General features: G+C 38.4%; 1 protein-coding gene across 2 annotated transcripts; it reads right to left on the bottom strand.

Annotated features, from left to right (window-relative positions):
- Positions 1 to 57,845: 57,845 nt before the first annotated feature.
- On the bottom strand, positions 57,846 to 125,634 carry LGSN (lengsin, lens protein with glutamine synthetase domain). Of its 2 annotated transcripts, none has more exons than XM_040060398.1 (4): positions 125,522 to 125,634; positions 71,056 to 72,053; positions 60,638 to 60,816; positions 57,846 to 59,045 (listed from the first exon to the last, which is right to left on the bottom strand). In XM_040060398.1, the coding sequence occupies exons 1-4, from the start codon at positions 125,632 to 125,634 to the stop codon at positions 57,846 to 57,848; spliced, it is 2,490 nt and encodes an 829-aa protein (XP_039916332.1). The 2 variants fall into 2 exon arrangements, with proteins under 2 accessions (XP_039916332.1, XP_039916333.1); XM_040060399.1 differs by lacking the exon at positions 125,522 to 125,634 and adding an exon at positions 78,960 to 78,989 and having other exon boundaries at positions 71,056 to 72,052.
- Between the last annotated feature and the right edge of the window lie 18,545 nt (positions 125,635 to 144,179).

The raw sequence follows: 144,179 nt of genomic DNA, 5'->3' as shown, positions 1-144,179 counted from the left end.
ATAATGCAGGGAGTAGTAGCCTTCTGTTAAGACAAAGGTGGCAAAACCTAACTAGACTAGATGTCAATGCACCCATTCAAGTGTACATGAATCACCCAGATTCTGCAAAGAAGCAAAAAAGATCTGCTAGTCAGCTTCACACTGTGGGAAAAGGAGCACTCAATGTTTAATCCTGTCAAAATGATTTATAGTGAAAACTTGGTTGATTTCTATCTGGGAAACACAAATTATTGGTAGGAAATGTATACCATGTTAATGAGAAAATTAATATCTCTTAGGGTTATTCAACTCAAAAGGAAAATAGTAATTATACCAAATTTGTGAACTTCCTTTGGTAGCTATAATAGAAAATAGTAGGTAGAAGAAAAGAAAAAAAGAAAAATCCAAGAGACAGTACAACATGACAGAGTGATATGTAGAAAAGGAAGAAAACTACAGTAACTGGTCTGATAGAAAAGTGGTCAGTCTAATTGTGGTGGTGCAGACCTGTTTTATTAGGTTTTTATAAGAAGTTTATGTTATGGTTCATTTCACTGTATCCCCAATTCTGTATCCCTTTTGTGTTGTCTGTATAATAAGGTGTTTTGTGTCAGTCCTCCCACTCCTCACCTGACTTGTAACATCCCCTCTGCCCCAACCCCCCTCTCTGGGGCAGCTTGTCTATCACTTTGAGGAGCCCTCCCAGGTTGTGAAATCTCAGGGAGAGGGCTTCAGGTGATAGGCCCCCTGGGGGGAATTCCTTTAGCTCTGGATTTTAGTGGTCCAAGGCTTGGGGGTGGGCGCACCTTGTTACCCCCTGAATCCCCTGATTTGTTGTATTGTTGTATCCTCCCTGGAACCCCTCCCCCGCTTATAAGCGGGGGGGGGAGGAAGATTCAAACTCTCTCAGCTCTCAGCCTCTCAGCCACTCAGCTCTCAGCTCAGAGCTCTGAGCCTCTCTGCTCCTCAGCTCTTGAGCTAATAATCATCTTTTAACCTGCTACACTGAGAGCCAGCCTTTTCTCTTCTGCTGCTGTTGGCTGTCACGACGCTATTGGGTCCAGCTGCTAAGCCGGGAAGCCGAAACGAACTGGGACCTTCTGTGCCTGGGTTGACTCGAGCTAGCCGGAGGTCATCTCCCGCCCAGTGCGGGACGGAACCAGACACATCTAATTATTTTAATTTTAATTTTTTCTTTAAATCTAAATAGTGATATTTGATACAAATGCTTAAAGACTGAAAGGTCATGTATAGCACCATCACTGATGTCAAAGAAGTTTATGTATGTGTCAGAACATGCATGCATTCCAAAAATGCAACTTGTTAAATTTATCTGATTAGATACCTTTAAAACCAATGAAGAGTTTAAGAGGGAAATTAAGGAATGAAAACCCTCTGAGTTTAAGGGGGATTTTAAAGAAAAAACAAACAAAAAACCAAAACAACTCCAAAACCCAAAGTAAAATGAAAGATTCTGAGAAGACTTGTCTCCAATATGACTGCAGATTTTTCATGTTAATCAACATGCAGCCTGGAACATTTTGAGACCAAATTGCTTGCTTTGTCAGATCACTGAAGAACCAATGACCAAACCTAGTTGAATCTTTATGTTATTACAGTCTAGTCTCAAGAAATCAAACAAATGCAACAAAAACATCCTCACAAATTTAGGTGTTAGAATGGTGTATTTAAAAAAGAATAAAAATACTTCCACTAAGAGAGTAAAACTGAAGAGTGGGGGCTTGTTAGTTGATCCATGCTTAGGTCTATTAGGCCAACATCCCACCTGACTGCTGCAAAACACTAAGACGTGTTCTTGCTAAACCCAGAGCCAGAGTCCAAAGAATAAATGCAAAGTAAGGGTAACAACAAAAACAAGAAGACTCTGTAGTCATTGTGATGCACTTTTTATTTTCTGCTGTGTATTAGCATGGGTTCTTCACTTATCTGGAAAACACAATTTGGTTTATTGTTCCTGGTTCCTTCTCTGCACCGGGCGGACGCCGGCCTCTGGCTGGCTCAGATCTGCACAGCTACAAGATGTTCCCAGTTTGGATGGGCATGCAGGTTATCTTTACCTGCTGGCTCGGCTTCTCAGCAGCAGCTGGACTAAATAGTGTCGTGACAGCGGCGGCAGTAGAAAAGGATGGCTCTCAGCTTAGCAGGTTAAAAGATGTTTATTCAGGCCGAGCTGCGGGAAGTCCGCAGCTGGTCCAAACCACAGGCCAGAAAGGCCAGAGAGCGAGAGAGTTTGAATCTCCCTCCTCCACCTTATAACTGGGGGAGGAGTTCAGGGGGGGTTACAACAAATCAATGAATCAGGGGATTCAGGGGGTAACAAAGTGTGCCCACCCCCAAGCCTCTGACCATTGACACCAAGGGCAAAGGAATTCCCCCCAGGGGATCTATCACCTGAAGCCCTCTCCGTATGATTTTGCAACCTTGGGAGGAGTCCTGAAGTGATAGACAGGCTGCCCCAGAGCGGGGCGGGGCAGAGGGGATGGACCAGGTCAGGTAAGGGGTGGGAGGACTGACACAAAACACCTTATTATACAGAAAACACAAAAGGGGATGGACTGTTACAAAACTGGGGATACAGTGAACTGAACCATAACATAAAACTTCTTATAAAAACCTAATAAAACAATTCCCGCACCGCCACAGTTTATCTCATTGTTTGGAGTTCTAATTGTGAAGAAATAACTATTTCCTCCAGTGTGAATACAGCCAAAGTTATGCCATTCTATGTATGTATCAGAATCTGTTTGCCCTAATACACTGTATACGCTTTCTTTCTTATATGCAGCAGTAAAAGCTGCAAAATTGAGTCACATCCTTGCGTTTTGTGGGTAGAATACTGTAAATAAGAATATGTGACAAAATAAAGATTATAGAAATATTTTAATAAACAGAGTCATTGCAGAGGCATTGTTCCTCAGGAAAGTGGTTAAAGTACAGAGAAATCTGCTTTATTTTGATATTTTTATGGGAAAGACACTTAAATATAGTTGATACAATGTTAATAACATTATCCTTTAGAAACAAACAAGAAAAACAAACCTCCAAAAGCAGGAAAAACCAAGAAAAACAAACCCCCAATGTTTAGAACAAAAAGGGTGGGGAATAAACTCTCAGGGAGTATCAATCATGTTAAAAGAATCTTTCCTCTCTTGCCACCAGAAACCTAATCAACAGAGCTGTGGAGAAGTTACTCATCTCATACAAAACATATTACATTTGTCTTTATTTAATAAAATGTTATATCACAACATTGCATTCAATTGAAATGGTCTGAGATCTCACTCTCAGTGTAACTATGGATGCTAAGGTTATTGAACTAGATAAATAATAAAAACAAATCTACATTTTAAAAAGCAGAAAAACAAGCTGATGGAGCACGAAAATACAGATTTAATGAGGCAAAGAAGAGACTGCTTCATGACTTAACATGTGTGAAATAAATCCCACTCTCCAGGGATGAGGAGTAACTTCTTGATAATGATTGTACTTATAACCATTGCCCAACATAAACATACACAGAAGAGCACACAACAAACTGTCCATAACTGTCCATCATTTTCCATAACTAGACAATGAGGCTCTCCACTGTCATACCAACAAAGCATCTAAGCAGAACTGACAAAGGTGAAACCAAAGGAAAGATTTTATGTGGGTTAGAGAAAAAGAAGGAATATATTTAATGAGCAGTCTTTCTCTGCTTGTAGTAAATGCGAATACTCTTGATATAATGTGGAGGTTCAGGAAGGGAGGCTGAAGGTAAGCACAAATGAGCAGTGGAGTTTTTATAAACTGCCTGTAATTTGGTATTACGGTACTAAGCCTGTAATTTTGTGAGAGGTTTGCTGGGGGCAGAACAATTGGTTGTTTCCCATTGTCCCACACAGTACACTGCTTGCAAACAACAGTTTACAAACAACAGTTTACAAACAACTTTACTGAGTAAAAAATAGGACTACCTGATCCATGGTGTTGCCTCTAAATCTGAGTCCCAGATATTCCTCTTTAAAAGATACAGAAATGGAACTAGGGTGTCTCAGGATTTTCTGTTGAGGGGATGAGCTTTGAAAGGATGGAAGTCATGAGAGGCCCAGTTAGATTCCAGGCAAACACATTCCAGGCCTCTTACCACAAACATGGCAGTCATGGGACTACATCATACTGAGTCCGTTGATAATGCTTAGGGAAGCGAGGAAGTGAATTTTTTAATCCCACTCATAAAAGCTTAAAGTCTGTTTTGAGACTCTATTTTTTAGTCTTGACTTCTTGTAGTAATTTCTTCATTACACACTTGTGTACAAGTTATTTTGCCGTGATTTAATTCACAATTGCTAATACGTCAAGTACATTTTCTTTTAGGGATGTTTTCTTTCAGTGAATTGCCCTAGAAACAGGGCTCCTCTGATGTCCAATCATGTATGCACAGTGCTCATTTCTATCATAAAATACATGAGTTCTCTAATTTCAGCTTTGATGCATGACTGTAAAAGTGCTAAGATTTAACAGCCTTGAGGTGATGTTGAGTTCATAATAGGAAGCTGGCAGCACTTCTTCCGCCAGATAAAAGAAATTTAATTACATCTACAGGAGACAGTTGTGTTGACTTTGAATGCTCTGATTTCTTTTATAATCTAGCTATTTATAATTTCTGTGCTGTGCATTTTCCTTGAATGGCTTTGGTACTTCAGACAAGGTTTTCACCAAGAAATCATCATAACAAGAATATCTTTCCTTTATTTTCTTATCAGAAGAATAAACATTATTCTGATGGCTTAAAGGTTCCTGAAGCCTAATGGCAGAATTTCAAAGGTCTTCCTATTTATCTGAGTTTTTTCAGCCAAATTCCTGAAGTGTTCCCGCTTTCCTGATTTTTGGCTGACGAAGAGGAAAATCACCAGCTATATAAAATGTTGTTTATCCTACACATAAAACATAGAATTTTTCATCAGAGTGAGGTTGCATCATAAATGGGTTGCAAAATTTTGGGGTGACATATGCAATAAATTTTTTAAACAGATTTTTCTTGGTTATGTATAAGAAGAATACTGTAGTCTATCAGCTTCTCTCAAGGAAAGAGGAAAATGTATATATACAAGGTCTGTCTGGCCTTGTTGCATGTATTTTTAACTACTGAGTCTCAGGAATAAACTTAGCTAGTGAAAGCCAGAGAACACCTCCAAGTGCTGGTATTGAGAAAAAAGAACCGTATCATAATTTTCTCACAAGCCAGAGGGTAAGGAAAAAGAACATAAGCATTTATTTGGGGATGTGTGTATATATTTGCTTTATGTTGCACCTTTGGGGATCGTAAAGCATTCTTTGGTCTCAATTCAGCACAGGCTGCATATGTTTTGAGTAGAAACTGATGTAAGTACTTCCTTGGTTTTAAATATGCTGTTTTTCTGAAATGGGCCTTTCTGAGCATAATGTGAATATTGATCAGACTAAAGTTATCTTTAATTCCTACATTGAATTTCTATCTCTAACAATATATGTGGAATTGTATCAAAATTGGTTGCTCTGCAATGGGAATGGCATGCATACCACCAGTCTTCCAAGCCTGTTGGTAGTTCTATGCCTGATCTGGGTTGAAAGTTTGAAGGAAGTGGAGGATGGTACACAGGAATTTTTGAAAGACTGCTGGTTTTGGATATGTCTTGAACTTTTGAAAAGGTTTTGATGTGATGTAATTGCTTAAAATGTTTTAACATTTGATCCATGCCAGAGCATTTGAAGAATGAAACCAGACAGTAAAATGAAATGGAGAAGCAGGTGTTAGATAGATGAGTAAATCACTGTCTGTAAGAAGAGCAGATATTACAAAAGAACAAATATCCTGGAGTTAGTGATGAAAGAAGTGAATGCAAAATGTGAACCAAGAGGTTTGCCAGATTTAATAAACCTATGGATGAAGAAGCAAATCCACTTTTGCAGTGGATTGAAGTCCAGTAAAAAAGTAAGATACCTAGTGTAAGGGCTTGGATAAGGTCAGAAAGACTAGAATGGAAAATAGAATGGAAAACAGAATAGAATAATTCAAGTTGAAAGGGATCTGCAATCATTGAGTCCAACTACCTGACCACTGCGTGGATGACCAGAAGTTAAAATACATTATTATAGATTGTCCACATGCCTCTTAAATATTACAGTCTTGAGGCATTGATCACCTCTTGTAAGACAATCCTGTTGATATAGAAATAACTCCTATAACCTAGTCTAAACCCCCCCAGTGCAGCTTTGAACCATTCCCATGAATCCTGGCACTGGATACCACCGAGAAGAGATGAGCACCTCCTTGTCTGCATCCCCTCCCTAGGAAGCCATGGAAAACACTGAGGTCAGACCTCAGCCTACTTTTCTCCAAACCAGACAAACACCTAGACAAAATAGTCTAGGGCCATTCAGCTTTGAAACAAACAAACAGAAGGCAATATTGTAAAGATATATACTATCATTAAGTTCATGGATAAATTACTAGGGAAATATTTTCACTAACCATAATGACAAGATTTAAAGGAGAGTAGATTTACAATATCAAAAAACTTTGGTTTTTATTCAATGTGCCTTTACTATGAAATTCAATGCTACAAGATGTTACTGGTGAAAGGATAAAATTAATTTTTCAATTGTTATTAAACAAAAATATATTGATGTAACCACTGATTCCAGAATCCTCAGACTTGGAGACCAGCAAACAAAAATCAAAGGCTGGCCCTGTGCTTAATTTCCCCCCATCAAAATGTCAAGTGTCTCTTGTAGAAGATAAGATATTGGGATTACTCAATTGTAATCGGATGCAAATTTTCAAGAACCTGAAGAAAAATCTTTGGTGGCTGGAAACTGAGGAAGTGTTTGATGTTAGTGTGAATTGGAAGAGTCTAAAAATAAAACGATAATCATTATTAAGAAAGCCAGACAGGAAATACAGGTAGAACATTCAAAACCTTATCTCAAAAAAGGAAAATTAATTATGTTCACCATTCAAATGAAACGCATAAAAAGCAGAGGATTTCCATCATGCTGTGTGTCCCACTATATTTCTGTTCAGTCCCAAGTACATTACATTCTGTCCTTTTGTCACTTGTTACATCTTTATCTGTAATTGTTTTTCTGTTTCAGGGGATTTATAGGGTTTTTCTCTGTCTGATGGTTCTCTTACTTCACAGTCCATCTCTTCCACATTGTTTTATCCTTTCATCTCTGTTTCTTTTCTCTCCTCATTTAAATAATCCATCAAACAATGGTATTACATGTGACTGCATTTTTAAGTTTGATCTGAAATGTTTTTATCTGGTTTTAGCTCATGTAGATGCAGTCACATTTACACTGTTATTTGACTAACTTGCTTCTTGACAAATATTATAGGAGATCTGTTCTTCTTATCTTGCTGTGTTTGGGCTTTTTTCTCAAGTCCACCATTTAATTTTTGAAATAATTAGGGGAAAAAAATGTTCCAAGTATATGGATTACTGTGCATTAAAAAATATTTATATTTGGAGCAGATTTTTCAAAAACATAATTTTGTACCCACTGAATCTTATAATGCTGGTTTAATTTAACTAGGTACGTACTTGCCCTATAACTGTATTCCAGAGAAGTATATCTAGATTACTACTTTTTCTGTAGAAATGGGTTTGACCGTTCCATTTGGGCCAGAGTAGAAAAGAAAATGAAATAGTGCAAGGTGTGAGTAGTTTTGCTCAAACTATTCCCCAAGGTAAAAGAGAAAACTTAACTTGCATGAAAAACCTCAGAGTAAGCCTCTGAAACTCAAAATTTTTGATACATTTTAGATGTATTTGTCTTAGAAAAGGAAGGAGAGTACATTTGTGAATTACTGCAATGAAGTTAATTTTCTCAGTGTTTGTTCCAGAGACTCTAGAATATGCACTGTGCACTGCTGAAATCTCTTTACCTAGTTAAAGAGTAAGATTAAACCAAAGACTTCTATTCCTCAATTAGATGAACACACAAGTTTCATTCATCAATTTCATAATAAATAGCAATAACAAAGAAAGAGCTTTAGGGCCTCTAATCTATGAGATAATAAAGAGGCTGTGACTGCACAAAACTGAAAATCAGAGTGTAATTTAGCATGAGGATTAGCCCCAAAATAAGTCGGGTGATTCCAAATATTCAAAGTGTGGAAACTTTCTGCAGAATAGATTTAGCCTGGTGTAGTGATTGCACATTCCTTAGCTGAGGAACAGAATGGTAACTTCTTGTGATTACAAACTTAGTATCTAGTTTGATTCAAAAAAACTTTTGGTTTTGTGTAACTCAATGCTTGCATTTGCAGTTGTAACAGCTGGATGCCCTAAGGAGATCATATTGTGCTTTATTTTTTAATATGCTGTAGCTGACACAGAGGATTACCCATTTATGGTGTTTTTTGTTTGGTTTTTTTTTTTGAAAGAAAAATGATTGTGTAGTAAAGTGACAAATTCCTATCAAGAAGTACTTGCTATGTGCTACCCCAATATTTAAGCAACAAAAACCATTTTCCGCCACTCGCATAAAAGTGATCCTGGATCTTGGTATCTCAGCAGAGAGCAGAAGATGTAGTGTTAAAATGACAAAGGCAGGCTTGGATTGTGCAAACTTTTAGAAAGAGGAAATCTTGATCTGTAACATCTGTTAACCTACTCGGGATTGCTACAGAAGTAAGAGCTCCCAAATTCAGGAGAATTCAAATTGATTTGCATATTGCATTGTTGAGAAGTATGTGGAAAATCTAAGTCGTCCCATACAAATACTTTCCATATGTTGATTTTAAAGTAGTATTATCTTACCCAGTTGCATTAGGCTGTCTCAGAATTCAGTAAGCAAATACTACTGGTTAACTGTAAATTGACCTACCCTCATGTTTATTTTTTTGTCCTGAATGAGCAAACCTCAATCCTTAGCAGACAGAAATTGAACCAGGTCTATCACAGTATTTTGGATGATCTTCTGTCCAAAGAGTGCTATAGCAGAGAAGTCAATAGGAAATGACACAAATAATAAAGAAAAGGATTGACACGGATATTGAAATATCTTAATGACAGATGAGGAAGAACTCCTAAAAAGGGAATACTCCAGGATACAGTTGATAAAGATTATTCTACCAAGGAAGGTCTGCAGCTCAATAGTAAAATTGATAGGGGTAGAAAGGCTGAAGGTTCATCATGAATCTGTGGAAGTCCTTGGAAAGAAGCAGCATTTTCCAAGAACTCCATCTTTTCCAGAGACAGAATTAGATGATTTAATCTGTTAAAATTTATCAATTAAGAATTAAGAGAAAATATGCATATGTATACATATATATGTTTATATCCTATACATTTTGAGCTGAATATTTTTTTCCTGAAGATGACAGTTTTTATCACTTTAATCAGACATTGACAATACCTAGAAGAAAAGAGATGTGGGTGCCAAATTATGTTACTCCTGTTAACTTGTCTGAAAGTATCTTTACACCTTTGAAAAAGGAACAATTTGGCCTTGGGCTGTTGCCTTTGAACTGAATCTGAGTGATGCAAATAATTCAGGAGAACCTTACACCTCATGCTCACCCCATAATTACGGTATTGCTTCCTGCTCTTTTCCAGACCAGGACAGTAGTTTCGGTTTTTTTGTTAGATGTGATGTACTTCTTGGATTCATTTTGGGAGTCTTGCACTATTTGTGTTTGTTCTGAGTATGAGAAGAGAACATCTCTAGTTCTAGTTATTTTGGGGGGTTTGCAGTAAAAGCTTAGAAATTAAATGTGGTATGAAATAGAAATACTGGACTGTTGTAATGCATTAATTGTGTTATGTTTTATCAGCTGTAATCTGTATCATGTGGGTTGTCCTTACTCAGCTGTAACCTAACTCTTCCCCTCCCACTTCTCCCTGGCTGGGTGGTGTCTTGTCCCTGCCTCTGGCCCTGCCCCCTGGCGAAAAATCTCCCGCTTGGGCGGGGCCGAGCTCTCTGGCACAGGAAAGCGATTGGGGAAGATCTCCAGCCAAGGCAGGGCAGGACTGGAGAATAAAGCAATATTTTCCCCCCGGACAAAGAGCAGGTTCTTTCTTTTGCCGTTGGCAGTCGTCTAGTCTCGTGGAGAGTCCCTACACTGGACAAAACCCTGAAATACATGAATCAACTTTATTCAGAATGGTCAGAAAAGTTTAAAAAGTGATGGCTTATAATAACAGCTATGAAATTTTTCTATCATTTATAAAACTGGTCCAGCTCTCTGAAAATCCCTTGAGTTTAAAGACAATTTTTTGTACTGAATTGTTTTGCATATTACTAGTTATAAAACTAGAAACCATATTATCAACCATGAAACTATATAATTAGTTTCTTTATGGACCTGCAGTTTTTGCTAGATAAAATAAAAATTGTCACCAAATGCAGATGCCATTACGAATATGACAGGTCATTTATGGAAAAAAGGTTGTGTAGAATAACATTTGATAATTTGTTGGAAACATTAGCATATAGATGGCTATGGAATGTGTGAAATATTATCAGAAGAATTCTAATCTAAATTGCTGTAATGTCCAAATAGGATTTAGTGTTTTGTTACTCTAATGCTCATAGCAATTCAGACTTAAACAATTTATAGGCATAGCATTCAGCTGTGAACAGAACCATGCATTCTTTCTCCTTGTAAAAATATTGAAAGCTGTTGAGTTGAGAGCATAGATTATTGTTATTATACAAAAATATGTGATCAAATGTTCAGAAGTGACTAATAACCCTGAGGAGAAATTATTATTTTTTGCTTCAATACATTTGTATAGCAGAGGAAACTTCTTTCCTAATAATATTTTCTAATCATGTTTGACTAAAACTAGTAGGAATGCTTTTACGGTTCCTGCATGCAGAAAATTAGGTCAATATCTCCTGAAAAGGAAGAATTTTTCTGTAACTATGCACCATTAGGGATTATATTAGATAGAAAAAAACCCAAGCCCTACTTATCTGCAGAGCCACTGTCTGTGAGGGGGACAGAAAAAACAACAGATGATACAATTACATGTGTAAATGGAATGGTTTTAGGCAGACTGCCCTGACCTAGGGATAAAAGTGATTTATTGAAATGGAGACCAGAAATTTCCCAAGCCTGAAATCCAAGATTACTCACAACCCAATAAAGTAAAGGAGCAGTAAAAAGTTGGAATTCTCTTCCTAACTGCTCAGGGAACACACTACTGACCTGTCCTCCACTGCTTGCATGGGCTGTGCAGTTCTTCTCAACTTTGTGAAAAATAAGGTGCTACCTCTGATCTGACAAAAGACTCCTAGCACTGATTTCAAAGATGCTTGACATTCTTTCTAGGAACTTCCACAAGGGTATTTGTAACAAAACCAATACTCTAAACAGCTGCATATGTATATAGTAATTTAATATCTTTGTTTGAACACTCAACACAGGAATGTAAATTCCTTTGCCCAGATGCAAATGTCTTTCACGGAATAGTAAACTTGAAAAATCCCACAGTACATGGAAGCTGTAAAAATTATCAACTTCACTTCTGCCAGTTAAATAAGTTGCTCTATCTCCTTCAAGTTTATGATTTCTAATTGGAATTTCTCTCGATGAGTTTGCTTAGGTTCTGTATATTACTATTCAATGCTAATATGCTTGTACTTGAGTTTTAAGGACTTTTTTATTCTTTCCAATGTCTGCAAAGATATAGGGAATATAATTTTCTTCAGTTAAGCATATCTTATAAGAGCTGCAGTCTAAATATGAAGAAAGCAGATTCCTTACAGTTTATTTAAAATAAACCCCTCTTTAATCATGCCTCTTGGTAACAGGAAATAAGGATTAATTCCTCAGTAAAAGAAGTAATTTTACATATTTTTGTATGTAAGTGGGTCAGGAAACACATGTAACTTCTATGATGGGCAAGATCTAGTTCAGAGCTGATTTGGAGGGAAAATTAAGGTTTTGATTATGAATGTAACTTACTGTGACAAAATGTAATATCAACTTCTGATTTTTTTTCTAGATTAAAAATTAATAAAACTGTAAGTTTTTTCTATTATTTAGGATAGGAAATTTATTTTATGGAAGAAAGAGTGAAGAAGGAGACACTTGTTAGATTTTTTTTTTTTGTTTAGATTTATTTTCGCTTTTAATAAGGTAGATAATTATCAAAATAAGTCTTGCAAAAGAAAAAACATCATAATCAAACTTCAAGGCATGCATCTCAATTGCAATTGGCATTTGCGTTCCTGGAAAAACACTTATGTAGATTACAGCTGGAAGAGCTTTCAGTTCATTAAAAAATCTAAAATTATTTAAGGACATTTCTATAATTAATTTGGACCCCAAATTTGTTCTTTCTGAATATACTGGGCCACATTGCCTGTTCTAAATGCATGGATCTATCTTTTTGACTGCAATTTATTAATATCTGAAACAAAGCAACACCATGTGGTTTTAAGAAAACAAGAATCTTCTCTAGAAGTTCTGTTATCTTTCCTGCAGCAGCTGTAATGACTTAAACTGTGCCCGTCGCTACCACGTAACCTAAAGGAAGATAATATGACAAAGCTGCTATTAATTTGAATGGTATTGCATGCTCTCCAAATTCCAGACATTTCATGAGTCTGTATTATGCTGGGAATGGGTGAAAAAGATACCTAGATATAAGGAATTGTGAAGATGAACCAAGACACTGTTGGATGTTCTGTCCTCAAAGCAACCGTAAAAATATAAAATGAAACCACTTCATTCCTCTCTGAACAGGTCAGCTAATTGCACTGTTAAAATGAGTGTTAAGTGACTTCTCTTTCAAATTTTCCAATGAAAGAGTAACACAGAGTCATTTGACTTGATTATCTGCTGCATTAATTGATGTTTTGAGCATTTGAATGTGTTGATTTATTGATTCAATTTAAATTGTGACTTTGATTATCACAGTTATGGGCATCACCCTCTGCCACTTTTAATTAATTCTCTAAAACTGGAGTGTATCAAATTGAGAATGTGTTTGTTTCGTTTTAGTAGAAGGATGAACAAGCAAATATAATAATCATAAAAACCATGAGTTTGCATTTCCTCCATCAAATTGATAAATGGGTCATGTACTCAAGGGCAAAGACAACATTAATGTTCTTGAAAGCTTCTTAATTAGCTTTCTAAATGAATACTAAGTCACTCATATTTTGACTTGGTCAAGAGAAATGTGAATGGAATATGTTTCTTTAAAGATGAGATTATGTATATGAAATGTTAGATGTTCAGATATTTTATCATGTGTTCCTCTTACTATTTTAAAGGAGCCTGGCTTTGTATAAAAGTATTTTTAAAATAAAATTAGCATTTTAATACTTTTTTTTTTTTTCTGATCAACAGAACCTAAAATTATCTTTGGGTAAAAACTCTGAAATCTCTCTAAAACTTGCAGAAATACCGGCACCAGATTTGAAAATCACCATTTTGATAACTTGAGTTTCTCTCAGAAAATAATTCACTGTACTCAGTGATGTAATGAGTCTCAGGAAACAGAAGCTGGACTTTTAGCCCCCCTCAAGAGAGTATTTTAATACATTAATATTGCTGTTCTATTTTGGCCTCATTGTTATTGACAATGGGGACGTAACAGCCCCATTGCATCTAAACAGATCATGGCACTGATCCTCAGGGAAGAGTCTAAGTTCACTCCAATTATTGCCAGTAATAAAAGAATTTTTCCAGCTAGGATATCACAACTGTGAGTAATCTGGCTTTAAGTGCCAGAGGTGAGCTGGGGAGGATCTACTCTGTGTTCTTCCCCTATTGCTTTTCTGAGACATGAGGCTCATGTGAGGAAAAGGAAACCAAGACCTCAGAGTTCCTGTTGGGTTTGCATCCTTATCTCATGCAAGAACACACTAAGCAAAACTTAGCAGACTTCTTTATCTTTTTTCATTTACTCACATATTCATTTAAAACTCAGCTGCAACAGATAAAATAGTACATCCTATTTCAAAACATCTCAGTGCTCTTCAACATCACCATTAACGACCTGGATGCAGGACTGGAAGAGATACTAAGCGAGGTCACATACAGAACTGGGAAAAGCTGTTCACTCCCTTAGGGGCAGGGAAGTCCTACAAAGAGACCTAGACAAGTTGGAGGATTGGGCAAGCATCAACCCTGTGAAATTCAACAAGGGAAAATGATTCTGCACCTGGGATCAGGCAACCCTGGATGTACAGACAGGCTGGGGAATGAGATGCTGGAAAGAAGTGCCATGGAAAGGGGCCTGGAGGTACTGGTCAATGGCAGATTGAACATGAATCAGCAGTACCCTGGCAGGCAGGAGATTCAGCCTTGTCCTGGGGGCATTAGGCACAACATCGCCAGCTGGGCAAGGGAGGGGATTGTCCCATTCTACTCTGCGCTGGGGTGGCCTCATCTTGAGCAGTTTTGAGTGAGCTTACCTAAGTCCAGTTTTGGTTGCCACAATATAAGACACACATTAAGCTATTAGAGACTGTCCAAAGGAGGCCATGAGGATGGTGAAGGGTCTGGAGGGGAAGCCTTAGGAGGAGCAGCTGAGATCCCCTCTGTCTCTTCTCCAGTTCTGTTCAGCCTGGAGAAGAGACAGAGGGGAACCCTCACTGCAGTTACAACTTCCTTGTGAGGGGAAGAGGAGGGGCAGACACTGATCTCTCCTCTGTGGTGGCCAGTAACCGGACCTGAGGGAACAGCCTGAAGTAGTGCAGTAGGATATCACAAGAAGGTTCTTCACCCAGAGGGTGGCTGGGCACTGGAACAGGCTCCCTACGGAAGTGGTCACAGCACCAAGCCTGACAGAGTTCAAGAAGTACTTGGAAAGTGCTCTCAGGTGCATCGTGTGACTCTTTGGGATGGTGCTCTGCAGGGCTGAGTTGGACTCAATGAACCTAGTGGGTCCCTTCGAACTCAGCATGTTCTGTGATATGCTACCAAAGAGCAGTTTGTGGTGACCACCTCACACTGCTCTTCAAACCCTGCAAGGGGTTGTGAAGAAACATCTGAGAATGTATTTCAGCTGCAAAGGGTGATGGGCCAGAGTTAATTTGTAACAAACACCTCAAGATTTATCACTTGCCAAAGTACAACACCACTGCTATTTATTTAAAGAACCCTAATATTTTGCCTAATTTTAAATAGCAAACACTGCATCATTGAAGCATCATTACCTTGTAGTTTTGTTTACAATTTTTGGCTGGATTTCAGTCTGAAGATTAAAGAAAACATTGTTTCTGAAGACATTATTTAGGTTATTTAGCTATTCCTCTTCTCTGGGGTGACCAGTGACAGGATGCAAGGGAGTGGTCTGAAGTTTTGCCAGGGAAGGTTTAGGTTGGATATTAGAAAAAGATTTTCCACCCAGAGGTAGTTTGGCACTGGAACCAGCTCCCTAGGGCAGAGGTCACAGCACCAGCCTGAGAGAGTACAAGAAATGTTTGGACAGTGCTCTCAGGCACAGGGTGTGATTCTTGGGGATGGTTTTGTGCAGGCCTGAATTGGACTCAGCAATTCTTGTGGATGCCTTCCAACTCAGCATGTTCTGTGATTCTCCTTTCTTTTCATTCATTTATATTACTGTATTATGCTGTGCTAAAGCACAAATTAACTCACAGAAAACTTCCAGGTTCTCATGATTATTAATCTCTGCTTTTCAAAGAGCTAACTGAGTTACTGTTGTGTAAACCCATAACATTATTCATGAGGCTCTGGCATTTCTTTCAGTTTTCAACAAGACCAACTATATCCTTAATGAACAGGAGCAAATGGGAAATAAATCCAACAGAGGATTTTGATATTGAATTTGAAAATACTACAGTCTATCAGTCTTGGCAAGAAAATTGCATAAAAAAAGAGAGAAATAGTGTTTGAATAAAGCATGTTGAAAAGAAAGAAGGAAATGTGTCCGGGTTGCATGAGAACATTTGGAATACTGCAGTGCTCATCTTTGCTGTATAAATCTCACAAATATCACTAGGTACACCATTCCTGCTTTATAGCATATCATGTCAGATAAGTATAACTGATTATTATGACTGCAAAAAACTTCACATTTCCATGAAGCCTTGCTTTGTATCCTCAAATTAAATCTCATTGATTTTTTTTTTTTTTTTCCCCTTGGATTCTTTAGTATATTTAGAGCATTATGTGACAAACCTGAGATGAAAAATGAAAACAAAATAATTTCCTTCATTTTAAAGTGTGTGGTTTTTTCATTACATTCTTTCTATTAAGCCAGTCTTTTCTAGCAGATGGTGAAATTTCCTTTTCATAGTAAAAGTGAATTTGCCTCCATGGTGACTATTCTTCCAGAAGATGCACCATACCTTAACACTAGATTTGTTCACTCCTATTAGCACTCACCAGTAAAAGGAGAGCAGGTTGGCAGCCAGGCTATGAGGGTCATTGGTGTTCAGTGCTACCCTCAGAGTTAAATCCTTGCCACTGAGCTAACATGTTCACAGGAAAGTTGGGGAGGGACCGGGTGCCCCTGCAGGGCTACAGCAGAAGTTTCTGTCCCCCTCACTGGCAGACAGGGGCTCCTTTTGGAGACATGAAGCTTCCACAGTCTGCACTGGCTGAATCGTATTTTTCTGTGCCTCCAAGAGAACTTTACCACTAACAATCTGATCTTTTCTCAGAGAGAAAACTTGACCTGATCCTTCAGATCCTTGAATGTCTTTTTTACCTTACTAATAGTCAGCAGCAGCTGGCTATTTTACACTCCACCTGAAATACATTAACACCTCAATCACTTCTTTCTGTTAATCTCCTTTTCTCTGTACTACAGAAATCATAGCCCCTTTGTTATTCACTGTGTATTTTTTCAAGGCCTATTTACTTGAAAATAGGATACAAAGAAGATGGGAGAGTCCTGAGGAAACAATGAAATTATAAGGAAGGAAAGACACATGTCAAGATCAGCCATTAACCTGAGCAGCTAATTTGAAGACTGCCATCATAGTCGCAGTTTGTCTGCGACTGTGTTGCTAAAACTATATTCCCATCCCTCTGTAGATATAAATTTATTTTAAAACTTGTTATAAATGAAATCGACCAAATTCGATAAATCAAAATTTGGAATTTTATTGAGAGACAAAATGACAGTCTCGGACAGCTACAATTAAAAGGACAGCGTCGAGCCCGGGGTCGCCGCTGGGTGAACAATGGTAACACACTCTGCCAGTCTGTTATCCCCCAAGTTCACATTTTCGGTTTGCAGCAGTCTCTTTTTATACACGGGATCGCGGAGAGAGGCTCGGGATTTCGACGGTCCTTCCTCCGAGGCATCTTCATTAATCATGCAGGCTTCAGTTCCGAGAGTCTGATTAGATCGGAGGAGGACAATACTGTTAACGGTTGGGTCCAGGTGTGGTGTGGAGATGTTAATTTTTGGTGGAGACGATCTAGATATTGATCTAAGGTAATCATCTGGTTCTCCGGGCTATCATCTCCATTTTCCGTCGCCTTTTGTTCCCTCTCAGGGATTCCCGGCAGCGGCAGTTTCTCGTTCCCCTTTCTGGTAATTCCAATCATGTTTTCCTCGTGTCCCTCCCATGCCTTTTTGGGCTAGAGAAATTCCTTTATTTTGTTGTGCCACCTTTCCCTGAGTTAATTCACAATATGCTGGTTTGAACAAAACTTAACTTATAACATGCTAGTTTATACAAAACTTATATTTATATGGCTTGTATTACATTTTATATACTATTAACACGAATTAACTTTAGAACATATATCACAAAACTGAATTAGGTTTTCATAATTTTGAAGAGATGAAAGAGGCTGAAGAAACTAAAACACTTAGCATTTCAGTCAGTTGTTGCTGAATCTGCATCTTTCATAGAAAAACAAATTTGGGGCCAAAAATTTCATTCTATTGGCAGAGTTACTCTGGCCGTGGACATGACCACACAAGATATTCTTCCATGTCACTCAGATTTGTCATCTAGAGCACAATAATCACTCATATCTGATTTGCCAAACCACCAGTGAAGGTTTATTCTCAGAAATATGCAGTGAATTTATATAAAATAAATAATTAAGTAGACGTGAACTAAAACCAGGAGACAACATAGATGCAGAGCTGTCACCTACTAGATTCATTCTGTGGTGTTCACAACTTCCTAAGAGGTTTGGTTTTTAATGGTCTTTTTTTTCTATGCTTAGGTAGAGTAAGTTAGTGAGACATTCTTAAAAAGACAAAGAAAAAGAAAACTTCTGTATTGGGGGATTTAAGTTCCAGCTAATTTGGGTAATATTGCTACATCATTTGTACCCAATTCAGTGACAAGCTCATAAAAGGACTTTATTACACTCTGTGCCTGCAACCAATTAAGGGGAAAAGAGCCTTTGTTCAGCTAATCATCTGAGTGTTATCAAAATAATCCTTCTGGGCCCCATTTAAAAGTCTAAATACCTCTGGCAGTTGAAGTGTAGTGCATGTAAATAATTGAAATTATAAATATCTCTAAACAAATGAAATTGCTAGCAATCTGGTAGCTTGCCAATAAATTCTCGCTCAGTGATTTCACTGAATTGAGATCAACAGAAGAGACGTAATTGGACAGCATATGCCAAAGTTATGCTTAAAGTTTCCAAGTAGTGTTTTGTTTACTGACTTATTTTTAAATGGTGTGCTATGGAAACAGAGGGTACATAATTCTGTTTCTGGTAGAAGACAGATGTTCCAGGCATCAAGAAAATAAAGGACTATTCTTCAGGTGTCTGACTTTATGTTTTTCCTTTTATTTTTTATGCCCCCAAAATAATACCTTAGCCGTTGAATCTAGGGCTTTCAGTAATTTAGTGCAAGTAATTTAACATTGTTTAAGAGATCACAGCAGTTTAAAATAATCCAAGGAACTTAATGAATTAAACATTTTGCAGCTGTAGACTCTCAATTTTTGTTTACTTGTACTATAAGTAGTAATAATATCTTTATATTCAGTAATACTTGATGTAAAAATATATCTGTTTACTTATTCATCAGAAATAGCCGGAGCTGAATTAAAATCAAACAGGCAAGGAAAGTACTTTGCACAACATTTTTGAGACTGTCATTTTGTCTGGAGAGATGGTTTACAGGTCCAAACATTTTTTTTTTTTTTTTTTCTGTGTACCATTTGGAAACATCTGTGTATTTTGGTATTCAAAGATGTGAAAACTCACTTCCACTTAAAATGCTTTACATTCCAGGTGCTTGAGCCATAACTTAAATAATTAATTTCTTTTTAAATTTGAATGGAATTTTTCAAAATTTTTTTCTGTGAAATTTAAGTAAACACACTATTAGTCTCAGAGAATAAAGAAAACCTAACCACATTCACCTACCTCTTCCATTTTGTGAGTCTTTTATTAGAAATAGTGCTTGCATCTAAGCAATAAGATTTACAACCTTACATAGAATCCTGGTCGCCTACAAATGACTGTACAGGATGAGAGAAATTACCTGGCATTATCCTATCCCCAGCTGTAGCATTGAACATGAGTCTAGGGAAAGGAAAGACAGAGCACACATTTTTTGTATCTCCCACTCAGGCTTTGCCTGCTTTATGCTGAGAAGAGTTCACAAGACTGATGTTAGATTGTCATTTAGTTCTCCTTTTCTGATCTCCCTTCCAAGACATTCAAAGTATCCAGTGAATCTACATCCTCAAAATCCTCTAGAAAGAATTTCCATGGGAACAATACTCTCTACAATGTCCTGGCTCTTCTACTGACAGAGATAATGAACAGCTTCTAACCCTCTCTGTGTCTCTCATAATTCTAGTGATCTCTCTCATATCCCCTCTACATCAGCTCTGTCTGGGCTGCAGCAGAATCAGTGAGTCCTGCCTCACACAGAAACTGTTTCCTACTTTTGATCATTCCCATCAGCTTTCTCTGAATCTCTTAATGTGTCTTTTATTAGGATGTGGGGAACAAAATGGCACACTATTGGCAGGATGGAGGGAAGGGCGGAATAAATAGATGAATTTATTCCCATGGCATGAATGATCAGGTTTTTTTTTTCAGAAACTACTGGACAGAACCTCAAATGCCGATCCAAAGTGCTAACAGCACATTTCTACTAATGTATTACTTTGCATAAAACTGATTTCCACCTGTTATTTGACTACCTAATCATAATATTTCATGAAGTCCTTTGTAACTCTTCACAACCTGATCTCATTACCCTGCATAATTACAAATTTACCAGTATATTTCTCTTCCTTTACTTTACACCCTGTTTTATTAGAATGCAACATTTCCCTAGACTTCCTCTACTCAATATGGTATGACAGTTTAGGGTGGAACACATTACCAGGCCAATACTTTTCCAAGTCACATCCCAGCAAAACAATCCCCCATCACCATTTGCTGTCTGTTCTTCTAGTTACTGTTGTTTGTTTCTGGATGAAGTCCAGACATGACAAGGAAATATATTTAGCAGATTGACTGAGAGGAGTCTTCGTCCTGGGCTGTAGTGATGAATGACGTTCCATTTGCAAATTCTCGCAAATTTTGATACATAATGTGTTTGATACATTATGGTCACATTTACAAGTCTCGGAATCTTGAAACAATTCATGAGATCAAATAATATTCTGCCTTTAAAATTTCAGTAAGATGATTGTGATTTTTGTTATTGTGGAAATAGTAATTAGTTACATTATGTCTTTTAATACTTGGACCAATTTTGGTGCCATCAGTTGAGACAAATGGTATTTCTTGAAAACCTCTAAAAGAGTATGTGCTGGAAGAGCTCTTATTCACCACTATTAACTGTCTATTCTAAATTAGTCCTGCCAATATTCATATTTATTTATTTGCTTCACAAGGTTCTTCAGACAGCTGATGAGATTGTTTTTCTTGTGTCTTTTGTTGTCAGTATGACCAGGTGTTGTTCTTTCCGTTTGCTTATTTTGTGCTGCTTTTATTAAGTGAATTGTTTTCTATCTTGTCTGTTGGTTTTGACAAACATTGCCATCAGTATAAGGGCCAAATTCAGTAATTTGGGGTTTTTTTTCGATGGAGACGATCATAGCTTTTTAGATCTCTGTGTATGATAGAGTTAGGTAAGATGTTTCATCAAACTCCAATTAGAATAGAAACACTGGAAAAAAAATCTGAGGTAAGGAGGCCTATAAATTTCAAAGGGACTTTGCAGGGCTTCTGACTTTGGTTCTGCTACTGTTCTTCCAGTTGTTGAAATGTTATGATACATTTTAGCTAATTAGTTGGGGTTTTTTCACTCTGTAAATATATAATATCCAAATTATCAGGAATATGGTAAGGAAAGAGTCCCCTGTTAAAAAGAAAAACAGGGGAAATAATTTGTCCTTGATATTTTGACACAGGAGGAGGACACTAGCTTTATCTGTCATTAAATAATAACTCCAGAGGTCACATCAGATGTGACAGAATATAAAAGAATCAGTGTGACTTATTCATCTCATTCCTTCAGAAGCTGAACAAATCCGTAGATCAAGATTTTCAAAGCAGGGTTACAGAGGTCTTGTCCTGATACATATGTATATATAGAGAGAGGTATGCTGAATAAAGGTCTTAGACCTTGTGTCCAAACTCCAAGATCCCACAGAGTTACTGAACTGAGGCAGACGTTCCTAGCAGACCACACGCAGGAGTCTCACTGACCTGCTTTTCAGAAGATTGTTGGTTCAGAAGTTCCCCCTGAAACTGACGGGGCCTGCTGAAAGCTTGGCACTTCTGACAGTACCACTTTCTGTGAGTCCAGCAACAAGTCAGGACTTACATGAAAGGTCTGATAACACATTCCCTATGTGCAAAGAGAGGATGTGGGAATTGCTGATTGCATTTAAAACATCTTTACAGATGTTTCAGAATTATTTGTCCATACTGTATTCGATCTTCATTTGGTCTGTTAACTCTTAAAACTACATTCCTCTCTTCATTTTCACCAAACAGTATTTTCATTCTCCTAATCTAAATTGAACTGTGTGATGCAGCAAAGTACATTTCCTCAATGATAACTCCAGACTTACATAATTTTCTCACATCCCAAAGTCTAATATGAAGGATACAGCATGAAGCACATAGATGGGAAAGCAAAATTAAGATAAAAATGTCATTACTTCTGGGGAAAATGTAATTTCTAGGCTTGAATATTGAATATTATTTGAGAAACTGGATGACTGTGAGCAGAGCTCTGCAGGACATCACAAATATACTTGCAACTCTTTTCCCATTGTAAAAGGTAAAAGGCATTGGCCTTAAAGTGAAAGGCATCTGGAATTCATTTACATTATTTTTATACGGTTTTCCACTTGACCATGTCAACAATAACTGGTTTTATGGTTTTTTTTTTCCCTGCAAAAAAATACCTGCTTTAAGTTTCATAGTAAAAGGAACTTTTAATAACGATATTCAAGACAAAAATTAACAGGAATTTAAGTAGGGAAGGCATAGAAAGCTTCAAGAGGCAGGGTTCAGTACTGAGTTCAGAGCCAGTACTGACCTACTTGTTTGGACAATAAATCCTTATTGCTGTCATAACTACAATCTCAAAAATAATCAAAACTGGTCTTGTACATACATCTCAGTGAAAAATGGAAGTAGTTGCTCCCTATTAAACAAGTAAGGAACTTGTTAAAATGGCCTTCCCAAGGTCACACAGGGAATATGAATAGGGACTTTCTCATGGCTCGCCTGTTTTCTCTTTTTAGGCTAAAGTCTATTTGGATTAGGAGCTGAGGGTGTTTTTTCAAATCATACAAATGGCTTAACCTAATGTGACCTTAGTGCATGTCTGCACTGTGTACACTTCTGCTCAGTGTAAAAAAGGTGAAATCCTAAATAATGTATTTCATCAGAAAATGAGAGCTGAAGAAGTACTGTAGAGGAAAACTAGAAGTCTTGATTTAATTTTAAATGTTTCTCCTTTTAATTACTCAAGAGAAAAATCAATTTAGACCATTCCACACTTCATTTGCTTTGGAGCATGTAATTTTAAATGCTTGGCTTTGTACTTTGTCTCACTTTTTTTAGTACTTCTACTGAAATAGAACATAAGTTAGAAAAAAAATGAAAATTGCTTAAACTTACAACTTACTTTGCATTGTTTGAAATTTTTTCATGGGGGAAAAAAAAGAACAAATGTGAAACATATTTTTCTCTTGTTACAGGTTTCCCAGGCTTGATAGTAGGAAAAACGAAGAAAAAGGAAATCTGAAAATACTAGGAATATAATTATCCATTTATTGTTAGTAACATATGTTTTCAGAATTCCTCCATCAGTTATGAAATGCTTACAGCCCGTTGTTGGGACTCCACTCACAGTCTGCTGTTTCAGAGGGCAATTCAATGAACTTGTTTGAGGACGTGCAACAACAGCATTTCAGAGTCAACTTAGAAAGAGTGACAACCCTCCCAGATGTCCTCACTTTTGCTGAGTATGTTATCCACTCCTGGTGACTGCTAGAACCCTCAAAGGACTCAGGCTAATCAGTTTAAGGATTAACACACATTACTGAGAATAGAAAACTGACAGGGTCAATGGTTGCCATTGATAGTCTCTGACTGCAAAAACAAATTTAACAGAAAATACAGATAAGCTCTAATCACCAAGGAGTTAGATTAGGTAATCATTTATGGTGCATAGAGTTAGGTTCTTATTCAATAGGTGTCCCTATTAGGCTGGGAGAGACAGCTGAAGCAGGGTAGAAGTCAGGTTCAAGCTGTCAACTAATCCCAGAAGGTATGATGGAGTTTTCCTTAACTTTTCCCCATTCCTAGATTAATTTTATATTATTTCTTTACACATAGGTGGAACCTTAGTGACTCTGGTCTTACATACTTCTGTTACTGATTGTTTTAAATCTCTCTCACTTCAATAATAAGTCAAGAAAATATGGAATGGATGCTCAGGGAGGTGTGGTTGTACCTTGCAAGTGGATAACCTTGGGATGGAGTTGTGTGTTAGTATTTAAAATCAGATTAAAATGAACCTAGTTCACCTGAGAGGAGCAATTTCACCACAATTGCTGGTTCAGCAGCAGGACATCTCCTATCTCCCTGGGCTATGGGGTACTTTGTGGTTTATTGCCTGCATGGAAACTACTCCACTCTCCTTCTGTCTCAGCAGGTGCTTAAAGTTGCAGGATGTGTAGTTTGGGGAATCATGGTGGAATAGACTGTAAGCAAGCCAACTGCATTCCATCCAGGAAGCAGCAGCTGCATTTCACCATATAACATCTGCACTGTTGCAACTTCTGTTAGAAAGTGAGTATAACTGCCCACTTTTCTTTAATTTTTCCTGCAGTCATCTTCCCACAACATGAGATAGTCATAATATTAGATATGGTACAGATACATGGAAATAGAGTCTTTCCTCTTAGAGCACAATCATAAAATTCTCCTTCATCTTAGCTTAGCAAGGTTGCTGAATACTTGTTTCTATATATTTGTATATAGAAATACTTTTTCTATATATTTGTATATAGAAAATAATTCATTTATCTCTAGAGACAAATTATTCTGCCAAAATGACCTATGAAAAGAAAGCTAGGAAAAAGAAAAAATCAAAACAAGAAGTGGTCCCAGATTTCAAACACCTTTGAAATCCAAAATAGTCCAATGAACATAATGTAAAAGCACACACCATCTGCAAAATTCATATTTCCTGTAGACTGATTGATGTAGAAAGTGGATAGTTGGTTCCAGGCCGTGTGTGAACGGGTGGCAGATTTTGTTCTCTACAATATATTTAACAAAACCCACACTGACATTTTATAGCATTAGCATGTCAGCACATGACATTAAGAATAAAGATTAAAAAACATTTAAAGCATTTAACTGACTTAGTTCCATCAAATGACCTTTGCTGACATTACTTAAATGCTGTTTTGCAGTGAAACCAAAAAATTAGGTTCAATTGTTCACAACCTGTCAACATTTTAAATTACTTCAGGAATAAATCTGATTTTTCAGAAAACTGGCACCTTTCCCAATGGCCTGGATAGGGAGCTCTTGAACAATCTCGAAGGAGCTAAAGGAGATGGTGACAATGTTTTGGGAACACCTTTACCAGAAATGTTTTTCTCCGCAGGCTGACTGATCTGCTGTCCTCTAGGGAAGCTGAAACTTCAACATGCTGCTACATTTTCTTTGAAAGTGACCTAACTATATCTCCAATTTTTCTTTCAATTATTTTTGGTCTAATACCACCACTTGACAATTTCAGGTGTTTGTCTTGAACTATGTAAAAACAGCAGAGTGAAACTTCTGAGCTCCTTCTCCTCTAGTGTCCTACCAGGAAAGAACAGTTATTTCCATATTCTTACATGGAATGTCCCACTTAGCATAACTACTTTTGTTTCCTTATATTTGCATGTTTTGAACAATAAACCATAATGAATAAATACCAATTTCTTCTGGCATCCTTCTGCTCCTTTCACTTCTGGCTAATCAAACTTGAAAGAGCCCTTTTAGCAGTTAATACATCTTCATTTTCTTCTCCTAAAAATGTAAAATGTATTTTTAAGTTTTAAGTCCTATACGTTTACCTTTCAGACTTACCTTAGAATTTCTCTGCCTTAAGTCTCATTGACAACTAATATTTTTCTAGACTTGAATACTTTTTGTCTGCAAGGATCAACCAGTTTGACTCACACAGCGTCAACTTGCATTTCTAATACCAGCACAGGTCATTACACATCCTATTTAATCCCTAATGACAATGATTTATGTGCATGATCTTCTTTTCTATTATCCTTGTCCATCTCCATAAACAGCTCTGTCTTTCTAGAGAACAGCCTGCTTCAGTAAAATTTTCTCGTATAAAACTAAAGAGAATTTAATTTAATTTAATTCAGACTATTAAAAAAAATAAATAAAGGGGGGGGCAGATTTGGGAATGCAGAAGAATGTAACTTTTTCAATGAAAATTAAACGCAATCAAAGGCATTATGATGTGTCATCTCCCTGTTAGTCTTTTGCTAGGTGTAAAAAAACAACACTAGAAGCATGGAAGGTCTAACATCTCATTGTAACTTTAGAGGGGTTTATTTAGGCTCATTTCTCAATTTTCTTTAAAATTTAAGTTAGAAATTAAAGTCTGTTAATTTTTAAAAAGATTATTTCAATGAGAGCCCTCATTTTTAGTTAAGTGGGTGCCCTGCTCTATGGACGTGCACCAGCAAAACAGAAGTCTCTTTGTTCTGACAACAAGTAGATGAAAATGCAGAGGGCTGGTTACTGATGTTTGTATGCTTTAGGTTTGTTAAACATTGCACAGCAGCTCAGCATTAATAGCTGTGCTGTCTGGTAGCTTTGTCTTTGTTAAGCTCAAGTTAATGTTAAATGTAGTGATTTTTCAAGTCCACGGCAATTTGAAGTGTGAGCTAGTACCAGGACATGCATCCTCTTTTGAAATCTGTATGGGATCTCTCTCTACCTGCTGTGCCTAATTTCAAAGCCCAATGCTATCATTAGGATAAGAGAGTTGTTTTCTCTTTTGTCTGTGTACTCTACTTCCATCAATATTGTCAGAAACCTCTCATGTTTCTTGCTATAAATTGATCCTGTGTAGCCCTGACTGACCTTCAGACCCCACAAAGTTGTATTTTTTCAAAGCCTAAAACCTTTCTTTATGATTGATCAAATAGCCTGGAACACATTTAGACCTATTACAATTCCATTGAAAATATTTCATTTCCATAAGGAACAAATTTTTAACCTAGAAATGCATTTTTTTTAGCAATTACTACAGCCCTGCTCAGTCCAGTATTGTACAAGGTGCAATCTGCTTTTATCCACTGTCTGAAAAGAAAGAAAGAAAAGAAGGAAAAGGAGGAAGGTAATTCCAGGCCTCACCAGGTGGTAGCTGAATAGGCAAAAGTACTTTATTTGAGAGATCTTCAGGTGGCTGACTTGGAAGATTTGCTGGATTTTCATGGACATCATAGCTGTATACAGCCTGCACTAAGTTATATCCTGGAATCCATGTTGCTCTTCAGTTTATCTTCTTCTGCAACTCATATTTTCATATTTTAGTGCAAACATCTGTGTATAATACCTGCTTCTACAGGGTTTTTTTATATCCTTTTCCTGATACATCCTTTCTTTAGACTTCTAATTGTAAAGGCTGTTACTTGGTACAGATGTTCATCAGTTTTTGTTAATATAGACAAAAATAAAGGGTTTTTTTTACCCCTCTCTATCTGTGTTTGATAATCAGTATACTTAGGTACATTTCTGTATTTCAACTCCAAATTGGAATATTTCCAGTCTTAAATACTGGATTTGGGCTTTACCTGTTACTAGGAGAAATGTATATTTATGATAAAATAAATATTATCAAGTAGTGGTTTCACACAACATTTTTTTAGACTATATTATTATCAGATACTAAGTATGCTGGTAGGCAAAAGCAGAGTAGGAAAGGGGTTGAACTGTGGTGGTGCAGAACTGTTTTATTAGGTTTTTATAAGAAGTTTATGTTATGGTTCATTTCACTGTATCCCCAATTCTGTATCCCTTTTGTGTTGTCTGTATAAAAAGGTGTTTTGTGTCAGTCCTCCCACCCTCCTCACTCTGGGGCAGCTTGTCTATCACTTTGAGGAGCCCTCCCAGGCTGCGAAATCTCAGGGAGAGGGCTTCTGGTGATAGGCCCCCTGGGGGGAATTCCTTTAGCTGTGGATTTTAGTGGTCCAAGGCTTGGGGGTGGGCACACCTTGTTCCCCCCTGAATCCCCTGATTTGTTATTTTGTTGTGTCCTCCCTGGAACCCCTCCCCCGCATATAGGGGGTAGGAGGGAGGAAAAGACTCTCTCAGCATCTCTCTCTCAGCGTCTCAGCGTCTCAGCGTCTCAGCTGCTCAGCTCCTCAGCTCTGGAGCTAATAAACATCTTTTAACCTGCTAAGCTGAGAGCCAGCCTTTTCTCTTCTGCTGCTGTTGCTGTCACAACACTTTTGGTGTTCAGCTGCTAAGCCGAGAAACCGAAACGAACTGGGAAACTTCTGTGCCTGGGCTGACCCGAGCTAGCCGGAGGTCATCCCCCTCCTGGTGCGGGACGGAACCAGACACACTGAACAGAAAAGAGAGGGTTCTTGAATCCCAGCACAGCCACAGTAGCATCTACAGCTCCACTTCATGACACACCACCTGCTTTTGTAATACAAGAAATCAGTGACTTTATCAGTGAGCAAATGCCTCCTGTGAGCATGGCATTCCTGGAAGAAGAGAGAAAATGCAACCTGCAAGGCACTCTAAATAAACCTTACACTGTCTGCATGAAAAGGAAGTACATTTTTTGTCTGACTCCAGAATATTTCTGAGTAGCTCTAAAGTTATGTTATTGTGACTGTTGTAGTTATTATTACTAATTGCTTAAGGTTTATGAATCATTTATTATTATTATTCCACACAAAAATTATGTCTGAAAATGTCATATATAAGAACTGTGTCTGTTACAAAGACTCTGTTAAAATAAAACCCTGGAGTTTCTTCAGATGACTATGTTGTAAGTTTTAGGAGTTACAGTCAGACAAATACCATTAACCTTGTTGGTCTGCTTCTTTTACCTCACTCTGCAGGTCTGATTAGACAAAATTTCAGTGAGAAATTTCTCTGGAACTGGAATACTGGACTCATGCTGACTTCCTGTGCAAAGTCAAAATGGCACCAGAGATTATGTCCATCCACATACCAGTGCATCCATGCAATATTTGCTCTTGTGTTTGCTTTGAGAATGTCACAGTAGCACAGATAGTGCAGTTAGGTGCTTGGCTTTGGTAAGCTGCACATGCTTTTATGGCTTTAGAACATAATGGCCATTTTATTTCTTGTAATACATTTTCAGTTGCTGGAAAAGTACTTGCTGTTTGCATTGGGGTCCTTCTATGGCAGCAGACTATGTCTCTACAGGGATATAGGGCCACTTTTTATTTACTGGTGCTAATGGGACCATATGACTTTTACTGTCAGTTGGAAAATGAGGCCACTGCAGGATGTGTGAAACAAAAATGGATTTTGTACTCAAATGCTTTTCCTCAGCGAACTCAAAGGAAGCCTGCAAAGACAAATGTTCTGGCTAGTAATGGCAATCTACCTTTTTAAACTAAAATAGAACATGTGTTTTATAAAGGAGTTAAGCAAAATAAATTATAAAATGTGCTAAGTACTGCAGCTAAATTAAAACTCTTTTTTTTTTTTTTCCAGGTGAAGCACTTTGATTTATTTCCCAAGACTACAAGGACTTTTTCACTGCCTTCTGCTCTCAGCTAAGAAAAAGGAGCTTTTTATTTTCACAGTGGCACTCCAAGCTTTCTCAGATCTCTGGAATGAGTGATCTAGATGTTAAAGGACACAGAAGGACTCAATGAGGATATGGAAAATACTGGCAAGTAGGTATGGTCATAGCTTAAAGAGCAAGGATGAATCTGTGAGTTTAAGACTTACAAGTTCCTGTAACTCAAAGAAACTTTGTCAACCCCTGGATAACTTTAGAATGAGCCCTTTATCCAGGGGAAACAGTTAGATATGGTGCAACTACTGGAAGTGTCTCGTGGAAATCCTACTAAAATTTCCTTTCCTTTAGATAACTAATAAATAATCAGCTTTTCCTTGGTGAAGTATCTGAATTATCTCAGATAATTTTACTGTATCAATCAAAAGACTTTCCTAATCACATCTTAGCCCTCCACAAAATTCTGAGAAGTATTACTTATGGTCTATTAAAATGTAAAATGTAAATTAGAGTCAAAATACCAATCAGAAGGATCATATGCATGATTTTCAACACACCTTGCACAAAACACTTTTAAATTTAGCAATTTAGCAATTAGTTAAATTTAGCTGATATTTCAGACTGAATTAATAACAAAAGATCCTTCTTCCAACATGATTTGTCAATATATTTAAAAATTAGGAGACTCTCAGTGAAATCATGTAGTCTTTTGTCTTTCCATTTTTTTTTTTCTCCAGTTCTTCAAATGTATACATTCTTTCAAAAATTTTTATATTGCTTGAAAATTGTACAGGAAAAAACATACATAGCTGCCTGATTTCCATTTTGCACAAGCATATGCAACATATGTTCTGATTTGTAGTCAAGTGTTTCATCTCTCCAGCATATTCGAAAGTGGGAGTTATAGCAACGGATAACGGGAAAATGTAATTTAAAATGCAGAGAAAAGAAAGTGTCTCATGTCCAACTGGTAGCAAAGTTAGACATGAAGAATATAGACTCTTTGTTCTTCATTTTTATTTTATACCTGCCTCCAAAACACACAAACAGGTCATCAGTTTATCTCCTTGCTGTTTCTCAGACCAGCTGAGTGTTCCTTCAAGACCAAGTCTATGCTTTTTTCTAGTTTACCTTGCACCCTAATATTTTTTCATAGGAGGATCATGTCTATTAATTGCATCTTGGAATCAGCATTCATAAAACACACAGCAGAAGCAACTCCAAATCCACAGAAAATTAAATATATATCAAGTTACAGACTCAAGTGTAAAGGCACAAGGGAAGAATATCCAGGTCTCACCTCTTAAATGAAAAATTTTGTAAACTACCTATATAAAAATACGTTCTCTATGTATGTGGGTATGATATTCATGCATGATACCTTTATATGGTGTCATATAACTTGTCAAGTGTTTATGAATGATAAGCTAATTAGCCTGTCCAGGGAAGTGGACATCAGTATTTTTCCCTACAATGTGAACTGCAGATGTATTTGCTTTTTTCAAAAACTTTTTTAAAATAATATTTTTTTAAAAATAGATAAGAAATATAGAAGTTATTAATAACCATGCATATCATAAATAAATTTATTTGTTGTTGGATATACATGTGACTAAAACACTCCCCCTCCTCATCAGGACAGGGTGAGAAAGTGAGATGAAAAAGCTCTTTGGGGATGAAAGGTCAGGGAGGTCATCAACCAGCCTCCTCCCTACCAACACCTGGACAACTACACCAAATACAGGATGGGAGTGTGGAGCAGAGTGTGTGAAGGGACAGCCAAACCCCTCTGAGAGAGCCTTTCCCTCAAACTCATAATACTATGGACAAACTCCTGGACAACCATTAATCACATTGAACAGTAACTACATAATTAGAGACAGATTATTGAAACTGTCTGAAAAGCAGTGTAAGAAACTTCTATAAGGTGTTGATAGAGGCCTTGGAGCAGAAAAACCCTGAGGGCACAGCCCTGGCATCCCCCCAGGACATCCCCATCCCTGGGCTGGCTTGGCAGGTCCCTGTGGGGTGCAGGAGCACCTGCACCTGGCAGTGACCCACAGTGAGGGGGAGTGGGGATGCCCCTGCTCAGCAGGCACACAAGGACACCTGGGCCACCTGTCCCTGGCACCACACGGGACCTGCAGCCACACACAGGGGGGTGTGTCTGTACTGCCAGAGGGTGCGAGAGCGCGTGGAAGCGTAGGGGGGCATTACCTACAGGAGGAAGTTCAGAAATGGAATGTTTTAATGTTTTTCAAGCATCTGGGACTGTGGTTTATCTGTTGTGTCGCCCAAATTGATCCTGAATGTATAGTTCATTGATTGCCAGTTCTCTGCCTGACAATTAACTCTGTCATTATTAAACCAACAAACCTTTAATTCTTATTTGATTTAAACCACAGGAGGTGAGTAGTTTTTCCCTATGACACATGATCTATTTCCACTGATTCAGAGGCCTGAGACCCCCAGAGGAGGATACAGGACCATGCTTGCGTCCATAAATAAATAAGACCTTAGATGAAATGGTCCAGCCGTGGCAAGGTTAAATATAGTGGAATATGGAGGATATTGTGCTCTAGAAAACACAACTTATAACTCCATTGCTAGGGACAGCAATTTGAGAAAATTATACAGTATGTTTTGCAAACAGCAAGACTCCATATGTTTAATAGTTATTATTTTTTCAATTTATTGAAATACCACAATTTCCACCTTCTATTCACTGTTGATTTACAAAGGAGTTTAAAGGTTTGTGACTATTTTGTCATCTGTAAGCACAGAAAGGGTTACTCTTAAAAGTTTTGTATGTCAGTACTTTGTTGCTGAATGTGATTTCAAACTGGCAAGTTTAGTTATACAATGCTACATGGAGAGGCAATGGTAACCATCATGTAGAGCAGACAGGTTCAGCTGTAGAGAGGGTATTTACAGCAAAATCTTCAGCTTTCCTAGGAAAAACAGATTCCTGCAACAGGGCAGAATCAGCCCAACAGAGACATTAGCGAGAAGAAAAAATCTGAACCCTGTTTCTCACTCAGAAATCATATGTTTATGAAGGACTGTCTGAATATTTATCAGAAAGAATAATCAAAAAGCCCAGAAAGATAACTAAATTATAGAAAATATTAAAAAGTATCAAAATTCACATGGAAAACTTCTGGCCTAAAATCATCCCTAATATAACAAACTTTCATGTGAACAGTTTCTCAGTGCTTCCAGAACACAGAAACAAAGAGATCCCTATTAACATCCCAGATACCAAATAAAGATTGTGGGGATATTCAATAGTAATTGAATAATTAGACCTTGTCTTTTAAAACATCTTTCATAAATTTAGTCTTTAATAAATGCAAAATAAACATTCAAACTTGAGGGGCTTTTTAAGCAGTAACATCCAACATTTCTACTAAGTAATTAATAAGAATATTTGCTTTTATTTTGGACCCAGTCTGGTTTTGACAGTCATTCATAGGGAAGAACGTATCTGTAATTAGTTTTTTTCTTACCAGTTTAGTTCTGCGGCAATTTAACCCTAGATAAAATACTTATTCATTGCCTGATGTGCTGAAAAATCTCAGTTATAAATATCATCCTTCCTTACAATCTAAAATACTATAATTATTAGTTGCTATTAGAGCAAGATAAAAAGGTTTGACACTCTGTTTACATTCAGGTGTGAAAGAGTTGGGTGTTTCATTATACTTTGATTTGTAAAACAATTGGAAAATGCACAACTAGGCAAAATTCTCTTGTAAAGGGGCTTCTGGAAGCAATTGTACTTCTGGCTAGTGGCTAAGGTGAGTGACAAGTTTCATTAGATTTTGAAATCTGGATTCTACATAGTACCTCCTACAGAGTGAGAATCATTTCACCCCTCCATCTGAGATTCGTATTCTGATTAAAATAGGAAAAAAAAAATAAAAAAAGCAAAGAGATAAAATTAAATTTCAAGGCCAAATTTATTGTTATTCTTTATAAGCATGACAACTGCTGATGAATGTGGATATGGCTGCCACTGATAGAAAGCTGAATAAACTGCCATTGGAACTCTGGGCAGTATTATCTGTGGCATGTCTGCAGGCTCTCTGGTAAATTCAGTACCAAAATGTGGCAAACTAATTTAGCACCTTTGTAGCAACAAAAAGGTGAAAATAAAGTGTCAGAATAAAAATGAAGTACTATGTCTAAAAAATGGGTCCCTTTAAGACCAGCTGGCTATTCTGCAGGAAGCTTGAACTAGTTTAAGCCACTCAATCTCACCTTACTCTTGGCCAGTTCCCAGTCTCTTCCTTGTATCAGTACAAGCCTTTATGCAATCAGGCACGTGGCTACATCCCACTGGCCCTACAGAAAGAAATATTTTTCTGCATTAGTTTTTAGCAGAATGAACTGTCTGAGTTGGCTGACTGGAAAGCTAATGTGAGTCATGGTGGCAGGAGTGCACAGCAGAAACACACCATGGAGAGCAGGCTGAGAAAAGTCCACCCTGATATCCCAGCCAAGCAGATCAACTGGAACCAAGTCTGCTTTTTAAATTGGCTCTACTCTGAACTATGTAGACTATTTTATCATCCATGTCGCACAGGTCTTGTGATATTGTGATAAATAATATGAACAAGTAGAATAAATGTATCATCCTCTGTCATGATCTGCATAAGAACTGAACAGTATGTGCAGTATAAAAATAGATCTGGGAAGACAGAGGGGTCACTTGTGTTGTAAAAACTGTTGGTTTTGAAAAGAATTGTTGATGAGTATGCTAAAACAGCTGAAATTAGGACAGACCTTGTTAAGAGAGGAAGTTTGCAACAGGTTAAAATATTTTATTTTTATTTTTATAGTGTCACTGACATGTGCCTCTGCTTCTTAAGGATCACAGGGTGGAAAGACCTCTTCTTAACTGTCTAATTCAGTTCCTTGCCATTGCAAACACCTATGCCACACAGTTATTTAAGTGTTTATCAAGATCAATTTTTTTAAGAAATTTGTTACGTTTCTTGTCCCCAGTGCTTCTATGAGGAGAGTTTGAACTCAGCTTTCAGTGATAACTACCAGCAGACAAAACAATGGAATATATTCTCAAGTATTATTTTTAAACACCAGAAAAGGAAACCTCATTTCCTCTTCCAAACCACAGTAAAGTCCCTTGTGCTGACATTCTTATTCTTCCCTAAAGGTTCTGTAGTGAAAAACGTCTCTTCTGTATTTCTGTTTCTTGAGCAAGCTACATTTCTTTCCATATTTCTTTTAATTCTTCCAGAATCTCAACTTCAGTGACTTCTTTTTGAAAAATTAAACTGGAACTTATGAAATATGTAATGTTCATAATACATACTGATGAGCCCATCAAATTAGAATGTAGTATCAGGATATCACCAGGATATTCAATAAAAGTTTTTCAAATGACAGTTTTAGAAGCAGATTCAGAAGATTTTTTTTAAAAAAAATCTTTCTTAATTTTCTCAGATACGGATGTGTATATCAATATCAGAAAAATAAAGAATTGTGTAAATGGCTTTTCTTGAAGCCAGCAGGAGGTATGGTTTAATCAGAATTGATTATCATTTTGATTAGCTTTTCACTGATTTTATTTCCGTATCAACAGAAATAGTAGTATGTAATACTAAATAATTGGATCTATTTTGCAATTTAATAAATCATAGAATCAATTATTTAAATCAAACATATCAATTTCTTCTCCAAAACATTTAAACTGCTTGAAAGGCCTGCATAGAAATGGTTACAAAAAATGAAAAGGAAGCTAAGGAAATTCATATATGTTATACATAACCATATGCATGCAAAATGCTTCAAGTTGTTCATATAGCTCATGTTGAACTGTGAAAAAGTCAACAAAAACCACTCCTCCCTAGAACTGCCAATGGAACAAATAAAAGAAAAATACATAATTAAAAAATCCTACCAAAAATATAGCTATTAACCTGATTTTAATACAACAGAAATTATTTTTAAATCAAAATTTACTTTAATAAATTCTAAGTGACATTATATACTGCTACATTGTTATGCAATTCTTCTTGTTATTCAGTAAAGTATGTATCTGGAAGCTGATGTTCCAAAATTACCCATGAATAGAAAGTGTAAAATAAACACATTGAAAGAGAAATAGTCTTCTCAGAAGAAAAAGTGGAAATTAATCTTTCGGAATCCTACATCTCTCTTCTATTTGCATTCAAGCCAGCCACTAAAGCGAGTTCTTTTAAGTCTTCTGGTTCATAATTCATAGCAACAGCTATTGTTGGCTCACAGGGAATGTGAAAAGAAAAAAATACTTTCTTGGCATTTTAAAAGAATAAGTTGTGTGATCTTTCCTCCTATGCACAGGCCATGGGAGGATTTTCAGCAAGTTCCGCAGTCCTGAGCTACTTTCCACTCCCACTTTTGGGAGCAGAGCATTGCACTTTTGGAAAGGTTTTTTGCACATTTCCAAAACATGTTCTCTTTGTCTTAATAAATGTGGACAGTTAATTTACTGTCCATTTTATGACAATGATATTTCACCACTTGAAAAGCATAATTCAGAGCACAGATTGCTCTCAGTTTACCACAACCCTCTGCATCATTTGCCTTCCTCATCCTTGCTTCGCCCAGGCACAGCAGAATGCCAAGCTGTAAAAGTTCCCTGATTTGGATTAAAAAATTGAAATTAATCTTGGCAGAAAAAAATAAAACGCATTATCTCCATGAAGTGTACATTTCAGCCAACTTAAAAAAAAAAAACTAAGACCTTCAAAAGCTGTAATGCATCTTTCAGACGTGAGAGAAACATTGCACTCACATCTCATGGGTGAAACACTGCATATTTATAGTGATTCATTAAGACATACTCAGGCATTCTGGAGTGACAGGGCTAACTGGACTATTTTTAACACAAGCACATAAGAAAAAGTAGAGCTGAAACACTCTGAGAACAAACACCAATAACTTTAACTGGGAATTCAAAACCTACACTACAGTGTTGTTATGAGCTCCATGACTAACTAGGGAAGTGCTAACAGCAACTCACATACAGCGGGGCTGCTTGGATACCTCTGCTGGGTTTTGTTTTAAAGAAAAAAACGTTGAATTCCATATTACATTTTGGCAATTGCTTCCTGCTCTAGACATTTGAAAGTAAATATAGATCTTTAAATGTCTGTTTAACAATGTGTGATGTATTAAGAAAAATCGAAAGATGTGATGGAGGACAAAAACTTCTTTTGCTTTTTTCCTACACAATAAGTTTTTCACTTTCTGAAAAAGCTGAGATATATTTATTTTTCATGAACTACCACAGAAAAGACACCCATAAGCAAACTGAAGCACTCTTTAATGAAGATTAATCAGTTTTATGATGCTGCAAATTGTTATAAATATTAAGAATAAGTTTCTGGAAAAAGACTAATGAAAAAAGTTCCCTAGAGTGCCTTTTCTACCTGAAAATTTGAATATTTGGAAAACAGGATGATTTTGAGCATTTTTGTCTCGTTAATGTCTTGCCTGACATTTTTCCAGCAACACTCAGTAGAGGATAATTGAATAGGACATGTGTAATCTAAAAAGAAACACACTTTTTATTTGAATTGCCATTATTGATCCAAATATCAGGTCTCCAGTCTGAATACATTTGGCTCCTTAAGGAAAGCTATGGTATCTTACATGTGTATTGGATAATTCAGTAACGAACGACTGTTAAATAGAGTTTGCTGGAGCTGAAATAGTACTTACAGAGTTTTTACATATTGGTTCCAGCAATTGAGTGTAACAGCATTATTCTTGTCACGTAGATAAGACATAAAATATACAGGTACATTAGGCTAGCAGTATTAATCTATCCAAATGAAACTGTCTACAGTATGAATGTCTGAATTTGAGCTAGACCCTGTGAGATCTCTTTATTGTGAATTGAGAGAAAATAAGTACACTAGAGTACAAGTCACTTAATTCAGAACCTAAAGTCAGCATGTTCAGAACAGGTCAGATGCATGAAAATCCGGGACTAGGAACCAGGACAACTATGTTAGAGGCAGACACACTTAACAGAAAATGAGATTATTTATACAGGAAGGATTCACACAGGAAGGACCAAGACTGACAGAGTCCAGCCACATACCTCAATTTCAGTGAAGTTAATATCCAGCAGAATTAGTTCAATGGAGAAAAGGAGTTACTCGAAACAGCTCAGTCTGAACTCTGGGAGTTACTGATTCCCATATACTTGGGCTTTTTAATAGAATTGAAAATTAATTTAAACCCAAAGTAGTACTAAACAGGAGAAGAAACATAGAGGTGAAAAAATATTACTCAGTTTGAGAAAACACTGTGGCAAAATAAAATATGTTATGTGTCAAATTAATACTCTTCCCATTGCTGCTTTCTTTCACAGGTACACAAGAATGTCCTCTGAGTCACACAATTTATTAAACTGTGATTATAGCGATCCCCAAATCAGAAAACTAGGAAAATATGGAAAAATGTCAGAAGGCATATTGGAATGTTTAGTAAAGAAAACAGAAGAAAGTCAGTGTGTCCAGGAAACATAGGACAGGACATAGGACCTACTTTTCTTATTTAGAATTAAGGAGCAAAGTCTTTTATGTCTGGCTAGAGATGGAGAAATTGGGACCAGAAGAAAGGGTTTGTCTGTACAGCAGTCTCATTGAGCATAGATAGCATCAGGTTCTGGGCTAAGTCTGTGAAAAAGATAGATGAAAATTATACAAATAAATACTGAACTCATTCACTGAAAAGAGCATCTCCGCCTCAGCCACCAAGGAAGGGAATGACTGTCTTTGATCTTGGCAGTAGCAGTTCAGTCTGCAGTTATTATGTTCGTGAAATACTGAGAACCAAAACTAGATAAGTACACATTGGCTCATAGAAGGGCATATTTTGTCAGTAAATTAACATAGTGAATCATTAAAAAGTAATATAATCATGGACATAGACTCTTTAACTCATTAAAGTTAGAAAGTGGTATGTTTATTCACCGGCAGGTGACACAGGAGTCATCTCCAAAAGGTGGGGCCGCCCCGAACAAGGCTCTTTGCTCTCTATTTACGTACAATACATATGCATAACCCCAGCACCTCCCATCCCTGCTCTGTATTAAAATGAGGCTATTAGTCCTTCACGTGTGCGCAGTTCTTCTCTTGAATTGGGTTGGTGGTCTTGAATTGGGTCAGTGGTCTCAAAGAATGAAGTCAGGAGAGTCTTCATCAGGTCTCTGTGACCCTCTGGCACTGTCCAAGGTCCCCTGCTTTGTGATTGATTGATACGAAGTCCAGGTGCTGGCCATTGTTCCTACTGGTTTCTCTGTTCTTATAATGGTTCACTTACTCCAATTTCTTCTATAAACATATTCAAAATATAACAATTAGCTTTATCTTAGGCATCTAATAATCATGAATCTACCATTTACTAATCTAACTTACATCTTGATCAATATAAATTGCTTCTAACACTTAGCTAAAATTTTAACTCTTTAAAATCATGATTCAATGGGAAAATGTTTCTCCTCCCACATGAGAAATATATGTGTTAGCAGAAGATCTGGTGTAAATCTTTGACGTAAATCTTCTTAGGCAGAGACCCTCCATCCCTGTTCTATCTGCCAACCTAAAGGTTAAATACTTAGCCCTATAGTTAAATACTGTGCTTTTTGGTTCAAACAGTTTCTGTGATGTGACAGAAGTTAATGTGTGTGTTTGTACACAAGGCTTTTTTGAGAGAAGAATTTTGCTAAAAAAGCTGTAAAGGCTGTTTGCTGGCTGTTTGCCAGCTTTAAATCTGCCAAACTCTCAGGAGGAATAGGGGGTAAAAGATTTTTGTAATGCTAACATTTGTTCCTTTCTTGTGCTAGGGTTTGTGGGTGTAGTTTAGTGAATAAAAACACTGATAGAGTGGTACATAAAGTCTCTGGATTGAAGGCATAATGTGATATCACCAGGAACTGAAACATGTTTGAGATTCAACTTTTCTGACACATTCATTAGTGCAATTCTTGCAAAAATTTCAGTATGAGAAACACTGACCTGAGGAAAAAAAAAACCAAAAAACTTAAGTGGCTATTTGTCATTATCTTGCTCTGTCTCCAAGTTAACCGCATGCAAGGAGTGAGACTGTACTTGAAAACACATGGAAAACATCTGTGTTTTCAAGAAAAAACACCATTAAAATCTCTCCTTTTATTGGCAAGAAACCACACTTCTACTGCATAGCAGTCAAGTACAGTTTTTCTTTTATGCTCGCCAAAAATAGGGTACAATGTGCAGAACCTTCCATGGGAAATATGAAGTGCTAATTCCCCTTTTTCACTGAAGAGATTGGAAAGAGATTGAAATCCATCCTAATTTAGAATCTGCTTTTGTCATCCTCAACATTTTGCACTCCATGTGCAGTAAGTAACTCTTGCTTTAAAGCCTGTCAAGTTTGTTTACAGAAGCATCATCCCTGGAACAAGTGAGATAACCAAAGTAACCAGGTCAAAAACAAGGAAGAAAAAACTTCAAATATAGGATGATGGGATTCTGCAGAGGGAATATGAATTCCTTAATCACTCAGTATTTTTTCTCAGGGGAAAGTTTCTCATCTATCCCTTTTTCCCCCCTCTTACCCACAAATAAAGGGTGTAGCCCCCTTGCATTTACATGCCTACCCTTTCCATCCTTCCCCATTCAGGTTTTGATTTGATTTGCAGTTTTCCTTTAAAATACAACCAGTAAATTCAAAGGAGGGGAAAAAACACAATAAATATAGCTAAACAGGAATTATTCCATTTTCCTCAAACATTCTACTGATTATTTTCCCTCAAACATCTTATTTTTGTTCTGTCTGTCCCTAGTTGCTCTCATGGCCTTGTTGAAAGTTTTCTAATTTGGAGCCAGAGTGGAGACCAGCTGACTGCAGGCAGGGCCTCACCCCAATCTGCCTGCTGCAGCCTCAGCCCTCTCTGAGAGAGATGGATTACTTAATTCCAATTATATTGTGCCAGCGTTTGCCTTTGCAAGTGTAGCATCTTTTGGGAAAGCACTTTTCGAATCTAAGAGACAAGTACAATTTCAAAATAGAGCAGTTTAAACCATTCTATTTAATTCAATAAAATGTAATGGCAGATGGTACTTTAAAAAAACCCAACTCCTTAAGATGGTATTAAAAAATCAATGAAAATCTATTTCCTTAGCTCCGGTGCATCATTAGAGAATCTACGCTTTTTTGGATCCCATATCTATGGGGCTTTACTCATTTGATCCCAATTTAATCTTACAATATTCTTCCCTAAGGAAGAGAAGAAAACTGACAAGGAAAAACCAAACAAAAACACACAGAAAATCAGCAAACTAACAAACTCAAAACATCAAACCCCACAAAATCTTTGAATCTATTGTTTAGTTTCACATTTTAGAAAAATATTGCTTACTGATGAGGCAATAAATCTAAAAAGGAGAGACATTCAATTTTGAAAGGTGTTTTTCAATGGTTAAATTACCTCTTTTTCTAGTAATTTTTTCAGGTAAGGCAAAAAAGTATGTCCAGTGGAAGATTTGAAGCTGTACTACCCCTATTAGTATGAAGAAAGGTAGCATATATAAGCTGTATCCAGCAAACAAAAAAATTTTAAAGGGTAAAAGAAGAAAAATACCACTTTTTATTTCACTGTCCCAAACATGTCATTCAACACATGATACGAAATGAGCTTTCACACAGAGAACCCTACAGAGGTCTGTAAAGATGTTTGTTTACATTTCCAGGGCAGTGCAGGGGAGCCCCAGCCCTGGCAGAAGCCACAGGCGCGCCACGCCAAGCCTTGCCCCGACACTCAAAGTCCCCTAGCTCTATCTAGTGGATGGAAAGGAGATTCTGCTCGCCGTGGAAAAACTGCTCAGTGCTTTTGCTGTACACTTGAATGCAACGCAAACACCTTCTCTTTTCACTTTTAGTGTAGATATGTTGTCTGTAAATTGATTCACGCAATAGCAAAACTGGCTGTATTATTTTAGAACGCTTCTGTTTTACTCTTGCACAAAAACCTTGGAGTGGGGTTATAGAGAGAAATAATATTTTATTAGGCAACTGATATTACTGGACAAAACCAAAAGTCATACAAGTTCTTCTCTGGAGTTAAACAAGAAATTTTACATTTTGTACCAAACTAGAACTTCACCAAAAATATTATTTTCCTCTTTCTTTCCCGTCTTTTTTCTTGCAGTATCAGTTTGTGGTTATGAATACTTTGTTTACAAAAATACTGCTTGTCTCCTCTATATAGTCTTGCATAAAAATCATAATTACTATAGCACCAATGTAATAAATAATATTATTTTAACTTCTCTTAAGGCAATTAATTATGGCATTATTGTCTTAATTTTTGTATATTGTGTCTATTAAGGCAAAGTGAAAGGCAATAGGAGATGAAAATGTTCACACAATTATTAGCTAATAACAGTGTTCCCTCTTGAAACTTAGCTGTAAATCCAGCCCAGGCTTCCACCTACTCCTTCCTACAAAACCTCGTGCAAGGAGGAATACCTTCATGGGAGTTGCCAAGTTGGGAATAACGGCACAGCCCTTGCTGTGGACTCAGTGGATGCCCAAAGGCAGGAGGGAAGGAAGAAAAACTTTTAAGGGGATCCCCTAAACCCACAAGGTAAAATCACCTTTTTCATTAAATTTGAAGATGTGTTGAAACAAATTGTCAGGTCCCCTCACAAAAACAAGAGGAGTTCAATGAGGTTCCATGGGAGGTCCCCTCCATACGTCACTGAACAAGTATGCTCACTCATTTCTTAACAGGATATTTGCCAGACTGAAGGGTATGAAAGCTCAATTACATTTCTTCATTATCATCATACATTGCACAAATTTATGCGTATTTAGGCTCTCCCTAAATACGCATGAGATGTCTGCCATATGAGCTGGTTTTTAAGGCCTACAGGAAATATATGTTTGCACTGAATGTAGCTGCCAACTTGCTTACTGGTATGAGAAATAAGTCTTTCTCTTCCAAAACCTCATGTTTAACTCTGAACAATGTTTGGCTTTTCCTTTTGATCAGTAAATCCTCTATAGTTGAAACTTTCTTCACTGCCAGAGAACTAATCTGTTGAAACATTTTAACTAACTTCAATTAGCTTTCGCACAGAAAGTCTTTCAATCTAGAAGTTTGTTCGAGAGGCCGTCAAAAATATGCATCATAAGCAGAAACAATCCTAAGTTAAACACGCCTTAAATCAATGTAATACATCGCATATCCTCCTTCACTCCAACCAACTAAAATGCTTTGGTGAAAATTTCTCTCCCCAGTATAACTGTGTTTACATTTAGATTTTCAACAAGAAATACAGAAAACTGTATTGCTAAGTGTTGTGACATTTTTAGTTGATAAAGTAATTTTTTTAGATGAACTGACACAGCTTTATAAAAATAGACAAGTTTTATTTATTGAGAATATATGTCATTATTTTTAACACAGAAGTATTTCTAACAAACATACTCCTTCTCCCCTTACAACCTGCAGCTAGTATTGCCATAACACAAAAAGATTCTAGCATGGACCTACCTGTAAATCAATACTTTTTAAATTTTTTTCCTACCATTTTTCAAAGCATAGGCACTTTTTGAAATGTCTTCTAGTAGAGATAATGGTTCCTGTAAAGCAAATTTCACCTTAATGACCTTAATTAGCTTTAGCAGACCTTTGTTTAGACCAAAGATCTTGAGAGTCCCATGGAAGCGCAGATTTTAATTGAGTTAATCTATTTTGAAACAGTAGACGTACACATCATGGTTTTCATAACATGTAATTTTACCTACAATCAGTCTGAATAATTGCTGAAGATCAGAAAGCAAGCCACTGGCAGAGATGAGAAGAGACAGTCTTGTTTAGTGCTTAGCTGTACAACACTCAAGTCTTAACATTAATTACTGTTTTTGCCTGAAGCTGAAGAGAACGTCAGAGGAGCTCTGGTGAGAGCACAGCACAGGCCTGAGAGATGGGGATACTCAGAAAAGAATGTACTGCAATTAAGATATTATTATGCTGGGGCTGGGAACATTTCTGGGGTTTTTTTTTGTGCAAGACTGATCTGCTGAAATCATATAAATTCTAAGATATTGTGATTATTTTAATAAATACTTATATTTATCTGTCCCATTAATATTGTACGCTCACTCAGATCTTGTTGATCTAGTTGTTTCCTAAATCAAAAAGTATATACCCATTTACACAGTTGATATTACATAAACAGTTAGCTAAATTAAAAGCTGGAATGAAAATAGGAATATTATCACCATTTTACAATTCAATGATTTCACAGTCAAAATTCTACAGCACTTGGAAGAATTGTACAACTGGACACCTTAATGTACTTTGATGAAAATTTTCAAAATTCCCAAGATGTTTTTGTCCCTTGGTGATGTTTTGCAGAAAAACTGAAAAGTCTAAATATAGGTATATAAGAGTAATTTATTCTATACAGACTGCCACTTAATTGAATTGTAACCATACCATAAGAACCCTTTGAAAATGAGAAATGAACCCATCAGATTATTTCTTCTTGATTAGGAAAAAAAAAGAAGTGTAAAAGCCTCTACAAATCCTGAGTCCTTTTGTTGACAGCATGAAGTAGCTGTGCACAATGCATAGATACTGCATAGGCATTTATCTGATGTACTGAAACACTGCTGTGTAACAGTTTGCAATGTATCAGCCTCCCAAATGGAGGCTCAAGCTACGATGTGTCCATGTAGACTCATTTTATTTGCGCATTTTGAAAATACTCTCTAGAAAACTCCCAGGGAGGTGAAATGCTTCCGGTCTTCAGATGAATAATTTTCAACATTTATTTCTTGAACCTTTATATGACTATTCATTGTACTGCTGAAGGGAGTATCATTTCACCTCTGCCTTTTAAAATTATATAAACAACTACATAGACTGTAACCCATATATTCCTGCCTCCAAGTGCTATCTCTCTTGCACCTTGCCTATTAGGATTCAGTAATTACTAGAGACCATGGGCTTCATTCCCAAATTGTTTGTGACTGCAAGCCTCTCTTCTTCCTTGCCTCCAGATACACAACTGCAAATACAGTAAAAAATAACTGCATTTCTTACAACACTCCCTTATATCTCTTACTATCACTCTGCTTCCAGTTGTAATTCCTGATTTGTAGACTGCCGCTGGAGGCAGTCCCACAACACAAGTAATGAGTCATGCAGAGCAGTACAAAGTGCCCAGGCAAACAGGGGAAATCATTTACACGCTCAGGAGTGCTGCAGCCAGTGAGGCAATATGTAGAATTTAGACAGTGGCAATATATCTAGGGCATAGCTGAAGATATAAACCCTTCCTTTTTCACCTAGTCAGAGCACAGCTGGGGAAGACAGAATTCATGATTGGAGCCTGGGCCATCCCAAGAGGGCAGTAATAACAAATCAGCAAGAACAGCCTGCCAAAGGGAGACCAGGAAAGCGGTCCCTGTCTAAAATATGCTAAATGAAGGGAATGAGCACATGGACTGAAACCCTTGCATTGAACAGGAAACAATTCAGCAGTGAGGAAGAGGAAAAAAGGAAAGGAACTCTGTTTTTAAGGCACAGTATACATGTAGGCGTTGATATATTGTACTGGCACACTTCTGAGTTGAAACATATATGGAAAAACCAGCATGCCTCTCTCTGAGACAGATGGTTGCGCTAGTGAAGGAACAGCTGTCAGTGTGTCTCAGGCACAGATGTGATCTTCAGGATATGTCTACACTGCTAATTGCAAGAAATCTGGCCACCTCCCGGGACCTCGGCCACACCCTGTGTTGTCCTTTACTGGGATGAGTACCGATCATAGACTGGTTTCAGAGGGAATGGACTTTTAAAGGTCATCTAGTCCAACCCTCCTCACTGAACAGTGACACCTTCAACTAGATTAGGTTGCTCAGAGCCCTGTCCAACGTGACTTTGAATTTTTCTCGGGATGGGACACCTACAGCTTCTCTTGGTAACCTGTTCCAATGTTGCACCACCCTCACTGTAAAAAACTTCTTCCTTATGTCTAATCTAAATTGACCCATCTTCAGTTCTAAACCATTTCCATTACAATGATGCACACTAGCTTCCTGTCATCCTGCTCCAACTCAGTTTGTGTGAAGGGGTGGAAACCCAGGCATCCACTGCCAGTAAGGATCCAAAGCATGTTATACTCTTTTCCCATTCTGGATGGCTGGGAAACAAAGACTCTTGTCCTGTTAATTTTTGTAAACACAAACATATAAATGAGTCATATTCACTTACCTCTTAATGGGAAAAATGTAATCTACTCTGCTAGCAAGCACAAAAATCACTCTTCATCACACCTCTGACTAGATCAATATGTCAGTAACACTTCCTTGGGCTACAGATGGTATTTGTTCAGTTCTGCTTTTGAAGACCCTGGACTTCCCCTCAAGGGTGCAACAGCATAAAAGAGTGCACATGCCAAAGTCTGTCCTTCCTGAGAGCCATCACTTGCAGTAGACTACTCTGATTGTATATCTTCAGGTTGCTGTGTAGAAGAAAACAACCAATTAGACCACACATGAGGATCAAATTAAGGACTGAACTGTTGAGTTAAATTCTGTCATCACATGGTGTAAGTACAGAGAAGCTCTACTCATGTTGGTGGATTTAAACTGATATAAAATGAGGGTAAATAAAACAAGGGGCAGGACTCCACATACTAAGGAGTTTTCCTAGCCCTTGGGGTAGTAGTATGGAAAATTAAGGCATTCAAGAGAGGATTTTGAAATAAAAGGCTCAGAAGAAATATTGCCCTTGCACTATCATAGTATAAGGTGTGATATGCAAGGAGTTGAGACTGTAGCCTACTATGTCAGGAATCACATTTAAAGTGTCAGATGAGCTAGAGTAAATCTTCCTAAAGCTAATAATTCCTTTCATTGTTATTATTTACTCATCAAAATGATGTACTGACTTTGAAAATGCGGAGTTCATAAGATTTTTTCCACTTCTATCTTTAAAAATGTAAAATCTTACAAGGCAACAAACAAGAGTTTGAACAGGTTAAAAGACAACAAAGACCAGAATGCTGTGATTATTTGCACTAATATAAATAAGATTCTATGTCTCTCAGTGGAGGTGTGATTTGTTTTCTGTAAGAATATTGCTTTTTTTCCTTAATCATATGTCAGTTCAAACTGGTGTTAGAATTAAATGCACATAGATGGTGTCTGCACTATGACATGTGAAAGAAATGTGGTTTTCTCAAAACAAAACAACATTTGTGTCAGTCAGAACTAAAAGATGTATCTGTCTGTATGCTGTAGAGAGGAATGGCTATGCAGTAACTCAGCAAAAATCCTGAACAAAGATAAAAAAATGTCAGTTATTATGCATTTAGTTGGCAGAACAGCTCTTTACAGTAGAAATGACACACAAGAGTAATGGAAAGAGGTTATTTAAAAAGCTTTTAATTTTACATAACCTGTACAGAATAATTATCTGTAACTGTTGTAATTAATAGCACTGATTTTGAGTGGTATTAGAGAATATATAAATATTAAAAATTCTATTCCTGCATGGGAGGAAAAAAAACCATGTTTAAGACACAGCAATTCATACACAAAAGACTAAGAAAATACTGTTATTTTTCTTCTTTCCAAGACCAGGATTCAGGGAAACAGAAGGAAATTAATGAGAATAAAAATATTCTTGACATTCTTTCCTGTCTTAGTATGTGGAAATTACTTTTTTTTTTTTTTTTTTTTTTTTTTTTTTTTTTTTTTTTTGGCTCAGTATTATGCTGCTTAATTATCCATTTCTTCATGTTCCCATCTGCACTTGTAACACTGCTGGAAAAAATATTTTTATGGTTCTGTTCCAAACAGTCTCACTTGAATAAGTTAGTCTTACTAAAAAAAAGGTATCAGCAGTACTTCAAGCTTTGCAAGTCAACAAGAAACACTCCAGAGTTAAACCTGAGACGAATTTTTCTTCTGTTACTCAATAATCTTTAAAATAAAAGCCTCGTTCATGTTTATGACTCTTGAAAGTATACTTGTAGCCACCAGAAAACTAAGCTGGATACAAGTGTGAATTCCATCAAATATGTTAGTCTTCTCCCTCAGACACTGAAAGCCGGTCAGTAAAAACAGCAAATTACCCAACTTTATTTCCATTAGATCTCTCACCTAAGAAACAAATTTCATTGGATCTTTTGGGAAACATTTTGTTTCTTCAGGAAGTGTGTGCTGTATTCTACTTGCTGGATTGACATGGTGGCAGTTTGTACAGAACTGCTGGGATAGTCATCTACTGGATGAGACAAAATTAGGATGGTGCCAATACTTGATTGTCAACTTAGATGTGTGCTGTTTGGAGTTTCTTGGTCATATTTAAAATTGATTATCTACATATTTCTTGCCTTTTAAAAGAGATGTGATGTGACAGAAGCAATCTATATGGACTTTGCTTCCATTTATTTTGCTCTGAGTTCCTGGGCATTTATCCTGTGTACGGCTCTGTAAAAAGAATCTATCCAACCCCATTTTTAAAACAAATTATGTTTATGATGTGTGAGGAAACTGTACTGTGCTGGATCCAATGGCACAAGACAGGCCGAGAGACACGCCCATTAGGCACACACACAAAGAACACACATATACACCTCATACAGACGCCTGGTACAGTCCTGAGAGGGGCCCAGGAGGAGTGTCCCCTCCTCTGAGGTCTTACTTTGTGTTCCCACACACCACGGGGCTCTCTGCTCCTCTGGGGTTGTGGAGATCGACTCATGAGCTCATGAATCTTGGATAGTCCTAGGAGGACCCAGTGCAAGGTGTCATTTGCATTCCCCTCCATGTACCATTACTTCTCTGTGTTTCTGTGTACACAGAAGAGCTTTTGTGACATAACATACAGATGCTGGTGCGCACACAAACTACTTTTGTGTCTAGTCTTTGATTGGCTTCAGGAAGTACCACAATGAGGATGTGTGGAAAGACAGAAAATGTTAAAATAATTTGCCTTTGGGACCATCTTTGACAAAGCCAGTATTTCAATACTTCTTTCAATGTTATTTCCATAAGTTCATGATTTTGTGAAGCAACAGGTTTCCAGCTCACACAGAGCGCCCAGAGAGGCACATCCTCTGCTATCAAAAAAATAACAATGATTGACCCCTGTCCTTTTCCAAGATTTGTGGTTAAAAAGAGGAGGTAAAATGCAAGGAAGTTACTGTGTGATTAATCAACTGGTTCCAACAAGACAAAACAGATTTTGTTTTGCAAGCTCTCATTTGTGAAGGTGCATAATACAGTACATAAGTGGAGAGTGCATTCATCCAGCAGTATGAGCTGCATGGTTGGTTCTGACAGGATCAATGGAAATACCTGTCCTCCTTGCTATCAGGATGGCAAGTGGCAGTAACATCCATTTCTGTACATCAAAGCTGCAAGGTGGGTAGTCCAGACTTTTCAACCATGTATTTTCCTCTGAGCAAGTAACCCAGATCCACAACAGTGATCCACTGATACTCTGTGGCATCTCAAGAATTAAGGAATTCCCTTGTCATTCCACACAGCTCCTTGTGAAGTCAGCACTAAGCATTTGGTTTTAATGGTACAACAAGCAAAATGACAGCACAGAGATGTTGCTTGGCATCAAAAATTCTTGCCATAACAAAGGCTATGCAGGGGCTCCCAGGAATGGCCTGTATAGTTTCTAGATTTTAGAAATATATTAATTCCTTTTATTCCTTCAAAAGAAAACCGTGTATAGATGATGAAACCTTTTGCCTGAAGCAGCCAGATGATCTCTGTTTTCTTTTGCCTTTTCACAATCAGCATCAGCTTTTCTTTCTCATTCTTCTGGTTTTATTGATGCCTGTACATCTACATGAATGTTCCCTTTCCCTTTTCATTCCTCAGCACACCGAAATTAGAGAGTAAATAGTTATGTATGAATATCCTTAAGCCCTAAGTTTTCAGTGAAAATATTAGAAAATATTAGTCACAAGAAAATGTGACTGATCTGAAGCTATTCATAAAAATAAAACTAAAGTTTTAAAGTGATGTTTTGCAGATTTTCCTGTGGATGTTGTTTTCCCAGTATCTAGTGAAGACTTCATGGAATGATAATCTCCAAAGGAGAACTGAAAGTTACTTGCAACTATTTATTTAATAAATGCATATGCTGTTAGCCTACAGAACCTTGGGATTAGTTCATCCTCACTGTCGAGCAAGGTCAGCAGGTCAGCAGTGATGGAGCAATGTGCAGAATACCCGTGCTAAAGAGGCTACCTTGCTGCCCTTTGATGTTTAAAATTCTTTTGTTAGTATGTCCCTGTGTGTTGCAAAGCTACCACATTTCTAAGCAGAATTGTGAGCATCTTAAAGGAAGCACAAATTTGAAGCAGCAATAGGTGGCCACGTTCCATGCACATCCTCAAAGTCAAATTGATTTACCATTTTCCTTAACTGCCTGTCAATGACAGATACCCCCATATCACTACAGCAGCAATAATAATAGTCCAAATAAAGCAAGGGGCTTGCTAGGCCTTGCTATAACTTAGTAATTTATTGTATATTACATGGGAGCTTAAAGGTGAACGTTATTGTGAATCTCCATGATTTAGCACATATTACAGAGATGCTTAGCATGTAATTCTGTTGTAAATTTATATTGATTTGCTGTACAATATACAGAATCTTACGGTGTAGCTTCATTGGGAGGTTCTTCTTGCTCACCTGTACCATGCACTGTGACTGTGGCTCCAGTGTGAAACGCTCTGATTTACAGGGGGCCCAGATAATTTCGCTGTGCAACTCCACTGTCACCTTCTAATTACGTGCTCACTGAGTCCTGCTGGAGGATAGGCTGAACTCTAACAACCCACTTGTGGCTGTGTCCTTCCACGCCTGGCAGGCACTGACCACTGGCTGGCTCAGATCTGCACAGCGGCCAAAGCGTTTCGGTCGGCGTTGCAAGCAGGCGAGCAACCTCTTCCCGTGGGTCTCGGCTCCCCACCGGCGGCTGGCCTTGATTGCGTCGTGACTGCGGCGGCGGACAAAAGGGCGACTCTCTACTAGGCAGGTTTAATGACGGTTTATTAAAGTCCGAGTGGTGGGAGCTCCGCCACTCTTCAAACTGCCCAGAGAGAACCCTTTGAATTTCCCTCCCCGAACTTATAAATGGGGGAGGATTCAGGGGTGGTAACAACAGGTCAGCAAATCAGGGAATTCGGGGGGATAACAGGGGGTGTCCACTTTTAAACATGGGACCTCTCACAAGAGGGGAAAAGGGGATTTCCCAGGCACCAGCCTATCACTCGATGCCTCTCCTGGGACTTTCCCGAGTCCAGGGAGGGGTCCCGAGGTGACAGACAGGACACCCCAGAGCTGTGGGGAGAGGGGATTGACAAGGATAGGTTGGGGGTGTGGGATGATTGACATAGAACAACTTGCTATACAGCAAACTCATAGGAGAGGAACCGTTACAGAAAATGGGAGCACAGTGGAATGAACCATAACATAAAACTTCTTATAAAACTTACAAAATTACTTAAGAACTTGATAAAACAATTCTTGCACCACCACACCCACTGGTGCTACCATGTGGCAAAGTATCTGCAGCTAATGAAATTATTTAAATATAAAAACCAGCTTTCAGGACACAGAATCTGAATTAAAGCACATTTGCTTCTACTCCTGACAATTATAAGGCCTCATGAAACATGACTTGTTCACCTTTTCCACAAAAACCTAGTATCACCAAAACTACACATCAATTGCTCCCATTTCCATAAACACCGAGATTTTTAGTTTATACAGGTTTTCACCTAGGTTTGTCTTAAGCCAGGGGCACAAATGTTCAGGTAACAGTTTGTGGCAGGTTGACTGCAGTCAGCAACTAAGCACCCCCACAGCCACTCCTTCACCTACCCTCCCATCAGGATGGCGGAGAGAAATGGAAGGGCAAACACAAGAAGATCTTGCGAGTAAAGACAATTTAACGTGTGAAGGAACAAGGAGAAAAAAATTCCCAAGTGACACAAAAACAATCACTCACCACCTCCCACGAGCAGATCAGTGTGCAGCCAGTCTCAAAGCCATGGCTGCTTTGAAAAGCCTTCTGGATTTATTCTTGAGCACATTATATTGTATATGATATCACTTTTGTCACTTTGGGTCAGCTGTTGCAGCTCTGTGAAGGTGATTTTTGAAAAGAAAGAAAAACAAAATGAAAACAAAAACGAAAACACGGGGAACAGCCAGAGTCAAACACCTTCTTCACAGAAGTAGTGGTGAATGCTCCATTTATTGAGGGTACACAGGGTCCTTTTATACATATATCATTCTTGTGCATAAGCTGTTCACATGGCATTTTACTACTAACTATTGGCTAGTGTTATCTGCATAAAGCGTTCCTTTGCAGTTACCTGTTTACACTTTGTTGAGGGAAAAAGCTGGTTCTCAGGCTCAACGTCCTTGACAGTGCTAAAACAACAGAACTTCCCCAGCATTGTCAGGCCTCTCTGTGTCTGTCTCCAAAAATCCCGCTACAGCTCTGTCCTCTTCCAATTTCTTGTCAACCTCAGCCTACATGCTTACTAAGCAGAGTGAGAAACAGAGAAAACCTTGATGCTGTGTAAACCCTGCTCAGCAGTAGCTAAACCACTGATGTGTTACCAACAGTGTTTTACGCACAAATCCAAAACACAGCGCCATGTGGGCTCCTTTGAAGAAATCTACTCCATCCCAACCAGACCCAGTACACTGTTGTACAATATTTAAGAAAGCAGATTTCAGTAACATTATCCTCAGCCTAATTTTGAGAATTAAACAATACAGTATAGAAAAGAATCCAATATTTTTTTCCCCCCCTTTGGCAATATCTATGTTTCAATTAGCAGCCAGAGGTGCATGGGAGCTAAACTCTTACTGAGGTGTGCCAATAAAGTGACTAAAATTCTCTGGGGTGAATTTGAGCCCAATAGCTTTGAGTTCAATTTAGTATTCTACAGAAAGCCATGTACAGTGTATACAGAAGAAGGACAAAACAGTGTCAGTATGAGCTGAAATTTTGTAAGTGGTGACAGCAAGACAAGAAAACCAAAATGGAACAACAACAACAACGACAACAACAACAAGAGAGAGAAAAAAACTAAGGACATAACATTACCAGGGTGGAACATCATAGTCAGTGTGAGATGGTAGAAGGCTCTATTTGAGGATGTTGATGACAGCTTAGTGTCATCAAAGAAATCAAAAAGCACTCCAAAATTAAAGATAAAATTGAATAATCATAATTGTATACCATCAATTAAAAAAAAAAAAAAAAAAAAAAAAAAAAAAGGCAAAAAGCAAAAAAAAAAGCTCTGTAGTTGCAAGCTTATCCTAGTGATTTCTCACCTTCAACCAGTCATTCTTCATCCAGGAGCTGGTCTTTTTTTTCTCAGGTGATGAATTATAGCTTGCACAAAACAGTCTCACCTGCTCACTCCTCTTCACATCTTCCTCCCATTGCTCAAAACTAACACATGTTTAGTGGAGTTGCTTGCAAATAGTTCCTCTCCTCTTTACTTCCTTTACTGCCATTCCCTGGGACTGCATTTGTATGCTTTCTACAGATGGTGTATTCAAATGTGTTAAAAAAGAAGAGTTGCAGAGCAGCTAAATTAATGCTCTGCAACAGTCTTGCAGGATCATTTTTTTATTTTGAGCATTTGAAGAATTTTGGACATAATTACTCTTTAGTTAAAAAGAACCAAACAAACTAAACCAAAAAAATCATGAAAGTGTTCAAAGAAAGTGTTGGAGGAAAAGGATTGCTAAGACTTGAATACTGCAACTTTGTGAAGAAATTCAATATCGAAAAATGTGAGTTGTGGTAGCAGACTTGCAGAGCAATACCATATAGATATATGTAGTCAGAACCACTAAAAGAATGGTTATCCCATATTCTTACAGATAACTGGAATGTGTACCTAAATTCAATAATTCAAATTCTGGTTAAAGTTATGTTTCTTCTCAGAAACAGAAAGGTGGTTGGAATAGGTATATTTAGGATGTGTTCATTCACTGTGCATTTATGATTTTCCTCCAGCAGATGGGAAAAAAAATGACACAACAGTATAGATAAAATGGAAGTCCCTATAAGCAAACAGACCTCCCGCAGTATTTAAGTAAGACGGAAACTTGAAGGAAATTCCAGTAATGGACTACATTAAATTACAAAAATGGAATATTGCTATTAAATGATTTGTACTTTTGTTGCAATGTTATTAAAGATGATACTCCTAAAGATGATAAACACACACATGAATATAGACACAAGCCTTTTACTAGACTAAGATTTAAATGCTGTTATCAAGAATGAAAACAATATTTTGAATCTTATGGTCCTTTACTGAAAAGGCCATGCAAATTCAACAGATAATTAAGCTTACTAAACCAGTGAAAAAGATATGCATTTGCTTTCAGCTGCCACACTATTTAATAAATAAATAAATAAATAAAAGGGAAGTACATATATAAAATATATATGTGTATTTTAATGGGTGTTTTTCAGCACAACGTGACAGCTTGAGATCCCAGGGGAACACTGCGCAGTGCACTGCTGCCCCCTGGCTGGAGCCTGAAAGAATAAAATTAGAATATTCCCTTACATCCTCACCTTGACGTGCCGGAGTTATGTTAGCTAACAAATTCAATTCTCTTTTCATATCTCATGAAACCTGAAGCCTGGATTTGAAGTATGGCATTTCTACTGCCATACTGGAACGGTGTGTAGCTTTGTATTATTTTTCTGATCCTACATCACAAAAGAGATCAAGTCATGATGTGTACCAGGGGTATGAGGTACCTTCATTTCCCATTGCATACATTCAACATAAAATTTACCTGAGCAATGATATTATGGTGTTTCATTACATTTTCACTGTGTCCCTATGGTTCCATTACGTATGTCTAACTGTAGCTGTACACCAGTTTTTCTGACTGCTTTGCTAGTCTGTATCTTCTGATATGTTCTCTTCTGGATACACTCATCATAGATAGATTTCTCCCATGAAAAATAATGTGATAGGCTAATTTTTTCATCTCCTAAAATAGGTAGTCTAGCAGTCTGTTCAATGATCACAGAGCAACATGGAACTCAACAAACAATGAAAATGAGCCATCTTATTATACCTGTAAACATTATGAAGGTAACATGCATCAGGATCTACGATTTTAGTACATCATAAATTGCACTTTGGAGTCCCTTATCAAAACACTGCCACTTTCCATGGACATCTACCTGGTTCCAGTTTTGTTCTAACACTCTGATGTATTCCAGAGTGTCTAATCTAAATCTTCCTTGATGAAAACCTGTTGCTGTGTTCTAACTGCAACAGATAGGAAGAAAAGATAATATTCTGTTCCTTAACAACATCTTTTACATGCCTGAAAACCATTAGTAAAATACTCTGTCTACGCTTTCTAAGCTACACACAACAATCCAGTTATTCCTAGTAAGTAGGTTCCACCTAGATGTGTTCACTTACTTTGGTCCCCAGGATTTTCTCCAATAAATCTGCATGTTTTTAAACTGTGTCACCTTAATATCAAATCCTGAGAGCAAAATGATCAGGTTTTTGTTCGTGCAAGCTATAACCTTGTTAATATTTCCTGATTTGCCTCTTCTATCCAACTGCTGAGCTGGTGAAGTGAACACAATCCGGACTTCTCTCCGAGCAAGCCCAAACTGAGGCTCTTCACATCCTCGTCTCAGTGTAGTATCCTGCATTTACTCTTATTCATGTACATATTTTTTTCCTGGAGGCCCCACCCTGAAAGTATTCAAGTCCGGGTGGAATGGGGCTCCAAGAACACCTTTTGTCCCTGCCCATGGCAAGGGGTTTGGAACTAGATGACTATTAAGACTTTAATTGAAACCGTTCTATGGTTCTGTGATTTTATGACCCTGGAAAATCATCAGGAACGTATACAAAATTACAAATGCCTTTTTTTTTGGTTTTTTAACACTGCAACATATTTATATTATCTAACTAATAATGCTCTAGACATTGACGTCAGACCTGTAGAAGAATAAAGAGTATTTTCAGGCAACACTTGAAGATGAAATGTTAACAATACAACGGTTGATGATAATTAATCTTAGCTGAGCAGAGTGAAGTAATTACCTATTTCTTGTTGTCTTTCTAAGGAATATGCATGAAAACTTAATTGGGGATACAGGCAACTTTAAAATTCATAACTGCTCTGTTGAAATAAATGTTTTTATGCTTTCTCACAGAGTTGGAATTCCTTTATTTTTATTATATAGAATATATTTAGGAAAAGGTGTTGAACAGTATTAACCAAAATTTGGGACCCACTAGCTTCAGGCTCTGTGAATATTTTAGTTTGTTTTTGTTTGGGTTTTTTTTGTTGTTGTTGTTGTTGGTTTTGTTTGTTTGTTTGTTTTGTTGTTTGTTTGTTTTTTAAATTAATTTGCCAGAAATATGAAATGTTTCCATTTAATCACACAGTCAATGTCTTTTCAGAGTATGAGTCACTGAGGACTACTTAGAAAATACCCTGGATTTATTTTATTTGTTTACCTTATCTTGCTATAAGTGTTTATAGATTGTAGAACATCAGATCTAGACAACAGAAGTTTTTTGGGTTTATGAATTATGGCTTTCTGTCAATCTAGTCAGGTATTTGGACAGCAAGAGGTTTAGGTAAGATGTTATTTTATCAATTCTGTGATAAGAAAAGATGTGGATAATGTATGTAGTATATATAATAAATTTCATGTTTATAAAATTCAGTTATAGAAGTCCACTATATATCATCTTTTTAAAAGTGAATGTATACAGTGGCAGATAATTATAAATCCAAAACAAATTTAAAAATATCTTTTAAACCCACACCAACAAATAACTATTAATCTGTGTGACTGTTGGGACTAAATATTAAGTATGGTAAGTGAGCTCTCTGAGCGAGGAGATAACTTTTATGTGTGTCTTCTGCCAAGAGCTTGTGAAAATGGTAAGTAACAAGAAAGAGAAGAGAGAAGACAGATTTCCAGAGTGCCTGAAGAAGTGCTTGGGCAGCAAAAGAGAAGAATTTTTTGAATGCTCCAAAATTGGGCATTAAAAAATGTATCATGTGAGCAAGAGTGAGGACCAAATCCACCCACCAACCATAGACTGAGACAAGGGAAATCATCATGTTTCTTTAGATTATTTATTTTATCTTGCTACCTGAGTATAAAATGAGTTCTTTGGAATCACACAAAAAGCTTTAGCATACCAGGTGCTACATTTCGAGTGCAATACTTTGTAGGGGAGGAATGGAAGATCCATCAGTTGGCAAAGTAGCACATTCCTGTTCACACCTTCCTAATCCTGTGAGTTGACAGAGGCATTGACTGAATCTGGTTTTTACACCACCAGTGACCAAACTCTTTCACTCACAAACTCCCACACATAGATGAAAATATTGTGACAAGATAAAGAACACCAGAAATCACTGTTAATGTGGAGGTGGTGTAGGAAACAAATGTTATTGTTAATGATAAAGGATGACAGCAGCAACAAGAACAAAAAGCAAACCTAAACTCCACCTCCTGCTATTCCTAAAAAAAATAATTTTGTTTACACCAGCTGCCATTTCTGATTTTAGGATTGGGTCTTTTTTCCTTCTATTTTAACCATGATTTTTCTTTCTGGTTTCAACCTACTTTTTCTGCTCCTCTCGTCTCAGTCATCTTCTGCGTGCTTGATAAAATCAAGTTTCCCAATAAAGTACAGTTTAAGCTCGAAATTGTCTGGCTTTTTTGCCCTTTTTTTCCTCATTTGCCATTTAAATCTGAATTTATCCATTAGCCATCAAAACAGATATAAAGCCAGATCATTTATTATTGCACAGTGGCCTGACCCTGCTGCCTTTCTATGAATTATTCCCTCTTCAAGTCACCATTTGATTTCTTTTAGTATCTTTATTAACTGTAATTCTTGATAACTCCATTCAGCAGCAGAAGTCATGATGTATAGATCATTATATAACCCTTCCTGTCTTTTTTATTTATGTCCATGAAGATACTGATTCCTGCCTCTCAGGTTCTACAGTCTCAGTCCTTTGCTCCTCTCTTTACAGTGTTCATTGTTCTAGCTTATGTTTTAAATCAAACTCATATTCTTTTGGTTTAGAAACCCATCACATACTGAATAGGCTGGAACACATCCCATAACCATGCCAAACATTAAATTCCCCACCTTTCCCAGTTCTAAACCTCACCCCTCATGACTGTTCCCATCTCTCCAATTTTTCTGAAAGCTATGCAGTCCTGTTACAATTGTATAGTTGCTCTTCTCTATTTCACCTCCTCTTTTCTTCTTTTTACCAGCAGGTCTGCCCAAAAAACTTCACCTGTTTTTTTTTGTTTTTTGGGGTTTTTTTTAAAGCCTATCCATTCTGTTTCATGAATATATCAACTTTGTGCTGCCATGAATGTACATGGACAATTAAGTGTAATTACCATATACTATATAAAGGAGGGGCAAAAAATCCCAAAGTATTAAAACATTTTTAAGTATATATACTCATTTCAAGAATCTTTGCCATTCACTGAATACATTTGCACAGCACCACTACAGAGGAGTGTTCCTTCTAAATAAAATATCCCAGGCATTTATTCCTTTCACTATCCATTTCTTCGGTTTCTAACTCATAATGTTTCATGGCAACAAAGTATCGGATAAAAGTTTCACCTAATGCTTCCTTAATGCACGAATCTTCCTCAAGTGCAACCAGAGCATCTTCTAGTTTCAGAGGGATTGACGAATGTTTCAGATCACCAGTGTGATTTTCTTCTTCAAGCATATCATCATAGCTGAGTCCTCTCTTTACTCCATCTAGACCTGCAGCAATAGTAGCAGCAAGGACCAAGTATGGGTTTGCTGCAGCAGAACTTAATTTATTCTCCAGGTAAGTGCCTTTTCCACCATGACACTTGACATTAAAGGCACAGCTGTTATCATTATATGCCCATCTTGCATTTACAGTCTCTTTTGATTCTTTACTGTATTTAGAGTAAGGCTTGCGGCAATTGGTGGTAGGAGCCATCAAACAGCTGATAGCTGCCGTGTGTGCCAGGAGACCGGACAACCAATTTTTCCCAAGCTCTGAGAGCTCCTCAACTCCGTAACCTGCAGAAAACAAATTCTTCTGGCCATTCAGATCCCAAAGGCTGTGTGATAGAGACCCCAAATTGTAGAATCCTGATTCTGAGAAAAAACTGGCCACATAGTTATACTTCTTAGCCACCTCTTTGAGGCCTGTTCTAAACGTGAAGGCACTGTCAGCTGCATCTAGGCCAAATGCTGGATGAAAAGTGATCTCCATTTGCCCAGGCCCACTGGAAGAAGAAAAGCTTTCAATGTTGGCACCAGCATAATACATTCCTTCAATGAGCTCCTGAATGAAAGTCTGGTCATGGTTATTTAGTATTGTGGCTGCAGGAAAGGATATTGTCTTTGAATTTACAACCTCAGTAATGCCATAAATACAAAATTCATAAGTGAATGCAGAGTGCAAAGAAAAGCCATTGTCCTGAAGCTGGCTCAGCTGTTTCTTGGCAATGTGCCTTGGGGAGGTCATTAGCGGAGTGCCCAGCACGGTGAAGGAATCACATATCACTCTTGCAGTCTGCTCAGTCCAGGGTAGTATTCGAAACGTTGATAAATCAGGGTTCAGAATTATGTCACAATTGAAATTGGTTGCATTTATGTAATCAAATTCATTATCTTTAGGATTCAGTGTCAGTTCAAGGTAACTTCTGGGCATGGCAATACCATGAATTGCTTTCTCCTAAACACAGAGCAGAATGACATATTACCAAACCAGAAAAGAGCTCAATGGTATTTTAATGTATATAAAAGATGTAAATTCAGATTCTCAGGTGGAACAATGATATTTTCATAAAAGAACACTAAAACACAGTGATCACTGACGTGAAGGGTAAGAGCCGGTTACTGTGTCTTTATAAAGCAGAACAACATTCTGCAAGATTGCTATGAAAACTGTGACATCAATGATAATTTTTTTAATTTCCATAAAGGACAAAAAAATTGTTCAATATTTTTCTTGCATGGTGTTTATATAATTAAAGGTATCACCAGTTAGGTGCACACTTTGCAAGTCAGACTTTTATCTATAGTTTATCTATTTAGCTTCCATACCCTCTGACCATTTTGTTTATGTAGGCCCAAGTGACCACACAAGACTCATATCAATTAAATTCAGGCTCTTGCTTCTCTCTAAATACTGTTTTTCAGGTGCAGCATTTAACAGAAAAATCTCACTATCTGGACTTAAAAAGTTTGGGATAAAATGTAGGGAAACACTTCCAGGTGAGAAAATCTCATAATTATACTTTCTTCTCCATTTGAATAGAAAGCTGCAACTGATAAAAATTAAGTGCAGGTAAGACCCCAAAGAAGGATCATCTACCTTCAATCAAGCACCTTTACAACTTACTTTACGATCAGACATTTTTCTGATGAAAGCTGCAATTAGGCCAAGTTCTATGAAATGGAATTTGGCTCATTTTTACATCTTACCTTTATTCTTCCAAGGGGAAAAAATTACATTTGTGTGAGCAGAGACAGAGCAAATCCAGAAAGGGGCAAACGCAGAGCTGAAAATAGCCAATTTTGCATATCCAGATGGAAACTGCATGTGGTAACTTCTCTTAATATGACTGACTGACTGAATGAATGAATGAAATCTGTCTTCTTTTAAACAGGTTGCAGTCAACAGTATCAATGTGTGACACCCATAACCAAAACTGGTGAACTCTGCTCCAAGATGTCTAAGCTGTCCAGTTTTGCATTGAAAAAGGTATAAAAGATGACTACTTCACAGTAGTACCTCTCCCTCCTTGAACACCGCTACCTAATATATCCTGCTTCCTAATTTGATTTTTATTTCCTGAATCATTACTATGGCAAATATTGCTGTTAAATCATCATGCAACTCAGTGATATTTTCCTATCTTATTTATAATTATGAAATTTCTCCTAACAAAAATGATTTTATTTAAGTAATTTTATTTCTTTCAGTGTTTACTCCTTTCTTTTTTTGCCATTTAGAGATGTTCGGTAAACTAAAATTTTTATAATGTGTTGAATCTGAAAAGATATTTCTGAGGGAAGAGATTATTAGAACTTCAAAGAACTGAAATTATTAGCCTTATCTAATTAGATTACTCTTTGCAGGAAAAGAGGAATAAATTATTGCAATGATGAAAGAAGTCTAGATCCTTTGGGAACATGAGTAAGGGGAGGGAACAGATAATTTTTTTCTAAGCTGGAGTTGCTGCCTGCAATATGAAAAAAACATAATTTAAGCATGGGGGCATGAAAACACATAAAGGTGCAACTAGAAACCAAAAAACTTACTTGAAAAAATCGAGAAGGAACATTCTTTGATCTTGACACACCATGGAGGTCTATTGACTCAAATCTGACAAACTGCACGTTGTCCCTGGCCATCTGCTGCTTAATAAATTCAATATTAGAGAACAGGTAGAGGAGAGTTGAGTTTCCAAGGCTGTTTACATCAGGATCTCTGTTGAACGCTAGAAGTGAAGAGGAATGTTCACGTCAAACAAAATAATGAATGCTGGAATAAGGCTGCTGTCCTAAAAAGTGCAATAGTAGGAAATTGTGGCATAGGGTGTAAAAACAGGAATGAGAAAAAGATATGGATGATGAAACAGTTTTGCAAATAAACACACATATTTTTTCCCTGACATCCTGTATAAAGTTCCTTATTTTTTGGAATGGTCAGTAATTTAAACTTTTTTTCAATTTAAACAGAGAACACATGGTAAAACCAGGAATTTATGAGATTCACTGAGTGTTTTTAGGAGCAAAAGCAGTAACAGGATACCTATTTCTCACTGAAAAGTGACAGGATACAGATCCTGTTTCTTCAGTGACTTTGTAAAGTGCATTGATACCAAAACAAAATAAAAAGGGCACTTGTCTTCTAGACCTTTCTTGAGGCCTCTAGAGGAGGATCACTGCCTTCTCCAGCACAGGCAGTGACTTTTAAGGGAAGTTTATGCATTTATGCATTTTCTGTTATGGAGTCATCTTATCAATTGTATTGCAGAAGATGTAGAGCTCTATAAATTTCTTGACATGAAGGCAATAATACCTGAATATAACTTCTATAATGGAGCAGAGAGATGGGCACAGTAACTTCCTTTCACCAACCTTAATCTCTCAGCCTGCTTTTCTTTTGAATATCTATGTTTTGTTTTTATTCAAGTTAAACTACATAAGGTATTAACTTCCATTTAGTACAATAAACTAAAATGACCAAGAGTAAAATTTTATATTAACAAGCAAAAAATTGGGGAAAATATATTTCTTTTCACATTTCTGGGGGAAAAGTCCTCCATTCTTCCTAAGACTGTGCGCAGATTAATTTTTGCAGATGTTTCAAATCCATGGTGGAAGATCACCAACAGCAACAATTCACCACCAACCTTCAAGTGGGAGTTTAAAGTTCATGCTGAGGCACTCTGAAGGTTGGTGGGAGCAATCCTAATCTCTCCAGCAACAAAATACCCAAAGCAGAGCAGATCTCCTCTAGCAGTAGCCAGCAGGCACAAACGCAGCTTTATGACCTCTCCTTTGGGACAAGTGACTGCCAGGTGCAAGGCTGTAAGAAGGTTCACTGGCTGGCCCAGCACAAGGCTGACAGACTATTTCCTAAGAAGGGCACAAATGCATCTATAATCATAGACTTCTCAGAATCTTTGAGTATTACTGGAGCATCCTCCAGCTTAGATGGCAAGGGGGATACTTTAGGTCAGTCAAGTAAGAAAAAAGATAAGTAATAACAGCGCTCCATGAGGAATGGCAGCTGAAAGCACAGGAAAAAAAATAACTAAATCGGAGAACCGAGTAAAAATTGAATTGAAAGAAAATAATTTTGTCACATTCACTTCTCCTCATGTCATCTTTCTCTTTGTTTCAGCTCTAAGTTCCTTATAGATTTTTATTTTCCCAATGTCTTCTATAAACATCGGGGCAATACTCCCTTTAAAAGATGATTATTAAATAAGGAAGTCACGTTTAAATGTTTTGTGTGATACTCACTCTGTTACAGATGCTGCCAAAACACAAGAGCACGTGGGGAGGGCTGACCTTGTCTTGCCTATGCCACCTAATTTATTTGAATACCGCTTCAGTCATCCTGTAATGTTGTTCTACAACATGTGGGTTTTCTGGCATTTGCCAGATATGCCTTTTTTATGAGCATGACCATTATTTAGAAGTTTATTAACAAGTATAAACTGTGGCTGCTCAATAGATTAACAGAACTTTAAAAGATTCTGAAAATCTTCCTAAAGTTTATATCAAGAGAATTTTTTTAGCTCCACGGACAGAAATCTGAGGCTTTTACCTTTAAAGCTGTGCTCAATGCCTTATTTTATACGTGTTTAATTTCCTTGGCAAAGATGGTAAATATTTCCTGTCAACCTCCTGTCACACTGAGATTTTATGTCTTTGTATTGTTCAAAGTAAGGCTTGGCTGACAAACCTTGACAGCCATCAACTTTTGATGTAAATTTTGAAAGTATTTCTTAAAATGCCTTGAAATGTTGTCTGTTAAATTTTCATCTACTGAACAAATAGTTTTCAGGTAAAAATACATAAATCATGAAAGAAAAGCAACTTTAACTCTGATCCGATTCATTATTTTAAACAGTATTCCTGAGATATATAGATCATATAAATCAATATCTAAGAAAAACACAGATATTACGTGCATTCATATTATTATTGATGCATAAATTAATTTTAAAAATATAGCTACAAATATACTTAATTTAAACATCTGCCAATGGCAGGTGATTTTCCAAATTTTATATATGTGTGTTGTCTTCAAGCTAAAGTTATTTGAATAAATACATAATTCCATGATGTGAATAAGCATTAACAGAAAATTAATAAACAAAAAATGTTTCTAAAGAACAGTAAGAAAGCAAAAATTAATAACTAAAGAAGCAAGAATTTGGCATCTCCTGTTGGACTTTTATGATCGAAGATATATATTTTTAAATTATGAGAATAAATTTTGTATATTGGTCTAGTATTAGCCTAGAATTGATCTATATACCAATGTAAACACCCTACTAGTCAAAAGACACTTATTCATCTACAAAAACTTTTTCCAAAATATTTTAGACTCAATAAAAACCATCATGCAGCCTTCACATACTTTTTAAAGTTCACCTTTGATATCATTTGCAGATTAGCTTTCTCATTGAAATAATGTTTCTGTAAATTGTAAGATAGATAAAGATGTCCCTTCTGACTGATTTTGGAAACATGAGAGGGGATTTGCCTCTTAAGTTATAATTACTGAATAACTACTAAGTGCTGACTTTTTTACTGCCTAGGACCTAAAATATATTTTCTTGGTAGCCACCAAATAAATCACTGTCAAACTACATCCGTGATGCCAATAATTACTAAAGTTTGGAAATGTGTAGTAGGGAACAAAATACTCTGTCTTTACTCAGTTCATATATTCATTATCCAGAGCATTAGTTACTAGAGGCAAAGTAGATAATAAATATTTGACAGGCCTAGCTGATTTAGAATCACAGTCTAAAAGTTTTACATTCTTCTAATGTAAAAACATTCTGTTCACAATTATAGTTTTTCCTCTAGGTTTCTGGGTGTCTGGAAATGAGGGCATCTTCCTTTTCACTTCAGAAAATCTCCTTAAAGAAGCATGTAAGTTCCATGAGATGCTCAGATCTTTGTTCAGATTTTCATTTTAAAAATCAAATAAAAATCCAGACTGGCCATCTTTCTTTAAGCAGATCATTAAATATCTACATCAGTTTCACAGGACACAGAAAAGAATCTAATATTTGTTTGTCTTTGGTTCTGTCTGCATTTCCCATTTAAGTAACCATTGAGAAACAATTGGTAATATTCCTGTTTCTACCGTAATTAGTACAAAATATCTATAAATACAAACTATCTTCACATATTCAAAACATATTAATAGCACAAAACTTAAAATATTACTAAAAATAAAAAAAACATTATTATTGTTATTATTAATAATAATAATAGTAATAATAATAGTAATAATAGTAATAATAATAGGGGAAGAGTGGTGCCATTCTTAGATTATTAATATTGAAATCATCCAGATTGCTAAGAGCAGTTAGGGTAAATAGTTGACATCAGCTTTCCCTTCTCAGCAACAGAAAAATGCCAAAAGAGAAGAAAGTGCATGTCCCAGATCAATCTCTCGTTTTCAACTTGTTCAAGGCACCCTTTTCCGTAGTCTCTTAGTAAACCACACCACGGCTAAATTAAACAGTTTCTCAGTTCTAGAAGAGGTTACTAGGTTAGAAATCTAACACAGCGTGCTCTGAAGATCTATTTTGACTCCCTTTACAAAAACAGATACCTTGTGTGGATGGTATCCACTAGCAATGAGTCTCACAGGGTAATCACACAGTTACATTCTTCTAAATCCTATGAAAATTCCTCTGAGAATCAGTTTTAAAATGTCAGTTCTTCCTTACAATACTCTGGTTTGTAAATTTAAGAACAGATAGCTTACATGTTTTGCACAGCATGTTATTTACTGTTCTCACTTTTGCCTTCAAACACTAACCACCTTTATTTCTCAAACCTTATATGACAGCTTTTCCTACAGTTGATATAATTCTTATTGCTAATTGCCTATTCATATCTGGGTTTTTTGACATGGTAAGTAACATGAGTTGAATTTGAATGCTCTATTGATGTGAATAGTTATCAGAAGCTTTTACGGTTGCAAAAATACACGATTTCCACTTCTTTCTCACCGAAAAAAGTTTTGCCAAAATTGTTTACTGATTTGATTTCTGCAGTAAAATACATAAAAAATTTGTTTCCTACCTTGTATTGTAACTCACCTCTAAGACTCTTAACAGGGGAATAAATATGTAAGCATACCAGAAACCCCCAAAGGATCGGAGACAGTAAAAGAATTTCCCTGATCTGTTTGACAGTGAAACTTTCAATTAATTTTCTACATTCATTTCTTTGTCTCATGACTGTCTGCTTTCTTTTTTAAACTTAATTAAAAAGCAGACTTTTTCCTGGCATGGCCATGGAGAAGCTGAGCTTTTTCTTGACTTCTATAGCTAATTTAGAGACTGACATATAGCTTCATTCAACCATGAATTATTATTTCCAAAGTGTATGACAACAACATGACACAGCTTCTCAGAGAAGATACATCTTCAAGAGTTAAATGCAAGGTACATTTTTATCTCTCAATAAATGAAAGATAAAATAAATAACCTATATTTTTCTACATTACAGGATATTTTATAAAAATGGCTCCTCTGTAGTGAAGGAGAGAATCATCACAGTTGTGTACAAAATTTAGAGGATTTGAAAACAAAATGTGCAGGTGTCTGAAAGAAATTTAAGTTGTGTAATACCCAATGGAATTACCTAACTGATAATCCTAAATAAGATGAAACTGCACTGACCTATCTTTCTTCAAAATCAAACAGAAAATTTGGATTTATAGAAGGAATCACTGAGCATAGTTCAGTGAACCAAGGCTTATACTGTTGCAATCTGGGAAGTCCCTTCTGTTCTAAAAATATTTGTCCTTGTTTAAAAAAATCCAGAGAGTCATATAACAATTTGTGTTGAAAGAAACCTTAGAGATCATCTAGTTCCAGTGCCTATGCCAGGAGCAATGACATCTTCCACTAGACCAGGTTTTTCAAACCTCCATCCAACCTGACCTTGAACGCTTCCATAATGAGAGAGAGCACTATGCTTAATAAGGAGCAAGGTTAATTAGGGAAGAGATTTGGTATAGTATTGAAGGTAAGAACTAAACTTCTCATGCATAGGTTGTAGAAGGAGAGGCAGCTGGCGAACATAACAAGCAGAGAATTTATTTGCCTTATATTAGGTCCAATCTAACAATTTTTGCAACCTTTAACTATTACTATAAAGAAAGTAAGCACCTCCAGTGTGTGGGAAAAATTACTGTCTGCATACACCCCTTTCTCACACAGTCATGTGTGACTAGCTTACGACAAATACCAGAAACAGATTAGCTGGAAGAGGAAAAAATAGATCAGAAAGACTGGGTGGAAGTCCTCTCTGAGCATTTCTCTTTTATATAGATTATGAGGAAAAATGGGAAGTCATAGATTCACTGAGGAGGAAGATTTCAGCCATTATTACGGAAGATTAAGGACTAGAGGTTTTGGTTGCTTTGGTTTGTTCTTAGAGTTTGTTAGGTTAAAAAAAAAAAAAAAAAAAGTGAGTTATATATAGCTTAGTTCAGAAAGAAAAGGAAAGAAAAAGTACAAAAAAATATGATTTTTTTTTCAACAGAAAATAAGGGCAACCAACACAGTTTAGAAAGGAGCTGAGCTTCAGCCCTGCTATGCTCCAACTCAGTTCAAAACATAGAAAAACAGAGAAAAGTGGTGTTGAACCACAGATAAGGCATGAGGAAAGAACATGAAGGAGCAGTATGTCTGATTCTTCACTTTAGGGGAGTTGCAAGAATGGCACAGATTGTGTATAATACAAAGTGGAAAAGGGTACCAAGTAAAAAAGACAGTCCTAAGTCCCAAAGTGAGATATTGTTATGCTGCAGAAATCACAGCAGAGGCAGTGACTATGAAGTGACCACTTATATCCCCTGATGGTTCGCTCACAGCTCCCAAAGAATCTCCATTTCTGTTTCCTTGTGACTGACTAGATTTACTGAGCAGAATCAGTGGGGGCAGACGTCTCCTCCAGGTGAGAACAGAGGATAAAAAACCACATGGGGAGTTGAAATTTGGTTCAGAGTGTGTGAGCAAATTTGTGTCAATGGAGATAAAAGCCTAGGATATTTCTTTGTCGAAGGATTCATAATTCTGTCCCTAAATATTAGGTATCATCATTTGTTAGTGCCTCATATTAAAAATAAGAGTTTTGGACAAGTCAAGAGTAACAACATAAGATTAATATTGTAGTAGAAAAAGATTTCTTGTAGGACTGATGAAATCCACTTTTAAGTATGAAATACTTAAAAGCCTGAAGTGTCTTCTTGATATGTTTTTCTTTAAAAAGCCAAGTTAACAAAGGAACTTAGTATTTGGGGTCAGTGTGTGATTCTTGAAGCATTCAGACTTTCTTGTGTGCTTGAAATTTCAGCAGTCACTAGGTAGCCACTGATGCCTGCAGCCATAGCTGAAACATATTTTCTTTCTTCAGAAAGTTTCCTTTCGCTCAAACCTGGTCTCATGTTGGTCATATTTACATGGCCATATACTTGACTTATACTGAAGGATATGAGTTGGGAGGACCTGCTTCTGGAGCTGTTCTGGATGTCCAGCTCTGCAGTCTACACTGAGTAGATTTTAAAACATTTTTTTGTCCTGGCTACAGACTAAGACATGCAAAGCAAATTTGAAGCCTCAGGTGACTGACTTATTCCAGTGGTTTGCTCACCTACAGCTACCTGGGGGTGATGTGTTGTTTCCTACGGTCCAGAAGAACGATTTCTCCTCGGCCTGTGTGATGTCACCAGGCTCACTTGGTCCTTCTGCCCACACGAAGTGCATGTGGCTGCTGAGGTCGCCTGCAGTCCCTGGCTCTGGGAGCCCACATCCCCCCGTGTCAGAAGGGATGATAAACCAAGACCATGGGGTATTATGATCCTTGGGTGCTTCACATTGCTTGAATAAGGTTATTTCCTTCGGCCTCCCCTCTGGCTGCTATAGTATTAACATTCTAATTTAGTAGCATGCAGAGCAGCAGATGGTAAGATTTCACTTCAGAGAAGTCAATATGCACCTACCTTATGTGCTATATTATACATATAGCACATGCATTAATTCATCCTGTGCACATATACATACTGTTATTTTTTGCTGTTTGAAATCATCCCTCTTTGTCTCCAAAGAATGCAGGAATTGAACAGCTTAAGAAGCACCTGGTAACTGATGACTACATACCAACTTGCAGAAACGCACATAGCTATCAGATATAGACACTTCAGCAAATAAAATTCTTAAATTTAGGTTAGTGCTGTCAGTAGATTCACCTAATGAGCTGCATGTGTTAGTTTCTGTCTTTCCATGGAAAAGTGCTTTAGACTGAGTTTTAGCTTCAGCTCCAGTTTCTCTGACATTGTTCAAGTAACATTTTTCTTAATAACCCAAATATTTGACGTCTGCTTCTTTTCCATCATTTTTTTCCCATGCCAAGCACTTATTTTCTAAAAGATATGACAAGAAATGGACAAAATGTATATGCAGTAATATTTCCACATTGTCCAATCAGAATTTTGGGAAAAAAATGGATTTATCATTTTAGAGAGATGTTAGCCATTTAACTAACATGTCTGTATACAAATTCTCCGATGTACTCTGAATCACTGATGCTCAGCTACATGTTTTAACCTTTCTCCTGCTGATCTCTAGAGATTGTCCCTTAACTGTGTACTTTTAAAACAATAAAGTATATTCCTGTTTTGGCCATATCTCAACACTGAGTGGATCTGAAATATAACCTCTTGTAATTTTTCCAAACATTTTGGATGAAGTCTTCTGATTTCAGCAAGTTCAGATATTTGAAATCTTGCAAATTATTGGAGATTGTATTTCAGATCTACTCAGTGTCAAGATATCTTTAGATTCAAGACTTAAGGCACTTTGATAATTGAAATATTTAATATAATATTTTATTCAAAGAAATGGAAATATTTAGGACTTGATCTTATCAATCGATAAATTACCACAGGCAGCAATAAAATACTGCTTATGCAAAGGCTTATTAATCAGTGCAGAATTTTATCTAAAACTGTATTTTCTTCAGTTCAGTTACTGAATGCATTCAATGAAAATTAAATTTCGAACACATACATTTCTTATTAAGTAGAAGCTATTTCTGTACATTCCATTTACTAGTTGAAATGCACAGTGAGCCCTATAACTTGTTTGGTCAAAGCCAAATAGAATCCAAACCTCATGAGATTCCAAAATGTTTGATATTGAATACTTTTCTGATGAGACAAAACAGTTTTCTCCCAACTCCCCTCATAGTTAGCTCTTATCTGTAGGTCTTTTGCAGTCATTGCTACCACCAGTCATACAGGGCAGGATTAGTCCCAGGTAACTTTAGGCATCTCAGAGTTAGACAAATGACCTAAACTTATCATCACAGGGCTTCTTCCCCACTGAGTGGAAATATACACCCACCTTCAGAGATCAATTTTTCATCCACCTTTAATACCTCTTTGAAGAAAAAATGTCTGTCTTTACTGACTAGGTAATAAGCTTGGATTAGCTACTTCATGTTGAGTGGTTAAACTAGGTTGAAATCTCCCTGTGGAATCTACAATTAATCTCATTATTTCCCTCTACCTCGAAAGTGCTGCTATGACTAAGTATAATTAGTCCTCTGTTTTAAAATATACTTGCTGGTTTTGCAGACAATGAGAACACAGTAGTGTTAAAATTTGGATAATGAATTTTGCTAGCCTTTATCAATGTGAAAAACAATGTAGTCTGGAAAGGGAACAGCATCAAGCATAGGCTGAGCAATAATCCTCTAACCTTTTTATTCTAGTAAACATGAATAGAGAGTGATTCAAGCGTGAAGTATCTTTTCAAAGCTTTGTATTTCTCATGCAATGCATTGAGTAAACACTGATACTGTTCATGGATATATTTTTCAGACTTGCTCAAACTGGATAATGCAAAATGTCTACCAAGAAATCCTGCAGCAGCTAACAATTGACATGTTCAAATGTCTGTTTTCAGAGTATCTTGTAGCAGGGTTTCTATCCATCTGTCAGGAGACTTGAAAAAAGCAGAGTAAATTAATATTATTGTAAACATTTAATTGCTATCATTATATTTTGTTACATAGTTAATGATGGATAAAGTGTTTTATCAATGAAGAAATTCATACATCTTGTATCAGTCAGATAAGTCGGAAAGAAAGACAGCTGTCCTGGAAAGCTGATAATGTGATCTCGGACTGATGCTCAAGGCAATGTATTAATCTCATATTCATACAACTAACAAACTGGTGTTTTGTGCTTCCTGTAAAGAGAAGAACAAACTTCTCAAGCCCATTACATTATCACAGCTAATAATAGTTTCCACTTTGTTGATGCAGTGAGCACAGAAGCTTTTACAAAGAAATCACAGCCTATTAGTAGCAATTAATTGTCTCTATAAACACTTCCAAAATGGACTTATTGAACAGCATGAAAATAAGTGCAAGTTCTCTCTGCCTCATTTGCTTTTCTTCCCCTATAATTTATAAGAGATGTTTTTGCATTCCAATCCTCTCACAAGAAAAATAACTGAAAACATCGTCCCTACATGGGAGAAATTTCTGGTGCTGGAAATGTTTTTAAAAAAAGGAAATTTAAGAAGCCCAGATGCCACCAGAGCTTTGCAGTATCTAGCAGAATTTTGGGAAATGCTGTCTGGACTCAGTTTAAATGAGGAAATATTTCAATTTTAGTGAAAAAGACAGGACCACTTGTGCGTGAAAGTTTTTGGCAGGCAGTTGGGCTTTATAAATGAATGCCTTGCTATTAAAAAAAAAAAAAAAAAAAGAAAAAAAAAAAAAGGCAGCATAGATGTAGAGCACAATATCCAATCCATCCTCATCACACAGAAATTACAGGTGTCAGCTCTCTCATGCACTAGCTCAGACTTAAGTTTGCAGCTTAGCAAAAACACCACGAAACAACAGGAGCACTTTCTTTAAGAGGAGAGCAGGTGATGTTTAAGTATCCTTACCGTCGAGGCCTGTGGAGGAGTCAAACTGAACCTCAGGAGCTGTGCTTTCTGCAGGTGTAGGAGCTGCTGGTAGTCCCAGAATAAGGTGATCCACATCGCTGCCCACTGGTTGCTGCTGATCAGAGCCGGCAGAGCTGAGGACCAGGACGGTTTTGCTCTGCTGCCCCATTCCCTCCTTGTGGAAACTGAGATACTTCTGTTTTTCCTCTCCAAAATGGGGACTAAAGGTCTCAAAGGGTCTGCCCTGCTTGTCAGCTGCTTTCTCCCGGGGTTTCAAATTTTTCTGAGCAAAAGTACCACCTGCCTTGCTACAGAAATTGAGCCCATGAGAAGGCAGATGACCTTCACTCAGCAGGTTTTTCAGCTCTTGAAGACTTCGTTTAGAAATGCCAGATGCCCCCTTGAAGGACTCAGCAGTAAGGCCCCCTGGCACGGATGCAGAACTTCCCAGGGAGCCCATCTTTGTCACATGAAATTTGACAACTTTTTCTTGCATCCCACCCCGTTCTTCTGGCTTACCCCTTGCCTGCTCAGTGTCCTTCTCCCCCTGCACTGCCTCCATGCAGCCACCTTTCTCTGCACTCCTTGCAGGCTGCACTCTTGTGGGCAGCTTCATCTGAGCTGCTGTATCTGTTTCCTCGTGCATTTTTCCTAATACTCTTTTCCCAGTATCAGCATATTCCTGAGTTTCTTGTGTTTCTACACACCAGTCTTCTTTACCATTGCTGCCAGAATTGGAACTGTCGTGACCTCCTCTGTCCATTTGTACTGGAGGAAAGGCAGCGGGGTTTTGGAGAGACTGCTCTGATGGCAGTTCTGAGCAACCAGTGGTTCCTTTAAGGGGACAAGGATCTGGGATTTTTGAGGTGTGGGACAATTCCATCTTCTCATTTTCTAAAGGAAGAACATACTTTGCAGGGCCTTTGATTCCCTTTTTCCTTCTGAAACCACATATATTGTTGCCATCAACTTCATCATTGTCACTTTCAGACGTGTTCTGTAACCAGCAATAAAATATACAACCAAACAACATGCATGAATGACACAGAACATGGCAATGGAGCACTACCACCTGCTGGATTTACCTTGTAGTACTTCCACTACTTCTTGATGATGGAAGTCTCTGTGAATGCTTATTTTGATCTTTAAATTATCTAACAGAATTCTTTTTCTTATATTTTAGAACAAAATTGGAGAAAACACCTTCATAATATTGGTCTTAGGCAGATTTAGTGGATTACAATATAAAACATAGTGCATTGTGTGACATAATTTGCCAAGAATATGTCCTTTAAAGTTGAAAAAAATACACTTTAGTACTTACAATTAAGTATATTCCTGGTCATATTAAAAGTATTTGTATTTATAAAGGAAATTTATTGCCCTGAAACACAAAACATTGGCAATTCTTATGAGCATGAGGATTGAAACCTGAAAATAAACAGCTTTTAAATTAATTTCAGGACCTAATTTGGACAAATAACTGACCTTTCAGAACAGTGTTCAAAAGCAAAAGCCTGTATTTGGATGTTTAAACAAGAAAGAACGCAATGTTTTCCTTTATATATGACACTTATATAGTTTATATTGCAGTGGTGGGAGCAGATTTTAAAATGGATGCAAACCTGTGGAAAATGTGCATAAAGGAGCTACAAAAATTCATGTGCTTGCATTATCCCTAAATATATCAAATGTCTGGATCATCATCTCTCCTAAGTATCCTGATCTTTCCTCAAGTGTGATTAATTTGATGGTGACAGGAAAAGGGACAGGAAATCAAAACCAGACACTTTCAAATTAAAAATAATACCACAGATTTCAATATTGTGTTTAATTATCATGGGTGATTGAATTCCTCATCTCACAATGCTTAAAAAAAGACTCCCTAACTTAGTTTAACCAAAATCACTGCATAGCCACTCACAAACTGTTATATTACTAAAGAACACCTACTCAAGTATATATTTAAGAGATATGAACTCTCCTTGGTTTGCTTGGGTTGGGCTGGAATTAGCAGCTGTAAAAACATTGGGAAATCAAGGGATATCCTCTGAATGAGAGGTCTGAAAGACCATTCTTTACCTTTTCCACAAAGGAATAATCTGCACTCTCTCCAATTTCTGAATTTCCAGAAGAAGGGATCTGCACAAAAGCAAAGGGAATGCCAGTCTGGATAAGGCAAAAGTGATTCCTGTTGGCAGACAAAAGCACATAGAAGGAAAGGCAGCAGCATCCAATGTGCATATGGAATGAAGCAGCTATGTGGCCTGCATTAAGTTCACTAACAACTCCCCTTTTTCTGCATTATTTCTCCCTTTTTTTCATTATTTTCTCACCATAACATTTTCCCTCATTTTGTAGTCAAAAGAAGTTAACAGCTTCTCTCTTAAGGAAGAGCTCACAGGAATATTTCCTCCCTCTCTCCTACCTGCCCCACATTCCCACGACGGGCTGTATGAACAGCTCCTTTGGAGCTCCCCAGGACGCCACTGGTGGTGTGGCAGGCAGCTGGCCAGCAGCTCCGAGGGGGGGATACACCCGTAACTCCCACACGCACACCCTGACAGAGACACGCCCGTGATGCCCACTCGCGACCAAACACAGCCACTGGTGCAGTCACAACAGAACTCCTTTCCTACCCCAGTTTTAGCACTCTGTGTTTAATGAACCCATTTCTTCATCCAAGGCCTTTGGTTTATTCACATAACACGCCCTATAATACCCCATAAAATAATTCTGGGTATTTTCTGATACCCCTACACATTCATCCATGCAGAATAGACCTAATTCTTACAGCTCCGTATCATCATGGAATAGAAATGTTATAAAATAACTTTTTTGAAAAACAAAGTGGACAAAAACCAGAATGCAGAATTACAATTTTATTACTATCCTTAGTAAATACAAAAAGGGAATGAAGCTGGGAGAAAAACAGTAGGGGTGGAGCAACCAGGGTCTGCCAAATGGAAAAATACAAGACTTAAAATAAAAACGTCATCATATTAAATTTCTAAGCATATAACATTACTTTTTGAGAGAACATAGAATTCCAGCTATGAAAGCGAGAGTCATTAAAAATGCATATTTTCATTAATTTATGACAAATATTTGCTTATATTTTGTGGCAGAGGCTGCCATCATCAAAAATATCTTGATTTACAATTTATGGGGTTTTCAGAATTGTTTCCTTTGAGTAATTCAAAACCAGTAACATAATCATAACGCATTTCTGCTTTATAACGTGTGCTGATAGCTATAGAAAAACTTAAAATTAGACTAAATTTTTGTCTGTTATCCATATTGTAGATGTCTGAAAAATGTTCAGGAAAGCAATGGAAGGAAAGTTGAGCTCATCCTTTTTCATAATGCCTGTACTAAAGTCAGACAAAGGATTGTTCATATGTCAAAAATAAAATGTCAGAAAACTGCTTATTCATATAACTTGCCATTCTAAAGGATTTCATGAACACAGGATACCATTCCCACATTATAATCCTTACAAAAACAAATTCCTTCTGAATAGACATGAGCAGGATAAGGACTGATCACTTACAAGTTTGTAAATAGAAATGGTTTTATGCAACAGATCTCTAAAAGCTGATGTGTCTATAGTAGTTTGCAAAGGTTTATTCTCCATTAAGGACTAGGCTATGATACTGCAGTTTGATTTTAGACTCAAAAGAAATACTGTACCTGTTACTCTTAAACAAAAACAGTGATCATTTTTACTTTCAAATAAACAAAACTCTTACAATTATACAGAAAACAACCTGTGCATTACTTTAGGTCCTCAGCAAAAGGCACATTGTGATTTTTGGCAGGGAAATTACTCATAATTTCCAAAAAAACTCAGATATTATGGACTTTCATTTAGAAAATTTCATTTTTCATTTTAATTTAATTTAATTTCATTTCATTTCATTCACATTATTTTCTGAAGTGAAATAAACATTTCTATATTTGTTGCAAGGTACCACTACAGCATCTCTTAATATTAAAGACAGTCATATGGGTGAGATGTAACACAGACTTAAACTTGTCTGTGTTTGTCTAGTAGTTTATGTTGTGTCTACCATCATAAAAGGCTTAGTACATGGGTACAGAGGGGAGACCACCCAGGAATTGGACTTATGAATTATCTGTTTAACTTTTTATTTCTTGAAAGTTTTTTGGTTTTTTTTTCCTACAGAAGACAGGGATAGTTAAGTAAAATAGTGCCTTGAAAGATATACAATGCAAGTGAGGTGGCTAAAAATCATTACTTAATTTAATTGAACCATGTGTTGTGCTGTGCTGAAAGGAAAACAAAACAGTCATAGCATTGATACAGAAAAAACTCTGACAATTTTAATTTCCTTCCTGAATGTTCACTTTTTTTTTTTTTTTCTCCTGCTCTGCATCAACAGTACTAGGAAATAGGCAACTTTAAAGTTCTTTTACCCAACATTTGTTTCAGCATCAATTAATTTTTGTTTGCTAATTTTCAAATATGTGCTTGCACCTTAAGTCAGAGGTCTTGGCAGTTCTGAAATTTGCTTCTCTGTCTCAGCAAGGGAATGCTTGGGCAGTGATTCAAATATTTCTGCCAGAAGAATCAGCTCCAAAATACAAACAGTGAGAGCCATATTATGCAACATATCTGAGATTTGAGTTGTTCTTTCTGAAGTTTTATCGGATGCTATTTTTCATTGATATTTATTGGTACGTCCCCAAATTCTGATTTCTGTTAGGTCTACTTGTTCCAGTGCTGCAATTTGTGCAGATACATTGATTCCATCTGCTCTGGAGTCTGCAGCTGATAATGCTTCAGGTAGAAGTGGACCAGTACAAGTCCTACAAGAGGCAGGAAGAGCTGGCTGGATCACACTCCATTTTCCTTTACGGATAATCTCAACTCATAAATAACAGCTTCACTTGTCTTCACTACGTGCCTGCTGTGTCACTCTGAGAACACAAGAGTCTGGATGTCTCTGACTATCAACAGATAGGGCTACACTTAAGCTTTACTGCAGCATGTTAGGGCACATGCAGGTAGGAAAAGGAAAGAAGAGAGGACAGCAACAGCAGGCAAATATTTCAGCATTGTGCAGATGAAATTGCTTGCTCTACTTAACCAAATTAAGTACCACTTCCAGCACACGACCAAGATTCTACATCTGAGGGACATTTTATATCTTGTGGTAACCCAGAAAATGTAAGTCTAAAGCAATTCTTCTTAATCATTTTGTCTTCATTTTTGGGCCTTGTACAGCTCTGAAGTGGAGCATTAACTATATCGTGAAATACAGCACTGCCAAAAGGCAGTTCATCTGTAAACCTGCCCAGCTGAGAGCAGTGGAAATGCAGTGTTGCCTTTGGGAGGAATAACAAATACTGAGGTTTGTGGTGTGTGAAACAGGTGAAAATCCAGGGCAATTCTTGAATTTTTGCCTTAAAATTATATTATAGGTGAATGAAAATATATCTGTAGTGTTCTATGTGGCAAATTCAGATGATGCAGAGGGAACCTTCCTTTTATCTCCTACGTTTTGTCTGTTTCATGACTTCAGGCAAGACTGTAAACATTATTGTATTTTATAAACCTCTCTCAAGAATATATTTTCAAAAAGAAACATGGAAATGAGAAATAAGAAACTCAGTAAAGCATTTGAAAGGGGGGAAAAAGAGAGAAACGGAGTTAGTCTAAAAGGAGCTCTGAGTAACCGTAGATGAATAGCTGCAGAAGGATTTCTATCAAAGGAAAAAGTGAAAGAAGCAAGGTGCAACTCTAGCAGAGCTTTAGTATACCTAATCAACAAAATAACTCAACGTTCCTTCTACTGACTACCTAAAAAGTGATGCAAGCATTCAACAAAATACAAGAAGGGCTAAGTCACATTTTCATTTTTTATTTCACTTCATTAACTGATTGTTAAGAGGTCAAATTGTGATGATCTTTTTGAGTTGGAGCTATAGATTTTTCAGGAATGAAAGATTATTTTTGTAAAGAGCACCTAAATTTCAAAATCCGGTAAACCTAAGAAGCAGAAAAACATGGGAAACTAAAACAAAAGTCAAAAAATATATAGGATTTAGTTAGATTATTTTTTTATTTATGAAAAGTTAATTGCTTCACTTAGGTTTGATTTTTCTAATTTTTTTTAATCATATAAAACACTGTTAAAAAACTGAAATTAAATGTCTCCAATCTAAAAAAAGAGTAAAAAATATTGTTCAGGTCATGCTGACATGGGACATTATTCACATTGTTTGAACTTTTTTCTGGTACTAATTTAAAAGTCAGCTTTTCAGAGTTTTCAGGTAATGCCATATTCTAAATGCTGAAGAATTTTTTATGTCCCACTCTGCCTGTTACCACGTTACCCTTTACAGCACTCCCAGGTTGGTACATCAAGTTTATTTAATCTTTTTGTGCAGTAATGAATTTCAAATACTTGAAGCCAAGTCAGCAGGAGGTGCTGCTTAAGACCTCACAAAAGAGTACCCATTGAGCAGGTAGTTTAGTGTCTAAGTGCTTTCCCTTCCCCTTTCCCTGGCAGGCAGAAAGCATTGCCCTGCTGCTTCCCCAGCAACCAGTCAGTGAAGGAGCAGAGGATGCAAGAACAAATTATCTACTGCTGGGAATTATTGAAGCTTCACTGGAGTCACTGGAGCTACAATGATTTGAACCAGGACAGAATCTGGCCATGGAGTTGTACCGAGGACAAAAGAGATATTTCCAGGGAGTATCTCCAAGCACAAAGAGGGCTTTTGGCTCTTGGGTGCAGTGCTAAAACAAGGTGTGGGACAATAAACAGACTCTGGTTGTTTGTAAGCGAGAAACATGAGGATCGCATACTTTGCCAAGATATTGCTGTGACTAATTTCTCCCTCAGTGACCTTGTTTGATAAAGTTGCTCTTTGAGAGTGATTTACTGCTACAAAAATCTCACTGTGAAGGATGTGAAAGTGGCATAAATGTTAGGTACATCTCATTATTTTACAGTTGGAGAAGTTGAAGCACAAACTTGCCATAGGTCAAGGGAGACGCGGCAATATGAGGAGCAGAAAACGTCTCATTCCTTCTTTGAAACTTTTGAATATTCTCAAGATTATTAATATCCTTCATGTGAAAATGAATGGAGTGAGATTAGCTCACAATATTGTTCTATTTACTTTCACATCTAACATCCGCCTTTGTCTGTTACACCCATTCAAAGCCTTCATACTACATACACAATTACCAGACAAGCTTCTCAAGGTCATTGATTACCTTGCTGCTTCAAAGCAACAGAGTTGTCCTTGTAACAAGATTATTTGCAATTACTTTCTCTTGACTATGCTACCTGCACTGTGTTGAAAAAAAATCCCTAAATAAGGCAGAATCTCAAAATGAATAAACTGATCCTTCCTTCACAGTAGTTTGGGACCACAGAAGTACCAATTCAGGACCAGAATCTGTTTCAAAATGCACTTATATAGAAACTAAGCATTTCTGTTTTGGTTGGTAGCCTGACTCAAGAGTGTCACTTTCTAATCCAGGTCAGATCCTGATCCACAGATTGTAGTGCTTTCATTTACATTAATGAAGTCAAAGCCAATATGTTTCCCCAATAATATTAATAGGATCAGATTTAAGACATCTATTTCTGTTATTTTTGATAAAGCTGTAAATGAAACTAATAGGAAGTAAAAATCTCTTAGACTTGCTTCCTAAAGCAAATGGAATGTTTTCAGCTTAAACAAGAAGACTTTCTTTGACCTCCATTTCCTTCAGAATCAGACCGTGCTCAACATATGTGCATGAAGAGCCTTGCACATTATTCATAAGGAACAACACACTCACTTGAAACATTGAGGTAGATGGAAGAAGTATTTTATATATGTATATCTGCTCAAAAAATCATTCATGATCAGTCTCTTACCTGCTGAGCAAGATCTTCCTTTTTGTTCATGTCCACTTCATTCTAGTTCAGGTCACCATCAGAAATGGCCTAGTAAAAATCTTGTAGAAAGATATCCCATATTTATAGGCACAGACACAATGAAGGTTAGTTCAAACAGAATTGCTGTAAAGTTCTTTTCCCAGAAGGCCACGCAGATGATGAACCGTGAAGAACAACTTCAACGAGTCATGCCCAAGAGCACTGCATTCTGGAACAGCATGGAAGTAGTAAACTGACAAACACACATTATTAGCTGCCTACCTGGAAACAAAGACAACTGAGCAAAAAACTGGTTTGCTCAACTTTTCTCCCCACAAAAGGCCTTTGTCCTGTAACAAGCCATTTCTGTTCTGGAACAGAAGCCATTGTTAGGCTCCTTAGAGGTAAAACCTCTACTGGGCATTGTAACAGCAGTATGTTTTTGAGGCACATGAACAGGGATTTGAAAGGCACAGAACACTGCAAGAACAACATGCAGCACCAGCCAGTTATTCTGGCTTGCATGTGGTAAATTAATAGTGATGGATCTGGTTGTATTAGAGTTGGAGAGGGGTCTTTTTCGCACTAGATAACTAAAAACATTTCAAAGATTATATGGTTAAGCTTGTTTTTTTTATTTATTTATTTTTCATGTTCAACATGTATTCAAAGGACTGGTTTTAACTAACATTTCATTCATCCAAGTTCCTTTGGTTGACACAAAGTTAAAGGATGGCCATATTGTTTTGCTTACAGCAACTCTACCTGACAATCCATCACTCAATAAATTCAAGTAAACATGATGTTCAGATTGGCATTTAATTATGTGAAAATTCAGGTTTGGCATTCTTTTAATACCACCCACCACCCCCCCCCCCCCCCAAGTTTGTTAAAATTACCCCAAAATAATGACTATACATTTGGAGCTATAATTCACAAAAATCTTGGGCATCACCAGTCCAGTGCATAAATATAAGTGCCCAAGTTCCAGACTGGGATTCTGAAAATCCTTCCTTTTCTTTTAGGCTAGAGATCCTACATTTGTGACTCCATCTATGCAATTTCTGTAACTGCCCCATTCTGAACTGCCCCGCTTGCCACAGACCAGAGCAGGCAACAACTGGAAGTTCACTAGTATTCAAGAAATAGGCTTACTTACATGTCTTGACATTTTGTCACCCAGACATTAAAAAAATCTACATTCAATAGGACCAGGCTCCTACAAGACAGATAGCATGGAAGTCAGCATTTTGCTTTCAGAATAGTTCTTTCAAAAATGTTTTCGTCAGACGGTCGTGGTACAACAGTAAGAACAATTGCACAGTTCCTTTTCTAGGCAATGTACAGCCATCATAGACCTACAGTCTGCCATGGCAGAATTGCTTGTGAGCCTGTTAGGATGAGCTATGTCAAAAGGACCCTTCTGAACAGGACTACTCACATCAAATTGTCTGAGAGGCAGAGGCCAGATGGCAACAATTCTTCTGGTTTCCTACTTTTTCACAATTTTGAATGAAAGCAGGAACAACCTCCGTTCTTAGTTTTAAAAAGACACACCTCAGGTTAAAAATCTCATTTGTCAGAGCAAGAAAAATATCCTTCACAATAGTCGTCAAACACTGGCATGGGTTGCCCAGACAGGCTGTGGGATATCCATCCTTGGAGGTATTCAGAATTTGATTATAAAATGCCCTGAGTAAACTGAGGCAAGTTCAGAGCTGGCTCTGATTTAAGTGGCAGATCAAGGATGATAACTACCACAGATGCTATCCAGAATAAATTATTATATTATTGTACATCTGAAAAATTTATACATATTTTAATTAACTTCTTTACATTCTTCAAGTGCAAAACATCTCTTGTACACTTCACATTCTGTTCTACTCTGTTCTGCTAAACAAATCATAAAGACAAGAAAGAGAAACCTCTGCTTTAAACAGTGTAGTTGAGGCACCAATCTTGCAAACATCATTAGCAAGAAACAATTTTTTCATTAACGCTTGAAGAATCAACTGTTTCCATCTCAAGTATTTATTAGGTCCTCTTAAAAAATTTCTGAGATTTGGTGGCTTTTTTTGCTTTTTGGATAGTGTGAAAGGGGAAGGAGGGGGATTCTCTGCCAAGATCTACCTGCAAGATGCTGCTGGTTTCAGAAAAACTGTGCTGATTGGAGAGTTTGAGAATCACATCCAGAAACTGATGGAAGCTCATTTCAGATCTATCACAACACACAAATTACTGCAATGAGTGTGGTTTGGTCAGTAACACTCATCATCTTCCCACCTTTGGGAAATAAGTTAAGATAGATCTACTTGAGGTGAGAAAAATCCAGGGGTTTATAAAAAAAAGTCTTTTATATACACATTCAGAAAGGCAGTTTCTGTAACTAAGCTTTTGTAAAAACCTGCCTTCAAATGGATATGGGAGAATTCTTTCTAAAACAAACCTCTCTACAGTCTTCCCCCCAAAACAAACAAACAAACAAACAAACAAACAAACAAAAAAAAACCACCAAAAAAACCAAACCCCAAACTCTTGAGAAAGGCATTCTAGGAGGGAGAAGTATTCTGACAATGAGAAGGGAAGATAAAATTGATGGAACAATGTTTATTTTATATTTATCACTGAATTCTGCATGAGAGATATTATAAGTGGTGAATTCCAAATTCTTGAAAACCCAGTTTGGTGCTGGCCACAATAAGAAAGGGCCAAAAAGTATGAAGTAATATTTACTGCTTGATCAGGAACACAGCTGTGAGAAACAGCCATGCCATGCTCATCTACCCCTTGTTTCCTGGCAGATAGATGAGATGGGTTGGGGCAGACCTGACTCTTAGGCTTGTCCTAAAATGCTAGTTCCATCTTTCATCCCCTTCTCCTTTTCTACTTCATTACAGAGGAACCTTTTCCAGTCTTAAAACCCTTCAGGTAGGTGTAGCAAAGTTCATCTTCCTTGCTAAGAGGCCTCGAGACAGTTTCAATTTGGCATTAGCATAAACGTGCTAAAAATGTTCTTTTTCAGGTATACTGATTACAAAACAGTTTTTAACATCATTACAAGTAAACCAAATTCCTCAAGGGCATGTACAGTGCAGACTAATGTTTTCATAGCTATATCACAGGAAAGGAAGCCTGAGAAGAACAGCTAAAAAAGGTGTTTTCTGGAGGAGAAACAAAGACTTACACGAAAGAATCCCTTTATTTTACAATGTAGAAGAGATATCATGAGTTTGCATAATTATTTAATTTAAATATGCAGGGCTTCAACCACAATTTATCAAATACTGATATAAAAGCCTAGACAGATCAGAAATATAACAGAACAAGCATCACAAAAGTGGTAACTTAATACTTTAACTACAGATACTTTGTATGCACTGTCTATGATGAATAAGTGCTAATGATAAAGTGCAAATGGCTCATTATCCCATTAGTAGCTCTTCAGCAGCTAAAAAAAAGAGAACCAGCTTCTCTGGTGACAGCTACTGAGGCAAACAACTTCCAGCTCAGGGGAAAGATCTACTGGTGAGTGGATGGGAACCTTCAGATCGACTTCACTGTCATCGTGGCTTAGAACTACTCATTCCAGCAACAGAATGGTGTTTTTTTCATGTATTAAAAAAAAAAAAAAAAAAAAAAAAAAAAAAAAAATTATCACTGCTTGTACTCTCCTCCCATTTAATTTGGTTCTCCAAGGGGGAAAATTTCTATATACTCTGAATTAACATCACTTTAAGCAGCAAAGAATCAGACTTTGGAGCATCCACCAGGAAATTATTTTTTCTCCTAACAAATGCCCGTTGCATTCATTTGCTAAAAAATATTTTCTCACGTTCAAGAAGCCTTCAGAATAAAAAGCCTTTTAAAGCTGCTTAGCATTCTTATAACACGTAGAGATTTCCAGCTCGGGGCCAGCTGACTAGTGCCAACTACTATCCACACCACACAGTATTGTAGGGATACATAGGTTACAATGTGTTTTGCCAGACCTATTGCAGGAACTTTTTTTTTAATAGCAAAGACTCTTGAGCTCTCCAGTTCCAGGGCTGGCACTTACATGGCTGACAAAAGCAGGTGGTCACTAAGTCTCTCCCACACCAGTATAAAATTATAAAATTCTATATTAATACCTAAAGGCCGGTATTAGAAAGCCAAATGAGAAATTCGAACATTGAAATCCCTTCAAGGAAATCTAACCTAATGTGTTCCTTCACTAACAGGATATATTTCTTCTTTTACCTGTGCCTTGCCATCATTACTAAACAACACTGTATCTTCTATTCACAGGGTCTTTTTCTTTGCTTTTTTTCAGAACTGATATATTATTCAGAATCAAGATTTACAAAATATTTCAGCTAATTAAATTCCATATTGCCATTTAGTAAAACAGATTATTACAGCTTAGATTTGCACTGAACCATCTCAATTACTGGAGCTATACTTCTCCTAGCTCCCCTTTTAAATTTTCCTCATATGGTTTTCTCTTCCTGCATTCTCAAAAGGTAGGCACAAATGGTGTTCATATCAAATTGAAACCAAAATAAGACCATGACTAAAACAAGAGTTCCTGTGGCCCGAGATCTACCCAATATATTTTCCTTCTCCCCCTTCCCCTTTATGGTGGCAGTATACACTCAATTCCCTGGCAGTCATGCTCTGCCACAGTGCAGCTGCTGGACTGGGTGAGCAGCCACAGAGCCATGCAGCAGTCAGAGAACTGTGTCCTCTTTCCTGTGCCTCTTCCAGCACAGTAACACATGGGAAGGCTGCCTTGCAGCATGGCCCGACTCAGAGCTCATCACCCACGCGGAAGCATGACCTGTCTGGAGAGGTGCTCCAAAAAGCAAGGCACCAGGCACTCCTTCCCATCAGCCTTGTGGCTGCACCTGGTCCTGTAATTAGCAATTAATATGGATTACAGTAAATCCAGGTAGTGCTTGACATTCTAATCCTGCAAAATACATCATGTGAGCATTAGTACAATTTTTTTCAGTTTTACAGCTACCCCTGTAATTCTGTCTCACTATGACATGCTCCCTGAGGTGAACTACAAGAAACTGCACAGCAGAAACTGCGTAACAGAAGCCCTGACACCATCTGTGGCAGCTGGGATTTTCCACTTAATATACCATGAAAATTCCTGGCAGATGTAAGAGACCTTGACACCTCAATACAGCAGTGTCACCGGCTGAGGTTCTGTAACTACAGATCTTTGCACTCTGTGTAAAGTCTTTGTGATTTAATCTGGAACCACACCAGTTTGGGAGGCCATGAATCCATGCTGGAAGAAGGTCAGGTGGTTAATGTTAGTTCTCAGCATGGACCGTGACCAGTGAATCATCATTTGACTCTTGCTGCCTTTTGTTACTTGCCACCACCCTCCACAGATCATTTTTTTCCCTATACACTTGGTCTGCAAGAGCCTTTTGACACTATGCCTACCAACTCCATTTTAGCAGAAGGTTGGAGAAAATTCATGGTGCCTTATGGCCTTTGTTCACGTGTCTTGCAGACCCTCCAGGTAAACACAGTAAGATGTCCATCACACCTCAATCACTTCAATTTTTCCAGGATTATCCCTGCTTGCTGGAAAAAGAGGAGAAAAGTGTCACTTAATAGACTTGGCCTTTTACTTAGACTTAAGAAGGGAGTTCAGATGTGCTTCCACACAGCTACCAAACTGTCTCACTTTAAAGTGGATGGCCAGCTGCCATTAAAATGCATTTACACTACAGTGAGATGTCTCCATGGCAAGGCATGGATTCAAGCCTGGATATCCAGTGTCTCTAGGTGGTATCCCAAAACCAATGGAAATAAGTAAGAATGTTTACTGTCTCTTCATGTATACCCTTCATGTGTTCTTAAACATATTTCTGCTAAATGTTTTCTCTTTGATGTATTTCAACCCTTTTTAACAGTGTCCCAGCTGGCTGCAGTCCTGTTTCCATGCCATTAATTTGCCATCACAGCTGAAAATCTCATTAGAAAGAAAAAGTAAAAGGAGAAACATCCCTCAAGTACAACCGAACCAACCTCTCTGCAGTGTGCAAACAGAGCATGTGTGTTAGATGATTTGTCAAGTATTTTTCCAGAGGAACTATCAGTGGTTTCTTAGTACACAATTATGCAAATCACTGAAAGTGCTGAGTGAAAATGGTGACATTTAATATTCACTCTGAGTATACTAACAATACTCAATGCCATTCATTCCCCAATCCCAAATTCTTGAATTATATGTCTATAAAGTACATATTTATATGTATGAGATGAATAATGATTAATTAATAGTATATGCTACTTTAATTTGCACTTATAAATTGGCAAAATCAAAGAAATCAAACAAAAAAATGCAGATTTGCCCACATAATATACTGGCTTGTAAAAAACTCTTTATATCCACTAACTTTAGGGTCTTTCTCAGGTAACATCTGGAATATTAAAACAAGTCTAGAGGAAATTATCTTTAGGGTTGTCTTTACAACATCTTTTAGCACTCTATAGCTGAAGAGGAATTCTGCACTGGGTGCTATGCTTACTTTAAACTTAAGTACTTCTGATGATTAAAACTTGACAGAAGCTTTATCAGCCTAGTTACCTCGATATTTTAATGTATTTGTGCTATTGCACCATAGCTCCAGTATTCTTCATTTTTATTTCCTCAGTAAATCTGTCCACTCTGAAAGTAAATTCTCCTTTATGCTGTCTGCATGCACAGAACATTCTGGTTTCCTTGTATTCATATTCTTTTTTTCCCTTAGGAGATTATTTATGATCACACATAGAGCATTCTTCATACTCTCATTCAATAAAATACAGCTATCTAGGGTACTATAGATGTAGTTTGAAATCAGTTTGCACCTGAATGGATTTAGATATGTAATTCTGTCCCCTTTACTGACACCCTTAATAATCATGTTCAAATGCTTAGTGATTCAAAGCTGTATCACGTGAGGTACAAACTCAAATGTTGAAAGCATTTCTTTGCCAAGATGGAATCAAGCACTGAACAGGCTTCCTAGAAAGGTGGTCCATGTCCCTAGACTGTCAGTGTTTAAGAGGCATTTGGGCAATGGCCTTCATAATATGCAGATTTTCATCAGTCCTGAAGTAGTCAGGCAGTTGGACTAGTTGGATGGTACATCACTTCCAGCTAGAACTATTCTATTCTATTCTATTCTATTCTATTCTATTCTATTCTATTCTATTCTATTCTATTCTATTCATGAATGCCGTCACTAAATGAATAGATGACAGAAGTGCTTAGTCCCTGTTAAAATTGTTTGGCTTGATGTAAAATGATTAAAAAATCAGTGGGTCAGATAAAGAGAAGAACTATAAGCTTAAATCTTTATCACTAGTGAAAGATTTTTCCAGAGGGAGAAACAAGTTTAATCTCTGCCTTGGTAAAAATGATATAGTATATGTTGAGATTGTTTTCTTATCTACCTTTTCTGCCAGTCAGATTTTGAATTTTCTTGGCATAGAATAGATGCAGTGGGGTAAAATTACAAATCTCTGCTTTCATTTAAAATATATATTACTATCATGTTTTCAAGGAAGCCTTGAAAGCAAGCTTGTGTGAGAGGAAGCAGAAAGGATAAAGGAGTATTAAATTCCTAATCTTTCAATCCCTGCTGCTTTTTGCTTTTGCTTTTTTTTTTTTTTTTTTTTTTTTAAAAAAAAAAAAAAAAAAAAAAGCTGTCATATTCTCTAGTTACATTAGGTGGCAGCATCCTCATAGATTTATTGTTTATGTAAAAAAGCTTAAAAACATGAATTCTGAAATTATGGAATATGAAATACCTTGGTAAAGTTGGCGGTTGAATTGCAACTAATAGGAACATCTGGCATTATTTAGACAAGAAAGAGTTTTGATGTAAAAGAATTCTCCATCACTGAAGAAAAGGTGCAAGGAATAGCTAGCAGCAAAACAGAAATGTCGATGGATTTACCCATAAACCTTGCTCTGTAATGGGCTTATTAAGAAGCCCACAATTCACTTTTCATCTCTAAACAAGTTCTGTTCCCAGAAAAATAATAGCTAAAACCCCCTTATGAATCAACTCATTTACCTGGATTATGATAGTTTGCCAGGACCTTCTCATTCTTCACTTATCAATGGAGGAATTTCTCAAAAATTTGGGATTTGCCAATTCCCCTTTGCAACATTTATCACTGTGTTGTAGTGTGGTTCTTCTTGTGTTAAAATGAAGTTAGAACTTTTAGAAATGGAATGAAGGAGAGGGTAAGTGGTGAGAGCAACCAACATCAAATTCAATTAAGATCAGCCTCTTCTCAAATCATCTCTATGTCAGGCAAGGCATGGACTTGGGCATAGATATCCAGTGTCTCTAGCTGGTGTCCCAAAACCAAATGAAATAAGTAAGAATGTTAACTATCTCTTAAGGAGAGGGGGAAAGAAAAAACAAAAAACAAAAACCACCACCCCACAAACAAACAAACAAACAAACAACAACAACAACAACAAACCCCACACCAAAACCCACCAAAAAACACCACCCTTCATGTACTCTTAAACATATTTCTGCTAAATATTTGCTCTTTGATGTATTTCAACCCTTTGTAACTGTCCCATCTGGTTGTAGTCCTGTTTCCTGTAGCCTTTAACTTGCCATCACAGTTGCAAATCTCATTAGAAAGAAATTCTTATAAAACTCATGACACTAGGGCTCCTGGTGTCTTGAGAATTCTTGTAAGAGCTTAACTTTAAAACTCAATGTTTAGTTTTACCAAACATGGAAAATTACATACAGTCCATCATATAGAAACAGGTGGGTGTGAACTGCCTAAATATTTTAGGACCTCAAATGTGAAGTGACTTTGTTTCATTGTTCCATCTCAACTCATTAAATCAGTTTAAGTAACCTCTTTGTCATGGCCTGAGTAGCTAGAATTTTTAAAGGCAAATAGATGCTACTTGAAATTTTCATCCATGTACATTACTGCTCTTATTGCTGATGATGCTCCGATATCAAATTTCACCCCAGTGTGAACTCATGCCATTTACTGAAATTCACAGAGACAGGTGACCCAAACAACCAGTGATGAATATCCCTCCACTCTGTTTATGTCAACATAAAAGCAATGGCAATTCAAAGTTATGACTTTGGGTAGACGATTTAGGTTAAAAGAATTTTAAAGTACTGAAGGCCCTAGATACTTAGCCATGAAATTATTATTAAATCTATCATAGTATTTCAGTTCTAAGTAAGAATGGATTGATTAAAGGACACACTGTTGGGGGTTAAGTTTTCCTATAGAATTTTTCCCCCCCATTGCTAAAAGACTAAATACTGATGCTTAAAGGGTACTTGACCCACACAAAAGAAGTCGATCACTTAGTTTGAGGGGAAGGAAAAGGCTCAGGGGCTCTGGGAGCTGAGGATGGTTTCTTCTGCCCTCGGTCTCGGAGAGGACATTCGGGCAACGACTAGCTGCGTGAGGAGTCCACGGTTAACAGAGGGTCCGGTCCTGGGAATTCTATCATCTGCCAGAGAGCCCAGGAATTCGGAGCCTCTCGCCTGCCCTGCTGGATTTGGGTCAGCCCGGGTCCAGCCGCCGCGGCTTCTTCAGCACCGCTCACTTTGCCTGCCGGGACACCCCCTGCCTGCCGGGACACCCCGCCGTTTACAGCCATCAGCCCCGGAGTTTCCACCGTTTCGGTTTGGTGCTCTTGGGGTCCCAAGGGATCAGACTGCCCGGGGCTTGTGAGACAAAGCCCCTCGGGGTTCTTGGTTCTGTTTATTATTATTATTATTAATATTATTATTATTGTTGTTGTTGTTTGTCCTGTTGTATTTACTAGTAAAGGACTGTTATTCCTTTCCCCATAGCTCTGACTGAAAAGTCTTTTTAATCTTCCAAATTATAATAACTTGTAGGGAAGGGATTGGAATTCCCCATTCCTAGAGAGGCCTGCCTCTCCCTAGCAGATACCTGTCTTTTCAAACCAAGACATACACACACTCTGTTTTCTAGTGCATATTGCTAGAGCTGAATTAAGAATGATTGATCTATTTATTAAAAACAAAACCAAGAACTTTTCTCAAATAACAGTTATAAAAGTTAGAAAATATTGCAAAGTCATTGTGTATGCATTTTCTGTTGCTCAAAAAAAATACATTGGTGCCACTGTTAAAGAGTTTTTAAAGATACGTGGCAAAATTTTGCTGAAAAATACTTTTAGACAGCAAGGATTACCAGGTCATTCTAAAGTGCCTGAGCTCTTACTGTTTGTAAAATCATTTACAGAGCAGATATAATGGGATTTTCAGCCAAATGGAGAATGATAACATGTAGCTGACTAATGCATGGCATTTATACATGTTACAAGTAATCCAGATACTTTTTCAATAGAGCAAACCACAGTAGTCCTGGAAAACAGATTTACTCCCACAAACCTGTGTATTTCTTACACACTTAATGGGGTAGTAATACAGTCCTTATCTAGAAAGCAGAGGAAAATATCAGAGGCTTGTTCCACAGGTTATGTTACTGGGACTGCATCAGGAGCTGTAAAAAAGAGGCTTGGCTATAAAAAACCAACCGTGTCAGTTAAATGCAGTCAATATATACAGTGGCAAATACTGCAGTATAGAACATAGTGAGTCTTCCTTCTTGCTGCAATTTTGCACATTTACTTTAGCCAGGTAATTGAAGTGGATTTCACAAATGTAACTTGTAATTTGTCATAGTGCTTCATGAAACATCCTTGAGGCTGAGCCACTGAATGAAATACTCATTACCTACTGGTGGTGGGAACTGGACAAAGTAAAGCTGAGTGTGCTACCTCTGATGCCTTCTAATACACAGATCTAGCATTTCTACCCTAACCGTTGAAAGACCACTGGGTCAAGGCTTTACAAATAGATTTACATATTGTCATTACTGTTATTTTAATCTTTTAAATAATGATGATTTAAGCTGTAACAGGTGTTCCAACAATGGTATGGAGCCTTCCATGTGCACAACAGATGAATGGATTGAAGGCACACCCAAATCAGTTTGGGAGGTCCTCTAGTAGTGCACTCGTGGCCCATCATCCTTCCTTGCCCATAGTGGACTGTGTTTTGTACATGCTCATGCGCCAGGTGGCATTCAGGGCTCGGAACAAGCCAGAGATAATTTCTAATAAATGGTTTAAATATGTCAACCCCATTTTTGAAGGCATAAGCTATTACACATAAGAGCATGAGTCAAGCAGTTCCAGTCAGCCTGAGGATTCAAGAGCTGGTCCTGGCCATATTTATGTACTGATTTGCATCTAGCCCAACAGTCCAGTGTGGGTGAAGGAGAAGATGGTATAGCATATAGGAGACTATCAAATGTGCGTTCCTATGAGCTCTGCTACGGCCTTTTGAAAGAATTTTGTTGCCAGATCATTTCCTGCAACTCTGATAACAGCAGTGAGGGACTTGCCCCTTTGTGTCACCTCTGTAACATTTTTGTAATAAGCTAAACAAAATAGGCATAGATTGTTGAATAAAGACATTGTGTAGATGTAATTTCTGATTCATTTTCCTCACTACCTTGTCAGGCCACACCTAACATGTCTTCTCCAAGCAGATTACTTGCAGTGCCATAAGCAAGTTTTCTTTCCCATATGAAGTCTAATGGTTCAAATTTCCAGTCATAAATAACTCTCTTTACCCTTTAGATATTTCTAATGATGAATGAATACTTTTTGTAGATACTTTCATTTTCAACAAGTTCCTGACCTTCCAAATATAATCTAGAGAGGTAATGAGTAGACTCCCTACCTGCTTAGATGAGAAGGGGCCAAATCCCCAATTATTTGCAACTGATTCGGTATTATTTAGAAGACCATTTTTTTTTTTTCCCAGTGATCCATATAGCAGGCTGATCTAGTCAAGCATAAGAACTCTAGATGTAGGAGCGTCAGGCAAAAGCCGTTACAAAAACAGCAAAGAGGAGCCTGACCTGCATTGCAGTGAAAACTCCAAGGTAAACTGCATGGACAGAAGTGCTCTGCAATTCTTTCTTTTTCTCAGATGAGCACTACTCTATGTTGGTTCCCCTTCTAGGCACAGAAAGCCAGTATAGGGTTAAAAGCGTTCCAAGACATGGAAAGATTTTCTCTGTTCCCCCAAAGTCAGTGGTAGAAGCATATTTACCCTGTGAGAAAAGTACATGTGATACACCTGATCAGCCAAGGGTAAAACAGCAGCTTAAAGTAACAATGAAGTTTGCAAAGTTTTGCAGAAGATATCTAAAAAGCCTAAAGCTACAGCTTTCTCACAACTTTCCTGAATCTGTGTGAATTGCAATCGACACAATCATCACAACTTGGAAAAAAATTGGGAGGATTTTCACAGGAAGGAAGGAAGGTGTTGCACTAAGGAGTGACATAGGAACCCCAGGCAGGTGCAAAGGAGTACTATTTATTGCCAAAACCCCAGCCTTTTAAAGCAGTTAGCTGGTTACCAGTTTACATGGTTTTAAGGTACAACAAGCCGAAGTCAACCAACCCTACACCATACACCACAATGTGGACATGCGGCAGTCACGCACGACATCTCACATCTCTCACATCTCTCTACCCCTATTCCAGCTGAGTCACTCTCCCATAGTTCCCTTCTACTTAGCCTAAGCAACAGCCTGGGGCCATGTTACAAGGCCTTCCTTTTATAAAGCCTCACCTATCAGTAACAATTCCCCCTACTTTGTTTATGTGTTGCACAGCTAAAACTGTCTGAACCAGTAGAGCCATTATCTTATTAAGACCACTACTGATCATTTGTTACACACAAGATATAATACATGGGATACATATCACAGGCACTAAGAACATACTGAGGATAACTATGCTATACATTGCTAAGTGTTTAAGCCATGCCTCAAAGCTGAGGTTGTCGAGCCATGAAGACACGTCCCCACAAATCACCTTCATCGTGTTGCAGTAGCAGTTTAATGAGCTGCTTAAGATTACTGGTACTCTTATGAATGGACTTCGAATGATCACTTAAGATCACGGAGCACGTGCTGTCAAAATCTTCACACCCCTGGCCTTGAGCCAGCAGCAAGAAATCAATGGCTGCCTTGTTTTGCAGTGTTGCATGTTGCACCGATTTAATGTCCATTAGCATTGCTGAAAGAGCGGCACTAGCGGCATTAGCTTCCTTTGCAAGCCAGCAGCCGAGCTTCTTTAAAGAAGCCAAAATGTGAGCAGTACCAATTTCTGGTACTAAGCTGTCAGAGATGCGCCCTGCAGTGTTCCAGAAAGTTACCGTCAGATTGCTCTTCTCTCTGAGAACACTGTGCTGCACCTAATCCTATAGTTGCTGTGCTGCAACTAGTAGAGCAGTCTGATTTGGATGAAACAAGGTTAGTTGGCCAATGGTGCAAGGTCTGCCAACAGCTTTGCCTGGCATACCTTTCCAGGTGAAATGCGCTCCCTCCATATTAAGAACGAGCCCAAGGGGAGAGCAATATCGCTGATGCCTGATGTCAGTTGACTTTCCAAGGTGCGATCGTACCACAAGGAAGCATTGCTGAAAATACCTTTAGGAGAGGCATCAAAGTTAACACTGTTCATATGAATGTCAAATGTATCATCAATGTAAAAGCATAGCTAGGTGTGGAAGATCCCTAGCATATCTAGTTCTTGTGGCTGCGAGAGCAAAGCCAGAAAGTCAAGCATTCTTCTCAGGTCTTTGTACCGTGTCTCACCCCATACTGCAGTCTTTCACCAGGTGTCCTGGCACCACCATCTAGGCTGCAACATACCTGGGACTGTGCAGTTTTGCTGCATGCTTTCATTGTACAGCTTACCAAAATGCTTCTTGCCAATGGGTACCCCTACCAAGCATGTGCAAAAGGGGTCACTCGGGGTTGCCATAGAGATGCACACAGCATTGGTGTGCATAGCATTTGCAAGGGTCATACACACATTTGCACCATCCAGGGCAGGGGGTAAGACACGTGCAGTGCCTTTGTCAATCAGGATGCTAGCACACACAGTGAAGGAATCCATTTCAAGTTGTGACCTGTGGAGAAACAAGCATAACCCCTTTCCCACGTTACCAAGTCTAAAGGTCCTGCCCACTGCCCTGTTACTGGGTCCCTTGCCATCACTGGAGGCTTGGAACAAACCTTTATACCAAAAGAATATTGCCTTTTGCATGCTGTTTGCCCAGCTTCATCCCAATTCAGGAAATTGAGAACATACAGGACTTTTGCTAACCTATCATGTGGGCACTCCAGGAAGGATTATTTTTGAAATGAGAGCTATCTCTCTGCCAAACTTAAAATACCTGCAGGTGGTGCTGGAGAACCTTACAGAATAGACCTCAAAGTATTAACATGAGCAAAATGGCACTTTTTTCCTCGGCTCATTTATTGAAGGAGCTGAATTATTTGACTGAAATATTCTGGAATTCATCCAGAAGCACAAGAAAGATTAAACATTTTGGCTTAAACTTGTTGCTTCAGAAATATACAAACTATTAAAATCAGTATTGTATAATGGGAATGGAGGCTGTTTTCAGTGGTGTCTTCAGCAGTGCATAGTGAGTGTACACCAAGTGTAACAGACACACACATTTTTCACCCTGCCGCTTCTCTTTCTGTTATTGCAGCAGGCAAAATAATCTTTCCGTAGAAATACCAGACTAGTGTAAAAGGTCATTAATGACCCATTCTATATAATATTCATTTATGCTCCACTTAGCATTCCATTTTAATTAGTAGCTCAAGAAGCAACCAGGAAATAAACATCATCTTAGGGCATTCCTAACATTATTCTGTAGGACATCTCCAAAGTAGACAACAATCCTCCCTACAGCCTGAAAGACAAGAAAAGATTTGAGAAGTAAGAGGATATTTGTCTTTCCTGTATGCTAGCTGAAGCTAGCAAGATGTACATGCCACTATGACTCAACAACAACAAACCTGCAATTTCCTCAGGCTTTGGGCATTAGACATTAGAATGACTCATTGTCCATATGGAGAGTTGAGGAGTCATTTGTATGACCGCACTAGAGCATCTTTAAAAGAACTTAAGGAAATAACTGTAGTTCCAAGGTGTTCTTTTTCTGATAAATTTTCTTAGTTATTTCAGTAACCTCTCTGTGATTGTTCCAACAGTGAGATACAGCTGCTGATTGTGTCTCACAACTCTTAAAAATAGTATTGCATCTCTTCTTAGAAGTTTCTTATGGTAGTATCTTTCCACCAAATCTTTGATATTTGGCAATACCAAAACAACTAACACACAAATATGCTAATATAGATGTCATCACTGAATTGTGGAGAAAGGGAGAGCTGAGATGCATCCTACAGGCCTGGGCATTTTACATGCCTAGGAATGAGAAGCAGATCCCACCGCACACAAAGAACAGCCTTCAGCACCAGAGCAGCACCACGCTTCCTGTTGCAACCATACAGCAGGCTCGAGGACCTCCCAGCTCCAGTGAGGAGCTGAAACTAAAAACATGTGCTAAAATGAGAAAATCTCTCCACTCATGCTTTGAAAGGAGGCCAGAGCTATCTGTCCTAGGGTAACTTAATGATGCTTGTATCCCTAATCGTCTGTTCTGTTTGTGCTGTACATTGAGTCCTGTGCCTTTAAGACTGGTTCTAAGAGCACGGAGAAGCGCGGAGTTTGTTTTGAGAAAACTGCCTGACTCCTCCACATTCTGCTGCGGACAGCGTGTTCGGCGGAGGCTTGGAGAGACTGCAGGACAGAGATCTTCTTTGCTTTTAGTTAGTTTCAGCTAGCTAGGGCAGAGAAGTTCCCTGGACTGTTTTTTTTCCTTTTTCTTGGAACTGTTTAAACCTGCTCTGGACTGAAAACCCAGGGGAGCACTGGGGGCTGCACCTGCGGCCCACCGGGGCCTGGACCTCGGCATTTTCCAGCAGCGCCGGAGGGACTGGGACTGAGGAGAGACTGAGAGAGAGCCGAGCGACACCCACGGCAAGGACTTTCTCAATTTGCCATCTCACTTCAGAAGGAGAGGTTTTATTGTTTCATATTATTCATTCTTTATACTTGTATGCACTTCATTTGTTTAGTAAAATAGTTTTTTCCACTTTTCTCCAAAGAGGTGTTTTTTACCGGACCGGTTGGAGGGAGGGGCCACTTGGGCTTGCTTCCTTAGAGGGAACCTCTACAGGGGTTTTCTCCCAAATTTGTCCCAAACCAGGACATACTTGTAATTGGCATCCAACGTGGGGCTCATGCTCAACCAAGAAGTGCCACACAGAGCACAAATTTATTCCATAGAGGAACTACTCTTTGTTACTCTTTCTCCTTCATCAGGGCATCTAAGCATTAGCACCTGGACTAATATTCCCACAAAAAATAACAGACCCTTATTGTCCAAAGGTCACCTACATCAAGCTGTGACATCAGTGATGTGAAAAAAAAGAGGGCTTAGATCTGATGGAGGTTCTTAAACTGTCATGTAACAAAAGATTTCAGTCACTTTTTCAAAACAACAAAGTAACTAACTACAAAACTAGAATGTGAATGTAGTATCACTTAGGTTGCAAGTTCTTTTGCTGTCATTTACTATTTCAGCTGCACAACTGTGGAATTGCAGCTGGTGTGTGACCATCCATTGGGGAATGCAAGCTGAAGAACTGAGGTCTGACACTGGAAGATAGGAAACATCAGGTAAATTATTTCCTGAAAACCTTTATTCTGTTCCTTGTGTAATTGTATTTCAATACAGTTTTTAATTAAGTAATCGTATCCTATTCTTCCCCCTTTTTTTGCCTTTAACATTTAATGCTGAAAATTATTTCCAATAGTAGTTTGATTAAGGTCTCAGAGGCAACTCTTGGTTGTGGTGGTCCCTAGCTTCTGTGCAGCTTGATCTTTCATTCTCAGCTATATTTTTCACAGGTTTGGTTTTTATTGCATGTGAGTTTTTATGAACAGATAATATCAAAGTTACGTGAATTTTTTTTCTTTTACCACAACTTTGCAGGTGGCTAGCAGAGACACTTTTTTTGCTTTTTGTGTATCCCAGGCTTGAACAACAACACACAATGACACAAGAAAAGTTTCAATGGTTGGTTGGTCTGTTCCCAGACTAAAGATGTTTCTACTAAACACTCAAATATGATAATTTTTCATGTGGGATGTTGTATTTGCACTGAAAATTGGGAAGAAAAAAAAAAAAAAAAAAAGAAAAAAGGGGATACAAGCAGCTGAGCTGCAGCTCTCACAAGACATGAAAATAACACTCAACATAAAATCCCCATAATTTTAAACATAAAAGTTTGAGATTGAAAATTATGAGGTCAAGCTCACACCTGAAGGATTCGGTATTTCACTGAAAAGCCAGTATGTTCTTCAAGGGGGGACAATCTGTCCTCCTACTAATTCTGCTTCCAAGTGTCAGCCTGCATGATGTGAAAATGTTACCAGGCAATGGCAGGACAGCAGAGTGTCAGGGGCTCCTTTTCAGGAGTTTAAATTCCCCGGCATTCAGGTGGTTTTAGAGTCCTGGCCCTCTGCAAAGCTCTGTGCCAAACGCAGGAAAAGACGGAGTCTTCAAGGTTACATGCTTCGTTTATTAGTTCTTATCTTACAATTTTCTCAGTGTCCAAAAGATGTTTGCTGCGGCTCGGACATCTGGTGACTCCCCCTGAACTGGGTTGTCCCTTATCTTTTATACTAATTGCTACGTATTCTTTATTTACTATTTCTTACCAATGTCTATCACTATTACTGAAAAGGTCATCTTTACTCTGACCCAATCCTCACTAACTACTTTGTGCCAACGTTACTGCAGAAATGGAGTGAGGGAACAAGAAGGAAGAAGAAGGAGACAACGCCCCAAATTCTCCATCTTGTCCCATTCACTTCAATGCCAAAAATCCCAAATCCACTGTTTTTTCACCCTGTGATATACTAAACTACTATTTTTCACACTCTTGTGGCCTGTAAACCCTCTTGCAGTGCAAGAAGCCTCTCCCATGGACTGAAATCAACTCCAGTGTCTCTCTGAGCTCTGGGCTGGGGTCCCAGACCCCCCTGCCCAGGTCCCTGACCCTCCAGGGCAACCAAAGGAATGGTTGGACTCCAACTCCCCTGGACTCCAACAGCAGAGAACAAATGAAACAAAATTCTCTTCTCAGTGGACTTTAACTTTCATATGAATTTTAAGAGAAGGAACTCTTTGTAGTCATGCTTACTTAGCCTATATCATCTCCTTTCTTTACAGTTATAATGAACTTTTAGAGATGGGATGATGTCCCTGAAGAATACTATGTTTCTGTCCCTGCAAGCCCATGTCTCCAAGTATTGGAAATACAAACTTTTTTTCTTGGCAAAGCAAGAGAATTTGATATTTGCTGTTAATGTTTAATGCCTGCTTAAAAGCATCTTTTCCAACACATCACTGACCAAAAAACCTGTAAGCTTTTTTTTTGCATTGCCCTGAGGAAGTTAATTCATTCTGCTCCAGTCTATGGATAATACAATCCAGATCTCAGTCTTGCACTTCATAGAACTGTGTGACTCAGCTGTCATGACTAATTCTATTTTTGTGTGTCCATACTTTCAGCCTGTGCTTCTGGGTCTGCTGCAGTGTGTGTTTGGCTGCATTCAGGCAGATATACTCCAGGATTGTGATGAAAAACAAAGCTTTCTTACATGTCATTAACCTGTGAAGGTATTTAATCAATCAAGGAGATTCAATGCTACTATATGGGAACATGGGAAATATTTGAGACTTACAAAGTTTTATTGTGACGCATACTTTTGGCTGATGGGGTTTTGTTTGAAATTCTTTTACACATATTTAGGAAATCTGATTTTTCAATATACAGCCCCAAGACTTTGTTATGGCTTGCACAAGATATCCTGTGCCTGGAGCTAATAAATAGCTGCAATAGCAAAATTTGAAAGGCAATACTGTAGATTCTTATGGCAGTCTTCCTTTGCAAAAACTACTGAAATGTCTTTTTCTCCACTAAAATCAGATGTTTTATCAGAAGTGGTTTGATATAGATTGCCTGTACTATCTCATTGCTGTATTAGTTTATAGGATAGGGAATATTACTGCACACAAGAGGCACCTCTAAGTAATCTGTTCAAGAAATGGCAATTAATAATTGTTTTTGCTTGTCTTTATCAAATCCACTACTGTGCACTGAGTATGACTCTTTCAGACAATCTCTGTTGCTTTGTGGAAATATTTCTTGAGAAAAACACTCCCTCTTTATGGTGCAGTTACAGGGTTATTTTGTTTTTATTATGGCTCTCATTATTACTATTATGAATATAAACATATGCATGAAAGCAGGATTTTTATTCTTTGAAAATTAATCAAAATGCCACCAGTTTTTTTGCATTAATGTAATGATTTTAATATTTGAAGAACAATAAAACATCTGTTAACTATCTACCATAATATTATACCACAAACTAATTTTTTTTCCATGAACATCATAAAGGTATATGTGGTATTGCAGTACTCTCATGAAAAATACTATTGTAACACACAAGCTTATGATAATTTTATATGGGAAATAACTGCGTGCCAGGAGGTGAACTTCAACTCTTTCTAATAAATCTGAGGAAAAATCAGCAGAGCACAAAAACCTACTGACCTTTGCTGCCTTCAGATAATTGTTGTTTCCTGCAGTCCTGCTTTGGAGTTTTAATGCCATGTGTAAGTGAATCTTAGGGCTCAGGAATGGAATCCTGCTTGCAGAAGATACCAAAGGGGGGGAAAAAAAAAAAAAAAATGACTAATGTCCTTGTTGTCATTTTGTTGCACAAGTTGTTTCAGCCACTGCAAAACTGCCATAAAGAAAGGGGAAATTTTAGAAATTGATTATGTATGAGAATAAATCATATTTTTAGCTTTTAGTGAAAAAAACATTATGAAAATGCCTCCATCTTTTTTTTTGTGCCTAATGAAGCTTCAGACAGTTATTGATTTACAGAGGCATAGCACTGTAATCAAAGCTACTGTCTCTTTAATCTTCACTTTCTCATAGTCCAGGCCTTGAACCCAGTTTTATTATTTTCTAGTACAGTCTCCTTTTTATACAGACTGGCTGCTGTCAAGGATCTAAGGGAAAATAGAGATCACATAATGTATCCTCATTATGATGTTTCCCATCCCTCAATACAGGCTTAACTTAATCAACCTTAAAAAACTCCAATTATTTCTGCTTGAAATCCCCATGAAAAATGGACCGTATAGTGTTTTCTTTACATTGACAGTACATTCTCTTACTTATAAAGCAAACATTTCATCATTCATGATCTTTCCCTTTTCTCTACTAAAGCAGGATTTCGATGTAAAGAATTTCCACATGATTTAAAGTATATTTTGGACTTTTCAAATAATTACCCAAAAGCTTGCCAAACTCCCCAAGCCAAATTTCTGGGGTATCAAGGAGGATCTTCTAGTTAGTTCTTTCTTCCCCACAGGAATTCATAGAAGCACTTTGTTTCTGTGTGCTTTAAAAACTAAAATAAATAATTTTTGAAAAAAACCCACAACTTCTTCTTGTACTGGCCCTCTGAAATTCACCTGCCTAACAATTTTGCCTGTCAATTTTGAAGACAGAAGATGAAATTAGTGCAGAAAAATAGTTATTTTTTAATGGAAATACCCCTCTCCTCCCCTACCCTACCCCCCCCCCCCCCCCCCCCCCCCCCCCCCCCCCAAATATCTTTAGTTCTATCGGAAGGTAAAAATTTTGGAGCACTGAAATATCTGTTTCTAAATGTTTTTATTGCTATGTAAATTTATCTTCTTGGCCTATCTCTGGTCAATATTCCTTCTTTAGAAAATCTGCAGCTGCTGGTGGTTTGCAAAGGTAATTTGCCTACCAAGCTTGCCGGTCATGGCCGAGCCACCAAGTGGTGCTTTCTGGCTGATTAAGCTGTGGGACACGTTCCAGTGAGCAGATCTGAAAGCACATGCTGACCCTTTCTAAGTCTTTATCCAGGTGAAACCTGGGAACACCTCAGCTCCCCTCAGCCTCCACCTGAAGGCAACCTGGGCACCTGATCCAGAATGTGGTCCCTCTCCACCCCAGCCTGTGCTGTGGGTCCTCACAGGAAATGTTTCTTCCCCCTTGATCAAACATAGCTGAAGACTATGCACACATATGAAGGATGAATTTTTTTTAAACAGCTTTTTATTACAAACACAAGTTCTGCAAAATATGGAAGTTCAATTGAAAAATTATTTTTTTTAATGAAAAACACTGAAACATGACAATTCCCTTTATCATGAACATAAAGATTTGCTACACATATCTTCAGGAGCTTTCTGGGCAAATGAAATTTCCCATGATTTACTGGAAACATCCTTTATTATAATCAAGAATGGCATTTCTTTATAAGAACACAGATTTCATCTAATGAGGTTTTAGTACCATTCCTCTCTTCCCCCCTTATTAAACCATATTTCTGAGGTGGAGGATTGGGACATCCAGGTCTGAAATTCATTCACACTTCAGAAAGTCTTCAGGCACTGCAGGGACTTTAGGAGAAATGAGTTCCAGATCAGTGCCTTCCCTACGGCAAATTCACAGTATCAGCTGAGCACCAGCTGATCAGCACCAGTCATCTTTAGAGCATCCAAAGTTGTGCCTTACCCTAAAGACTGGCTATAAAGTAGAAATCATACAACACCTTTTCTATGACTTCAGATTTCAGCACACCACCTATTGGGAAGTCCTGGATCCACCAGCCCAGGCACCTACCTGGAAGTACTGGATTACTTACAGATAATGGCCACACAATTCACTCTCTTCAAAGAACCCAGGACCCAGGAGCCAAAGAAAGCCAGCAGAATATTTTGACCTTAGGTTGAAGTCCAGAGATTAAGAATGATGGGCAGACACCACTTGCTGGTTTTACTGCTTAGGAGGATTAACACAGAGAATGTTAAAAGCTGCTAAAATATATTAAATCTGGACAAGCTGGATATATGGGCTGAGGCCAACTGTATGAGTGCTGATGGCACTGTATAAGACCAAGTGCCAGGTCCTACACTTTGGCTAGAACAACCCCAGGCAGCACTACAGACTGGGGACAAAGTGGCTGGAAAGTGGCCCAGTGGAATAGGACCTGGGGGTGCTGGTCAACAGCAGCTGATCATGAGCCAGTGTGTGCCCAGGTGGCCAGGAAGGCATCCTCGGCTGTGTCAGCAATAAGTGTGGCCAGCAGGACCAGGGCAGGGATTGTCCCTCTGTACTTGGCACTGGTGAGGCCACACCTCAAAATCCTGTGTGCAGTTCTGGGCCCCTCACTGGAGGAAAGACATTGAGGGGCTGGAGAGAGTCCAGAGAAGGGCAATAAGAACTGGTGAAACACTTAAGGAGTGAGCCCTATGAAGAGCAGCTGAAGGAGCTGGGGCTGTTTAACCTGGAGAAAAGGAGGCTCAGGAGAGACTATATAGCTCTCTACCACTCCCTGAAAGGAGGTTGTAGCCAGGTTGCGGTTGGCCTCTTCTCTCAGGCAGCCAGTGACAGGATAAGAGGAAATGGCTTCAAGTTCCATCCAGGAAGGTTCAGACTGGATATCATGAGAAATTGCTTCAAAGAAGGTGTTGTTAAACAATGGAATGGGCTGCCCAGAGAGGCGGTGGAGTCACCATCCCTGGAGCAGTTCACAAAATGACTGGACGTGGTACTTAGTGCCACAGCCTAGTTGACAAGGTGGTGTTCAGTCAAAGATTGGACACCATGATCTTGAAGGTCTTTTCCAACCTAATTCTGTGAAATTGTAGAATCACAGAATCCCTAGGTTGGAAGAGACTTTCAAGGTCATCGAGTCCAACCCACGCCCTAACACCTCAACTAAACCATGGCACCAAGTGCCACATCCAGTCTTTTTTTAAACATGTCCAGGGATGGTGACTTCACCACCTCCCTGGGCAGATCATTTCAGTACCTTATCACTCTTTCCATAAAAACCTTTTTCCTAATATTCAACCTCTATTTTCCTTGGTGCAGCTTAAGACTGTGTCCTCTCATTCTGTCAGTTGCTGCCTGGAGAGAGAGACCTACCCCCACCTGACTACAACCACCCTTCAGGAAGTTGTAGAGAGCTCCTTTCACTCTTTAGTCAAACTACTGTTTAGTTCAGTAATATCCACCTGTCTTCTTAATGGATGACCCGCATCCATGCCTGAATTTCCACATATTTCAGTCTGACTCATCACTGTTTAAGTTGGAATTGTTCTGTCTCAGAGTTTTTGTAACTACACTGTTAGTCTTTTCTTACTCATATTAATAGCTTTGCCATGGCCTCACGTCTCTCCCCTCAGTACCTTTCCAGTATCTGTGTGCTAAAGCCAATGTTTTCTGTCTGAGACAGACTGGAAGACTTATTGCCTCCTCCATGAAAGAGGAATCTTTGCTCCTCAGAAAAGCCAGTCACAACTTTATCACTACTTGCTGCTGAGCATACACTAGAGCTGATCTAAAAATGCCTTGGAAGGTGCTTGAGAATTAGAGCTGCTGGCAAGGCAAAGAAGTGGCAGTCACTCCCTGCCGCCTCCAAGAATTCACATTCTGCAAGGGGGATTTTCCTCTCATTTAAGCCTGAAAACATTTCTGAGAGGAACAGTTTGTCCTCAAGTTGGCATAATGTTGCATTAAACATTTGCCACTTACTGTTCTGCAAGCTGTTAAGCTTCCTGTGAAAGCAGTAAGATACCACAGAAGCACTCTTTTGTAAACAGAGTCCTACATCATTTTATTAAAATACTGTGGCAATGCTTATCTGGGAACAAAACAAGGGGAAGTTGCATCACTATGTGGGCTGCACATGAGGCAAGGGGAATTATTAGCCTACACTAACACAGAAAAATTATATTCAGCCAGGAAATGTTTTACAAAGAAGAAGATGTAGCAAGGAAAGATACAACTTTAATGATAAGTATAAGATATAGGATATACAGATTAAAAGAAAAGAAGGGTATGTTTTGAGCTTAGTCCTGAGTTGTAATTAAAATGCTAAATAAAAAGAATACTGATGAAAATTTCAATACACACTGAAAAAGGCATGGAAATAAAGGAGAAATGCATTTATTACAGAGATTCTGGAGAACATTCCAAGTAAGCCAGAAGTCTCTTCTGTTCTAACTGTACAAGGACACCAGCATCCTACTTGGCAACATTGGCCCCTTGCTTTGCTAAGGCCATTGCTATCCTTACTCAATAAACTGTAGAGCTTATTAGGAGTCTTGAATTATAACCCTAATTGCTATGTGCTTCACAAGCCCCCCACTGCTAACAATCCAATTACAACACAAGAATTCACAGATAATCATAGATGAACATCATTCAGTGAATCCATGTGGTACTTTCTAGCCCAGCATCTCCATAGAAATGGGAAAATATGTTGAAACTTTCTTGTTCCCCATGACAGATGTTGGGTGCAAACCACCTGCATCCTAACCACTTCCATCTGCACTCTAAATGCATTTCTTGCAGATTTCTGTTTTTTCTGAGTGTATCTCTGTAAATGTAGCACACTGAGAATCCCATACTTGTCTGTAGCTCTGCAAATGTGATCAAGCTGAACCTGCTCAAGAGTTTACCTGGCAAGTAAACAATGTTATAAACCAGTAGAAGCACTGCACTACTTTACAGAAGATTAAACATGCCCAGAACTTTTTTATACTGAAACTGGCTAGACCAAAATACCCAGACTGTCAGCACTAGTGATGACTCTTTGTCTCCAAAGCACTGTAGATTGCTTTCAAACTGCCTAGAGGGAATGGTGTCTGTTCTGTACTAAATCCCAAGCAGTGCCCAAGAACTGCTGGGAGGAGTCTGGGCTGATCCAGCCCAAACCAGGGACAAGGTTAATGATTTAGCACTACAGATGACTGAGTTTATTACTCTGGAAGATTTAGAGTGAGAGACACCTCCCATGGCAGTAACCTCAAGGAAGTCATGAGCAAGAATTAATCAGAAAACAATTGTGCTTTCAGGGATTTACTGCAAGAGCACATTAATTAGACTGCACCCCTGAATGTACCAGAGGGCAAAACCAGATCAATACTCCAGAAAGCAACCTCCTAACAGAGCTCTTGTTCAGCAGAACACTGCTTGGAAGGGCAAAATCAGGACTGTAAGCTCGGAAAAGTTTTTCTTTTGTCTGTTTCTACAGCAAGGCAGTTGAGTGCTGCAGCGGTGGAGGTTGAGGAGGAAGACAAGGGCATCCCTATTTACAGACAAGACTGCACCAGAAATGCCTGACTTACATAAGCAATTTGTTCTCTTGTCTGTGTAAGCAATCCAGCTAGACCACAAATACCATCCTGAGTGCTCAGGTGAAGAGTACTTGCAAGTCATTGTTCTGAGAAAATGCTCTGAAAAGCAGAGCCCAAGGCTGTGACATCAATTGCAGACCTCTGTATATCATGACTGGATGCTGGTGAGTCATGGCATGCATAAACCAGCAGCATTTGAGAAGACCTTCATAAACAGGTCCAGTAAAATTTATTTTTCTAAATTTGCAATTAACTCAGCTTAAATTGACATAATTGGGAGAATCTGACTCATAGCCTTGTTATAAGTGTATTTTTAAATCTCATTTATAAGATAAATGCATCTTCTGTTTCTGAAATGACATAAATACTAATTTCTTTTTTAATTCTATTTTATTTTAAATGAAAAAAATGCTTCATTTCACCCAGTAAAAGAGCCAAACCCTAGTTTATTAGTACTTGGTCTATGTCTGTCTGAGAAATGAATCAATACCCTCAAATCCTGCCCTAAATGAACTTTTGTGCTGTGTTTTACAGCACAGCTGAGAACTTACATCAACACACTGACTCAGATCCTGCCTGGAGCCACAACTGGATTTTTGTTGCTGTTAGAGAGAGCAAAGTCTTTCTTTGGCCCTCTACTTTTTTTTTTTTCCATATAAAACCACCAAGTCTAATTCTAATCTGGACTGCAGAGCAACTTCTCCCATGTCAAGGGAGCTGGCCTGTGGTGGCAGCTTCATGGGGCTGCAGCGAGCAGCAGCGCAAGAGCAGGTACTCCCTCAGCAGTGTAAGGAGGTGTCGCTAGGCAACGAAGGTAACCATGGATATCTGCATCCCCAGCGGGCCACGGGCTTCTGAGATTAGTCATTCATCTGGAAAAACACTTTTTAAAAATAAATAATAATTAATGTGTTACAATGCAGCACTGTCTCTGCATAAATGTTGTTGTAATGACGAGATTCAATTTGATAGAACTTACTCTACTGGGACCTGCTGTTTGCTCCACCAGAAGACTCGGAGAACTCTAGATCATAGAATCATGGAATCGCAGAATAGTTTGGATTGGAAGACACCCTAAGGGTCATGTAGTTTCATGTTCCCTACCACAGGCATGGACAACTTCCACTGGACCAAGTTAACTCAAAGCCCCATCCAGCCCGGCTTTGAACATTTCCAGTGATAGGGCATGGTCGCTCACTTTCAAACATTTGGAGCTGCAGCATTAGTGACAGAACCAGATCTCTGGCCAAGGGTCACATGTGTTTAAATCCTTCACTAGAGAAATACCCTGAAGCTTAAAATACTACAAGAAAAGCAGTAGAGTTCCTTTACATATAAAGTGCCCAGCGAGATTGACTGTCCCTTCCCCTGAAGTCTGGCACTGGCGGTTGGTTGGAAGGTATGCTTGCTTGCTTGCTTACTGATTAATATTAAAGTTGCCAGTAATCATGTGCCCACAGCTAGTGCTCTCCCACCTTTCACATGTAGGAGGTTACCAATTAGCAAAGGCAGCTCAGAAAAAGCAGCATCCTGGAGCCCACAGCAGCAGGACAAAGAGCAGCCAAGGTCACCAAGCAACTTCCTTTCAGCTCTTGCAGGAATGTGATTGTGTAAATACATGCGCATGATTTTAGCAAAGCCAGAAAACCTCCAAAATCCTTAGCAGTCTGTGGCTGCTACACCCTAAGCAAAATTCCCTCTCAGTTCCAAGCCTGGGAACCCATTCAACCCTATGCTTATGTGCCTCATTGCACACATCCCCTGCAATACTGGTATTACCAGTCTCTTTCCTACCACTTATTTCCCCTAATGCTGAAAACTTGAGTCAATAAAATCAACCTGTAGTTAGCACAGGCATTTACAGGAGCATGGATTTGTCCTTGCACAAGTGGTGTACTCCAAGTGATTAGCTCAGTCATTCCTGATAGGGTCTTGTAAAAGAATTATTGATTCCTGGGAGTTTGAGGGGTGTTGATTAATATTAGAGTTTACAGCAACAACTTGTCTCACTTCATCAGAATAAAATTGTAAAAAAACACATAAAGGAGATCAGCTGCTTAATAAAAAGTAATTGTTCTTATCTGTGATATGCTATTTTAAATATGAATGTAAAGGAATAAGCAAACCAAACAATGATAACACACATGCTATATATATTACCTATCTTACCTGAATTAAAGTAGTTTGTTTACTACTGGAATGAGGCAGGCCCTGTGACTTACTTTAATCTGCTTATTCAACTTCTTTATTAAAATCATGCTTTTCAGCTGTGATCACTAAGCCAAATAATACACAGTGTGAGCAAAAAGCTTACGAAAATCTGTATAAACTATTTTGATCAGTCTTAACCAAAAGTTGAATTTGGCTTCAAACAATGAACCTTTTTTTCTGTGAAGCCTTTTAGGAAATCCCACTGCAAAAATTCACAAGCTTAAATGGTAGCTACTGAGAATACCATTTGTTAGCTGGAAACATTTAGAAAATTTGATTTATTGTGCACTTATTGTGTAGAAAAACAGAGAAGGAGAAAAAAAATATTTGACTCAGTTGTACATTTGCAATACTGACATAGTCATAAACTACACTTCAGTCTTGTGGTTCAGCTTCAGTGACGCCGATGTCCTCAGACTAAAGTATTTGTAAGTAGCTCCATAGTTTAATAGATTTTGCTCCATGAAGCCTAAATGTATATGCACATCTATACAGTGTCCTTGTACTCTCACACATACTTGCACAGTTAGCAGAGTTTCTGATTTAGCAGTCAAGAAAAGGCTTTTCCTCAGAGTTGTGAAGTTGAAGATCCAGCAATGGGGGCTTTCATTGTAAATGATACATCATGGAGAGTGAAAAGTTTTAGACTGGATAATTAGGATTAAGAGATCTTATATTAAAGTAACAGCCACTAAAAACAACCCACAGAAAGACTGGAACAAGACACACTATAAGGGATGCTTGTTATCAAAACCTATTTGATTTAGCTGCTGGACTACAAATCGCATCACAAATTTCTTTTCACATAACTTCCCAGACTTTCTGCTTTAGACTGGCTCTTAAATGCCTTGGCCTTTCTTGCAGTGGTACTGAATTTCTGCTCCCAACCCAGTCATAAGCAGAGCCACATCAGGCTGTAAAATATGATTGAATAAATTATTTAGTAAGTAATATATATATATATATTCGTGAACATTGAAGCTGATAAAGCCTGTTTTCCATATAAATCTGTGCCTTGAACTTGTTTGACTTCGGCCACACAAGCCGCAGGAAACACTGTTTTTCAAAAACTATGCTGCCCAAATGAACTTTTTCATTCCAGGCCTCAGATTCCTTTTTCATGCACATTCTAATAGAGTATACATTCCTGTTGCAGTCTTTAATTAACAGACTTTCTCTCCTCTAACTGTTAATCTATTTGCATAAATCTTGGGGCTTAATTATTTTTGAAATGTTTACTGCTTTGTCAGAGTAGTAGAAATCACACAGAACTTTCAAGTTATTAGGGAGGTTTCAAAAAAAAAATCACCATATATGCAGAATTACCTCAGCACATGCAGTTGTACAAAGCCCATTTACTTTTGACAAGCAAAACCCCAAACCTAAACCAAAAAAAATTATAATTGTGGATTCCAAGACTGTTTTATTTTTATTATAATCTAGCTTTGACTTCTTTGTGCTGTTATCACCTGGGAAGGTTTTGAAGACTGATTTTTGGTTCAGATTCCCCAGTGACAGCTATTAATCTCTTCATATCTAAACTACCTCTTTAAGGATGGAAAACTTCTTTCTCACATCTTCTCTTCATTATTATCTATTCACAGAAGTGTTGGAATCGGTTCTGAATGCTAAGAAGGAGCATCTCTTAGCTTGCTAATGAGGGCAAACATAACATCAACACAACTGTAACTAGCTTTAGAAGAATTTCCTGAGGTGATAAAACTGCTTCTTTACACAAAAAGGTGCTGAATATTCCCACAGAGTAAAAGGTTGTTAGTGTGTTTCTTGTGCATTTCAACAATATTTATTTTTGAACAGTGTTGGAACATATAGTTCATACAATGTGATCAAGTGAGTGCTTTTACATTTCAAACTGCATTAAATGGATCCTATTTCACCCCTACTGAGCTTGTGGCTGAGCAGAAAATAGATTTCTCCCCAAGAGAATGCCTGGAATTGTCCGTTTTTCTTAATAATTTACTTCATTACCTAATGTCCTCCAATTTAATAGGCCAGTATCTGTAATAAACTGCACTATTAACATCTGTTTTCACAACATTTTCCCCATGGGCTTCAATGAAGTCCATCACTATGGCACATAGTTTGTGAAATACAACAGTTCATGGACAAATTCAAGCACACTAGAGTCAGGGTGGTCAAAATCAATCCCACCCCCCTATAATCTGGATTTTGGAGCTGAATGTACCTGGACCAGAACTGGCCTCTCATGCTACTGAGATTACCTCACCAACAAGGAATATTGCAGCTGCTGGACACAAACAGGACCCTCAGGCCTTGTGTATACCAAATTTCCCCACATTTGGTGCCTTACAGTGTGCAGTGGCTTGAGAGGGCAAACACAAGGGCACATATGTCTGCAGCAGCATTTTCCCAGTTCCTGATCTGAGTTCTGCAGTACCCATTTAAGGGACATGGGATAAAAAGCACAAACAGTATTGGGAATACACATTTCCTCATTTTACATGAGTTTTTGTTTTCCTGGGTCCATGAATTTTTTGCAGTCTTTGGCATAGTTATCCAACTTCATCTGCACTGTTGATTATCTGACAGCCTGCTGCTTGCCCAGACTCTGAGACAAGGAAGACACAGTTTCAGCATCTCGCAGAACAACGGTGGTGGCCAAGGTCTTGCATTTCTTGGGCAAGTGCTTTAATTACCTAGCTGTTGAACAAAGGCAGGTATTTCTTCAAATGCAGTTCAGGGCTGGGAAATTCCAAGGTGACTGCCTGCAATGAGTCCCCCATGACAAAATTTCAGCCATGGGACAAAGTGTAGTGTAGATGACCAGGCTGTGCCTATTGTCTATCTTGCTGGAAATAACTTTTAGATCTTAGGAAAACTCTAACTTTTCTTCAGACATAAAAAAGCAACTCTTGCTCACATAACAAACACAATGGAAAATTGCCAGAGCTTGGCTCCTCAATGATGTGCCCATTGTTGTGGCAAAGTAACAACCTCCCATCTAAGATATTTAGCAACAGTATCAGGTGGCAACAAATCAAGAGTGGTCTTTTCTGTCCACTGTAAAATAGTCTAAAACACCAATCAATTCTCAATTAGACTACAATGAAAAAAAACCTTAGAAAATATTTGTCTGCTCTGTTGATTGATTAGAATTTTGTAGCTTATTTTTTGAGGCTTTATTTGGGTAGGTAGGCAGGAAGTTGAATGGCATCTTGTAGGCATGCCATCTGACTTAGCTCTGGTGAGATATTTTCTTTCTGTGAAATGCCAAACAAACCCAAAAACTAAGTCCAATATTGGCCCTTATGAGAATTAGCTGCATAAGGGTCAGCTAACTTTCTGAAATTAATTTTGTCTGTGTAATCACTTTCAACTTCTGTAGTTACTAAAAATAACACTAATGCATTATCACAAGTATTACCTGCACATGATAATATAGGCATGCCATCTTTGACATCTGTAGGACTGCAAACTAAATTGTTGTATGATACCTTCTATCAACATAAAGTGTAAATGTAACAACTGAATGAAGAATTTTTAAGAAATCATATAATCTTAAAATTATAGAATCATTAAAGTTGGAAAAGATCATCAAGATCATTAAGTCTGACCTTTGGCCAAACACCATCTTTTCAACTCAACCACAGCACTAAGCGCCTTGCCCAGGTATTTCTTGAACACTCCATGGGATGGTGTCCACCTCCCTCAGCAGCCTGTTCCAACATTCGTGGTCACCTTTGTACTAGTTTGAAAGCAAACCAGTGGGAGATCCCAAGTCAGAAATACAATTTAATAAGAAAATTTAAATAAATGCAATAATACAGAAATACTGACAGAGTCAGAACACAACCTGACACCCTGTTGGTCAGGGTGTTGGTAGCCATCTGAATAAAAGGTAGCTGCAATCCTCCTAAAGTGATAAATGTGGTTCTGTTGAAGCAGTGATCCTGTAGAAATGTCTTCTAAAGGTCCAGTGGTATTTATGAAGCTCTCAACCTTCTGGGAATTCAGTGGATAAGGCTGATTGTGATGTTCCAAATCTCAGATTTTTATCCAGGTAGGAATGCTTGGCTCCTCCCCCTGGGTGGAGCATCTCACAATCAAAAGATGTAATTTTATCAGTCATGCTGTGAAACTCAATGGCCAATTTACAGAAGGTATCCCTTGGAGTTATCAGGGATGAGTCATGAAGGAGATAAGGAACACTGCCCCACCTGGTTTTAATTGTTTATAAAGATGGTGATAGAACATATACTTCTGGGTACATTTTACATTGTAACTTAAGACAACCCTTAATGAAGAAATTCTTCCTGATGGCCAGCCTGAATTCTCCTGGCAGAGCTTGGGTCCATTTCCTTTGTCCTGTCCTGGCTGCCTGGGAGAAGAGGCTGACCCCCACCTGGCTACAACCTCCTTTCAGGCAGCTGTAGAGAATGGAAAGGTCTCCCGTGAGCCTCTTCTCCTCCAGGTTAAACAACACCAGCTCCCTCAGCTGCTTCTCAGAGGACTTGTGCTCCTCTGGACTCACTCCAGCCCCTCAATGTCTTTCTTGCAGTGAAAGGCCCAGAACTACACACAGGATTTGAGGTATGACCTCACCATTGCTGGTGAGAACAGAGGGACAATCTCTCCTCTGGACCTGCTGGCCACTCTATTACTGATACAGGCCAGGATTCCATTGGCCTTTTTGGCCACCTGGGCACACACTGGCTCATGTTCAGCTGCTGTTGACCAGCATTCCCAGGGCTTTTCTGCTGGGCAGCTTTCCAGGCTTTGTCAGCCTGTAGTGCTGCCTGGGGTTGTTCTGATACAAGTGCAAGATGCAGTACTTGGTCTTACGGTACCTCATACTGTTTGTCTTGGTACATCAACCCAGTCTATCCAAATCCTACTGCAGGTGGTAAATCAGATTGTTTGCATTGGTGAAATGTATGGAATATTTGATAAATGTCCCGATACTTTATTATTTATAAACACATGTGGAACACAATAGACAAGCAAATATTCTAGTTTTGTATGTAAAAGCATCTGATATGTATTTATACATGTCAAGTATTCATATACACAACAAAGAAGGAGGTAAAAATATTTGTTCCCCATCTAGACATCTTAAATTAGGAGTCAGATTCATACATTTCACCAGACAAGTGATATTGAGAAAACTGGAGGATGAGCAATTGGCAGTTAAAATTTACTTAAATCAAAATGCAAGATAACTGTTGTTTAATATTCTACTTTGATGTAGCTTATTTTCTGCTTGACACATCTGTTAAGCTGTAAATTCAGAACTGTTCTTAGTGAGAGTCTGAAGCACAGATTAATCATCACCACCTAGTTTGCTAGGGAACATAGGGAAGTATATTTTTATTTTAGTATATTACACCACATCTGAAACATACATACTATAGTTTAAGTCACAAAGTACAGGACAGTGAAAAGGTTGCATTACGAATCTAACACATTAGACAGCAGTGATCTTTTGTTAGATTGTTGAAAACATTGGCAGTCCCATGTTGGTCGTCAGTCTGTCTGTCAGTCTGTAGGAGGCTGTTGGTGAAACCTGTGAGCAATCCCCAGTAGACTTCAGACAAAGGTGTTTGGGCTTGTATCACCTCTCTCATGGGCTGTCTTGTCAGTCTCATCTGAAAGTAGATTAGAAATTGATTGCACAAGTGTTTTGGCAGCCACCTCATAGAGAACTAAATAGCACATGTGGGGCCATTAATGGCTTCAGATGAGAAAGGTTCAGAAGACACATTTTCCCGCAGCCTGATTGATGCCTTTCATGAAATTTATGTTCCTCATCCAAAGAGTCTGAGTTTTCTGCAGGCAAAAGATTTGTATTGAAATGTGTTTTGAGTACCTTTCTGAGGTCAGTAAAGAAAACTTTTTTTTTTCCCTTAACAACCATTTCCCATTCCTGTAAGTTCTTTGATTTTTTTTTTTCCTTGGTTTATTAATGGAAATGGGACCGCATGTAGTCATATTCATGGGCTGTGACAGTACAAGGTAGAAGAAACTTCCCTTCCAGGAATTACATGGTGATGCAAAGTTGGGGTATCACTTTCTAAGTCACCTGCACATACATGACCCCATCAGGCATGGTGCACTCCAGGCTTTAAGGCAGAACAAAGCAGTCAGAGTTACTGATGCAGAAATGGATTAGAGAAAAGCAAAACGGTACTGAAGAAACACCACTGTTTCTGGTGGTCAAAGAAATTACTTTAGAGAAGCTTTCTTCATCATCCAGATCTGAATACTTATAAGTGCTTCTGCCATAGCCACATCCCTGGACAGCATACACAGAGCTCTGCAGAACACTGCCTGATTAATTTTATTACACTTTTTATTACTTTTTTTCCTTTCAGATGGAAATACCTAATCTAATGTTTGAACATGACAGTATTAGATTATGCAAAGAAAAGAATTAGTCAATAAAAAGTGGCATTTAAGCATTCTGTGAATAAAACGCATCCACTTTTTTTTTTTTTTTTTTTTCCCCCGATTCTGGCCAAAAAATTCCCCTTGAAATTACCAGTGCCAGCTACAAACAGACATGAAACCTCTGGTCAGGTGCACTGAAACACAGCCAACACAGAGAGGTGAGCTGGGAGCCCGGGGTGGCCCCAGCATAGGGAGCATCCCATCAGTAGGATACAGCCCTATGGGAGCAGGGATCCTCAATAGCCACAGACTCAGCATGAGATGTACCAGACCTAGAGGCCACACAGGAGCAAAAGAGATAGGATCAGGTAGGCATCTGAGGGGTCCAGGACACCAGCACCTACAGCACAGGTCTAAGGTCCATCCAGAAGACAGGCACACCTGCTGCACAGCTCAGGCTCAGGAGAAGTAAAGGGGAGGGGTCCCTGGGGAAAAGGGTAATGGTCCCATGGAAGGTTCATGAGATCCATGAAGGTAAATTCATGTTTTTAGGGCTCTCACATGTCTCATCATGAAGCAGCAGCAACACTTATTACAAGTCTATTGCAGCTTTCCTACAAGTAAAAAATATTCAGTGCCAGGGCTGTACCAGTATCATTGTTATCAAAAACATCTTACAAGTTTGACAGTAGAAAGTTTAATCTGACAATACATTTTATCTATCTTGAAAGCCTTCTAAATGAAGGTTAAAACCTTCTATATCTTAGTGATATAGATAGATAGATAGATAGATGATAGATAGATAGATAGATAGATCAACACCGGACATAATTTCTTATCCTGCCATGTATTAAATTATTAATATCATCTATCCCTTATAGATGTTTCAGTTAAGGTCTATGCTGCTGGTGCCCTGCAAGTATAAAACACAAAGCCATGTTTTACCTTAGCAAAAGTTCTTTAAACATAGCACAAGGCACTATAATAAATACAGTTTATTGAATACAGTAAGTTGTGGGGGAAAATGGAAAAGGAAAGACAAAAGAAGTCAAATTATATGTTAACAAAAGGCAACAAAATGAACCTCCATCATTTTTGCTTAATTCTTCAGTTGAGAATCATACCTAATTGTCAGAAACCCCCTTTGGATATTTATCGTCAGTGATACTTCTGGAACACTGTTTCCACTCAGTGTAAAATTCAACTAGTATGATTTTTTGTTTTATTTCTTTCCCTTCAAACATTTCTAGTAATAAGAATTCCTGGCACTGCATTTAAGACAAAAATATTTTCTTGATTGCCCTAGGATCCGACCTGGCATTACTCAATGTCCCCACTTGCTGACTGGCTAAGGCAGTGTTTAGCAATAATGGAAAATATATACATGTCTGCTATGTCTGAAGAGAAGCAGCCAACGAATGTGAGTTTTACAGGAGATACTCTGCTTTTCTGAGATGAACTGGGAACACAGGTATCTTTGAGACACTCTCAAATTCTACAAATCTGTGAATTTGGGGGAGGAAATATATATTAGTGTCTTGGTTTGAAAAGACAGGTATCTGCTAGGGAGAGGCGGGCCTCTCTAGGAATGGGGAATTCCAATCCCTTCCCTCCAAGTTATTATAATTTGGAAGATTAAAAAAACCTTTTCAGTCAGAGCTATGGGGAAAGGAATAACAGTCCTTTACTAGCAAAGACAACAGGACAGACAAACAACAACAGCAATAATAATAATAATAATAACCAGAACCAGAACCCCAAGGGGCTTTGTCTCACAAGCCCCGGGCAGTCTGATCTCTTGGGACCCCAAGAGCACTGAGCTGAAACAGTGGAAACTCCAGGCTGATGGCTGGAAATGGCGGGTTGTCCCGGCAGGCAGGGGGGTGTCCCGGTGGGCAAAGTGAGCGGTGCTGAAGAAGCCACGGCGGCTGGACCCGGGCTGACCCAGCTCCAGCAGGGCAGGCAAAGAGCTCTGAATTCTTGGGCACTCCAGCAGATGATAGAATTCTCAGGACCAGACCCTCTGTTAACTGTGGACTCCTCACGCAGCCAGCAGTCGCCCGACTGACCATCCTCCCCGGATATGTCTGGTTCTGTCCCTGCACCGGGCGGGCGCCGACCTCCAGCTAACTCAGGTCAACTCAGCCACAGATGTTCTCAGTTCGGATGGGCACGCAGGTTAATGGCTTCTCAGCAGCAGCTGGACCCAATAGTGTCGTGACAGCAACGGCAGCAGAAGAAAAGATTGGCTCTCAGCTTAGCAGGTTAAAAGATGCGGGAAGTCTGCAGCTGGTCCAAACCTCAGGCCAGGGGGGCCAGAGAGCAAGAGAGTTTGAATCTCCCTCCTCCACCTTATAAGCAGGTTCTGGGCGGGGGTTACAACAAGACAACAAATCAGGGGATTCAGGGGGTAACAAGGTGTGCCCACCCCCAAGCCTCGGACCACTAAAATCCAGAGCTAAAGGAATTCCCCCCAGGGGGCCTATCACCTGAAGCCCTCTCCCTGAGATTTCACAACCTGGGAGGGCTCCTCAAAGTGATAGACAAGCTGCCCCAGAGAGGGGGGTTGGGGCAGAGGGGATGTTACAAGTCAGGTGTGGGGTGGGAAGACTGACACAAAACACCTTATTATACAGAACACACAAAAGGGTTACAGAACTGGGATACAGTGAAATGAACCATAACATCAACTTCTTATAAAAACCTAACAAAACACTTCTTGCACCGCCACACCCCGAAAACCGAGAGCAGAGCAACCACAACCCTGAGCTCCCGGGAGCCTTTTCCTCCCCCCTAAACTAAGTGATCTACTTCTTTTGTATGGGTCAAGCACCCTTTAAGCATCAGTATTTAGTCTCTTAGCAACTTATGGGGGGAAAAATTCCACAGGAAAACTTAACCCCCAACAATTAGTCACAAACCTTTAACATTTACAGAAGATAAACATAAGTGTCTTGCTTAAGTATCTGATCACCACAGTAAATATCTGGTCCACTAGATACCCTTAATTTGTAAATAGCCTATAGAAAAAGGTAGAAATAGAGAAAATGGAATTACCCCCAACCCCAATGTAAGCTAAAAAGTTTTCCAGAGTCGGCCAAAAAGAACCACTTGTTTTCTAAAATAAGGCAGTCTGGTATCTTCTTTGAAGATTTGATTTCTTTCTTAAATCAGCAGTTGAGTTAATCTGTCCTCAGAGATCAAAAGCTAAGGCTTTCCCATGGATGGCTTGTTTTTAAAGCCACATTTTTAAAAACTAGGCAGAGGCTTATATGGAAAACCAAACTGAGGACACAAATCTCTCCTTTCAATTTTTTGCATGAACATCAATTTGATGCCACATTTCTTTGAGGAAGGTAGAGGTCCAACATCAGCACCCTCAGCTACTTGAGAAAATTTAAGTCCAAGTAGTTTTGGATTGTACCTTAAACACCAAACAATGAACTAACTTGATAAAAAGGGTACTTGCCATCATTTTTGCTATAGTTGTCATAGTACACAGAAGAATATAGTCATTTGGCCACAAAACACAAATGCATGAGGGAATATGACAAAGGAGGCATAAACACTCTTTTAGGAAAACAAGAGATCAACCAGAGCTCTAAGCACTGACACTTTTCCAGAGGTGATTTACATCTACTGCCTATGATACTCTAATATTAACATTCATCGCAGAAGCACTTCAAAATTCAGGTCACTCTTCTCCCAGCACACAACTTAATTATTACTCTATGGGGGCAGGATCTCTATTGTCTTCAGTCTTCACAGACCAGTGAAATGATCTGCTTTCATTCTCCAAATGCTTTATTTCCAGAAAAGGCATGAGCAGAATAATTTGTTGCTCATACCACCGTCCAGAGTGGGCTGAAAGCAGACTGCAGCAGTGTTGTAATGCATTAATTTGGTTTATATTTCATCGCATTCATAATGTTTTTTCAGTGTTGTAATGCACTAATTTGGTTTATATTTCATCGCATTCGTAATGTTTTTTCTATGTATCTTGTGATCTGTCCGTGCCCAGCAGTGCCCATCCCCCACACTGAAATGTAACCTCTGTTCCCCTCCCACTTCTCCCTTATTGGGTGATGTCTTGTCCCTGCCTCTGGGCCCTGCCTCTGGGGGAAAAAACCACGACTGGGGAGGGGCTGGGTCTCTCTGGCATCAGCGAGTCATCGGGAAAGGTCTTCAGCAAGCAGAGCAGGACTTCAGAATAAAAGCTGTAATATCCAACCCGGTGCCAGAGAGCCAGACTCTTACTTTTGCCATTGGCGGCCAACTAGTCTCATGGGGAAATACAACAACTGGCACCTTACGTGCAGCTCGAAGCCACAAAAGGTTCCCAAAAAGCTGGAAGAACCACTTGGGGAACACGTGGCCAAGGAATCTCACGCAGGTACGTGAGTCATGAAACGTAGCCCACCCACGCAGACACAGACCCGTCAGGCTTGGCGTTCACTGTGGAGTCTCCAAAACACAGGATTCTACAGGCCAGGGCTACAGTTTTCTCCCGTGGACTCAAAAAACCCATTGGAGTGCTGCAAAGAAGCTCCCCGAATGGCAAGCAGCTCCCAGAGAAGGTGACCACATGTTCGTGGAAATATTACCCTGGGAACTGAGACTGGAAGCTCTTTTTGCACCAAAAAGGGTCAGTCTCAGGCAAAAGGAGTGATTGGGAAAGAAAGGAAAGGATTGCTGGAATTTTGGTGAGTACAACTTTTGGTTTTCTAAGGGAAGATCTTTTTCAGGGGCAATGTTCCTCAGGGAAAAGTTTTTTTTTTTTTTTTTCTTTTTTGGGGAAGGTTTTGCTTTCAGAGGAAACCTTCAAAGTGCTTTAATAGCAGCTTCTTTCGGCAGCCTTGAGGGGGGTGGAAAAGGAAACTGTTTTCCCTTTTGGCTTTTTTTTCCTCTCCAGCGAGTTTTTTTCCTTTCAGTTTCTCAGTCACAACAAAGAGGACACAGAAACTCAAAATCTGAGCCAAAAAATGGGTTGAAGGCTGTCTGTACCTCACAAAAGAGTCTATTACCACATTTTATATACCTTGAATAATGTCGAGACCCATTATTCAAAGAAACAGCTGAAAAAATTAACTCTGTGGTTGTTTTCTCAGTTTCCACACTTATCATTAGAGCAAATAAGCTCCCCAGGATTTTGGGAGGCTATAACAAAAAAAATAGTTGAATCTGGCTCCTCTAAAAACAAAGAAGATGCAAATTTTGCCTTTTATAGCTTAAAAATTAAGTTTGCATTGCAAAAGCAAAATAAAAAGGAAAAATGCCAGTTCTTTGTGAATTTTCCCCAGCTTGTACCTTTGCAGGCAGTCCGAGTGCTCAAACCTCCCATCTTAGTGGTCCCCAGGTGGGGGGGGGGGGGTCACAAGATGGAGGGGATTCCTTTGTCCAAAATGGCTGAAGCCGTGTGCTCCCAAGCCATGAGGAGTCTCTCCCTTTGTCTGTCCCTCCTTCCGGCAATCCCTTCTTCTCCCCAGACCCTTCCTTCTTTTCGGTGCTGCCCCCAGCACTGCCCTCTCCTCTGACTCTGCCCCCTACCCTCAAACCTCTGCCCTCCAACTCCTCCCCATGTGACTCAACCCTCCAGCCCCTCCCTGCCCCTGGTTCCCACGGTTTCCCTGCCCACAGTCCCGGTTCCCGCGCCCCAGAGGGAGGTGGGGGGGGAGCCGGGAACCCAGAAGCAGGAAGCGATCCTGACTTTTCTGCCACTCCTTTCACGTATCAACAGTCAAAAAGACGGGGGGCTGTCCACAGTAATTGGGACCCCTTCCCCCAGCAAGCGATTCAGGGTTTATGCAAAGCTCAGGCCAAATTTAAATATGAAAGAGAATACTTTTGCAACCGTTTAAAAGCAAATTTAGCAAGAAATACTACAGTTCCCTTTGACCTCCAAAAATATTTGCTTTCAGAGCTTTGGCAAAATCCTGAAGCCGCTGTTGGTAATAAGAATCTGCCAATTCAATTAGCAACCCAGCCCGATAAGTCTTTCCAACCTTATAGTAAAATAGAGCAGCTTCCTTCAGAACCTTTAGTACCATTTGTGGAGCGATTAACCTGAGCTATCGAGTTACAGGTTAAGAATGAAGGAGCCCAGGAACAGGTCCTGCGGGAGATGGCTCTGGCCGATGCAGATGAGCAAGGCAGCTATCCTCAGCCTGTCCATAGAACCAGCTCCAACTTTACATGACATGCTCCAGGTGTGTGTCAGGAAGATTCCCTTCATAAAAACTCATCAAAACCACAGTTCCAAAGTCAAGCTGCCACAAAAAGCTGCTGCTGCAGATACCGTGCTTCCTGTACCTGTGCCATGGCCACCGCCCAAGAGAGGAACAACGTGTCTCCTGTGCGATCAGGCTGGACATTGGGCATCTCAATGCCCTTTAAAGAAGCAATTTCTGGACTTTTGGGACAATGGGGGCGGGAGGTCTCAAAGGTCCAAAGGGAATTTTTCAAAGAAACTAGAAAATGTAAATGTTAAACTAAATAATCCTACTTTAACCAGTTGTGCCTTTCAGCAAAAGTCACCAGAAATGATAGTAAAGGATCCAGCGACCAGAGAAACAAAAAGTCCTCATGATCAGGTCACCTGGGGTCGTGGGTACGCCTATGTGTCCACTCCCCTAGATCTCAAGTGGGTGCCAGCTGAGTGGGTGAAACCTTTCATCCCTAAAACTGCAAAACCCCCTGCAGAGGGCCCACAAGTGGCCAGTGCTGCCTGGAAGAGGAGAAAGCACTGAACCTTCTCCTTCTAATTATCATTATTCCCTGACAGTGTCTTTCTAAACAGTTTGCACTAAAGGTAATTTTTCTTTTGCAACTTTAAAGGTACTCAAGGTCTGTCTGAGCATCTCCCACAAACCGAGCCTTCCTCCTTCTTAATTTAATAAGAAAAGGGGAAATGTTGTAATGCATTAATTGGGTTTATATTTCATCTCATTTGTAATGTTTTTTCTATGTATCATGTGATCTGTCCCTGCCCAGCAGTGCCCATCCTCCACACTGAAATGTAACCTCTGTTCCCCTCCTGCTTCTCCCTTATTGGGTGGTGCCTCTGGGCCCTGCCTCTGGGCCCTGCCCCCTGGGGGAAAAAGCCACGGCGGGGGAGGGGCCAGGTCTCTCTGGCATCGGGGAGTCATTGGGAAAGGTCTCCAGCAAGCAGAGCAGGACTTGAGAATAAAAGCTGTAATATCCAACCTGGTACCAGAGAGCCAGACTCTTACTTTTGCCATTGGCAGCCGACTAGTCTCGTGGGGAAAACTACACAGCAGGATGGATAGAAATTATCCTTTCCTGGGTTTGCACAACTTTTAGACGTACTGTAGCATCAGCCCTGCAATAACTTAAAAGATAACAATTATTATAAATAATATTAATAAAATAATTAATGATGATAAATTCCCTGAAATCTGAAATGGAAAAATTATGACTATTTTTGTTGGGACCTTTACTTACTTTCTGTTCCTGTGCTCCTATATGTGTTTGCCTAATTCCCACAAATCATCCACAGGCTAGTGGGTCTGATCTATCCATAGCCTCTGTACCTGACTGAAGGGCAGGGAGCTCACAGCACAGCTTCTCACAGCAGGAGGAAAATTCCGGGCAAATTAAGGCTTTTGGACCCTTAATACCTTAGGCTCTGTTATAGTTACTTCTGGCAGGAAGAAGATAAAGTGTAGTTTAAATCTTGGGATTTACTGGTCCCAGAAGTAAATATAATGAGGTCAAAGGCATAGCTTGACAGAGTCCAGGCCAGCAGCAGTCATGGATGTCAGATGTTATTTAAGAAACGAGGTAACTCTAAAGTCAGTTTGTATACTCCAAAAATACCAGTAACAAGTATGAGGGCAAAAGTTACTCAGTTATAGATTCAAACTATTGCAGACTGAACTGCTGAGCTGCTTATGCTTGTAATTGGGTTAGAAAATATTCCACTGTAAAAACTTCTGGAATTCTGGACACTGTTCTGAGAGAACAATACATGTGAATACTTACAGGTCTCCAAAATTTTTCCTGCTGTGAATCAAGCATGCTGCTTTTGCACAGTGAAGTCAAGGTACACTTGGTACCTATTTCCTGCAGCTAAGACCATATATATGCACATTTTTATGACATCTCTGCTTTTCTGTTATCCCATGATCCCAAATGGGCTACTTTTATCAATGTGCACCAGAATGTCTACTCCATAAGGTAAAGAGAAATAAAAGAGATCAAGAGAGGCCTACAGGGGAAAAAAATATCTCTGTTGGGTAAACACAGTATTTTGTGGAGCCAAGAATATAAAATACAGAAACTGTAGTTCTGGTTCCAAGAAAGTGGGAAGAGATTTATCAGAATCTCAATCAGGCTAGCTTCCCATAAATCTGAAGAGACCTTTTTAAGGGTAGTTTTCTATGAAGCTGATCAATCTTAGGAAACTTCTGTTAATAATCAAGATATATTAGTTGCAGTGATGCACATATTGACATTCATTTCTGGTTACAGTGATAGCCAAGTCCTCTACATTGGTAGTTACTGTAAATCTCTAGATACTTCCTATCCGAGTCATGATTTTAAAAATTACATTTCCTGTCTTTCATCCTCTCATGATAATCACCTACAGGATTGTTTAGGCCACTGAATCACAGACAGGAAGTCAACACATTGCTTGGAGATACTAAAAAAAAAAGCTTTCTGCTACTTCCTTGAGCTTTTCTTCATGATAAATTAGAGTCTGGCTGGTGTAAAGTCAGGACTTTTCAGGAATATAAGCATGGCTGAATTCTATCCCCAACCAAGAACTATAAATTATTTCTATTATCATGAACAATAATTATCTCAATGGATCAGTATTTAGTCTCTATAGTAGTTCCCCACGAGACTAGACGACTGCCAATGGCAAAAGTAACAGAGTCTGCTCTCTGGCTTCAGATGGGATTTTACAGCTTTTATTCTCAAGTCCTGCTCTGTTTTGCTGGACTGTCCCAATGGCTCGCCAGTGCCAAAGAGACCTGGCCCCTCCCCTGTCGTGGCTTTTTCCCCCAAGGGGCAGGGCCCAGAGGCAGGGCCCAGAGGCACCACCCAATAAGGGAGAAGCGGGAGGGGAACAGAGTTGGGTTACATTTCAGTGTGGGGGATGGGCACTGCTGGGCAAGGACAGATATATAGAAAAAAAATTACAAATCCGATGAGATATAAACCCAATTATTGCATTACAACAAATCTCCTCAATGAATTTAGATTTTCAAGAAGCTTTTGAAAAGATTCTATCAAAAAGACTCTTTTAAAGAAGTTCAGTGTCAAGAGAGGAAGAAGGAAATTCCTCTCATGCTAACTGGTCAAAGATCAGCTAATACTAGAAATGAAATGGCAGATTTTTCACAAAGAAGCAAGGTGCCAGAAGAGTATCTGTGTTTAAATATATGATATTAAACATATTCCTAAATTATCTGGTTACGAAATAAAAAGTGAGGAAAAAAATCTCCAAAAGGAACAAAATTAATTAAAAGAATCAGCACCGGAAATGACAAGTTGCAGAATGGTCTTATATACCCCTGTATATGCGTGATAGAGGGGCAAATAAAATTCATCATTCATGAAAGCAAATCCATACTATGTCCGGTTGTGTCCCCGCTCCGGGTGGGAGCGGACTCCCAGCTAGCTCGGGTCAACACGGACACAAAGTTTCCAGTTCGTTTTGGCTTCTCGGCTTGGCAGCTGGACCCAAAGGTGACAGTCAACAGCAGCAGAAGAGAAAAGGCTGGCTCTCAGCTTAGCAGGTTAAAGGATGTTTATTAGCAGAGATCTCCAAGCTCCGAGGCGAGCGGCTCGGAGCTTCCAGGCTGAGAACCCAGCGGCTGAGAGAGTTTCCAGGCTGAGAACCTGGCGGCTGAGAGAGTTTCCAGGCTGAGAACCTGGCGGCTGAGAGAGTTTGCTCCTCCCTCCCACCCCCTATAAGCGGGGGAGGGTCCCAGGGAGGATACAAAAAAGACCACAAATCAGGGGTTTCAGGGGGTAACAAGGTGTGCCCACCCCCAAGCTTCAGACCACTAAAATCCAGAGCCAAAGGAATTCCCCCCAGGCTGCCTATCACCTGAAGCTCTCTCACGGAGATTTCACAATCTGGGAGGGACCCTGGGAGTGATAGGCAAGCTGCCCCAGAGAGGGGGGTTGGGGCAGAGGGGATGTTACATGTCATGTGAGGTATGGGATGACTGACACAAAATACCATATTATACAGACAACACAAAAGGGATACAGAATTGGGGATACAGTGAAACGAACCATAACATAAACTTCTTACAAAAATCTAATAAAACAGTTCTGCACCACCACACCATACTTATCATTGTGAAGGGGAACAAATCATAAGGGGACAAACTTAAACTTATAAATACTAGACTTCAAATGACCATGAAGAAGGTGATCCTGAAAGTAGATCCTATGTAAATTTCTCTGAAAACACAGTTTTAATGTTAAGAAATTATCAAAGCTAAAAATAGAATATCAAGAACTATTATGAAACCAGTAAAGAATAAAATGGAAACAGGGTGATCCTACTTCAAAGAGACACAGTAAAATCAGAAAATAAGTATAATTGGAGATCTGGAATTAAATAAACTAAGATTTATGGAAAAAAAGTGGGGAAATCGGAGAGAATTAAGAAAGAAAAAAAAAAAAAAGAAATTAGGAGTATACAGAAACTGTTAAAGAGGGTGAATAAGGAATAAATGCTGATTGTTTCCCATAAAAAAGACAAGGTGGAACACAATGAAATTGCCAGGCAACTGGTTCAGAACAAAAGGAAGTATCTTTTCATGTGACACATTAAAAAACTGTAATACTCATTGCTATAGGATGTTGCGGATGCCAGAAATATAAATAGGCTCAGAAAGCAATTAGACAAAATTAATGGATGAAGTAATTCAAGGAAGTAATTCAAGATCTCTGTTCTGAAAGTCTTAAAGCCTCAGACTGGTGAAACTTATGATCATGGGAAAAAATAATTATGTCCTTGTCTTTCTTGAAATATCTACTAGTAGCCACTGTCAGAGACAGATCAGTAAGCTAGACAGATCGAACAAAGTTGTTCTCATACTTCAACACAAGAATTAAACTATTTTTTTGTTGGAAGCATAAACTTCACTCATGCTAAAACGAGCATATTTTTTAAAAAATGTCATGGTTAGACTTTTTGTTAGTGGCTGGATAGTGATTGGATAGTGGTTGAAGCTAGTGATGAAATTACTGCTTTGATGTTGTGTGTAAGGTTGGTGCTGGCAATCTTGTATGCAAGACCTTAGGATGAACTTCTGTAAACCCTCAGTAATGTAACAGTAGAGTAATTTTCTAAAAATTATTGACACTATTCAGGATTATTCACTGCACCTAACCAGTTTTCAGGACTGAGGCCCTTGTCTAATTTTAAGTAGTGTAGGGAATGAAAATTTCAGACCATTTCCCCTTTCCATAGAAGAGCTCCAATCTAGACCATAGCAAGTGACAAGATAGGTATTAGTGGAGGGGATATGAATGGAGCCCATGTTAGTAGACTTCATGACTTTCAGTGATGAGGCTGAACTGGAATTTTGCCTATTCTTTTTGTATGTGTTTTCCTAATAGATAAGAAGGCATTGTGCTGTTGAATAGCCAAGGGAAGGTGATAGGGTAGGCAGGAAAAGGAAAAAGAAGCAGAGATTCTTTCAAGTCTTTATTACTAATGCTTAGTTTATAGGGTGCCTCCTAAGCATAGTGAAGGATTTAGAAACTATTAAAAACCCATCATAGAACCACAGAATCACGGAATATGAGATATGAGAGACCTACAAGGATCATAGAGTCCAACTCCTGGCCCTGCAGAACACCATCCCCAAGAATCACACCATGAGCCCTGGGAGCATGGTCCAAACACTTCTTAACTCTGTCAGGTCTGGTGCTGTGATCACTTCCCTGGGAAGCCTTGCAGTGCCCAACCACATTCTGGGTGCACAACATTTTTCTAGTATCTGACTTAAATCTTTCCTGACACAAATTCAGGCCATTCCCTCAGGTCCTGTCAGTGGTCACCACCTTTGGATGCTCTCCAGTATTTTAACATCTTTCTTATATTGCAGCAACCAAAACTGCACACAGCACTCAAGGTGAGGCCACATAACTAGCTCAAAAAAGACAGTACTACTGAGACTTCTTTCTAATAATAAACATTTTATTTTTTCCAAGCTGTGTAACCAATTTTTTTTTCTGCATCATTTTCATTAGAGTGTGCTTCCTCCTTGACTATTGTGAGAAATTTAAATATGGTAATAATTATTTTGGTGACTGTAATTGTTTTTCATCGATGTTGTTATATAGTCTTGCTTGGAAGACAGGCAGATTGCAGGACGTGGATTCTGAGGTGTATTGTGCTCTGCAGAAACCATCACTAGCTGTTCAGATAACAGAGATGATAAACCAGATACAGACACAGAAGGGATTTTAGATAGATCAAGTTTAGGTGGTTTCAACACTGACAAATCCATACCTACAAGGTTCAATGAGAACAGAACACATAGGGCTGTTTAATAATAGTTCAGCAAGTTTTTGTTGCTAAATATATTGGCAAGAGACAATCTCTTGATACCTGTTAAATTCCAGACAGTCTGAGATGTGACTGAGATTCTTTCTGCCAGTTTGTACTTACTGTGCAGCATCACTGTAATTCAGGCACCAGACAGCTGTAAGTTTGTCAACAATGTCAATCCTTTACTTAGTGCTGAAATGGGGCTATGAAATCTGAGGTCCAGAATAACAGGCAGCAGTGGGGGGATGGCAGGAACTGCTTGCACAGACATGGTTTGGGGGTTAGATTTCATGGTGATCAGCATCTGAAAGACAGCAGCAAGCAGCTAATTGTGTATAAATGACTGTATTTACCAGCGGGGAAAATTCTAACCTAATGATACTTAAATTCAATAGCCTGCTACACAATCAGACAGAATACAAATTAAATCGTTAAAAATTACAGCTTTCTCACAAAAAAGGCAAACAAATAAATGAGAGAAAATAATGTTCTCGTTTGTAGTGTTTGCACATTGATAGATTTATGAGGTTTAGATTGACTCAAATGCCACTTAACACTTCTTCACTCAAAGAAATGGATTTATTTAGCTGAAATCTTGTAAGAGGTTTTCACTCCAGCTATCCTTTCTGCCCTCTCAGGAGATAACTGCTTACTTTGTACAAAGTTGCAAGACCAACATACCACTAAATGTTTTGAACATATTTTCTTAATTCCGTTGTTTTTCCAGTTTTGCTTTTACTTGTTACTTAGAACTGGAGTGCATCTGCAAAGGGGGTTAATTTTTGGTAGGCTGGTCCATCTACAAAATGGGAAATAACATGTTTCCTATTTCTTATTCTCTCTAAGGATATGAACACATCACTTTCCACCATACTTCTGCCTTGAACTTTCCCATTGGTCTGAAATAAGCTTGTTTTATATTTTAGTTTTATATTTCTATAATTTTAAATTTCTATCCTGCTATGTCTTCTCTGCCTTGAGAGACTGTCATAGGTTAGCACAGTTTGGTTTTTTTAGTTATGGAGGAATTGCTTTAGAAAGGACAGGGACCTATCAGAAGGTTAGTTTGGGATATTGGCATCTGTTTTGACCACTGAGAATGTCAAATGCGACTTTGGGAAGTACCTATATAAAAACCCCCTGATTTCCTGCAGGTCAGCGCTTTTCCCTTTTCCAGAGAGAGAAAGGTACCATCGGGTGGCAGCCGGGGCTGGGCCGGGGCTGGGCTGAGGCGGGCCCAGAGGAGCGGCCCTGGCCGGGCCCTGCCTCGGCCCCAGCTGCTGCCAGCAGGGGGCGCTGGGCAGGCGCTGCCGCCGGGCCCTGACGGCAGCTACGGGCCTGGCTGGGCCGGGCCTGCCCCGATTTACACTGAGGGGTGGGCAAAAAAGGCATTGATGATCCTGCATGGTGTTTTTGATTCCGGACTGCCTGGGTGCTCTGATCTCTGATTTTTCTGAGTGAGTTCTTTCCACCCCTCCTCACCAGCTCAACCTTGAAAATCTAACACAATGAGCTGCAGCAAGAGAGAAAAAGACTCTGGGCAGATTTACCCGTTTCCTGGCAACATGAAGCTTCCAAGGCCTAACCCTTCCCTGAGAGAGGAAAGAAAGAAACGGAGTGAACATAGAGAAGAAACAGCATGAAGTCTGTGGAGCAAGAGTGAAAAGACTGTTGGGACAAGGTGTTGAGGAGTTTGTCATTACATCCTTATTGAGCCATGGAAATTAACTCTATATTTAGATTATCCCTTTAAATTATGGGAAATATATGCTTTTGGGGAGATGATTGTTTAGATTTGTGTGTGGATTTGAGCAAAGGTGTTTGTAATGTACTAAGTAATATTAATCCCATAAGATGCTTGAACAGAGCTAGAGATGAAGAGCCCTCTGTGCCAGTGAAGAAGTGAGAAGATATCTCTGTTCCTTGAGATGAAGAATCCTTTGCCTTTGGAGTTATTCATCCTTAAAAGGTGACACCCCAGTATGCAAAAGTCTAAGACTCATGACCAGTCCATAAGCAGCTTGGGAACCTGCTAATGGGAGGGGTCACAAAGGCAGGTTTCCCCGGGCGGCTGTTTTTGTGACAGGTAAAAAAACCACAAGAGAACTGTTCTAGGTTGTCAGTGGGGTCCGTGACTCTAAGAGAGACTCCTCTCCTAAAGAATTCATGAAAGACTATTTTCAAATGGTGAAACTGACTGAAAATCACAGGTTTTTCTCTCTTTATGTTGTTTTGTAGGAAAGTAAACAGTTTGTAGGGGGAGGGAAGAGTGTTTTGGAGTTTCATTCTCTTTTGTTTTAGCTTTTTGCCCAACTGTTTTTTCCATTCTTTTAGTGTGTGTTAATAAAACTATTTGTTTATTTTTAAGCTTGAACCTGCTTTGTTTTTCTCCTAATCTTTCTCCCACAAAAACAGAATAAACACTAGGACCGCTACACTAAATTTGGCAACCAGAATTTGGTGAACGTGAAACCACTACAGAGGCACACAAATAAACCATTTAATCTTGTAAATACCATGGAAGTGCTTCTGCTTGTACTTTGGCTACACTTTATTGTCTTTGCCATGTAATGATTACTTATTCAAACTCCTTGCAACCACATTTCCCAGTCCCTAAGCAAAGGAGTAAGGCAACCATCCTGCCTCCCACTTTTTTCCTGTTAGGTTTTTAACACTGAGTTTTTTGCAATCACAACCTGCTGGAAATGTCAGAGCTTACTAGACATTAAATACTTCACTGGCAAAGCATGTCTACACCAAACATTTTGATAAACTGCTAATAAATGCATTCTGATAAATGTAACATTACATCCTGAGTAGATAGTAAATACTGTAAAATATAGATGCACATTGGTGTCTTTCAGACACCTCACCTGAAACATCTTCCTCTAAACAAGTTCTTTGCCAAGAGACTACTGGATCAGGCAAACCACAACAGTTCCCTGAGAGCTGAATAGCATAAGCTCTAAGATAGAGGGCCAGTCTAATGGAATTACACACTTATGCTGATGCCTTTTATCCACATCCCCTGTGAGATATTAAAGCCGTATTCAGGCTAGTAACTCAGTGCTCTTATATTAAAGCCGTATTCAGGCTAGTAACTCAAGTCTCACACCCTGAGTGCAGAGCAGGATTAAATGAATGTTTGAAGCTGTTACTGACTTTAGCTGTTTGCCTTACACTTTCTGTGAAGGACCACCATGGACACCTCATGACATCAGGAAAGAAAGGGCATTTTAAAGATTTTCAGCAAACCAAATCAAAGCTTCCAGATTATATGAAAATACCTTCATCCTTCCTGAGGATGGTGACCTTGTTTCTGGATTTTTAAAATGGCTTTTCTGAAGAGCACACAACCATCCCCTAATGTGTAAGGTTATTTGCTACAGCTGAAACCAAAGAAAATTAACTTCAGTGTCCATAGGGAGCTCTACAGCTAGCCCAGGTAGGCAGTGCTGTTGTTTCTCCTCCATGAGTATGCAGGGGTATAAGACTGTATGTGCTTTAGATTCTAACTTTTTTCCATTTTATGGACATACAACTGGGCTCTGGGTGCAAACAGGGACATATTATGGGTTGGATTTAAAATCCATTCTGCCTCAAGAGATATAATTATGAAGCTATCACTAGGAAGTCCTTCCCAGAATCCTACCCCAGGTTCCATTTTGTCTCTGGAACTGTGGCCTGTCTGTACATAGAGCACATATATTGCATATATCAATGTCCCTGTCACATTACAGCCACTCAATGACTGATTTCACAGATTGAACACAGTCTTTCCTTCACGCCCAGACACAAAGCTTGTTCAAACAAAATCATCACTCTCTTCCACTTGATCTATCCTATCATCCCTGCAAATTTTTCTCACCAAGCAGAATCAGTTAATCTCCAGGGAGTAATAACCCCCACCTTGCAGAAGGACATCTAGCAGAAAGAAACCTATTACCAATCATAGTAATGCACTGTATGCACATTTTGCAAAACTTTAATTTTCCAGTCACACCATATTCCAGATGGTACTATTTCTTGCCTGGGTGCTTGTCTGTCCTTTCAGTATCATGTTTTGATATATTTAGAGAAAAAAATCTAGTCTTCTCTTGAATTAAGCAAATGGGTGTTTTCATATTCTTACCAGGCCACTTGCTTCCCTTGCTGTACTAGGGTTCACCATGGCCTCAGGTACTCCAGGATATCAAGGAGAAAGACACTCCTGAGCTAACAGCAGAGTATGGCAGGAAATTAAACCAGTTCTCCAAAACCTAATAGAGGCTCAGGTAAAAACTTCTATCAGTCACTCCCTCTTCCTTAGTATGTGGTACATGCTCATTTAAAATTTCTGCATTAATTCACAGTCATTACAGCATAACTAACACCCTTTTTTTGCATTAAAAACTCAGAAATTGAGTGGATGAGGGTGGGACCAACACAGGTGGTGATGAAGTTAGCATGCCCCAGCCAGCCAGTAGGTCTGGACTACACAATTGGACGACACAATTTCCACGCTCTAAGTGTCCCACTGAGCTCAGAAGTGATTCAGAGGCTGGGCACAGATTAGTACTTACCTGCAAAAGTCCTTTCAGTGCAGTATTTATGCTCTCATTCCAGTCACAGTGGAAAGTCAGATAGAAGCAGTTGCTACATCTGGTAGACTCAGCTTCCAGGGTAGCTGCCTCTTGGGACAGCAGCTGGGCTCTGAAGCAAAAAGCATATAAGAGAAGTGCTGGATATCGCAGGTTTGTGGAAAGTGAAGAGTTGATTAGTGTGTTGGTTTTGACTGGGACAGAGTAATACACAAGACAAGAATAATCATATGAAAAATACAAGGTAAACTAGCACAAAATCATAATACATTATTTTACCAATGCAAGCAGTGACCATTCATGACCTGACCTTGCAAGTGCATATTGAATGGGTCCTAATCTGCTCTACCAGATAATCTAGCTCTGCACAATAAAGTATTAGTGCTCTTATAATTAAATTTCACATCTACACTTAAAATCAAATAAACCCTATGTTCTCAAACCTGTTTTATAAATTCATATTCAAATTCCACCAGGTAGAAAACACAGAGTGTCTTGTGTTAATAGAACACAAGATTAAATTTTGTTACCACTTCCTGAGAAGTATAATCCAAGTAATAACAAACTGTGTGCTGACTAACAAACTGTGTTGCCCAGAGAGGTAGGCAACACAGTGTTCAGAGCCCCGTCCAATCTGCTCTTGAATACTTCCCTATCTCTGGAAGTGTTCAAGGGCAGACTGGATGAGGCTCTGGTCAACCTGACCTAGTTGAAAACGTCCCTTCAGAGGTGTTGGACTAGATGGCCTTGAAAAGTCCCTTCAAACTCAAACTATTCTATGGTTCCATAAGAAACAATAAAGCAAGAGATAAAAGAATGTCTTGTGTTGATGGCAAAGAACAAAACTGACAGCAACCAAGCTGAGAATGACTGAGGAATGTGGTTTTGCCAAGATCAGAAGGTCTGTGGTCTGATAACAGAGGAATGGCAATAAAGATAACATCAGGCTGTGTGTGTCATTCCTGTTATGCTAAAAGCAAGGCAGACTGTAAGCTTAGAGATACCTCGACTGAGGAAACATACAATAGGCAACCCATTGTCTAAAAATTATGAAAAGAGAAATCAAATTCTGAAACAGAATAATCATTCTGAAATAATGTTTGATTTTGAAATGGTATTGAGCAGCAATCCAAAAACCCATTTGATATCACCAGTTAGAAACAAAGCAAGAGAAGCTTCCCTGCTCAAGAAGGGTCATCCTAGAGCATGTGGCACAGAATTGCATCCAACTAGACTGTGCCACTGAATATAATCCCTGAATGGCAGGGACTGCCATTCAGCCAGTTCTCAAGTTCTGATTATTCTTCTTGGTGTTACACACAAGAACCCTTCAACACTTCATTTTTTATTTTATTTATGTTTGCCTTGATCTGAGTCACTTCAGAGAGCTTCAGGAAGAGCTATTTATCTATCTATAAAGCTATACTTTGCTCTCTCACAGTGGCTGTGGTAAGAAGTCAAGGAAAAAATGCTGCACTGGCAGTGCAGGAGGAATGGGAATGCTTCCTCCTGAAGATGCACCCCTTTAACTGGAGCAGGAACCTGTGGAGTTTTCTAAAAAGCTTGGCATCCTTCCATCCACACACCTTTGACAAAGCTGAATATGGATGGAGCTCTGAGCAACCTAATCTGGCTAAAGATGTCCCCGCTCACTGAAGAAGAGTTGGAACTAGGTGACATTTCAAGGTCCCTTCTAACCCTAAGCATTCTATGATTCTATGCCTTCTTTGCTGATTATAGTGCTGTAGTCTTGTGTATTTCTGCACAATTTTAGTAAAGTTTTATTTCTTTCGATTTACAGCCAAGAAGCAGATGTCTAAGTACAAGGGAAATGTGCTCTAAAGGTGATACAGAAAGAGTTCCCCTAGTCCCTATATATCCTGACCATGGTGTAATGCACACGCAAAGTCCCGTAATTATTTTTTCATGTCTGTCACAAAAGGTATGATGTAAAAAACATCTATGGAAAATGAAAGATGAGCTGCAGAACATGAAACTCTCTTCTTTCTTGACTGCAGTAACAGATTTGGCTTACCCTGTTGCCAGTTAATTTTGCCAAAAATGACAAAAGTCACTACGTAAATTATCCTCAAGAAGAATTGTCCTTAGCCTAAAATTTGAAGTGATTCTTTCTCTGTTTTGATGCTTAATATCTGCCTACTGTGATTTTTGAAATAGATGATTTTTTAAAAAAAAAAAAATTGTAGTTTTTATCCTTCATAAACTGATTTTACTGGTTTGTTTCATTTTGCCAAGCTCTAAGTTTTACTTTACAAATTGAAAAAATACAAAATATACTAAAGCTGAAATCTATGTGTCCTAGGTTACAATGTAAAATGTGCCCAAAGTATGTATTCTATCACCATCTACATGAAATGTTGAAACTAGGTTGGGCAGTGTTTCCCTTGCCCCCTCCCTCCAGACTATCTTCTGTTAATGGCCCATCAATGCCCTGCTGCATGACTCATAGGTAACTCCCTCCAGGAGCTATCTCTGTTTAATGGGCAATCAAGGACCCATTGCAAGACTGATAAAATGATATCAGCCCAATGTGAGATGCTCCGCCCAGAGGGAGGAGCCAAGCATTCCCACCTGGATATAATCTGGGATTTGGGACAACACAGGCAGCCTCACCCACTGGATTCCCAGAGGACAAGAGCTACCAGACCTTTGTGTGGGAACATTGCTTCAACAAGACCACTTCATCTGGACTGCTACCACCACGGTGTCAGGTTGTATTCTGACTCTGTCAGTGATCTTTTGTACTATTGCATGTGTTTTATTTTATTTTACCTTTTTTTCTTTTTTTCTCTCCTATTAAATTGTTTTTTCTGACTTGGAGTCTCTTGCTGGCTTTGCCTTCAAGCCAGCACACTAAGCCTAACTTCCTTTTAACCAAGTTTAAAACTTCTCTGTTGTCTTTTCTTTTTGAACAAATAAACAATTATTTGATAACCTGAAACTGTTCAAATGTGTCTTTTTCTCTCCTAACCCATATTCTGTTGATTAAAGTGTGTCATGATCTGGTCTGGTGGTGAAGGTGCCGTGACCTTCCTCACTAGAAGAGCATCTTTAAAAAGACACCAAGATCTATGGAGGCACAGGTGCTCCCAGGCACAGTGATTAGCTCTTAATGCACTCTCAGGTGCACAGTGATCAGCTTTTGGTGCACTCTTAAGTGCAGAATGATTTGCCCTTTGTGTGGCTGCCTGAGCAGCAGAACCATGTTTGCCACCCCGGGTGACACAGGACTAAAAGCAGCAAGATGGGGTCTTTCCAATCTCCAGGAGAGCTCCTTCACTCCACACAGTCCGGATGAGAAAAGAGCCCAATGCTCCCGGGGGAGAGGGATTATATAGGCTACCCAGGGATGGGGTTTCACAACTTGGCCAATGAGAAAAGGAATTGAGAAAGGGACCAATCAGGAGAAGGATCCAAAAAGAACCAATCAGGAGGGGTAAAAACTAGGAACAAGGGGAATAACCAATGGGGTATGAAACATTAACATAAAACTGTAAAGGCTCAGGGGTTGAAGTATTTTTCTCACCTTGAGCCACAAGGAAAACTTTCAAAAGGACTTCCCAAAAGAGAGCCCCTTTTAAACTGAGGCAGCCTAGGGGCTGTATATGGGTTGAAGCACTTTTTGCTCACCCTGAGCTATATGGAATATGGAAATCTCTCAAGGGGACTTCCCAAAGGGCAGCACTGAGGCAGGCTATAGGTGGGACACTCTCTAAGGGCGTGAATTGTTCTCTGTGGGTGCTCTACAGATTGCCCCAAAAGTGTTCTCCCAGAAAAATAGACGACTGCTGCAGATCCTGAGATGTTGGAATGATTTTTTTTTTTTTTTTTTTTTCCTCCCACGTAAGTGGGGAAAAAAAACCCCAACATCACTTGTTTGAGGGACCTAACATATTCACTACTACATACTGTAAAGTCTTTGTATCATTCATTGGAAACAGTATGAAAGCATCCTCTAAATTGGTCCCCTAAGAAAAGATAGCTGAAAAGATACCTGGTTTGGCAATCCTGCAGGATATAGTTTTCAGTGTAGGTCCCCAAGCAATGCGGTGTTATCCACTGCAAAGTGGCAGAAGCAGGTCAGTGGCAGAATTCACATGATACATGAATTACAGGATTATGTCTCTGCAAAGCTGAAGAAGTTGCCTCTACCTGAGTGAATTTTACATTAAGCATCTTTTGGTATTAGACATTAGTGCCTCAGATAATGGAGAGAATAATTATCTGCCCACCTTGCAGAGACTGTGGGGACAATCCATGCTTTAAAAATTGCAAGTCTCAGAGTCCAACACATAAATAATTGTTTGCCTCACTTTCTAGGGTAACACACTGTGTTCAGGACCTATGAGAAAATGCTTAGTCTAAACAGATGGACAATGCAAAATAAGGGGGTGGAAAATTTACAGATGGCACAGAAATATTCTGAGTAATGAAGCCAACATTTTCAAGTGTAAATTCTCAGAAACCAGGCACACAGTAAAAGAAGCACCTTCTTTGAGGGAAGCTGCTCAGAAGTGTTAACTCCACCAATGTAGACTGCCCCTGGTTATTTCTTTCAGGTTTAATTTTAGTTTTGGACTTAAGTGAGCATTCAAGCTTGAAAAAGCTTGTTGCTCATTTTAATACTCCAAACTAGGAGTAAGGTAGGTCAAGCAAGTCATGCCATGACTATGAGTCAGTCATACAGCCTGACTCCCAGGTATCAAGACAATTTTCATTATCTAAAGAAGAATTAGACTATCCAGCACTTGTTACTCATGGACATCAACTGATCATTTTGGACAAGATTTTGTTCCAGGAAAACAGCTAACTTGACAGTCTGTGTTGATACAGAAAAGACTTTACTGCAAGATTCTCTTCTTTTAGTTTTCTGATTTTGCTCCATTTAGTTTATCTTTTTCCTTTTTTCTCATTCTATTTTTTATTTCATTTAACCTCCTCCTGAAATTGTATTCCCAAATAAGCCTCCTGTTTCACTAATCCTCACTTAGTAACTCTTACAGTGGTGTAAATAACAGCTTTGGAATCAGTGTACTGAAATTCTTCTGTGATTGACAAGTCAATGGATAAAGTGCATTCAGATTTCTGAAGGTGGTATTTCCTATCTTTGACTGACAGAATGAGTTCAGGACAGATGATTTTAACTTTCTCTCTCTCTCTCTCTTTTTTTTTTTTTTTTTTTTTTTTTCCCTTCTTCTTTTAACCTAGCCCAGATCTTTATTTTTACTCAATGCCTTACAGGACTAAAATTTCTCATTTCTCTTATTTTCCTCTTCCTGTTCTCTTTCCCAGTGATGCCTTCACAACCTTATATTTTAGCTATCCTTTTTTCCCTCTCTCTTTAAGAAAAATATCAATTTAACTTCCACTATTTCTTTACAATTTTTATTCATATTTAAGAAACAAAGCACTCTGATGGTAAAAGGAAGGACTTCTTAAAGTTGAATACAGTCATACCATTTTAAAAATCTATGACAAAGAATCATACAGTATTTCACTTAGTTTATGTAGTTTGTAAAATAATGTTATGCACTTCAGAATATGTTTCAAAACATCTGGTTATATGTACACAGTGAATCAATGTACTCATATGGAAGGATAAGTGGGTATGCATATCTGTGGATATATATTATCATTTCAAAAACAAGACTATGAATATAAAATAGAAATATTTCATAAAAATATAAAGGCCCTAAATGACTGAACTTTTACTTTCCAAAAATTGGAATTCCAAAAAATGGTTTATGATTAATTTCTGCATTTATCCAATAAAATAGAGTGGCTATTAATTTCTACTTGTAAATTAATGCCTTTGAGTCTTCTTTTTCTGTGCAGGCCATATTATCTCTTTTTGAAAATACGATAAAGATGTGAATATTGAGAAGATGTCAATATTTTACCAGATTTGGAACAGTTTTTCTATTGCTGAGCATAAATTCCACGTACATTCAGTAGAACTTGTCCTGAAGAGTTATGGATTCAGTCCCAGCATTTCCAGTGTCTCACCATGACAGGCAGAAGACATTGCAGTCGTAAATAAAGCCATCTAATTAAACCCATGACATTTCTTAAATAGTAGCATATTTGAAGGGCACACAATTTTCTATGCCAAAGCACTATGAACATATGATCCTTGAAATGAATTCCCAAAGTAAATTTGGAGACAGACAATCATATTTTTTGTAGAAAGAACAATTTTTTCTAAATGTTGTATCTTCTATTTTTAAGCCTTTGACAACACGTTTAGAATAACTACAAGTCAGACAGTTATTTAAAGGAGAATGAGAATTCAGCAGTGTGAAATTCAGAAAGGAACGAGAATACCAGTGAGTATGGAAATCCAGAGAAGAAAGCTTCTCTTCCCAACCAAGCTTTCCCTCATTCATGATTGCTACCCAGCAGCAGTACTCCTCCTGGGCAGCCAAAAGAGATTTTATGGAAGAGTTGGTTAAACTGGCATTTTCACCTTACCCTAACCTATGATGAAGAAAGAATTGTTTATTTAAAACTACTCATGTAGTGTTGTAATGCATTAATTGGGTTTATATTTCATCACATTTGTAATGTTTTTTCTATCTATCTGTCCTTGCCCAGCAGTACCCATCCCCCACACTGAAATGTAACCTAACTCTGTTCCCCTCCAACTTATCCCTGATTGGGGGTGGTGCCTCTGGGCCCTGCCTCTGGGCCCTGCCCCCTGGGGAAAAAGCCATGACGGGGGAGGGGCCAGGTCTCTTCGGCACCGGTGAGCTATCAGGACAGTCCAGCAAAGCAGGCAGGACTAGAGAATAGAAGCTGTAAAATCCCACCAGAAGCCAGAGAGCAGACTCTGTTACTTTCGCCATCGGCAGTCGCCTAGTGTCATGGGGAAACACTGCAATGTAGTAGTTTGAAAAACTTCCTGTGTTGTTTTTCTCAATCCTCTGTGGGTCTTGGGCAAACAAATAGGAGGATGGCTTTAGAAAATGACAGTGTAGCACCGACAGAATATATATTCTCTTGATGGAAGAATCCTAAGAGGAAAAGCAGAAATTTACACACACTGGTTATTAAACACACTTCAAGGAGTGTAACAGAAGTGGATTTGCTAGCAATGCTTCAGTTAATAAAGATGAACTGCAGTAGCTACTGTACTTAGAAACTCTACTGGAAAGTTAATTATCGAGATGATATGGGAAGCAATCCCATTTGCTAATAGCTTTGACATCACTTTCATTTTCATGCAGAGTGAAAAGGAAAAAAAGTAGATTTTTCCCCCAATGAAATTCTGTTGAAACAACTCTTTAAATTTCAAGAACTCAAGTGTGATCACTAGTAATAATAAGAGAGCACTGCCAGAATTTCATCATACTATTAAATTCCGCTGAGGATTTCTGAAAATGTACACATCTGAGAAATATTTCTGTAAACTGAAATAGTAAACTGGATATTTCAACATCTTTCCATTTTAATGAAAGTAGTTCTTGTCATAATGCAGAAAAATAAGATGAATGCTACTGCTCCTCTCTTGCAACAGTGCAACAAATTTAGTAATATTAATCCTATTTTGCAACTTGTCTAAGAAATTAGTTAAAAGGAAGAGGAAACAAATGCAATGGAGAACAGAGATACTTTGTGATCCTCATTCTTCATGGGTTTGTTCAGATCTCTTATTTTCAGAAATTATAAATTTTTTTAACTTGGCATTATTTTTATTATTTGCTATCACTCAGTGTTCTGTTGCAGAAATGAAAATATTTTGGATTTGTACTGATGTAATTTGAGGCAGGATGAAGCCCTTAGAATTACAGGGAAGGTAGGCTGAGACAACCAATACTTTCCAGTAGAAGTTGGATTAGATAATTTTAACTTGCCCAACATCAGTTGTTTAGAATGACAGTTTCCATACTGGAAATCTGACTGAGCCTGAAATCTTTTAGAAAAAAAATAGCAATAATACTTTTGTTATTTTCAAGAAGGAAATAAGGAAATCCATATTGCTGTCTACATCATCATCATCATCATCATCATCATCAAGATCTGAGGTCTTTTCTTGACAGTATTTTAGCCCCATCTCACTCTTCCTGTCTTCCCCTCTTCCTTACTTTATGCCATGGTTTTAAACTTGAGCAAGATGTGGACATTTAAAGCCTGAACCTGTCATTGTCCCTGTGAAAAACCATCTAAATGGCCACATTATAAACTTTAAAGTGTCACTGACAAATATTCAGAGAGACCTGCAAAAGAGAAGTCAAAATCCTTGGAAATTCCATACTCACTGAACACATTTAACCTATACAAGACTTGTAGTGATGAGTAACCTGTTCCTACACCATATTCACAAAGTGAATGATTTAACACACATACTTATTTAGAAATATTTTCATTTTCCTGGCTGTCTCAGCTGTTCTGCCTGGGACAAGAAGTGAAAACTGCAACCATATAACCTGTTTTTTTAAGTATTAGGCACTCACACTGTAACAATTGTTAGAAGAACCTCTGCTCTAGACATATGGCTTACTAAAAATACTACCTTATTTGAAAAATGAGGCCTCAGTCTTCTTGGTTAGATACATGAAATTAATGGAACCCTTTGACCTTAACCTCTCCATACTTCAGCTTCCTTCAAATCAGATAAGGATAAAATATTTCATTGTTTCACATGGCATAAAGCAATAAATCAATGAATTTTGTGGTGCTTCAAGATGCAAGTGATACACCTCATAGAAAAATCTGTGAGAAAGGCAATGATTCAGAGAAGAATTTCAATAGTATGCACTGTCAGCTGTAATGAATTAGGTAATATTTTAAATATGTGTTTCTGTGTCATAATACATAAGCACTGGGATGCCAAATAAAGACTGTAGATGCATTTTTCATTTTGGTACTTACAAACTTTTTAGTGCTTGGTTTCTCAACCTTACTCACATTATTATGTTTATGCATATGCCTGTAGTCTTTAAAACAGTGGATTTTTCTTCTGCAGCACTCTAAGTCTGTAGTTAATGTCAAATTCTACAGACTCAGGATAGAAAAGGACTTATTTCTGAGTGCCAAAATTGTTTTTCTTTGTAATTGTTATTACTCATTGCTAAGAGTATTCTGCCTTTACCGTTTTTCTTAGTGTATGACCTGCCTTGCATGTTTGCAACTCCTGTGTGAGCTAAAGAGACGCTGAAGAGGTAACGCCCCTTACTGTTCTGCAAGCTAATCTTTCAGCTTCTGACCATCAAGAAAAATAAATTATCAATACACTAATGGAGAAAGGATTCACTCTCACTACAGGCTATGAAATCACATAAATAAACAGAAGAACAAATAACAATTTATCATTTCTTGCCATTTCACCTCTAGAGGACATTTTTACTGCCCAGTTTGTTTTAGCATCACTTGACTTTGAAGGTTAGAAATTTTTGTCTGTTCTACATGTTTCTCAGACTTTATGGCATTTTTAACTGTTGCCAGCTAAAATCAGTCATATAAATATGTCCTTGGTGTTAAAGAGATGTGAATGGAGTTAGCAGGAACGTGAATAGGAGCATCAGGAATATATTTTCAACTTTGTTTTGTCAGTGGCTTACTTTTACAAGGGTGGCTCTCAACTAATAAAGCAATAGATTACCTCATAAGAAAGTGCCATATTTACAAAAACAGTGTCCAAGGAAAGTCACAGCTTTCCAGTCACAGCTGAAGTTTCAACTGGAATTGGAATAACCTAGAAACTGCAGTATTCAATATCTTAAAGTTGACAGAAAAACTATATATTGACTTCAATACAAGAGATAAAGCCAACACAGAAAACCACCAAAAGTAAGAGATGCTGTGGCAAATTTTGCACATTGTCAGAACACTCAAACTGTTGTTTTACTTGTATGCTGTTCAAACAGGCAGATTTCTGGAAATAGCCTTTTAAAAAGTGCATAGCTGAAAAGGCTGAGTCTGGACATAATGATAGCTGTGGTGGTGTGCGGTTTGTCTTATTTGTTTTATGTAAAGTTATACAGATTTCTGTATTGGTTCGTTCCATGTACCCCCCTATTTCTGTATTGGTTTAGACTTGTTTACTCCAAAGTGCTCCCAGTTTGTTTTCTGTCAATCATCCCTTCCCCCTGTACCCAAGTTGTCAATCCCCTCTCTCTCCCCTTGGGCACCCTGTCTATCACTCCAGGACCCTTCCCTGGCTTCTGGAAAGCTCCAGGGAGAGCGTCGAGTGATAGGCTGGGGCCCTGGAAATCCCCTCCCAGCGTTTTGTGGTTGGTCCCCTGTTCCATGGTTCACACCCCCGGTTACACCCCCAAGTTCTGTGATTTGCTGACCAGTTGTAGCCACCCCTGTTTCCACCCCTCCTTATAAGCTCCTGCACACCTGCTCTCAGTGCTCTTCTGGGCAGCAGGTCTGAGAGTGCAGAGCCCCGTGCTCCCTCTCCCCCCAATAAAACCTCATTGTACCCTGCTCAGTAGAGTCACCTTTCATTCAGCTGCCGTGGTCATCATTTCCATCGCTTGCCTGTCGCTGGCGTGGGGGAAACAAGGCCCCACAGGGAGGAGGTGGCTTGCTTAGCCTGCCACCCCGGCCTACCTACGTTGGAGCGGTGCGCGGAACTGAGCTAGCCCGTGGCCGCGCTCACCTGCGCGAAGGACAGCACCGCGACAGATAGCAAGTAGGTCACCAAGAAAACAGCAACACAACAAAAATAAAACAGAAATAATCCTGAAGACGAAACCTACACACACACACACACAAACCCCAACAAACAAAACAAACAAAATAAAATACCCCACTCAGGGATCTAGCTGAAACAATAATTTAAATCCTAATGAAAAAAACACACCAAACAAACAAACAAACAAAAAACCCCACCAAAAAACCACGTTAGACAAAAGAGAGGTCAGTATAAATCCAGATCAACAAAGATTAAAATAGAAATAGAAGAAGTTCACCATAGCAAATCACTTTTACAAAGCAAAAGTCCTTTATCTCTCTCTCTAAATTAGAGACAAACTAAAAGCATTCAGAGATAATCATATAAAAGAATAACTGCAACCAAAGGTTGCAGTTATATGAAATATATTTGAAATATATATTAAATATATGAAAGTTAAGCCTGGAATGCTATCCATATTTTACTACACATAAAGATCAAAAAACATGAAGATAAAACTTTTGATAAATCCTCTATGTTAGAAATATCCAAAAATCCCAGAAGAAACAGAATCCTACTTACAAAGAAACTATTCTAAGCAATGCAGTATGAGCAAGATACAGACCAAACTTGTTTTATTCACTGGAACTTTTCCAAGACAAAATTGATGGGATTTTTTAAATAGATTTATTTTCTTGTTGCAAAATTTATCTATAATAAAAGTCACACAAATTATGGGTGTTAAGATAGCATACAAATACATGTGTAGTAGGCATTAAATAGACATAGTAAGCTTCTAGGGAACAAATAAAACACTACAATAAAAGAACAGCTTTTAAATATTATAGCCTAACCATGCAAGAAGTTAAAATTAATTTGACTGTACACTGCATTGTGCTTCTCATGTTATATCAACAATGGCAATGTTTTAAACTTTCCTACAAAATACACAGAGATCAAGTACATTACAGTTAGAAGACAGTTTGCATCACACATTTCAAACATGAAAACAAAAATATTCTATTTTGTCTCCCTCTAAATGCTTCATCAGAATTCCCAAAAGACAAAAGGAACTTTAAAAATATATTGAAAGATAACAGGACCATGCCATCAGCATTGTTCTCTATAAATTCCCTGTAAATACCAATCAGCCAGACGTGCTGTTGCAGTCCTGGCTTGATCACATTTCTAATCTGCCTGTCCTTTTCCAAACCTTCCTCCAGAGATACAAATGGTTTAATTTTGTCAGAATATTATGTAAAAACTGTTACTCCTTTACATTTTTCTATTTGATATCTAAATAAGAGCATGATTCCATCAAGTAAGTGTGAGAATGTTTGAAGCTCTAAATAGCTGCCATCTTATGACTTCAATTAATGAGATGGTCCCTTAATATGGTACATGTAGGCATGTATGGTACATGTACATACAGAAGGCATGTAAGTGAGAATGGATGTAAACAGCGCTGGACCAACTCAGCTCGTGGCGTAGCAAATACGTGTAGGATGTACCTCTAATACAAAGTTCAGAAACAGACTCCTAAGAGGTTTCTACCCCATTCTTCTCCTTTTTTTTATAATTTTTTTTTTTTTTTTATATATCCTACTGACTGAAATACCAAGGTCCTGTCTCAGTAAGCTCTAATCTCAAGAGAAAACCTTCAGTGCACAGAGTTTCCCTTGAGTCTTCAAAATTAATTCAGGAACATAGCATGGATAGTCTACTCTTTAAATTACTCTGTGATTTATCAAAATATATCAGTATTTTCTTCTCCCTCAGCATACAAAGGATTCAGCCTTATCTAGGGGCATGGAGACCTTACTTAGAAGTAAGTAAGGAAGAGGAATACAACATATATACAAGCACTGGTATGTGAAAGATAACTTTAAGCTAACTTGGGCAAGAAGATAAGCTGTCAGTACTTCACTTCAGTGTCCCAAAGGCCAATACTAAGACTTTCATTTGATTATGGACATTGGGTTGAAAGAGCATTTAAAGCCTTTCCAGCCACTAACAAAGGTTTAGGAGGTCTTAGCTACAGATTGCTCACCTACATTAGCATTTAATCAGGTAAGGAATATAAATACATGCAAAAAATTGCTGAGCTTTTAGAATACTCTCTGCATTTGTAGCTTTAGAATGTTAAATAAGTGACTTGATTTCCTTTTACCAAAGAAGAAAGAAATGCAAGACTGCATTTTTACACACAAAAACAGTTGCTTCTTCTAGTACTATCTCAGGGCTTAAAAAAATTCTCAAGAAGGAAGTTTGCTAATTTTCTAATTAATCTAGCCTATTCCACTATTAATTAAATATTAGCAATATTAACAAAAAATAACCAGCTCTCTGTGAATATCAATATTTGTTAATTTGTATAATTTACTTGCAATTAGCAGATAGCAACATCATCGGGTTATTTTGTAATTATATGAGGGGACAAGTTTGCTTAATCCTCATGGATATAAAAAAGGAAGTTTACCCACTTTTTGAAGAACTTCATATTTTTATTCTTCTTTTCCATTAGTTCTCTTGACAGCACAGCTGAATTGAATATCTCTTTTTGCCTTTCTCATCTTAGATCTCCAAATCATTAGACAGTGACAAAAGGTGATTGTCAATTATTAACAGGGAGTTGTCTGTGCTTGTTTTACATTTTACAAGTGCTGTATAAGTTGCATTATTATTAAATGGCATTTTGCAGAAATTGAGAAGCTATCATTTTCTTAACTATATTTTCCTAGTCATAACCATGGAAGAGTTAAAAACAGTAATAACTGGTGCTCACTCACTCCTCATTGCCTCTGAAGACACTTGTGTTAAATGCGTATGAACAGTGGGTTTAAAAGGTATTTTAACCATCAGCTGAGCAGTAATGCATTGATTTTAATTCCAGTTCAAAAAGTTTGCAAATCAAAACTGCAAGCACCTTTTTCCATAATTTTAGAAAGAGAATAAAACAGGTTGTAATGTTATTTTGTTGCTATGTTCAAATGAGAGAAAAGTATCTTGCCAAATGTGAAGAGTTTTCACTGAATCAAAAAACTTTTTCTGTAAAAACATAAAATTATACCTTTTAAATGCTGTTCTGTAACATCTTTTTAAGCAAAAGTGGTTTGCAGCCGTCTGTTCTAGTAATAGAATCTAATAGTTTGGTAGGAGCCCAAACTGATGCTAAGTCAATCTGCTTCTGTCAACTATTTCTACAGCATTTTATCCCAGCGCATCCAACACACATGGAAAAAAGCTTTTTTTTTTTTTTTTTTTTTTTTTTTTATTTTTTTTTGCGTCTTCTTTCAAGTCTATATTTTTCAGGAAATAAGTCCAGGCCAAATTGCTCCAAGACAAACACCACAGCTCTTAGTAGCAAATAGGCTAGAGAAGATTTTTCCAAGAATTTCCTTCTATGAAGTTTTGGAATGGTATCTCCCTTTGCAAAGAGCAAATAAGACTGGAGATTTTAGGTTCTCCACTCCTTTGTGCAGTGTCTTTTTAAACCTACAACAAAAGAAAAGAGAAACAGAAAAATAATATCTGAGATGGTCATTTGCAAGCACATGCAATACCAGTGCAAGCTTTTTGGAAGACCTGCTTTTTTCCCTTAATGCATCTAACCACCTCACCCATGTT

Source organism: Hirundo rustica, chromosome 3 (assembly GCF_015227805.2).
Source record: "Hirundo rustica isolate bHirRus1 chromosome 3, bHirRus1.pri.v3, whole genome shotgun sequence".
Lineage (NCBI taxonomy): Eukaryota > Metazoa > Chordata > Aves > Passeriformes > Hirundinidae > Hirundo > Hirundo rustica.
The sequence above is the reverse complement of the archived record's forward strand: the minus strand, read 5'-3'. Positions and strand labels throughout refer to the sequence as shown.

Coding starts and splice junctions, on each gene's coding strand:
- LGSN (XM_040060398.1), bottom strand. CDS start 125,634: ATGCTGATCACCATGAAATCTAACCCCCAAACCATGTCTGTGCAAGCA. Junction 72,054..125,521: donor TTTCATAGCCCCATTTCAGC/ACTAAGTAAAGG, acceptor TTGCTGGTTACA/GAACACGTCTGAAAGTGACA. Junction 59,046..60,637: donor TTCCTTCTCGATTTTTTCAA/GTAAGTTTTTTG, acceptor CTCTGTGTTTAG/GAGAAAGCAATTCATGGTAT.